Source organism: Fistularia commersonii, chromosome 12 (genome assembly GCF_037954325.1).
Source record: "Fistularia commersonii isolate RoL2024-O1a breed Wild chromosome 12, RoL_Fcom_v1.0, whole genome shotgun sequence".
NCBI lineage: Eukaryota > Metazoa > Chordata > Actinopteri > Syngnathiformes > Fistulariidae > Fistularia > Fistularia commersonii.
Window position 1 is genome coordinate 13237113 of NC_141295.1, and position 116627 is coordinate 13353739.

The 116627-nt window shown below is 39.7% G+C and overlaps 9 protein-coding genes across 17 annotated transcripts; 4 read left to right on the forward strand and 5 right to left on the reverse strand.

Moving 5' to 3' along the window:
- The first annotated feature begins 5130 nt into the window (after positions 1-5130).
- Positions 5131-24434, forward strand: acsl1a (acyl-CoA synthetase long chain family member 1a). Of its 3 annotated transcripts, none has more exons than XM_086157200.1 (21): positions 5131-5186; positions 14552-14765; positions 15102-15216; positions 15329-15393; positions 15473-15574; positions 15713-15812; positions 15888-16063; positions 16665-16697; positions 16824-16875; positions 16975-17048; positions 18092-18169; positions 19773-19907; positions 20059-20193; positions 20462-20557; positions 20650-20722; positions 20887-20975; positions 21733-21849; positions 21942-22085; positions 22172-22273; positions 22437-22508; positions 22883-24434. In XM_086157200.1, exons 2-21 carry the CDS (start codon positions 14571-14573, stop codon positions 23021-23023), a joined length of 2094 nt encoding a protein of 697 aa, XP_086013326.1. In that variant the 5' UTR covers positions 5131-5186; positions 14552-14570; the 3' UTR covers positions 23024-24434. The 3 variants fall into 3 exon arrangements, with proteins under 3 accessions (XP_086013326.1, XP_086013325.1, XP_086013327.1); XM_086157199.1 differs by lacking the exon at positions 5131-5186 and adding an exon at positions 12154-12271; XM_086157201.1 differs by lacking the exons at positions 5131-5186; positions 18092-18169 and adding exons at positions 12154-12271; positions 18266-18343.
- Positions 24137-29141, reverse strand: primpol (primase and polymerase (DNA-directed)). Its single transcript, XM_086157202.1, has 15 exons — positions 29103-29141; positions 28474-28631; positions 27436-27694; positions 27152-27246; positions 26927-27065; positions 26513-26660; positions 26298-26394; positions 26075-26214; positions 25764-25926; positions 25587-25681; positions 25406-25492; positions 25150-25258; positions 25005-25081; positions 24833-24879; positions 24137-24693 (listed from the first exon to the last, which is right to left on the reverse strand). The coding sequence occupies exons 3-15, from the start codon at positions 27607-27609 to the stop codon at positions 24475-24477; spliced, it is 1590 nt and encodes a 529-aa protein (XP_086013328.1). The 5' UTR covers positions 27610-27694; positions 28474-28631; positions 29103-29141; the 3' UTR covers positions 24137-24474.
- A 1227-nt stretch (positions 29142-30368) lies between these two features.
- LOC147228894 (erythroblast NAD(P)(+)--arginine ADP-ribosyltransferase-like) lies at positions 30369-32301 on the forward strand. The gene is made up of 4 exons (XM_086157208.1): positions 30369-30482; positions 30713-30800; positions 31068-31738; positions 31969-32301. Exons 2-4 carry the CDS (start codon positions 30741-30743, stop codon positions 32039-32041), a joined length of 804 nt encoding a protein of 267 aa, XP_086013334.1. The 5' UTR covers positions 30369-30482; positions 30713-30740; the 3' UTR covers positions 32042-32301.
- A 273-nt stretch (positions 32302-32574) lies between these two features.
- On the reverse strand, positions 32575-45895 carry LOC147228895 (neuromedin-K receptor-like). 3 transcript variants are annotated; one of them, XM_086157203.1, is made up of 6 exons: positions 45769-45895; positions 37940-38318; positions 36747-36935; positions 36507-36657; positions 33094-33290; positions 32575-32981 (listed from the first exon to the last, which is right to left on the reverse strand). In XM_086157203.1, coding segments are annotated over exons 1-6 (1134 nt in total). In that variant the 5' UTR covers positions 45770-45895; the 3' UTR covers positions 32575-32764. The 3 variants fall into 3 exon arrangements, with proteins under 3 accessions (XP_086013329.1, XP_086013330.1, XP_086013331.1); XM_086157204.1 differs by lacking the exon at positions 45769-45895 and having other exon boundaries at positions 37940-38419; XM_086157205.1 differs by lacking the exon at positions 32575-32981 and having other exon boundaries at positions 33090-33290.
- On the forward strand, positions 45895-52025 carry LOC147228896 (N-acyl-aromatic-L-amino acid amidohydrolase (carboxylate-forming) B-like). The gene is made up of 8 exons (XM_086157207.1): positions 45895-46030; positions 46582-46845; positions 48037-48273; positions 48355-48547; positions 49201-49294; positions 49381-49488; positions 50508-50620; positions 51160-52025. Exons 3-8 carry the CDS (start codon positions 48047-48049, stop codon positions 51349-51351), a joined length of 927 nt encoding a protein of 308 aa, XP_086013333.1. The 5' UTR covers positions 45895-46030; positions 46582-46845; positions 48037-48046; the 3' UTR covers positions 51352-52025.
- Positions 52026-53233: 1208 nt separating this feature from the next.
- On the reverse strand, positions 53234-57123 carry LOC147228897 (claudin domain-containing protein 1-like). Its single transcript, XM_086157212.1, has 5 exons — positions 57016-57123; positions 55751-56280; positions 55136-55243; positions 54270-54407; positions 53234-54121 (listed from the first exon to the last, which is right to left on the reverse strand). The coding sequence occupies exons 2-5, from the start codon at positions 56034-56036 to the stop codon at positions 53901-53903; spliced, it is 753 nt and encodes a 250-aa protein (XP_086013338.1). The 5' UTR covers positions 56037-56280; positions 57016-57123; the 3' UTR covers positions 53234-53900.
- Positions 57124-57400: 277 nt separating this feature from the next.
- glb1 (galactosidase, beta 1) lies at positions 57401-66721 on the reverse strand. Of its 2 annotated transcripts, none has more exons than XM_086157210.1 (17): positions 66660-66721; positions 66492-66572; positions 64579-64748; positions 64068-64218; positions 63801-63861; positions 63625-63719; positions 63362-63542; positions 62660-62718; positions 62442-62563; positions 60751-60791; positions 60543-60655; positions 60382-60456; positions 59814-59903; positions 59589-59702; positions 59209-59340; positions 58884-59123; positions 57401-58703 (listed from the first exon to the last, which is right to left on the reverse strand). In XM_086157210.1, exons 2-17 carry the CDS (start codon positions 66555-66557, stop codon positions 58449-58451), a joined length of 1965 nt encoding a protein of 654 aa, XP_086013336.1. In that variant the 5' UTR covers positions 66558-66572; positions 66660-66721; the 3' UTR covers positions 57401-58448. The 2 variants fall into 2 exon arrangements, with proteins under 2 accessions (XP_086013336.1, XP_086013337.1); XM_086157211.1 differs by having other exon boundaries at positions 66664-66716.
- Positions 66722-68655: 1934 nt separating this feature from the next.
- ccdc86 (coiled-coil domain containing 86) lies at positions 68656-72442 on the forward strand. Its single transcript, XM_086157213.1, has 4 exons — positions 68656-69191; positions 69362-69491; positions 69575-69649; positions 70183-72442. The coding sequence occupies exons 1-4, from the start codon at positions 68743-68745 to the stop codon at positions 70351-70353; spliced, it is 825 nt and encodes a 274-aa protein (XP_086013339.1). The 5' UTR covers positions 68656-68742; the 3' UTR covers positions 70354-72442.
- A 250-nt stretch (positions 72443-72692) lies between these two features.
- rnf24 (ring finger protein 24) lies at positions 72693-99560 on the reverse strand. Of its 4 annotated transcripts, XM_086157216.1 has the most exons (8): positions 99009-99560; positions 97888-98001; positions 95658-95720; positions 86075-86224; positions 83340-83382; positions 82610-82651; positions 78808-78887; positions 72693-77608 (listed from the first exon to the last, which is right to left on the reverse strand). In XM_086157216.1, exons 3-8 carry the CDS (start codon positions 95681-95683, stop codon positions 77467-77469), a joined length of 483 nt encoding a protein of 160 aa, XP_086013342.1. In that variant the 5' UTR covers positions 95684-95720; positions 97888-98001; positions 99009-99560; the 3' UTR covers positions 72693-77466. The 4 variants fall into 4 exon arrangements, with proteins under 4 accessions (XP_086013342.1, XP_086013341.1, XP_086013343.1 ...); XM_086157215.1 differs by lacking the exon at positions 97888-98001; XM_086157217.1 differs by lacking the exon at positions 95658-95720.
- Between the last annotated feature and the right edge of the window lie 17067 nt (positions 99561-116627).

Below are 116627 nucleotides of genomic sequence, written 5' to 3' on the forward strand. Positions count from 1 at the left end.
AGATGAGATGCGAAGGGAAGACTTTCATAGTTGGAAAGTGACGAGTTCAAACTGCTGTTTTGTCAAAAGATGGCCTGAATATCATTAACATTATGGCAGCATTGGGCAGATAAGCTTTTGACATAACATGGACATATTTGTTTTGATATCTAACTGACAAGGGAAGGGCCATTTTTTCTCTCTTCCAATGTTTAGTCGCTTGGAATCGGTCCTGATGTTGGAAACATGTATAAGAGAACATTAGACCCACTTTGTGACACTAAAGAATGCTGTCATAATATTGACCTCCACCACCGCCCTGACTAATTGTTTTATGACCCACCCCGACCCGACGGCAAGAGCAGATACTTATAATTCAGTCTAATTTTTCCGAATATTGCCGAAGCACAGCACATCGGAGACTACGTTGTTCCCCTTCTCAGAATTGTTAAAAAAGAAGTCTCATAAGGCAATCTGGTCACTTAAAATCCCCTACACTATGTTCCTGTCAATAAACAATGCATACAGGATGTCCAGATTGAATTAAAACAGATTTAAACACCGCAGTTTGGTTCACATATGGCAAGACGATTTACGAGCTACACTTTAGACCGCTATCAAAGTCTGACTTTTACAGAATGATGTGAAATGAATTCAGAAGGATTTGTGAGTTATTATGTGAACCAGGCCGGGGGCAGCTCATTGAGAAGATTTGTAGGAGCGCCTGTAATTTACGGTCGGTGTCTCGGATCCATGCTGAGTCGGGCATTAAGATTTGTCCTACTCTTTCTTGAACACGGGGCTAATTTTGCAAAACCACATTTGATATTGGATACCAAAGGGATAGCATCCGACGTCGTCAGAGCTGTAACCAGTCGAATGCTCAGTCGAGACAGCCAATGGCAGGAAGGTCAGGATCCGAACTACCATGAATAGCGCGGGGAACAGGAAAAAGATCTCTGCGAATGTTATTGGACAAATTATGTTGAGATCCATCCTTTAAATGCTGTCACCGATCAAGAAAGTGCTGGATTTCCTGATACCTCGAAGTGGAAGTTTCTATCTCGACCTAAATTCGACTCTACTCCAGCTATGCCTTAAGATTACGAAGGGTGGTGGCACAAATATCGGCAATGCTGACGAGTGCGGGATAACACAGTACCCTCTCAATACGATATTCTTGCTGGTAGATGTCCGTCTGCATGATGTTCTCATCAGTTCTTTGTCTGTGACACGTTCCTACGATCTGTAGTCGAAACCCTCCTCAATTTCTCACAAAAAACATTGGAGAGTCAGTTTTTGGCGGACTGTGATACAAAGATGTCGGCAGATTTGGATTTCATCAACATTGGTCATCTGGTCAAGCGCAGGAGCTTCACATGTGCTTCAAGGCCATTTGAATTAATCTGACCCCTGCATACTGTTTTTTTTTTTTTCCAAAAGGCTCTTGCAATAATGTGGATGTATGTTAAAAACTTATAAAGGGTAAAAACGCATTTCCATTGATGTCGGATCCGTCGGAGGAGTGCAATTTAAACATTCTGATCTCAAGCATTCTTGCGAAAAGTCTCACCAGATGTTCTGCCGGGCCATTTGGCCGCTGTCATGAAATCCAACGCAATTTACCCCAAAAGCTGCGTGGTGGTCAAGAAATACAGTATTTCCGCTCCATCGCGTGTGTGGTCACTGGATAACTTATATCTGGGCTGGCTTCCGAAATATATTGTTGCAGGAATCGTCGACCACGGGGCATTCGTAAGAGCGAGGGACCTGACTCTTTCAAGTTCCAGCACACAAACCTCGAAAACCTCTCTCTAATTGTGAATTCCGGTTTTATTCCGTCGAAACAGTACCAGCCGAGTGTATGTGAGTGTGCGTGAATTTTACAACCTCTATCTGGGGACAAACAAACATATCAGAGACTCTCCGCTCTGAATCGGCTGTGAAAACTTTGAAAACGGTTTTGAGGTTCAGAGTGGCGTTACTGAGGACGATGACTTTGAGTGTTTACGCTGGTTACGGTGTCATAGAAATAAACTCGAAGAGGGGCTGATTGACTATTAAAACAAGCATCATGAACAGCCTTCAAATAGAATAAATCCTGACACTCATTCTAAGGGAGTCCGTTGTTATTGTTGGACCAAGCGATATCTTACAGTCCAAGATTGATAAACGGCTGCGCTTGCCAGTTGTTAACATCCTTGATCAAACCTGGGAAGGTGAACACTGGGTAATCGAGCTTCTTCGACAGTTATGGTCACGGACCAGATTATATTGGATTATATCTATCCTGAAAGTTTTGTTACGTTCCCAACAAGGAATTCCCGTAAAATATGCAACAACAAACTCCAATTTCAAGACGGTTATTCTGCGGCATACCCACCTTATATTCTTCCTCTGCCAGAGCCTTAAAGGGCTTTCTTTTCAAGAAGTAATGCAAATCTATACTGATCATTTACAAAAGAATGACGCGTTGATGTGTAAGTTTGTCAAGATATATGCATCGTCATAAATCTATTCAGTCTTTTTGGAAATATTGTGTGTGCGATTAAAAACCGAACGGCAACGCCTTTTATTATTACCACTGCAAAGTTAGTCACAGGCTGTTTGTTGGTGAGCTCGGAGGTTTTCATATGATGTGTAATTTTATTGTATCGGGCAGGGATTTCCCAACAGGTGCAGAGTCTTTGAGATAGCCCTCTTCCAGGTCTGTGAGAGTCTCAAACTTGAATTTTTTTCAATTTTCATAGTTTTTTTCAATCCCTTTAGCACACAATGTCACATTCCCGCGTTCTGTTAGATACGTGTACAATTTCGGCCCCGCGGCTGACCAGTTACAGATATAATCACCGGGGTCTAATCTGATGTCAAATCTCCCAGATAATTACCGAGCGGAGCGTTTTATCGATCACGGGGAGTGGATGTGTAAACGATGTAATCGGTGTCGGGGTAAATCTAACTGCTTATACAGTTCCAGCTGGGCATAAGAGGTCGTGAATGCGGCTAGGAAAACATTTGCGCCCCCTGGTGTTAAGATGCAGTTAGAATGATAGAGCCATTGAATGAGAGCAACATGGTCATTGATAAAGGGAAACTGGGAAATGTTGAACTTGCTAGAAAACAGAAATTCGAAAAATGTTTGTGAGTGCTCACCAGACTTGTTGAGAGCTGGTTCAATCTCTGCACCAGTTTTCCCCAGAAAGAATCAAACAAACGTTTGGCAATTTTGCCTCTTTACTTGATTGTATGCGATTTTCTGGGGGATCGAGTTCAACACCCTGCTTCTCTTTAAAATCACCCGAAAGGTCTTCAACTCCGGAAACAAAGCCTGACGCCTCTTGCTTCTCTTTGAGGAAAGTGTAAATGTATTCTTTAAACAGTTCATCTGATTTCTGTTCAGTGCCACACTTTGTAAATTTCTGCCAAGATATACCCTTTCCTCAAGGCTTCAGTAACCTCGCATGTCATTGTCTGGTCTGGACTAGACTGTTTATAGTGATTGACAGAAAACCAACATTCCCCCATGAGAGAGTATTAGGCAACAGTGGCGGGGAAAACTGCCCTTGGACGGATCCCAGCTCAATACGGGCGGTCTTCTATCTTGACCAGTTGGGGTAGAAAGACAGAGAGCTAAAGGGAAGGACAGAGAGGTGGACCAGGCCAGTCAGGAGTATAGTTTTTGTAACTGAGTGTCAGTGGATTAGAAGAAGGTAATAATAATAAGAAGAGCTTGGTTAATGTGTTTTATTTATTTTTGCATCTTCCCTGTATTGAATCAGGTTTTTCCAGTCTATTTATTTGGCCTGTGTTTAATATTTTTTGCTGTTTTCCAGTCTGCACAACCACACAACTTGGGTTTGGGGTCTTTTCTTTAATATTCTCTCTACATATTTTACTTCTAAGTTGTCCCAATATAAGTGACATCTGTTACAAGTGATACAGATGTGGATCGTCTGCAAGATGATGAAACTAAAGGAGGCAGCTGCTCATGAAGGAGGTGCTTGTGTGTGCGGGGGTTTTTATCAGTTTTATCACTGATCTGTAGCGAATGCTTGACGGGCAAATGATTCTGTGTTTACCTGCTCATTTCCTGTCCTGCCTTCCAAAGCAAACATCTTCTCATACTCAGTGGCTGCTCAAAGCAGTCACTGAGGGATGTGCCGAGCAGCCTCTCATTGCCTCTTTGCCGCTCTGCCTCCCAGAACAGCCATGACCTTTGGTGTTGGCTCGGGGTGTTTTTGGCTACCGCAAAGCATATTGTTTTCATTATTGACAGCTCCCATTGGGGTCAGTGCTCTGTCTTACATAAACTCAAGCCACAAAGCTGGCTAGTAAGACAAAAAAGAAAAGCAGTAGGGAATTTTCTCAATGAATCAGAGGCAGCTGTGCAGCTTGATGCTGAGTGATGTCACGGGAAACATAACATGCACTTATAAAGTATTTCACTGCATGTGGAATTTAACAATAAAATATACGGGTCAGATTAGGTTTTTGCATGAATCTTGTAGTTTGTAACTTTTTAAAACCTTTATGAGTCAGCTTTTAGTAATCAATACATGACATGATCTTGAATGTGCAGGTCAGCTTAGACTACGAAAGTAAATATCTGATAATTTATCATGGCTTGATGAATATTTGGAAACCTTTTAACCGATAGAAACAAGATGTTTGTGGCTGCACAATCCTTTTGTCTACTGTTTATTGAACCAGCACTGACTTTAATATAATATATTTTAAAATTCCTTAAATAATAAAAAAGAATCCTCCCTAAAATGTGCATTTCAAAGAACATTATTCTATAAGTGAAAGTCTGTCATTCTGTGTTTTTAATGCATACTGTGTTTTTAATGCATACTGTAACACGAACGTGTTTTGGTTGTCGCTCTTTTAATTAGGTTATTGGAAAGTTTCTTTTTTCCACCCTCTTTGCCTTAGGTGGGTAGGATGTCTGACTATACTTGCAATTTGTTGTGGGTTTTTCTTTTCCAGAGATGCTCCAGGACGCGGTTCTTCACCATTAATTCAATAACGCCAGGCAATTCTCTGTCACGAAACTTTGACCAATGAGGGGCCTCGTCTTAAGCCACGGTCAGTGCTTTATAAAATCCGTCCTCTGATTGGCTGAGCTGCACCAGCGGGGCAGAACGCCGCTGCTGTTGCTTCTCCGAGTGTCAGTTTAAAGTCTCCGGATCTTCTGGCGTACGCAGGTTTGTCTCCACACCTTCCTCCCAAAAAAAAATCACGTATTTCTTTGACAGCGAATCTTGTCACGGTCGGTGGGTTTCTGTAGCAGGATTCTTCGCCCCTAGAAACAAGCTGCGTTGGGATGTACCGCTGCCCTCAAAATAGACCATATTTAAAACCACATTTGTGTTTTCTCGCCATATCCTAACGCTCATTATGTCGTAACGTTCATATCGACATATCCGGTGTATTTTGCTAGCTTAATACTCATTCCTCATACCTGTCGCTGACATTTCCGGACAGGGGGCTCCTCTTCCTTTCGCCTTGGAGGTCTTTTTTTTGGCTACGTAGCATCACGGTTCGTTTGTGTGTCGTTTTCAGTTTCCCCCGAAACCAGAAGTTACAATATAGGGGTTTCTCCTACTTTGGTTTTGGAATAAGCTACCGTTAAAGAGAGAAACAATGAATCCTGAATGATGTAGTGACATCCTCGTTCTATCACGCACCCCTCCTCCATGGCTCGTTAGACTGCGAAATTTTTATTTAAAAAAAAAATGACCGCGAAAATCGTAGAAGTAATTCGATTTTCTGTTCTGCGTCAGTCACGTCCCCCCCGCGGGTCCCAGCCGTGTTCTCGCCGCCGGGCTGGTCGGCTGTCATCTCGCGTGGTGTTGGAACTTGCAGGGGTTATGTCACTCAGCCTGGTCTATCTCTGGGAACATCAGATCTCCTCTGTTTACTGCCAATACCAGGTCATAATAAGCACAGGCAAACTCTTAAAACAAGACGGACAGTGGTGAAACACACACACACACACACACACACACACACACACACACACACACACACACAATTTTGTAGGTTTTGCACTGTTGCTTTGCCCAGAGGAACTGTAGCCTTCCACATGATTTGACAGGGTGGTCAGGAATTCACAGGGAACCCCATGGTCAAACTCAGAGTTGCTAATTGATTTGGTCAAATTTTCCTGTTTGTTACTTTTTCAAAACTCTGCTCATCAGCTGTCCTGTAATTCATTGCCTGCATTTGATCTTTTTTAAGTCAAGAAAAATATGGGAGTGAGTTTGAAAGCATTTTCATGAATAACAGGAAAACATGACCAGAGGACATAGAAGAAATTACCTCAAGAAATTGTCTATCTAGTTGGAAATAATAACCACCTCAATGAATAATCTAGATATTGCCATTAAATGAACCAACAGTTACCAAAGGTAGGAGCAGTTAGAAAAAAAATAATGTGGAAAAAGGAGGGAAAAAAACATTTGTTTTGTTGAAAGGCAAACCAGTAGGGATAAAGCATTAAAAGAAATTTCGTTTGACAGAAGTCATTTTCAAAGCAGCGTGTGCATGTGTGTGTGTGTGTGTTTATACTGTGTGACTGTTCGTCTGCAATCCATTTATATTTCATCTATATACTACCTGTACTTTGCTCTTATAAGCACAAATACACTTATATACATACACACACACACACACACACACACACACAGTCTGCCTGAATACATATGAAGTGTTGTGTGTGTGTGTGTTCTCAGATCTGTTCAAACCATGACTGGTTTGGCAGAAGATTTCTGTGCTGCATTTTGCTTGGCTTTTTCAAAAGTGGCTGTCATCACCCACCCACCTGCAAAGGGGGCAATGAGCATACTCACCTGCTTACAGGTAGATGTTTTCCTAGAGGTTTCATTTTTAAGTGAATTATTGAACCTTCTCTCCCATTCATACAGGGGAAAAATCCAGACTGCTGGATAATAAGTAACGCACCTCCAGCGCATTATTTTATCCACTCTGAAATACTGGGTGGCCTAGTGCCTCTGAATAAGATTGGTAAAAGACAGTTGAGTTGCTCATCTCATTGCTCCCATTTTTTAACTGTCGTGAAAAAAAAGGTGGAAAGACACCAGCAGTAGTTGAGCGGAAGGCTCATCAGTTTCACCGAATTAAAGTTAAAGATGTTGAGTTCTGGGCCAGTGGGTTGGGTGCTGGAAGAGTTCGGAAAACCTCCTCCACTAGGAATCTGTGGAATGTGTCTTGTGTGTTTATCATATTTCCTCACTGTCAAACATCATTTTCAAGATCTAGGTTAGGTTTTTTTTTTCCACCCCATGGGGATCAGTTGCAAAATGACTGTAGAAAAAAAAAGTCACCATGTCATGTGAGCACAGCACCCCAGCTGCCCTCATGAGGGGAATCGTTGAGGTTTTGTGCCTCGGGAGCAGAACAGCAACTCACAGTCACCCTGGTAACTTGAGAATACCTGCGTCTGCCTGTCTTTATGCTCCAGGCTTGATACAAAACAATATTCTAGCTGATATTTACAGCCAAGGGCTGCTGTTTCTGAAACCCATGAAAACAGGTATTCTAACTATGTGGAAGAATTTGAAGTCATCTTTTTTTAGATGCTTCCGTCTTAATCAAATTTAAGGAAAGTCATGCCAATGCTTCAAGCGGTCATATGAGTGTATGGAATAGTAAAGAAAGACTGAATTTCTGTAAGTTCTGCTCACTGGAAACGGGTTTTAAAATTTAGATCCTTAGATGAGGATAGCGGAAAGTGGATGTATTGTCTCTCTTTAAAATCTAGTCTGTAGGTTGTAATGTCTCTGCCAAGTAGTGAAAGTATCCTGATGTGACAAATGACTTTGACCTGCATAGACAAAGTGAAGCCATATTCAGGCAAATACTTTCTGGGTTCACTGTCTAAGCCAGACGTTGCATTTTTTTTAACCCCATTTTGGCATGTGAACTGACTATTTTGCAAGCCAAAACATTATCTAAGACCGCACTCCCATACTATCATTTTTCTCTTTAGGAACGACAGCAACCATGGCGCAAGTTGCAGTGTATTGGCATTTCAATAAAAAAACAAACAAACTGGAAAACAATTAGTACATAACATTCTTTGGAAGTCTTTTTAAAGAAAATGTATTTCTACTGTGTGGTGGAAGGTTTAAGAGAGAGTTTAGCAATGCAGATAATCTTATGAGGCTTGATTATGAGTCAAAACTGCAACATCAAAGGGGAGTTTGTCAAGACAACCACTTTGAGTATATACTTTGAGTATAGTGTTGCGTAACCACAAACGAAGTCCATTCTGGACATTCTTTTCAGCATTGCATGTTTGTAGGCTTGTGATGGTAATTTGTCTTTTTCTCAGTTAAATATTCATTTTAATGAATCAACAACAGTCAGATATTTGGCTTTCAGCAGCTTTTGGACATTGCTGGCGTACAAAAACATCCTACATCCTTAAATAATTTGTCTGAATGAATGTTTTACTGGAATAATTGAGGGACGGACAGGGGGAAAGTAAGGGTTTAAATTGGAGCTGATAATGTTTTCTTTCGACAGGGTCAGCACTCAGATTTTATCAATACTCGCGTAAAATAGGTTGAAATGAACTGCAGTTTAGAGGTCATGTTCTCTGTATTGGTCACCGCTGACCTTTATTCCAGTTCACAACCCCCCCCCCCCCCACCCACTGCATGCCTCTACGGTGAGACCATGTGACTGACAGTGTATAGTTTCACTGCGGACGTCAGGACCCACAGGCTGGAGTGAAGTTATCTTGTTAGACATCCGCCTTCCTGCTCCGAGGCAAAGTGAAGAAGCAGTCGATAGGTGGTTCCCAATGGTTGTTCCCAGTTATGTGCATTCACACACAATTTCCCTGTGAATGTTGGCTTGCCAGTTTGAAAGACACAAATAGCACCTTGATTCTGAAGGTTGTTTAATAACTTGCTGTCAAATTCTTGCTTGATTTATTTATTTATTTACTTACTTATTTTTATTTTTTCATTTAAAAAAAAAAAATACATATTTAATTTTACTAATTGAAATTTCACCAGGGATAATGCGCTTAAACAGAATTAGTTTTTCAAGCTTTTGCTATTTGCATTTTTATTTATTTGCTTAATTCTAAGTCGCTTGAGACAAAACCGTGACACCAGTACATAATGTCTTCTAATTTCAAAATCAAGGCAAAATCTGTAATGTGTGACCAGTGTCCTGGAACTGCTGTGAAAATACAGAGAAATCACAGTTTGTCTGAAATCTGCAAGAATCTAAATAAGATGTGATTGATCCCTCACAGCCAAGTTTAAAAAGAACAGTCTTTTTTTTGCTTTTTAAATAAAGAAGTAAAAAGGCTTATGTATTTTAGATATTTTCTACTCTTCACTCAGACCTTATCAATAACTTCACTTGAGCAACAGGAACCGATTATTCAATAGTTACAAGCGCTATTAGAACAAGGTCAATACCAAACATCCGCAGGCATGCATGTTATAATGCAATAATTCATCACAGCAATGTAATATTGACCCAAAAAAATATACAGGACGCATCATTTGAGGTAAATAAATAGTCGCACTCATCTAAACCCATGTTTTTTTTTGGAGGAGTGATTAAAGACTTTCTTGAAATGTACTGATATTTTTTAGCCTGTTACTGCTCAAAGTTAATCCTTCATAAGTGTATCTGATGGTTACACAAATGCTGGGAGTATGTGATCTGACATGACCGGAAGTTGTGTTGTTAGCCATACAAATGTTCTAACCGACACCCTTATAATGTGACGTTTAAAGGTTTGTTTTGATCCCTATGTTGTGTTTGCATATCAAAGTTTTAGATTTCAAATCAACTCTCAGTTGTCGTCTTCCCAACGTTAGTGTCCAGAGCAGTTGTTTTTTTTGTTTTTTTTCGCCTCCCTCCCCCCATTACCAAGCAGTACAACGTTTGGAAAAAGAAAATCAGCTGAAGAAGCCGTGACCACAAAAATGTAAATTTTTAGCTTCACCCGCAGCTGCCACCATGTTAAACTGAGATTATATTTTGTGTTTGTGAAGACTCCTCGTGACAATCCTCCAGTAAAGAGGGTCATCATAATGATTATGAATCCGTTGACCTGACACTTCACAAGGGTTTCAGCTGTTGTATAAACTGGAAAGTCCATGGCATTACCGTCCATGGCATCGAAAGAAAGGAATGGGAGTTGAATAGTTGCTTTGCTCCAACAGCTTAATTATGTTTTTTTTAATTTATTTTTTATTATTAAATTTTTTTTAAGAAATTACATGGTACAGTTCAACACTGTAGATAAAAGTACCAAAACACTGTTTTAATCCCGTTCTCAACCGCAGCTGTCTGTCACAGTTTTGGCCTTCTGAACGGATTAGATAGAACTTAAACATTACTGTGACCAATCCCCATCCCCCCCAACTTCCTGACTGCAGTCTATTAGAGTGAGTCACCCGAAGAAATGGCAGCCGGTAGAGTGCAGCTTTACTCCAGCTCAACTAGTTTTGATGTTCTGCTATGTGTCAAATGAGCCAGATGCCCCCCCCCCCTCCCCCCCCCCCCCCCCACACACACACACACTTTTTCCAGTGTTTTCTGTGTGCCGGGGTGGTGTGGGGTGACTTGCGAACTGGCTTCCATTGTCTTGCCCCTCCTTCCTCCCAGCCCAAGTATGGAGAGTGGAGGTGTAGGTGGAGGCTGGGCGAGACTGTTCAAGTACCTTTTGCCTCCAATGAGTTTCAGCCAAGTGTGACATTAGTGTAGCTGTTATTGGTCAAAGTCACACTTACAATCGCACTTGCGTGCGACATCACTTTTCAATTACTTCTTAAAGCCTGTTCAATTTTTAACAAAATAGTATTGTGCAAGTGCAGTGGTTTGCCAAGGTACTTATTAACAAAAAGAACAACAATGGAAAGAAAACCGTCTGAAGTGACTGCTGATATTTACCCTTTAAAGTTAAATTAACAGAAATGATACTGCACCAGGAGTCAGCATTGAAGTTTTTATATTCAATGATTCGTGTTAAATGTCATACCTTTTTAAATTTTGCAAGAGCCTAGAAATGTGTACAGTAATATAGGTTATTTTACAAAAAAATATAATTTTCCTACCTGTAACGTGAGATGAGGGGAGGTGCCTCTCAATGAACACTGCAATAACAAGCATGGACCTTCTGTAAGTCACACAAGTAAAACGATACAGTCACTTCTGTCTCTTCATGCTCATTGCTCATATGTCAGTTTAACCCAGCTGGCATTGGATTTGAATGCACTGAACAGGTGTTTTTTATTTTTTTTATTTCATAAAGAGGTCAGGAAATAATCCATGTTAGTTCAGGTGACTGTTGAAAAGGATAAAAAAAATCAGTGTAACGGTTTATTATTATCCATCCATTCATCTTCTGCTGCTTATCCTGCACTCAGGGTTGTGGGGGATGCTTGAACCTATCCCAGCTGTTATTATTATTATTATTATTATTACTACTTCTATGCAGTTAAAAACCCAGGGCATATGTATTGGATTAAAGAATTTGACTTGTTTTACACTAGGTTGGTAATAGAGGTTGGTAATAGAAATATTTTAAAGTGGAAAGTAAGGGCGGGTTGTTTTTCAACAGCGTCTGCTATCAGGCTCAATTTGTACAGTCATCAAATTTATTAGCAGTGATCAAATCCTGCTTTGTATATCTTTTCTTAATGCATGTGTTTCAAGGCATTATATCACTGTACTAATATTTGCATCTGAAAGTTCAAATATGGAACACACACACACCTTCCTGTAATTCGTGTGTTTCAGCAGTCTTGCTACTCAGCAACACTGTCATTATACACGCAGCGTCCTCCGATAATGCGCGATAAGGTAATTCTTTCCTGAATCAATATCAATGCGAATTCCTCTCTCACTGGCTTCAAGGTTTAATTCATTTTTAATTTACCGTGCAATCTTGTCATAATATTAATTCAAAGATTAAAAAAAAGTTTGTCAAATTTTTTTTTTTTAATTTAAAAAATAAAAATATATTCATAAAAAAATTTGAAAGTGTGGTTCTTAAATCTGAATTGTGCCACAGCGAGAGGCAGGCACTGACGTCTGCCTCGTGCCAGTGTTTCTATTTAGAAGGGGCGTGGTTCTGCTATTCATAGTAGTGAGAATCTCAGAGGTCTATTAGAAGTCACTTTGAGTCCCTTCTGATAGCTACCACTGCTGCCGGGGGGGGGGGCTTTGGTCATAAATACAAGCCGCGGCTCTGGACGAGAGTCCGACCTACTCATTTCCACATAGTAGACTCGTAAGTAAGGATTTGTTCTCTTGCTTGCTAAACCACCTCTAACTTTTTTTTTTCCGAAGACTGTCACGGGCTTCTGTTGCAACAACCTGACTCATGTCCCTTTTCCAGGCGGCCTAAATCTAACACCTGTAACACCTCAAGGGAAAGCCGTGTATTATCGCCTCAAAGTATTTTATTTCCGAAATAGGACTAATAGATTAATACCCCATTAATCATGATTGCTGGCACTCTTCTGCTCTAAAGGAAGAATGAGGGTCATTCTTATTAATATTGATGCAAAAATTTACCACCCCTATTAAAATTTCCACCTCAGTGAATGAATAGTATCCGATCTGACACTTTCCTAAAGTACTCTGACCTGATTAGAACCAGGTCCGTTTGTTTCCCCCTCGCAGACTCCGAGTTAATAATAGAAGTAGGTGAGAAGTCAATTGTTTATGCTGCGGTCCTGTGTGTACCTACAGGTGACCTCCTGCTGCAGAGGTCACCTGACTGGAAAGAGCTTCCATGTCTCTTGTTCCCTGGATATAACAAACACAAGGAGTATGCTCTCTAATGATCACATTCTGACTTGATCACCCGAGTCGATTCTTTTTCAGGGTAAGGTGATTTGCGCTTAATATAAAATGTTATGAAAAGTCACTGGCTGTCGTTTGTGTAAATTGGGTCGATCTGAACTGTGTCCCTTTGAATTTTTTTGAATATACTGACCAGTGAGCTATAGCTGTAGCTCGCCAAAACAGAAAGCCCCAGTTCTCTCCTGAGGGTGAGGTTTAGATGCGTGTGTGCCATTTGATGAGAATTGAGAAATGTCTTATCTGCTCTGTATTGGTTTCTGGTTCAGCTGTTTCAGCACAACTGCTTCCCTTTCATGTGATGAGGTGTTTTTTACATTTATTATTGTATTAAAGAGCGTAGACTTTTCTAAAAGGAAGTTTGTTGCATATTGATTTGACATTTTGTCGACAACCCCTCACCCCAGCTTGCAGGTTTTCTGCTCTGCCACCTCTGATAGCAGGTGGCTTTATCTTTACGATGTCCGCTTTTTTTTTTTTTTTTTTTACATCTGCCCTTTTCTCACAAACGCGCTATCTTAGTAGTGCCTTGAGTAAGTCGCTCAAATCTGACGTGAGTGTTTACTCGGTCACAGGGATGAAACGATTTAGATTTCGGCGGTCAAAGGTCACGGTCGGTTTTATCTCGAAGGCGTGCAATTCTCAAAAAATCAAACTGCTAAATTGCAGCTCATCTTGCTGAGAATGCATAACAATGATAGCATTTCATAACCAATGTGGCAAATAGGTCAATTTTTATTTGAGCTTAATTTAAAAACGTCCCATGACGGCCATTGGAAAACAGGAACTAGAGCCCAATGTCATCATGCGTATTTCATCATCAGTCTGGTTAAAAACAACACGCCACCACGGTGATCTGTTCCCATTGGTTGCCTGGTTGTGCTTAACATTGGCTGTAAACATGAAACACGGCGACTCAACATGTTTAGCTCATCTCTCTTGGTCACCATCAAATATTATGCAAGATTTTCAGATGAAATAGCGAATAAAATACAGGGATTGACTCTGCCTCTAGAATACCATGAAATTTAAAACTCTTTAATTTTGCATTGTGTACAGTACAAGTCTGGAGGAACATGGATGGCAACTGAGAGTACTAGTTTTTCCTTTAACAGTGACCTCAATATGCCTGGGGTGTGTGTTGTGGAGGAGGCTTAATTATATCATTCCTGGCTCATTGCCAGTCATTTGACACAAACCGGAAGAGGTGGAAGTTACAGTTGGGACTCTTTCTGCCGTCTGATAATTTGAAACCCACCAAAGTTAAATATTCTGAATGATTATTCAGTAATTTATTTATTTATTTTTTAATAGAATCACAAAAAGACAAGTCGGTCATACAGACACACCAAAACATTTGTGTAGCTGTTGAGATGCGGTCTCCAGTAGCGCCTAACGCAGATTCAGCTACCGTGATCAGCAGAGACAATAGACTTCAACAATAGACCTATTCATGAGGAAGAAAAAAAGAATACTACATCCTGCTCTCTAATAATATCTCCTTGTAAAGTCTTTAACAAAGCGTTAAACCAAGAGCGTCAGTGTGGGATGTGTCGTTTAACGGTACAAAACCCTTTCTTTTTTAAAAAGCATCAAACTTTTCCAGACGTACCCTCTAGAGTTCAAATGGATCTTAGACACATGCAGAGACGGTACACAATGAGGTCTCTGATGATTCCACCCGTCCCCCCCTTTTCCTCTGCAGGATCAGTAGACGGACAGTCATGCAGGCTCAGGATGTCCTGAGACAGCTGCGGATTCCCGAGCTGGATGATGTCCGGCAGTACATGCGTGGGCTTCCCACCAACGCGCTCATGGGCGTGGGAGCCTTCGCTGCCATCACCACCTACTGGTTCGCCACGAGGCCCAAAGCCCTCAAAGCGCCCTGTGACCTTGGACAGCAATCAGTAGACATACCAGTAAGCAGGAGCAGCTGAATTCTTGGGACTACCATCAATCCAGATACTGTATTATCATAATCACAATTTATTGAATGTTTTACAATATCTATATATGCAGTAATTTTATTCATTTGTGTATATAGACCTGTAGATACATGGACTTTTCCTATGTTGCCCACAGGCTAAAATACATTTCTGCGACATGTAGGGTTCCAAATTCCTACAGACTTTGACTTATAATGCTTTATATTCATTAAGGCCATGTATGATAAATGTGCTTATTCAAATACATGTTAGAAACAATTTGAAAAAGTCTATGTTTCAACTTCAATTTCTCCGATTTTGGTTCCGCAGGGTAAAGAAGGTGCAAAAAGGTCTGTACTGAACCTCAGCGATGAGCACATGACGCACTACTACAGTGACGCGCGGACGATGTATGAGGTGTTCCTGCGAGGGCTCAGAGTATCAGGTACTTTTTGTTTTTGTTAATTGGTTAAATTTGACCTTCCACGATTCCATCCCGGCCTGCCAGCGGCAAATTTTTTCGTTTTCGATTGATAATCGTCTCTACCCTTTCACAGAAAACGGACCCTGTCTCGGATCAAGAAAGCCAAATCAGCCGTACGAGTGGCTGTCTTATCAAGAGGTGAGCTGCCATGTTCTCTCCGACCCTTGTCCTAGAAGAACCGTAAGCTAGAACGTGGATTTTCCTTTCCTTTCAACAGGTGGCAGACCGGGCTGAGCACGTTGGCTCCGCCCTCCTACACAGAGGCCACTCTCATTTAGGGGACAAGTACATTGGCATCTTTTCCCAGAACCGACCAGAGGTGCAAAAAAAAAAAAACAATTTTTCTATATTGTTTTTATATCACTTCTGCTACAGCAACTTTACAAGTACCTTTATGTGTTAAGTATCTATGTTTTGTTTTTAAATGATTTCTTATCAAATCATCACTGACTTCCAGTGGACAATATCAGAGCTGGCATGTTATACGTACTCCCTCGTTGCCGTTCCGCTGTACGACACGCTGGGCACTGAGGCCATAGGCTACATCCTCGACAAAGGTATATCACGAGAGAAAACACCACCTGTGGCACTTTTTACTGTCCGTTGAAACCATTTACCGCCTTTTCTCTCAGCCACCATCTCAACCGTGATCTGCGACATACCTGAAAAGGCTTGCATGATCCTGGACTGTCTCGGTTCAACGTCGCGAACTGTCAAGACCGTTGTGCTCATGGAGGCGTTTGACAGCGACCTGGTGACCCGCGGTCACGACTGCGGCATCGAGATTCTCAGCCTGAAAGAGTTTGAGGTGAGATGGTCAGCCCTGTCTTTAAATATCTTATTAAAGTAGGTTGGTAACAATGGTCAGTTTTTTTCAACACAATTAGTATTTAATAACTTTATCTAAGCAAAGCTTAAAACAATAGCTCAACTTTTGCAGTGTGACATTTATGATACAACCAAAATCTAAATGCCTTTTTTGCATTGCTATTAACCTCGAAATAAAAAACAATATTAAAAAAAAAAAAAAAAAAGTGTGCTTCTCAGACACCGTAGCCACTCAGTGAGGCATCCACAGAATTTCTGTCATTTGAGTGTTGGTCACATGACCTGGTCAAGTGACTTCGAGATTTGATTATTTGTCCAGACGTGTCGCACGTGATTCTCCCAAGCACCATTAAAAAGCTCAATTTTATTGATAGCTTTTGTATTCACAGTTGTAATAAATTTCTTATTTTATCATTTCCTATTTCTGACAAAGTACGCTTTTAACTGGTGGGATTCTATGGTTCTGCGTGTCTCAGGCTGATTGATAGTTTTATTACAATGACTGTTTAAATCATGTTTATCATTATTATTTACTTAGTGGAGAGTCAGTAATTTCTATTAATGGTTTGTGCTTTTTCTAGGCTTTGGGTAGAGCCCACCACCAGAGCCCAGTGGTGAGTACAACCCATAGCTGACCCTCTGATAAAATAAATAGTACAAAAAGTTGAAATTGATTTGTTTTTAAAAAACAAATTAGGTTTAATGTGCTCAAGTGGGAATCTGTGATATGTTTATTACAGCCCCCCTTGCCCAAAGACCTTGCGCTTGTTTGCTTCACATCTGGAACAACAGGTAGTGATTCAATTTAACCAGACCCACCTGAAAAGTTTTTCTTTTTTTTTTTTTTTTAATTAATGCAAATGTTAATATATACCCATTTTCTGTTTTCAGGAAACCCTAAAGGCGCCATGCTTAGCCATGGCAATGTCATTGCCAACACTGCTGCTTTCCTTAAAGTAACACAGGTAAACATGAGTGCCTCTGCTACTTTTATTCATTTGGGGCAGGCTGGGTGGGAGGGGTTTAGGGTTAACGTAATGTTATCTGCACCAACTTGATCTCATAGTAATGGATGAGTAACTTAATAAACGTGGGAGTGTGTAGAGGGGAGGGGAAGGGGGGCCGCAGTCACCACTCAGCATTCAAATCACGTCCATCGCTTCCTCCAAAACGCCATCCCACGCCAAAATCGTCCCAGGAACTTTCGCCGATTTACAATGGACTGAACAAAAATGTGAAAACAGACATGCTAATTTGTCACAATCCTAAAATGTGTAGTTAATTTTAGGACAAAGTGTTTTTTTTTTTTTTTGATATTCAACGAAAATCCTTCGGGCTCATGGCCGCTGTGTTTCACAGGCCCAGTGGAGGTAAGGATCTCATTTCCTTTGCATTCCCTCCCTTTTGAGTATCTGCACTGTCTCCCTTATGGACGCTTGAAAGCAAACAAAACTTTGTGATTAAGTACAGGAGCTCTTTGCACCAGAGACGTACATCCAGCAAAGTATGAAGTCAGGTTTACACAGTTTATCATTATTATTACAACAATTATCGGAAGAATGAATCATTTGGAACTCCACACTGCACTCTTTAGATTTCTAAATACAAATAAAGTATGTCCTATCATTTTAGATTTTAAAAAAGATACGAGCGCAACAGGTTATGACAACACAGTTGACAACCCACATTTAAGGTCAGGAAGGACGAGGCTTGAATAGCGCTATTATTAGAAAGAAAGCAAGCAAGAAAGAAAGCAAGGTTATGCATTTTAACCAGTTTTAAAACCCCTTTTAAAATGTCTTCCCTTTTTGGTGCAGTTTTTCCCAATGCAATCTATATAAGATTACATGAAGTGAAAGAAATTGGCCTTAATAGTGTGTTGAATAAGAAATTTAGTTTTCCCCTTTGTCAACCGATGAACTGCCTCGGCTGCCTGGGTTTAAAATCTGCCCCACGTTGTTCCTCTTGACATCTCTCTCTCTTTCCGTCCCGTGAACATGGTGTCCAGGGCTCACTGGGGCCCACCACCAAAGATGTGCTCATCTCCTTCCTCCCTTTGGCCCATATGTTTGAGAGGGTGGTGGAGGTACTGTACACCGTTGCTTGACTTGCGAACGTGCATGTGTTCTGTGTGTGTGTGCGTGTGTGTGTGTGTGTGTGTGTGTGTGTGTGTCCTCCACAGGTACACTGCATGCTGACTCTTCATGACATTCATGTATCCTATCTTCCCCTAGCTCACATGTTTGAGAGGGTTGTGCAGGTATGTTGGGGATTTGTCTTCCTTAAAATGATATATATGTATGTTCAGTTTCATGAAATCATATTGATTTTATGAGTTTACCGTTGTAAACATTATTATATTGTTGAAGAGCAAGTAGCGCCGTCCAGTTTTGACTTTTGGTTTGCAGGTGTTGAAATGTATTTCCTATTGACATGAGGAAATTGCATGATTTTTAGTTGTAATTTTCAAACCTTGTGGCAAGTCACATCCATTGTCTTCAGGCTGCCGGAACATTTCTCTTGCTGCTCACCCGAGGCTGAATTCTTCTTAGATGTTTCCTGCGAGTTTGAGGATAAATAAGATACCTTTTTTATCAAAAAAAAAAAAAAAATTAAAAAAAAGTCTTCTCAAAAAAAAAACTAGCAAGAGATTGCGTAGGATTGTTCTAAAGGAAATGCTAGAAATAGATGTGGTTTGCTGAAGCCATAACAGAAATGATGCAATGCATGAATTGCTCGACATTAGCTCTCCCTATTTCTTTTTTAGGATCCTGCTAGTTTGAAAACGTGCAAGCGGGTTGTTAATACCGTAATTTCCGGACTATAGAGCACACTAAATTTCACTCAATTTTAAAAGAAAAAAATTTTTTCTTTGAAATATTAGCCACATTAGACTATAAGCCGCAGATATCCACTGTGTGAAATGAGATATTTACACAGATTTTGTAAATGTTTATTTACATACCTTAATTGATTGTTTCCAAACGGTGCCTCTAACACAGCAGTCAAACAGCTGATCAAACGAAACAGAAAAGTCATTGATGGCTTTATTCATCCTCCTCCGGTGCAGTGAAACCGCTGAAGTCTTTTTCTTCAGTGTCAGAGATGAAGAGTCTGAGAAAATCTCTGTCATTTTCATCTCAAGGCAAAGTGACCTGTGAAGTTGTGCTGTTCTCTTCACGCAGCAGTCCAGCCTTTCGAAACCTGTTGGTGATTGTGGATTCTCTCACACTGCTCCACCCTGTTAGGCAGATCTAAGCTTACGTGCAGCAGCTTTATTTCTTTCCTGGATAGACAAATTGACTGCTTTCCACCTAAGAGCTGCATTTTATGCATTTCTTCGCATAACCTCCATGATGAGGGTGTGAAAACTATTTTGCGTGTCATGCCGTGTTTTGCGTTGAGTGCGCCAAAAACTACCGTTGTTTTCTACTTTGCATTGACCTTTTTTGTCTCTTGTTTTTGCAATTCCTGCGAGAGCACCCCCTGCAAAAGAAAAAATCCATTAGCTGCATTGTTGTATAAGCCGCACGGTTCAAAGCTTTGGGAAAAAGTGGGGGCTTATGGTCCGGAAAATACGGTATTTCCATTCCATTGAAAAATGATTTGAAATGCCCCTCTGTTCTCTGTCGCCCTCTTGTGGCCACAATGTCACACTGCTTTAATTAGCAACCTTTCCACCTCAACAGGGTGTCATCCTCATCCACGGAGCTCGAATCGGATACTTCCAGGGGGACATTCGGCTGCTGATGGATGATTTGAAAATGCTGCGACCGACTGTCTTCCCAGTGGTGCCGCGTCTCCTTAACCGCATGTTTGATAAGGTCCCTTCTTTTTTTAAATTTATTACATATATCTTGTGCCATGTTAAAAAAAAAAAAAAATCAGTAGTCAAATGTTTTTGAGGTTGGATGAACAGCGGAGTCAGCCTCTCAAAATACATCCTTGATTTGACTTTTTTTTTGTTCCCCACAGGTATTCAGTCAGGCCAACACGCCAATGAAGAGGTGGCTGCTCGATTTTGCCTTCAGGAGGAAGGAGGCGGAGCTTCGTAACGGCGTGGTCAGGAAGGACAGCATGTGGGATAAACTCATCTTTAAAAAAGTTCAGGTAGATCAGGAACCCTCACCTTCCACGTAAAACTTTCATATCAGTCGCCAAATCTTCACATTCTTGGGGAAAATAATGAACAACTTCTCTCGACCTAAACATGGCTTGATTGCTCGCATATTTTAAACTCTGGGAAATAAAAATGCAATTCCAAATCACTTGATTCTGCCAAAGAATGAGAAATCAAGAAATGCCCAAAGAATTCGCAATGAAATACCTTTTGTGTAGTTTTCACATTATAATATCTTTGTTTTATGTGTGTGATAAGGCCAGCCTGGGTGGACGGGTGCGGCTCATGATCACTGGGGCCGCCCCCGTGTCCCCGACTATCCTGACATTCCTTCGCGCCGCTCTGGGCTGCCAGGTAGAGCCACTGAATGAACTCTCACACTCGCGTGGTTTTCTGCTGTCGATTCAGCCGACTGAGGCAGCCTTCTTGCTTGAATCCCCCCACAGTTTTACGAGGGATACGGCCAGACTGAGTGCACGGCGGGATGCTCCATGTCCATGCCTGGAGACTGGACAGCAGGTAAAAAAAACAAACAAGGTTTAAGAAGCAACACTAGGAAGCTTATCAATCATTAGATTAAATTTATATAGTATGAACATAAATTGTTTGAAATATATATTGAGTATTATATTTAAATATTGATATCATACTTTTTTTTTTCTATTTTTTTAAATTTTTTTAAGGCCACGTGGGACCTCCTCTGCCTTGCAACGCCATCAAACTCGTGGACGTGGCAGAAATGAACTACCTGGCAGCCAACGGAGAGGGAGAGGTGAGTTGTGCACGATTGGCCAGGTAAAAAGTTTTACATTCATTTTTGAGCGGATAAAACACCTGCTCTCATGTCATACAGTAAGTGCATTTTTAATAATAATTATAATAAATATATTTGTAGAGCGTCTTCCATCAAAGTGCCGTACAAATGAGAAGTGTTAAGAGTAGGGCACAAAGGAACAAAGATACAAATTCAATTAACTTTTTTTGAAGCTGCTGCCAGATAAATAGTAATCCAAATAATTAGATGTGTTAGAGCTATTTAGTACCGTCCAGTATCCTGGGCTTCTGTGCAATAATGGCCAAAAAAACAAAGAAAGCATTGCTTTAAAAAACACGAGGCATCAAAATTAGCATTCTAAATTGAGAATAAGACACAAGCTCATGTTGGGTGCAGCGTTTCTGTGAACTCGTGCCACCCTCTAGTGGCCATGCTTTTCAAATGAAACGGATACAGCAGGGGGCCTTTTCTGTGAGTGTGCACAGTCTACCTGCGTCTGCGTAGGTCTTCCTTGGTTTCCTTCCCACAGTCCAAAAATATGCTGTAGGTCAATGGGAGAGAGAGAAGACCCTTAATTGCCCAGATGTATGAAAGAGTGAATGGCTGTTTGTTTCTGTAAGTTGCCCTGTGAACACCAACTCTCGCCCAAAGATCGCCTGGACAGCACATAATTTGGTGAATGTGCATTGAAAATAGTTTTGATATTGTCCCAAAAAATGTTTTTTAAAAAAAAAAAACATTCTCTCTGTACCAGGTCTGTGTCAAAGGACCAAATGTATTCCAGGGATACCTGGGAGACCCTGAGAAGACGGATGAGGCCATCGACAAGGACGGGTGGCTGCACACAGGGGACATTGGGAGATGGCTTCCCGTGAGCAAACGCATCCTTACCACTTTTTAATGTGGCACGTCAACCTAATTTACGGAGTGGACTTTAAACCTGTCTTCCTATGTTTTGGGTAGAACGGCACTCTGAAGATAGTCGACAGGAAAAAGCACATTTTCAAACTGGCTCAGGGAGAGTACATCGCGCCTGAGAAAATAGAGACCATCTATAATCGCAGCGACCCCGTCGCCCAGATATTTGTTCACGGCGACAGCTTACAGGTGGCTGATCCGTCTCACTTGCGTTCCCCCGTTTTGCTAGCTTTCAGTGTCCATCCTGACGGGAAGTTGTGCTTCTTTTTTCAAAGGCTTGCCTGGTTGGCATTGTGGTCCCCGATCCTGACTTTTTACCCATCTGGATTAAGAAAAAGGGCTTTGAAGGGTCTTATTTGGATTTGTGCAGAAACAAGGTAAGGGGTAAACCTTCTCCGCTTATATAGCACTTTCAACCAGATAAGCTAGAGCTGCCATGCAAGGCGCTAGCCAGACTATCTAAGCTGCTCTACCAACTGAGCCATAGCAGCTCTCAGTCGGCAGGATTTGTGACAATTGTTGATTCTTTTCTGTTTGCAGGATGTAAAGAAGGCCATTCTGGAGGACATCTTGAAGTTGGGCAAAGAGGCCGGACTCAAGTCTTTTGAACAGGTAACATTTCCTACACTCACAGCTGAATCCCCTTAAAATACAAACTACTTCAGTTTAAGGCCCTCACTGTATACTTGGCACCAAATAACCCATGCTTTGCATTTTTTCGAATCTCAATTTTTTTATTTTATTCTGACAAAAATAGATAACCCTCTCTTGTAAGATTTGCTTAGTTGTTCCATTTGTTTTAGTTTCAAGATGGAGGAAATAGTTGGGTTTTACCAGAAAACATCAGCTGAGGCCATTGTTCTGAAATACTTTAATAATTGCCTGATAATTACAAAAAATCATTAAATTAGTAGCTCATTTTATTGAAATTAAAGAGAACCAATGTTTGATCCTAACGTGCCTACTGTGGTTTGCTTTCTTTGCAGGTGAGAGACATCGCGTTACACCCTGAGCTGTTTTCTATCCAGAATGGCCTCCTGACGCCAACGCTGAAGGCCAAACGGGCCGAGCTCCGGAGCCACTTCAGGGAGCAGATCAATGAACTGTATGCTAAAATCAAGATGTGAGCCGGAACCCAAGATCGGAGGTCACGTGTGATTATCCTCAGCCAGCGCCAAATGGTTTATTCGGATACCCCCTCCCCCCCACATTGTGGAATCAGATTTTGAATGAACTGAATAACTTATTGTGTCGCCGAGTTAGTTTCCCTGGATATACAGATCTGAGGGTGGGATATATATATATATATATATATCATTTCAGATGAGAGGACAGTCCAGTTTTCCCCAAGACCATTTCAGCTCTTACATTTCTGACACCAGGGACTCTAAACATGCTTTTATCAGTTACGGTAATGGGATTATTTATGTACCGGACTATTTAACGTGTTTGTGTATTTAAGCTTATTTTTTCTGTAATAATCAAACCTGTAAATAATGTATTTGCTTGGGAAAAAAAAGTTTTCCTAATGTATGTTGTGTTATCAATTTCCTGCATTCCTTATTTTATTTTTTTGTGCTTTTGGCTTGAGGTTTTCAAAGTTTGAGGCTCCACAAACAGTTAAAAAAATAAGTTTGCCAGTCAGTTGCCCCTGACTGGCGGCCCAGGGCAGCAAGTAATTCAAAATTATGATCAATTTCTAGTTGTTAACTTGTTAACCACTGTGTGTCGACAACAACCAAAAACAGTGGAAAATGTCAAGTAACAGCTTCTGAAACGATTTCCGAGAATTTCCCCAGAGTTTACACTTAAAATATTATTCAGAACACTGAATGATTCATGTTAGAGGAAATTTCTGTTCACTGTGCATTTAAAAAAAAAAATCTCTACTATCTCATACTTTGAAAGCCTGCCAACAGTTTTTAAACACCTATCAAAATTGTTTAGTCTCATGCAAATTATGTGGGAGTTTGTGGTGTTTTTCGTTGCTGCATGAGGAAAACCTGAGTTAATGTATGTATCATGTAAGTATACATATTTATATATATTCAACATTTCAGGCTTGTGTTTGAAACTATACAGTGCTGTCACGTTCTAAGTGCATTCATCATTGAATATTCTGATTTTTATAACACTGCTCAGTTTCAAACAAATTCCAGATTTGCGTGGGTATTTTGCAAGATTAATTTTTGGTCAGCACTCCTGCAGTTTTGTGTTGAAAATGTCTGCTGTTTGGGGCCGGGGGTGTGAATTCACGATGTTTAACGTGTTGTTCTGGATTTTATTTAATACTCACATTCAGTTGCAGAGCTTTAGAAGTGAACGTTTTACTCACATTCCCGATTCTCACAAGAAAAGGGTGATGCAGTTTTTGTGCTGGAATTCAGATTGTCTTTATTTACTTTCCACAGGAGTTATTTAGATATTTTCAATACGGTTTTAAAACTGAAAACACATTTTCTGTTCAGAAATGTTTAAATAGCTATGAAACAAGTACCAAGTTGTTGTAATTTGTTAATAAAGCGGATTGATAAGCTTCTTTGGAAAAGTTGCCTCAGTGCAAAAACCAAGACGCCGTCTAGTGGGAATCGAAGTCAGCCAAGCACGCTAGCAGAAGCTGATCTGGGATTTCTGCGTGGTTTTGCTCGAAGTCATTGAGGCTCTCTGAGAAATCCTGGTCGTCCTGCCGGTCTCCCCACTCGCGGCCCTCCACTGGACTTTCCGGCTCCTGCACGGCTCTTTGGCTGATTTCGATGTTCCCCACCTCATCCATCAAGAATGCCTGGTCCTCCTCATCCTGTCAGTCGACACAATGACACGCGTAGCGTTACTGCACAGGCATTGAGGCGCAAAGCATCAGAAAGACCTCAATGCTAATATGATCAATGTCACATGCTAATATACAGGAGCATACTGGGGGAAAATCAGCTACAAACCAGTGTCATGAGGTAGCTCATACAAATCTCCTGTGGCAATGGGTAACCTGTAAGAGGAGGGAGATCAGAGTTACTTCCTTGCCACCTGCATGTAACTCATGACAGCAGGCAGGATAAGTGTTAAGTTCAATGCTTTTTGTATGTATTGTTCCCACTAAATACCCAAACGTACTGGAGGATCTGAAGTTCTTGCATTCAGGATCGTGACACTTCTGGTACCAGACCTCTTCTCTTAGATCCACAACAATTCTGCAGACGAAGATGAGGATGCGGTTATCTGGCAGAGAGAGTACGTGCATGACGCCCCATGTACGTACATAATGTTGTTGCTTTTGTGAAATCTGCCCACGTTTTCACACCAGCGGTATTTTGCGATGTCATAGACGAGCAGCTGCTCAGCAGTGAAGTAGCTCCACTGTCTGATTTCTGTCGGGTTTGGAAACATGACCTGTTCAGAAAACGTCGGCCCGGTTGTGGCTTAAAACTTTACACGGGTGATTTGAAAAAGGCAAAGTTCTTCTAAAGGATTCATCACATTTATATAAATGGAATAACAGTTCTGTAATGCCTTACTTCCTTCTATCCCATCCTTTTTAACCACAGTCAATATGAAGTCGTCCACTCCTTGGTGAGGAGACGACTGGCAGCCAGACAGTGAATCTGCCCATGAAAGATTAGAACGTTTTCATTAAATAATAGTGAAGTTGAATACATTTAAAATCAGGAACTTGTGAAAACTGCTGCTGAATGTCACCCGGGTTCATGGGGGACCTCTGGACTTGGGGTCTCCAGGTCTTGTATCCCTTTATTTCTGGGATGTCCCACCTGAGGATTTTCTGATCTTTGAAGCTGTGGATACACAGCTGGGAGCTCAGATATTGTACGTAGTTTGTTTTTTTTTAAAACATGGAAAATTGCAGCTTTGACATACCTTACGTTACAGACCAGGGATGCTAAGAATATGCTTTCTTCCACAGAGATGCCATTCTGAGGTCTGGCCATGAACTTGTTGTCATCTGCTAAGGTGAAGGCTGCATTTTTCCCCGCTTTTGAAGACTTATAAAGACGAAAATTCCTGTTCTTGGTGTAGACGCCTAGGTTTTAAATTTTTCACCATTATTTCTTTTAAATGTTTATTTCCATAACAGTAACAATTACAAAACCTTGTAAAGAGGAGGTTGAACTAAAAAAAAAAAAAAAAAAAAAAAAAAAAAAAAAGGGAAACGTTGTGGGTGTCCTCACCGAGATCGACAAAGAATCCCCGTTGGCCATCTTTGTTTTTCACGTGAAGGAAGCCCAGGTCTGTCCCTTCTTGTTTACATCGTTTGGACGGCGGACTTTCAATTGCCTTGTCTACTTTTATTGGCTTTGCCTCATTTGTCCTGTTAATAAAAATGTGTGTTTGTGGAGTTGTGGAGTGCAGAGTGAATAATTTCTTTTCATAAGAGGTGAGGAAAAAACAGACCCTGCTTGACTGCTCCCTGCTGCTGAGGCGATCTCAAATTCCAAAGTGCTTTTTGTCGGTCTAATGGCTTGTTGAAGAATTGCATGAATAAACTTGCCTGAAACAGAAATAGATGATTAAATAACACTTAAAGGTTGTAAAGAAAATGAATCTTGTGTGGCTTGGTGTGTGTCTGTCAAATGGGGAGAAATTCTGGGGTCAGCGGTGAAACATACCGACGTGCAAGTTGTCCTTGAAGGCCGCATTTTCGAGGCTGAAGATGAGATGCCGACTGAACTTCTCCTCGGTGCTGGAGTCCAGATTGAGGACATTTTGCGCCGAACATTCAATCCCATAAATTTCCAGCAGCCTTTCACAAACAAACTGTTGGACACCAGTCACAGCCAACTAAATACACTGCCTGCATATGCTTGGGGGGTGGGTATGGGTGGAATCATTGTGGTATGACAGATTATTCCTCATTATTCTTCACAGCAAAGAATAATAAATATAATAAATTCTGCAAAAGAATTATAAATAAAGACAATTACACAAATCTGGTTGGGTAGGTTTGGGATAAGAAGGTATTTGAAATGTGCTGGGAGTAAAATAAATGAGCTACACGATGAAAATCCAAAGATGTGGCCTACATGGATGAGTGTCGACACCATATGCACTCCGTCGGCACCTCTGTTTGAGGGTTTGTGGAACTCCAAGTCAAAGTACAGCTTGCAAACAGCGCCCTCTGGAATCACCTCATAGCAGTGCATCAACGACTGAGGGAATGTCCTGAGAATGCACAGGGTTTGGCTGTTATGTTTTTTTTTCTTAACTGCCAAAAACAACTATATATGAAAACAGTCTCACGACTTTACCTGTAATAATGCCACAGTTCGATGTAACTGGTAACCAGGAAGATCCTTTGACCTTGGAGAGACTTTTCTTGTTCCAGTGCAAATACATGGACAGTCTAAAGAAAAATTAATTTTTCAAAGTCATCCAAAACTAGTCTGAAGAACTGGGGGGAGTGAGGTATCTATGGATGGTATAGAGCCATAGCAGCTAAAACAAAACAAAATTCTAGACAGGACTCAGTGGGTATTTTGATATAATACGTGTCACTGTATTGAAAACCAGTGTCACAAAATCCAGTGTTTACCTCTTTGCAGCTCTTAGCAAAGCTGATAGCCAAACTCTGACGAAGGAAGAGTTTCCAAACGGAGGACGGCTGGCACGGCCATAGTCGAGGTTTGTACACCGCAACCATTGGATTCCTCTGGAAGGACTGAGCGAGCTGCTCAACCTTCTTCAGTCTTTCTTCCCACCTCTTCATCCCCACCTTCCTTCATGCAAGCAGAAATTCACAGGCAGGAAAAACTCCACCAGACAGAAGGAAGCAGAAATGTCCTGTATTCAATCTGTAACACACAAAATGTCTTAATAAGTTATTTCAGTGTAAATATTAATAGTTTAAAATTATGATAAAACATGCACCAGTATCAAATAACTATCGATTTCTAGCTGACTTCAATGGGATCCTGTAAAACAGAAATAATAATAATAATAATAATAATAATAATAATAAAAATAATAATAATGATAATAAAGAAGATCTACAGAAATGCTATGCCTTGTCATATACAATTTGACCCTTGGTATTTTTTTAACCTCATTTTCATTAATAATATGTTAATAACAAGCTACTATGTTACACTGTAACAGTGGTCGACTGAGTCGATTGCAACATTTTGCCAATTAAGATAATACCAGTCTAAAATATTGAGATTTCTAAAGTATTTACCATTACTTTTCTCTTCTGTCAGTTGAATCGTGAGCTCGTATAGAAAAAATAATCTACAAACCAGCCACGTACAGCTATGTATTTCCATAAGACGTAAATATCGCGATTTCGATGCTTGTTGAAACGAATATTATTAAAATGTCATGGCTCTGGGCATTACTGCTCAAAGAACAGAGTGATATCATTGATGTGAAATCATGTTAAATATTATCACCATGATAGGTTTTAACGCCGTTCAGAAACAGCTAGTGACGTTGCCGTGGTAACCGAACAGCAATGAATAACTCGGTTAAGCTAACAGAAGTTTCCGTCATCGTGCTAACGTCCACCGCAAAGAGCTAAATAACGTCAAGCATTTCCGCTGTGTCACGAATGGAAAGGTTATATGTAACTCGCCGTTTTTCGGATGTTATTTGGTAGTGGTCGGACGTTGACAGCCGCTGGGAAAATCTGAAACTTGAAACGTCGACGCAAATCACGGGTGAAATTCAGTCTTCTTTTCTTTTTGGCGCGTCTGTTGCCGGAAATGACGCCACTTCCGCTGTTACAGCGTACTGCATGGGAAGTGAAACAACAGTGGTGTTTAAGTTTATGTTTAAAAAACAAAAATCACAGCAAAAAAAAAAAAAAAAAAATGCAACCTGTGTCCATTTTCTTATCACAACATGATATAATAATACCAAGGATTTTCCCCCGTTTTTTTTCTTTTTGTTGACCTTTAGCGGTTTGGATTGTGAAATCGAATCACTATAATACACCTGGAACTTTTTTTTGACAATAATATTCTCACTTCTGTCTCAGTATCCTGTCTTTTTTTCTCTCCCTGTTAATAGTTTAGGAATGACACACACACACACACACACCCACACACACACACACACACAGAAACAGGCTCACACACCCATAGACACACACACGCACACACACACACACACACACACACATACACACACACACACACACACACACACACGCACACACACAATACATTGCCACCCCTTCAAGGTTACCATGCATAATCATACCTGCCAACACCCACTTCCTGTTCAAGCACCCTCTGATACCACAGCAGATGCATCCACCCAGCTATGCATCTACAGTCTTTCCCAAAGACACACACTGGCTACAGTTTATAAGATGACTGCTCTCCATCATAGTTGTAGTTTTTCCCACTTTTGCAATAAACACTTTGCTTGTCTAATACCTGATTCATAACTTCTTCATCAATATGTCATGCATGTTGATGCGCGTCACAATCCCATGAATCACTGCACAGTTGCTGCTCACCCACTGGGAAAGGTTAAGCTGTTAATCCAACAACACCCCCTTTGCTCCTCCCAACTGGACAATTGGCCATTAAAATAAATCAGTGTGTTTGGCAAATCTGAGCTCAGTGGACTCATGCGTGGAAGGAAAGAAATGAGTGTGAGTCAAAAGGTGGAACAAAAATCCATGAGTTGCTACTGGTTGTACCCCGGCCCCATCTCCTGTGGGAGACGTGACGTAAACAAAATAACCGAGTTATCTGAGGGTCCAAAGATGCATGCAGTTAACAAAGAGTGAAAATTATACCAAAGAGTTTCTGTGCGTTTAAATAAAAAGTGCTTTTTAATTTTATTATTTTTACTTGCCTAATGATTTGTCTGTTCTTTTAGTGAAACACATATTCTGGGTAATTGCAAGACTGACTCCATTATCAAAGTTTTCAAGAGCAATTTGATGGATTATTGTAAATGCTTTAATTGATCAGTGTGATTGTTTTCTTTCCACATGACTTTATTTGTGTTTGCAATTGTATAGAGCTCCCTAAATTCCAATTCGGATGCATCTACAATCTGCAAAGCCTCTGGTTTCTTCAATGGTGCTCTGGAGAATCTCAACCTGTCGTTTTAAGTACTGTTTCTGGTGAGCGCAATTCGCAGGCATTCCATCTCGTATGTGTGTGTGTGTGTGTGGGGGGGGTGGTGGCCAGGTTTATTTACATTTTTTATTGCAACGGGGCATGTTGTACAACAGATGTAATAGATAATGATAGACGGATATAGATTTCAATCCTTTACTGTGTATGCAAGACGAAAATATGGAATGGGGAATGGGGCTTAAATAAGATTATTTTATACAACAATATCTTTATTTATTTGTATATTCATGAAGAAACATTAGCTTGACATACAGAGGTTGCCCCAAGTGAGATGGTAGCTGCAAGCAAGCAAATAATTGCACGATGGGACTTCCATTGGTATGTTGCTTCCTTCCTCAGGAAAGGAAAGGAGTTCCTTGATAAGAAATGTTTTTTCACAACTCTGCATTCTGTCTTGGACGATCCCACCCCTGCGGTCTGATTTAAACGGATCTGATTCCTCGACTGGTCCCTATAAGTGAATTCTCTTCATTCTTCATGTAAGGTATGGTTCTTTCAACATTTATACTCATTTAAAAAAAAAAAAAAGGATTTCGTTTTCTCGCCTTTAAGAGTCACAAGAAGGAATGCTGTGCCGGACTTGACTTGTTTAAACAAAACAATGGTTCAAAAAGCCAAGGAAAGCAAATCACCATGTTCTTAGACTTGATGCAGCTTGACGGAACATTTGAGTCAGTGTGAGACTTGCAACACTTTTCCCTCCTCCCGTTTCAGTGATCTCTGACAATATTAAGGCAAGAACATGTGGAACCTGAGAAAACCTTGTGTTATTGCTGTGATTTTAACTGCACTCTACTACAGGGTAAGTATGATTTTTCTTGTGATTCCAGGGTGGTTACGTAAGTAAGAAAATAATGTCCTCCACTGGTGGGGTTATTAACTAGGGTTGGGAGGGAGGAAAAAGTAGTGTTGGGTCCACTTTTAAAAAGTGAAGTCACTGGTTACACAATGTGGGTGATGCTTACAGAGAATAATTTATTTTTTTCAGCTGAAAAGCAATTATTGTCATGGAATTGACTCTATATCCATCATAAATCTTTTCACTCTGTATTTTAATCCTCAACCAAAGGTGGCTGCAGTAAAAAAGCTGGACATGGCTTTAAATGCAGTCGATGACATGTACGACAAATGCCATGAAGAGGCGATGGCGAAACTAATCCATTCAGGACTTCTACAAAAAGAGCAAGAGGCCAATGAGGCATTCAAAAACGCGTGGAAAACAACATGCAAAAAGTCCGAACCGGGGTTGAAGGAGGAACACATCAATGCGCTTCACATAGTTGACAAGAGTAAATTCTGGGAAACTTTTAATGCCGCCGTGGAGATGTTCGGAACAAATGCAAGCACTTATACAGAAAGCTTCAAATTCAAATCTCTTCACTTCCTGCTCATGGACTCCATCAGGCTGCTGAATCCAAAGGGGTGCATAGACACATATTTTATCTCGAACGAAAAGTACGATGTGAAGAAGGGTGCCAAAGTGAGATTTGGGAGGTTCACCGCAGCTCATTCCGATCTGTCACTTATAGAAGAAAAAGAGCAAACCTATTTTAAAATCAACACATGCTACTTTGCCGACCTGCAAAACCTTTGCCTCATGGAGAGCGACCTGGTCCTCTTGTCACCCAGCGAAGAGTTCACAGTGGAGGATTATATACCGGCAAACGCTCACCAGTATGATGAAATAACTTTGAAACACTCACGAATGCACGCCTTGCAGAACTGTTACATACAGTCCCGGTAAGATATAAATGCTTTTCATTAAAAACATGAAATGTTTGAGATTAGAGTGGTGAGGATGTTAAATATGTTTTTAAGTAAAGTAATGCTTGAACTAGATGTAAGGCTCCAAACAGCTCTACTAAGTATTTTAAGATATTATTCCAGCCATTCTTCAGTGGCAAGCGATAATCTCTTCATATTAGTACCAATACTTTATTATATTCATGCATTATCCTTTGTTTCCTCAGGTCCTCAGCCGATGTCCCCACCCAGTGGGTCGTGACGGCGCTGGCCACTGTTTTTCTTGTCTTGTTTCACTGATAAGCATAAGCGAGACTATTTTGATTAGGAAATCAAATCCACCGACAGCCAACGTAGGTCATTTATTATGCAAAAGGGAATTCAAATGGGAAATGCTTTGAGAGGATAAACTATGTCCCAACTGCCAGGAATGCATATCAAGTATTTACTGAATATAAATATTTTATCACAATTTTTATTTCCTGTGTAATATTGCACTGAAAAATGTTGCCTTGTGGCAGTGCTTATTGTTTAATAAAATAAAAAAAAACTTAAAAAAAGGTTCTGTGAATTGTTTCACAAAAGTCACATGGTCAACTTTTTCCTATAAATGAAGTATAATGTGTTTGTGAACTGAACGGAATGAAATAAATGTATGAAAAAATATAAAATGTAATAAACGTGTAACAAAGGTTTCATCGCAACTGTTGCAACACAATTTTCTGATGGATTATTCATCTCTTGCTGGTTTCTGTGGATCCTGCAAATTGAAAATTGCCTTCAATTTTTTTACTTTCTAATAGGATGAGGAAATATTTCATCCAAGGCACATCTACAGTCTGTTCATATCCTTACGCAAGGAGCTGACACACTTTTGAATGCGTATCCGCAGAAACCACGGTTAAAAACTGTCATCTGCCAAACCAAGAGATGCCTGTCTCAGTGAAGAAAATAAAGCCATTTATGCTTAAAAATAAAACATGTCATGTCTTTGTTCACTTGGAAAGTGGCTACCAGAAACATCTAACTGTCTTTGTCAGAGGGCTCTGGTTTGAACTTTGACCTGTTTCCATGGGAACAGGTGCTCTTACTGAGGATGCTGGTGTTGACCCGAGCGAGGGTGCACGTGCTGCTTTGCCGACCGGGGCACAGCCGTCTGCTCTGCAGCTCCAGCTCATCGTAGCTTGACGGACGGATAAACGGACAGAAGCGGAAAGCCCTCTTGAAGCCGGCTCGGAACCTGTTCCCAAATCAAAACCAGCATCATCATCATCATCGTCATCACGCCATTCTATTCAGACAACTGTGTGTATGATTTTGATGATTTGTTTTTGTTGTGTTTTTGTCCTCACCTGCTGTTGAGGCAGCAATAGATGATGGGGTTATACATGGTGGAGCTCATGGCCAGCCATAGCACTGACAGGTAAACCTGCTGTATGTACTTCCACTTGCTTAGGTTTTTGTTGAGGCCCGTCAAAATAAAATAGATGTGATAAGGCAGCCAACAGAGGGTGAAGGTCGCCACGACGACAATCATCATCTTCACCACCTGCAGGAAATAACTCACGCAGTCACACCAAAATATTTTTGCTGCTAATAATGTTAAGGGTGAAGAGGAAAGTGAGCATTGAAGAATCATACCCGTTACTAACCCTCATGGAGAATGCAGAGAAACACTAATGACAGGCAAAATGCTAAAAAAAAAAAATGGTGGGAGCCTTGTTTTCAGGCGAGATTTTCGAGGCTTCTTACAACGGCAGCACCTTCACAGTCACCGCGGTGTCAGAAATAGCCGAAGCGTCAGGAAAAGGTCAGTAATGAAGCGTCGGACAAAAGAGGATGGAGGAAAAAAACAAGGTAGAAAAGTCATCAGTGGCTCGCAGCACGATGTGGTGCTGCGAGGGGGGGGGCAGAGAAAGCTGAATATCACACCTTCATCGAGGCTCATCTGCAAGGCGGAGATGAGAGCCACTTCCCCTTGACCGGCACCCCAGATGCTGTCTCCTCAACCTTTGAATCCAGCCTATGTTTGTGTCCTGACATTTATCAGTCTCTTTTATCTCCCTCGCCTCAATTTCCTCGCAATCTGAACCTTTTGATGATTTCCATGGCACTCTTGAAGTATTGTAAAGAGCCAACTTGCACCTGGCACATTCTCTATTAATGTGAAATGAAAGGCTGGGTCTGAAAAAATATTCAAATGTGAGAATAAAACTTTTTTAGATGATAATAACTAGATGTTTCTAAAAGCTAGAAAGGTGGAGGTATGCTAAGGAAAGGAGAGGAATCAAGATTAGCTGCAGCATCACAGGATACATGTGTGTAAATGATGGAACAGTAAGGCTACAGGGAGTAGTGATCAAGAAGTTAAAGGATTTCAAGCACTTAGGGCAAACTACGGCCCGCGGGCCACATCCGACCCATTGGTCTTTTTAATCCGGCACGCCAAAGATTGGTACAGAATTCATACTTGATGTGAATGATTGAATGATTGGATCAATGAATGTGGGAGCTGAAACAGGAGATTATCTCATTTTTGGAGCTACTTGAGAACACTTGAGATTTTTCCTGAGCTGAATGACAGAGATTGGCTTTGTGATTTAGCCTTTACTGTGGATGTACTGATACACATGAAAGAGATGGACGTGAAGCTACAAGGGAAAAACCAGTTAGTGCATGAAACGTGAGAGCCTTAAAAGCCAAGCTGGTTTTATTTTCAAAGCAGACAATATCCAGACAAATGTCAGACGATTTTGATATGTACTGTTAAGAAATGCTTTTTTTTTTATATATATATATATGTATCATATCTTATATGTATCTACTGCTGACCCGGCCCGTCTGTCAAATTTTAAATGTCAATGCAGCCCCTGAGCCAAAAAGTTTGCCCACCCCCGGTCTAGAGGATACCTGGGCATTTTACAGCCCGCGGGACACATCCGACCCATTTTGCTTTTTTATTTGGCCCGCCAAACTATTTTCCTTGAACATTTTAACAAGTATTTTCAATCAATATTGAATTTAGAATCTCCTTATTTTTTCCTTTAGTTTAATTTTGTATGGATGATTACATATAAAATAATGTTGGTACATTTAGATGGGCGTTAATGATTCTAAAGTTGAAATAAAATGGCAAAAAATTGAAATATTCAAATTGCAATTTTCATTTTGTTCAATTTACATGATACCTAGTTGGCCCGCGCACAAAAATTAAATTAAAAATCTGGCCCACCAGCCAATATAATTGCCCACCCCTGCTCTAGAGCAATGGAGAGTGTGGAAGAGGGGAAGAGATGGATTCAAGCCGGTTGGAATGGGTGGAGAAAAGTGTCAGCGGTATGAAGAGATAGAAGACTATCAGCCAGAATGAAAGGAAAGGTGTACAAGACAGTGGTGAGACGAGCAATGGTGTATGGACTAGAAACAGTTACAAAGACAGAAAGCAGAGTGAAAAGTTGCAGAGATGAAGATGGGATGTTGAGGTTCTCTTTGGGAGTGACCAGGATGGATAGGATCAGGAATGAGTCCATAAGAGGAACAGCACATGTTAGATGTTTTGGAGAGAAGGTCAGAGAAGCCAGACTGAGATGGTTCGGTCATGTGGGTGTGAGGGGTCTCCACTGCTTGGTATAGAACTTAAACAGAGGCCGTCCGACACCTGAGAATTCATTGGCAGTCCTGATGGTCCGAGCATTAATTACCAAAAAAGAGTCACGTGATGTCACAGCCGATCACTCTTCATGTGAAGCACGACTTATAAATGTTACCTCGACTAGGAGCAATAATTTTGTGTATCTGCTCTGTGGTTTCAGGGGCATCAGAATTTGTTGTCGTGGTGAAATGATGTTTAGCGTCTACATACTTCTCCTGGAAAAGGAAGCAGAAAAAGGATCAGAAAGGAAAAGGTGATGGGCAGGTGTAAGCAATATTTGAGAGCCTGGGCTGAGTGCCAGCGTTTTGGGGCGTGTTCTATGGCAGATGTTTGCTTCCTTGCAGTGTGTTTGGCAAACAAAGAGTGCTCTCGGCTGATTTTTCAGACAAAGCATTTGAAGGAGTTTGCAGTTCCATTCAAGGACTTGGAGCAGACACTGTGTAAGACAGATCACATGGTTGGTTCCCATATTTTCGGTCTGCTCTCAGACATGTTCCTGCCTGGTGCTGTGAAGGTTTGGCCACCAATTCTCTTCATCTCTAATGACGATGGTGTTTGAGTGCTGTCAAGGACTGTGGTTCTTGAACTAACTATCCATATTAATTTTGCTCAAGGGTTTATGTTCATTTCAGTAAAAAGCTGTTCGGGGGTGCATGATGCAAATATCAGCTGGCTTCTATGTAAACCGCTGATATGCAGACAATAACAATGATTTAAGATTATGGCTTTGCTAAACCTGTCCTTATTGGGATAACCAAATGTGTGATTACACAGGGAACTCCGCTTCTCACACACACAAACATACACGCATGCGAGCACATACACACACATGCAGTGTCTACCAGCGATCACACATACTTTGCTCTTGGAAGCTTCTTTACAATTTCAGGTTTGCAGAGAGTGTTACTTCCGTTACTGTGCATTTGGTTATTTTTTTAGCCATTTTATTCAAGGAGATGACTAAATTCGGCAGAATATGCTTTATTTTTTATTTATTTGTAAGGGAATAAGGGAAAAACAAAATTCAACCGCATAAAGTTTTTTTTCCTCCCAAACACAGACAAGATGTGAATATTTACAGTATAATTTTTTTTTTTAAGGCGAAGCGCTTACTTTTCTTTTGGCTTTGAGTTGTCCAAGATAGTTATCAGATGAGTCACCTGGGATCTGCCCTCCCCATAGAGACAAGCCCACCAGGGTGTAGGTGATGCCCATCACCACTAGAGGCAGCACATAGACCAAGACCGTGACTACGATGTGGTACCTGCAAAGACAAAGAAAAGAAAAACACGTCTCCAATGTCAAGTCATCATCACAAAAAGAAAATGTTTGCGTTTTTATCTGTTGACGCACATGAAGGGGTCGTTTGCCGTGTCAGGCCAGGCCACATAGCAGAGGGTGCGGTTTGGCAGAGCATGAATGGTGGAGAAATAGCAGAGAGGGAAGGCCAGAACCACAGCCAGCGTCCAGATACAAAGGATGACGCCTACAGTGGCCTTCGCTGACAGGCGAGGCTTCAGAGGATGGATGATGGCCATGTATCTGCAGGTCAAAGGTCAAGTTATCAGGTTATTGTCTGCAGCAGTGAGCACCTCTCGGTTTAATGCTGAGTTAAAAAGACAATGCCATTACAGCGGCAAAATGTCAGCTGTTAAAGCACTGATAAGTGGAATAACCATTTCCTGACTCTGAACTGAATTTAATTTAATCTGACAAGCAATCATGAACAACAATTATAAAATGCGTTCTTTACCTCTATGGCGCATGATTGTTTTTCTGCAGTCTATCTATCTATCTAGCTATCTATCTATCTAGCTATCTAGCTGTCTAAATCCTCACCACTGACAGAGAAGAGCGCTTTCATCACCTTGCAGTTTTTCAAAGCGCTTTACACTGGATCTCACCATCACTTATTCAAATGCACATACACGCACACACCCACACACGCACACACACACACACACACACACACACACACACACACACAAAAGCCGTGCAAGATACAAACCGAGCCATCAGGAGCAGTTACTTCAGTGTCTTGCCTGAGGATACTCAGGCACGCAGACTGGAGGAGTCAGGGGTTGAACTGCCAACCTTACGATCAGAGGGAAGCTCTACCGCTCTACCGACTGAGCCACAGCCGCCCCCTATTAATGGATTGGATTTTATCTTTTTATTTTAATCTGAAAAAATGCTGGAAATTCATATATATACTGAATAAGCACATATATATGTATGCATACATACAATTAAGCCTAATGTTATTTATATATCTGGGGTATGAATAATTTTGGGCGTGAATTTATTTTTCTTTTTTTTATTTTCTTTTATTTTATCGACATTCACATTCACATTCACATTCTCATTCATTCATTCAAAATGTGGGAATTTAACCAAGGTCCTTCTTGCTGTAAAGCTTAAGTGCAGACCACTGTGCCACTGTTTAATTTAATTTAATTTCATTTAATTTCATTTAATTACATTTTTCACATTGTTTTTTATTTTATTTTATTTTAATTTATCTATTTATATTTTTCATTATTTACCTGTCAATCGCAACTGCAATCATGGAGTAGATGCTGGCGAACACGGCGGTGACCGGGAAGAAGTTGTGGAACCTGCAGTACACTTTTCCAAAGTACCACTCCCCGTGGGTGGCGTAGATAAAGTTGATAAGGGTGTTGAAAGCGGCCATCGAGACATCAGAAAATGCCAAGTTCAGCAGGAAGTAGTTGGTGACGGTCCTCATCCGCTTGTGTGCAAGGATGATCCACATCACGATAAGGTTTCCGGTCACAGCCACCACAAGGACGCCACCGTAGGCCAGTGACCACAGTGCCACGCGCCACACTGGCTGCACAAACTGGTTGGTCAAATTTACGGTGAAGTTGGATCCGTCCATGTTCCTGCAGGGCCCCTCGAGCACTGGTGGTGAATACGATACACAGAGCCTGCCGTGAGAGATCTGCTGGTCCTGATGCTGAGGGTGATGTGGAGTGAAACGCAGCCAGGGAGGAGGAGGAGGAGGAGGAGGAGAAGGAGGAGGGGTGATACACACACAGCTGTGTGTATCACAGCTGTGTATGTACACACTACATATTGGGTTGAGACAGCTTTTCTTCCGAAAGCTGTTGCTTCAAAATATATGCTTGACAAAGACTCAATGATTTCCCTCGTGCCTCAAAAGAGTAAGAAAAAAGTAAATGTTATATTTACACAATTAGGGCTCTGAGTTTACACATCATATGTCTACCTGCTGAATATACGATCAGAATTGGCTTCCAATTAACGTATGAAATCATACTTGGAAAAAACATGTCATCCAGTGTTTGACTGGCTACATGCATAACCCTAAAAACCTCCTACAAGGTAAGATTTTCTATTTGCCCAGAGGCAGAATAAGATTTTCTTTCTAATCTAATCAGACAACCCAGTGTTTTTTCATCAATGATTTTTATTATTATTATTAATAGAATTATTTAAGTTGCATTCATGAGAATTACTTATTTCAACTATTTTAATTTCAAATTGATGTTAGAATTAACGTCACGTTTTAAAAAGAGAATCTCCAGAGTTGTCTGGAGCCTCAGATCCCCTCTGAGTGTGATACCATTAATCCCTGATATCCATGCGGCCAAAAGCCACAGTCTTATGTAACTATAAGCTCGGTAAAACAGATCCAGCCTAAAGGCCATTACGTGTTGGACATAAATTGCCTTTTGCTGAGATGATGTATATCTGCATTGCTCAATTTATATTGTGAAGGTCAAGATCAGTTACCGAGAAGGTCATTTTTTTAATAGAATATTTGTGTTCTGTCTGTGAAAGTCTCCAGTCATCCAGATCACTGTCAGTCCTTGTTAACTGTTATCATGGTGACGGGTTTTCTTCCTCAAGACGTTTCACAGTTTCTTGTATATACCTGCAGGGTTGGGTGTTTTGGTCCAAGTCTTTCTGTTACTGAATGAGTTGATTTGCCGCAATTAGGTGGACTGGGGTTGTTATGCTAATGTGTGTTTCGTTTGGAGAACAAAGGTAAGGATTTGGGGGATTCCCATTAGTTGTAAGACTAATCTGCAAATTGCGTAAAACAAAAGAAGCCTGTTAGTTCACAGACTTTGGCAGGAGTTCCTGGGGTGCCTTTTTTGTTCTGCTATGTTTGTGTAGAGGTTGTTTTGTCTCACCAATAAATAGGGCAACCCAATCCTCATTACTCTTAACAGCATATACCACATTCTTGATTTTGTGTGCGTCCTGAGTGTCCTTGGGTTTCACTTGGGTTTGAGTTTTTGGGAATATATGGTTTTACAATGTCTCTGTCTTCCATGTCGAGTTCCTCTGGCGGTTCCTGCTTTGCAAATTGCCTTGTTATGGTAGCAACAAGATTGTAGTGCTTTCCTAACATTTTGGAACTGTTTCTCTTCCTTTCACTGTCGTTGGAAGGTTCTTTACCCGGAGGTGGAGAGTTCAAGAGGTGAGAGTCAATCAACAAGTATTGATCAGCATGTGTTGGTTTTCAGTAGATCCTTGTGTCCAAGCCTCTGTTCTGATGAGTATGTACTACGCAGACCAAATAAGACAGTTTGTTATCAGTGACATCCTCTCTAGTGAATCTATAGTGGGTGTCAACCATGTTGAGGTTTGTGGTGAAAGATGCTACCTCGTTTCTTTATTTGAACCCATCTGTCATCCACATACATGCCAGGGGTTGGGCTTGGTGTCAGCAGTTGTACCCCTGAAAGAGGAGAGTACCCTGCTCTCTACCTCCTCCATGTATAGGTTGGGTACTAAGGGAGATAACCCAATGGCACCTCTGTGTTTCTGTTCATAGAAACAACTGTTGTACTGGAATTAGGTTTTCGTGTTTTGAAGTACCTCCTGACAAGCATGGATTTAGGGTGTGACAATTTTCTTCGAGTTATGGTGAGGTTTACAGAGCATTTCACTAAAAGTCCATTGCTATCAACACACAAGTCCCTGGAGAGATTCAGATTAACTGAACCTCAACAATAACATCATTCCTTCATTTATTGATTATCTATATCGCCTATCCTGCAGCCAGGTTGCAGAGGGATGGGCTATCCCACTTGTCAGTGGGTGAGAGATGGGCTCCTTGGCAATTTCAGTCTCTAGTGAGCCAATGTTTTTATGACTGTGAGGGGGAAACTGGAAAACCCAGGGGAAATAGCGCAGAAAGGGAGAACATGCAAACTCCACACAAAAAGTACCACAAGGAGATGCAGGAGCCACTGTGCTTCACTTTTTAAAAATGTCTTCGATAAGTATAATTTTATTTAATGAAATAAATATTTTTTCAAGCTGCTCACTGGTGTCATAACTCCTTAGTTTTTTCCCTGAAAATGTTGCTCAAGTTGCTATGTTTTTTTCCACGACTGGCCACCAGCAGCTGTTACAATAAGATCAAATCAAATGAATCACTTACAGACCTTTTGAATGAGATGGAATTCCCTTATTTTGAAATACAGTCAGTCAGATGACGTATGAGATGCTGCGGTTCCCAGGATCCTTTTCCAGTCCTCTTTATCTCCTGCCGCCTTTGCCAGACTCAGCCCATTTCTCTGATGTCATTTAGCCATGACACAGGAGGGCGGCAACTCTGTTTTCTTTTCCTTGCCCGTTCCGTTGGCACACATATCCAAAAAAAGACATAGCTTCTGCTTCTTTATGGAGTCCTAGAATCTTGGCTCACTTCTAATTTGGTCCAATGCCTGGATGTAATTTTGGCTTCCTTTTCAATGGTATTTGTAGCACTCCACAGTTAAAAGGCATCAACAATCCATATATAGTGATGGGGAAGGCAGCTGCATGAAGTAGCTTCGGCCTGAGATCCAAGTTGATTCCTTTGCTTCTCCAGATATTTGCCATCTTCTGTATTGCATCCCACGCCATCGCTAATCTTCGGAATTTCAAGTGTGCCGTGTCCCTTAATGGGGAATGTCGACCAGGAGGTAGACAAACTGATCATGAAGGGACTTGTGTCCTCTGTGTCTTTGCCCGCCATCATGATTTTGGTTTTGTTCACATTGAGAAGAAGCCCTCGTCTACATGTTTGTCCCTGAACAGACAGACCATCTCCAGTGGCTCTTTCTTGCCGTCACAGATGAGAGTCGTGTCATCTGCAAATCATGAGATTCTTCAATCTCTCGCTTCAATTCGCTCTGCGGAGATGTTAGAAAGATTCGGTGAGAGAACAAAACCTCGCTTGACTCTTCCGTTGATGTTGAGCAATTTTGTATCACCAGCCGATGTCCTCAATGTCGGTTACTGGTCTTTGCAGTCTTTGAAAGGACCACAGGAGGGTCATCAAGTCTATTTCCTCTCAGTGAGACCTCATAACCAAGAAAGGCAGCTCTTTTGGGCTGCTCCCTGCAGTCACTCTTAAATCTCTTCAGAACACCTTAAGTTAAAAAAAGTCAGAGGCTATTAAATGGTGGCTAATAATATCATTAGTGTGATTTCAGTTTCCCCTGCTGTCTGCCTCATATGAATAATTCATCTAATCACATGGGAGCAACGATTAACCCTCTCAGGCTCAAATTAAGTTGTGGCGTAATTAGCTAAGTAGCATTTAGCTGTCGCAAATCTGCAACATCTGCCTGGAGAGGGTTAAGCAAATTAGCAAATTAGAATGGCTTGTATGATGAGATTCCCACTCAAAGATGAGTCATTTCATCTTTTATAATATCACTTGTAACATGGTCAATTTATTCATTAGTGACACTGTAAAAAAGAGAAAGAAAGGATTAGTATCGTTTTTGTCACAGAATGACAGATATTCTCTTTTTACCTCTTAACAAGAGGTTACACTGTCGTATTGTGATGTAGCTGGATGAAATAGTCACGTTTTACTAGATTAAAATGTATATTTATGTAGGAATCCTTTTTTATCATTCTAGAATGAGTTTGTGTGTTGTAAATTAAGGAAAATATTCGGTTCTGAAAAAATTAATTTTTCCTCAATAATAAAATATGATATGGATCTGCTTGTCATTTTCTCATGTCAGGTCATGTCAGATTTTATTCATATCGCAACAAATCACAAAATAATTGTCTCATGATACTTTACAGATACTTTACATGTTGAGCGGGTCTTTAGAACATACTTTAAAACTATTGGCAGAAGCCCATGAGCAAGCACTTTGCAAAAGCGATGATGAAACAGAATCCTTGAACAGATCCGAGCTCAATGTTGGTGGCCTTCTGCCTTCCCCGGTCATAGTTAAAAAACAGTGAGAAAGAGGAGGGAGAATGGCTGAGAGATAGTAAGCAGGACCGTGATACAAGGGTTGGGAGGGACAGGCAAGAACAATCTATTACTACTACTACTACCAGTAGTGTTTATAATAAAATGGTGGTAGCAGAACTGATATAATAATAGCTTTAACCTTCATAAAATAAATAAAAATGGTGGACACCCGGTGAGATGCTGCAGTAGATCAAGGCATGCGCCCTGGGAACCTGCACATTGAGAGAGCCCGGGGACTCGGAAAAAAAGATGAGATGGCTATCAGTCACCGACGAAGGAAGATGAGTGCAGACAGGATAGGAGGAGTGGGAAGAATGAAAGAAGTGCATCCTGGGATCTCCCTCAGCAAAGTAAACTTATGGCAGGATATCTATGGGCCAGCCAAACCCTGTGTATGTGTGTGTGTGTGTGTGTGTGTGTGTGTGTCAGATTGTGGTGGAAACTGCTTGGTAACTGAAAGTGGCACAAATATAATGCCCTTGCACTGCATTGGGATCATAACACACAGTATTCTGGTCTGAAGCTATATGTTTCGAAAAGACCTAATTGCTTCTTAAAATTAAATGTAAAATATGAAAGTTTAGATTCTTTGACGCCTTAAAAAAATGATGTTTAACTGTCTTGACCCTCAGTTTAAAAAAAAAAATCAAATAAAACTCATTAGAAACGTAATTAAAATGATAAACCTGCTCTTTTAGCAACAATACTTAATAGCGCAGATTATTTCATTAACCAGAGGTTTTAATGAAAATTGCACCAAAGTATAATCTACATCTCTAATTGTCCAAATATTTCCATCACTCATCCCATTTCATTGTTTAATACAAGGTTCCAGTTTCCTCATCATGGAGTAAATGTTGATCATTTGTAATATTACAAATGATCGACAATTTCCAGAAGTGCATTTGTGAGGTCAGACACTGATGTTGGACAAGAAGGCCTGGCTCTAAGTCTCTGCTCTAATTCATCCAAAAGGTGTTCTATCGGGTCTAAGTCAGAGTCTAAGTCAGACTCTGCAGGCCAGTCAAGTTCATCCACACCAGACTCTGTCATCCGTGTCTTTATGGGCCTTGCTTTGTGCACTGGTGCACAGTCATGTCGGAAAAGGAAGGGGCCAGCTCCAAACTCTAGGAATACACTGAGCTCCTGAGAGCGATCCATTCTTTCACAAATGTTCGTAAAAACAAACAGTCTTCATGCATAGGTGCTTGATTTTATACACCTGTGGCCATGAAAGGGATTGGAACACCTGATTCCAATTATTTGGATGGGTGAGCGAATACTTTTGGCCAAATAGACTATATATATATAATACTCATTCTCATTTGCTGCCAGCTTCCTGATACAGAAATGCACTCTTGTGGACGAAGTGTATTAAAACAAAACCAAGCTCTATTACTGATAAACATGCATAACCCATACAGAGCATTTAAATAGAGTTACTCTAAAACCCACGGTGCAAAAGTACAAAACAATTTGTCACAGACAACAACGACGAGTTATGCTGAGGTAGTTATGGTTAAGGTGTTGCAAAGAAATAAGTGATAGCAGTAACAAAATGCAGTTGCATTGACAGTTTTTACAGTTTTTAAGTGAATGTGTAAGTGATTCCATAAAAAAGTTCTTATGGTAGGTTCTTGATGACAGTCCGACGTATGTGTATGTGTATGTGTAGGTGTGTGTATGGGGGGGCAGAGCATGGAATGCATGCGTGTGTGCGTGGAGTGGCTCAGAGTTCATAGTGTGTGTGTGGGGGAGGCTCAAAATCCATAGTACCGTATGTGGGGATGAGGGTGTGGGAGCTGAAAAGGTGGAGGGGCAGAGCAGGAAGGGAGTTGAGCTTCCTGACACACACACATATAAAAATATGTGTGTGTGTGTGTGTGTGTGTATTCTATAGATTACACACACACACAAATGTGTCCTCAATCAGAAGACTCTGTAGAGTAGGGATGGGCAAACTACGGCCCGCGGGCCACATCCGGCCCGTTGCTCTTTTTAATCCGGCCCGCCAAAGATTGGTACAGAATTCATACTTGATGTGAATGATTGAATGATTGGATCAATAAATGGTGGTGCTGCTCTGAAGATAGCTAAAACAGGGACAAGTACATCACTGCAACTTGCCCAAACAAACGTTGCACATTACTTTATTGCACTGTTTATTTCGGATGTACATAAGGCTTTATTACACATGCTTTTGTATATATAGAAGCTTTGTTGATTGTGCATATTTTATTTTAACTCATTTTTGCTGATATTGGCTGTCTACTGGGCCTCAAGAAGCTAATTTACTTTCATTATAATTAGAGCGGAATGACAATAAAACTCCTTGAATCATGTTTTTTTTTTTTTAACCCATGCGGTTGAAATAGGTCACCAGCACTGAGCTCAAATCTGTTCGAGGTTTCAGCACCGGGTAAAAGGCGCTTCATCCTTGCTTCTATTGCAAAATGCTTGCACATGTGGGAACGTTTGGTTTCTGTAAATAGCTTTAAAGAGTGTTTTAAAGACCTGCTCTACATAGACAGTGTCATCGGACAACTGTGTTATAATTTGGCACCATGTAAATAAAAATCTGACATGACCAACTAACACCGATGCCGTTTTAAGCTTGCAGGCTATAAATTTCCTGGAAAGAGTTTGAAATTTAAGACCCCCTTATCTGATTACTCGCAAGAGACCGAAGATGAACCATCTGAATTATCTTTAGCAACAACCAAATTCATCTCTGGGGTTACTTTCAATGCATGCCGAATGGAAGGGGAACGAAATACATGTGAAATAGGCAACACAACACCTGCATGAGTAAGAGAATGCGCAAAGTGGAGCAACTAATCTGTACAAGCAGATTAGGTTCAAGTGACCGATCGCAGAGGATTACCAACCGCAGTATTTGCTGACCATGAAACGGGACACACTGGGAATCGAAACATATAACAGATGACTTGCTGAAGGTAATTAAAATCATAAAGAAGAGTGTCAAGATATAACCGGACAGACATAAGGCCTCGAGAGAGTTAAAGCAACAAAGTTAGAGACCCAACAAACAAGACAAATTTAGTTAATAATTAAACACACAAGTAACAGCGAACAGTCACTACTTACTGTGGAATCTATGTTTTCATTTCCAGATGTGGAGATCAGTGCCATCTTGTAAGTCTCATGTGGAAATGCGGGACCAAAGGCCGTGGCAGGACTTGAGACAAAGAGATGTGTCTAAACCTGTTGGAACCTTTTTCTTCATGCAAAATGCCACAGCGTACACCATACAATCTGTGCCGGCTGAAACCGGATTTACATGTGGAGCAGGATGGCGATGGAGACCGGTGCTTTTCTAGACCATTCAAATTCAGAAGAGTTGATCCAGGTAAAACATAATTTGCATTGCATTGTAAATACTTGTTCAGGTTAAGGTAAACAGTCTAAACTGTTAAAGTGCTTTACGCTAGATAGAATTCACTTATCCAAACACATTCAAGGCGGTGGATCTGTCATATACAGGTCTAACCGTGGTATTTGGGGGAATTTCTTTTGGGGGGGGGGGAAGCGTCTTGCCCAACGCACTCTGGTACACAGAAAGGTGGAGCTGGGAATCAAACCAAAAACCCATTGATTTGAGGGGCTCTATCAACAGGGGCTCAGCAAGAAGAATAGAAATAGTATTATAGCATAAAAGATTGCTGCCGCTAGATGTGCAATACCACGCTATCTTGATTGATGTTTTTTCAAATCAAGTATATCAAAAGTCATTGTTTTGAATATCAATCAGAGGCAACACACGGTGATCAAAAGCAGGCGATTAGAAGCCTTCAACACTGAAAGGGTTAAACCTACTGCGCTTTAACTCGCAGCAAATAAAACAGGGTCACGTGTCCGTCAAGCAATACAACCTTTGACATGTTGTTCTTGTTGTTGTAGCACCTTGCTGCTGCCCTGGCTCCCGCAGAGAGCCGGTCCCACCAGCTGGACTCAGGGAGAGCGCCACTCGCACTCTGAGCTGTGGAACCGCTGGGGAACAAGCTTGGCCTGTTTCCTATGCATTTGCACATGGATGGAAAGAAAAAAAAAGCAGCTTGTGGATACTTTGCATTTTTACATCTGTTTTAAGCACTGAAAGCTGATCTTGAGTTCAAAGGTCACGGCTTAACTGACAGGACACCAGTGCCAACAATTGACTGACAGGTAAGAGAGAGAGCGGGAGAAAAAAGTTATTCAAGTGCAGTCAACAGCTGATATCGCAGTAACAGACCTGTTAACCGGCAACACATTACGTGTGGGGACTGTTAAGTTCATCCGAATTACAAAGTTTCCTTTTTCCATGTGACATCTCTTTATTTAGGAGCCAAACTGTTTACTCTTTACCATTCAAGGGTAAGCAACTCCCTGCTTTCCCCCCAAAAGTGATTCTGGTGATTTCCCAGAGGTCAACGCTTGAGGTCACGCCAAAAACCGGTCATCCGTCATCACATGGCTGCCATTTGCAACTGTTGGAAAATGAGATTTTGACAGAACAGTACTGAATGTCCTTCGTTATTGACCGCAGCTGTACGACCCCTGCAGTTTTCAGCGTTGACCTTTACATCTGTAGTGTCTGAGACTCTGAGAGGCCATTGTGTAAGCCCACATTTTCTCACAATGTGGTAGCAAATGATGAAAAGGCTGCAGATATAAATTTTTCCTGTTCATTATATTAAAAAAAATCTTGAATTACAGTGAAACAAATTCAGTTGTAGTTCAGATGTATTTCTGTGTGCGGTAAGACAACCGTAACCGCATCTGAAGATGCACTGTGCCTTAAGCAAACAGGATTTAGATAGAAACATTTGAATTACACAAGTATATCTTAGATTTGCACTGTATTTGACTTTTTGGTTGGACAGGAACAAAAAAAGAGGTCGTGGAGACGAGGTTGCCTCGTGTCTTTTAACCAGTTGTATTGCTTTTTTTTTTTTCCCAGCCTTTTTATTTCCCTATGACTATTTGCTCTGGTATCAATAAACAGAAACACGCACACAAGCACTTACGCACACACGCTCAATATGCGCTGCCTTCTGTCTCGACTGGTCAGATACTTTCATTGACAGTCTTGATGCCTAGAGTGAATAAACCTTATCTACATCCTGCTCATTCTTCCTTGGAACACAAGGTGAGATTTTTCTGGATAATCATTCACAGAAAAGACAGGGTTTGAAAGTCCAACTGAAAAGCAGCCAAACTTGTGTTTCAATTAACTCAGCTTGTGCAATGTTCACCTGCTTGGTTACTTGTTAAATTAAATGGGTTACCATCACCTGTCAATATCTTCTCTGTTTATCTTAGAACAAAATAGGCCGGATGAGACTCGAGACGCTTGCATTATCGTCTCTTTTCCAGGTGTCCTCAGATGGAGCACGTGCGTCTTCCGCCCCTGTCCCGAGTTGCCATATGTGGGGGCACCCATGGAAACGAGATGACGGGAGTGTTCATGGTGAGGGAAATGCAGAGGCAGAAGACGCACGGGGCCGAATCCGCCTCCGTCATCACCCTTGTGTCAAATCAACCAGCCGTGGATGTTTGCAGAAGATACATAGACCGAGATCTCAATCGCTGTTTCACAGATGCGTTGTTGAGGTGTGTTGAACATAAATGATCTTTGGCAGCAAAACATACCTCAAGATGGTAATTACATTCTCGACATTGTTTGGCCTCCAGCGCCCCGGTGACAGATGCATCCCCTTACGAGTTGCGACGAGCTCAGGAACTCAATGCTCAGTTGGGCCCAAAAGGAAGCCAGGAGGCAGTGGACCTGATCTGTGATCTTCACAACACCACGGCCAACATGGGCCTGTGCATCATCTTCAACGCCGTCGACTGGATCGCCCTGCACATCAGCAAATACATGCAGGTATTGGTATTATTTGTTCAAAAACAATCTAGCTTTGCATTAACTGAGCGATCTAAATACATATTAACTAATTGCAATAATGAAACAATTCAAATAATAAATAAGCGCAGGAAGAAAAATTAGCTTATCTTATAATTATAATAATAATAATAATGATAGTATATTTTATTTATCACACCTTACTCAACACTCAAGGACAATATATGTAAAATATAGATATACACAAAATGCAGATTTAAGTAAAACAGTAACAATGACAAAATGGTAAAAATAAAATATAAGTGACAGAAGTTTGCATTAGATGGAATGGGATGCTTTCAGCAGATATGTTTTGAGTTGTGATTTGAAGTGAGAGAATTATGACTATAAATTGTGTTAATGATGATAATGGTGATAAAAAGCACTGGATGTGATGTGGTGTAGAAGATTCAGAAATTATGGTTCTTTCTAATGTCTTAGAAATTATTTATTATTATCGAATCCTCCATCTTTGAGTCCGCTTTATTTCTGCCGTTAGCCATTTTTTCTTCTCCGAACTTGAGTAAATGTGAACGTACATCTAAGATGTAGATGTACCGCTTCCTCGGAAAAAACCTTTACAATCTGTAAAGGCCAGGACCTGCTGATTCCTTAATCACCGGTTTGCTTTTCAGAGCAAAATCACATCCTTACCTGTGAGGGTGATCCAGTCGGACATACCAGCACCTGAGGCTTACTCCCTGGACTCTGTGGGAAAGCATGGTTTATGTACGTGTGTGCATGTGTTTCCTTGTATTTTCATCCAAAAAAGGAAATGAGCCCATAGTGAGGCTTTTTTTTCTGATTCTACACAGCAATAGAAGTCGGCCCTCAGCCACATGGCACTCTCCGAGCCGATATCTACAACATGATGAAAGAGGCGTTGGATCTTACACTAGACTGGCTTCAGAAATTCAACTCAGGTGGGAGAAGATCACGCCTAACATATTGATTTGTCTGACAAATTAAGAAAAGAAAAAAAAGGAATATCTAATACAAAGCTCAAATGATGGTATATTCATCATCAATTGATTAAACCTTTCATTCAGGTTTGCATGACAATATTGCATTAATATAGATAGCCATTGTCATTGATCTTTATTATATAGTACACCTGTTTACTTTTATACATATAACTAAAGTTATATTCATATCAATATGTAATACTAATAATAATAATAAGTAGCACTTATATAATTGCAATAGTAATAATAATAGAAGCAATATACATTTTTATAATTACAAAACAAATCAAAGTAGCACTAATATAATTACAATAGCAACAATAATAGTAGTAGCAATATCAATTTTTATAATTACAAATCAAATATATATACACATCTAATATATATATATATATACACACATACATATATATATATAAATATATATATATATATTGAATGTCTGTTATTGAATATAAGCGCACTTGAGCGCTCCTGCAGATTTTTACTGTTTATGCTTAAAAAATACATACAGTACCTTTATACACATATACGAACACACACACACACAAACACATTCACTCACACAAACCTTTCAGTAGGGTTACCTGTCACGGTGTAGATTTATGGGCACTATTTATAATAGGATTGTCCAGTCAGTATAAATAAAACAATAAAAGGAAACCAAGTGAGAATCTATTGTTCAGATAAACAGGACAAAGTTTTCCATCGAGAGCATCAGTTCTAAAGGATATATTGTAAAAGAATGTATTATAAAAAAAAAATCTATATATATACATATATATAGATTTTTTTTACAATAGGTATAAATATATATTTGCTTGTTGCCATCCCTACGTTAGAAACTCATGAACTCACAGTCACATCACAATAGAGTTAAGACACACAACCCCCTGTATCATTGCTATGTACTACGAAGCAGCACCTTCTTCTCGGCGGTTCACATATGAGCCATGCTAACAACAGTTTACTCACAGGAAGTACTTTTGAAGGCGGAGAGGTGGAGGTCTACACTTTTGTGAAGAGTGTCGATTACCCGAGGGATCCCTCCACCAGTGAGATCAATGCAGCTGTACATCCCCTACTCCAGGTACCACTGCTGAGACACACAACTGGCAGTGCTTCAAGTAATTATTAATACAAAAAAAAAAACACAAAAATGTTATTTATTACTTATTTCAACACAATTCCTCTCGCACAAATCAATTCAACAATTTCTATATTGTGAATATAATCATAATATTTAAAGTAACATTCAAACATTCAAAAAGTAACAAAATGTATTTATAAAGCTTAATGTCAAACAGCTTTTACATTTCCAATCCTTACAAGGGCACTGAATGCCCCCGTGTCTGTGAAAAATTAAATTGGATTCGATAATGTGGATTTCATTGCAGTATATCCTCAAAAAAAATTAACATATTTGTGGAAAGACAATGCACATACATGTTAAAATTTTATAAAGTCTCCAGAAATATTATGCAAGTCTATCTTTTTAGCCTATTTTAGATTCCTTGTGATTTTTTTCTTTTGTATTTTCGGAAATGTACTTTTGGTTTATTCATTACACATATTGTTTGTAATAGTAATTCAACATTTTTTTTATTTTTCTTATCCATCTCTCTCCAGGACAATGACTTCACACTTCTCCAAGCAGGAGACCCCATATTCCTGTCCTTCAATGGGGAGACAGTGAGGTACGAGGGAGAGGAACTCTACCCTTTTTTCGTAAATGAATGTGCCTACTATGAGAAGAAGATTGCATTCAATTTAGCTCAGAAGACAACTCTGACCATCCCATCCATAAGTGTTAAGGAGTAAAGGACTGAAGAAGTCAGGTTTCAGGTGGACGGTTTTCCACAGGTGTTGAACGCCAGCGTTTCAAAAAATGGAAACAGGAATTGCTGCCAGCTATTAGGTTTGCACACTACCTGTGTTGTTACATACATATTACATATCAATAAGCAAATACCCCCCCTCATTCCTAGGCCTTAAAAAAATGATGTATAACAATCTAAAAACCGGGGTAAAACAGTACTTTTTGATTTCTCAATCATCTGATGATGTTCATTATTCCAACTTCATTGGGACTTGTTGCATTGGTATGAAGTTTACAGCAAAGTGATTCAGATTCAGTCTCATACTTATAAGTTAAATGATTAACAAGACTTCTAATTGATGGAAATGGTTTTCAATAATTACATTTACATCAGAAAATTGATTTTAAAAATGATTTTAACTTACCACAGAAATAATTGTTATTGTTCATTTGATGTAAAATGACACACCTTAAATTGACACAATGTTTTTTTTTCTCTCCAGTTTATAACTATGATGATTAAAAAATAGAAAAATTAAAACTATGCATATGTTTCCTCTCAACCTGGGCATGGGTTCAGGGTTCAGAAACTTGCTCAAGGACACATTGATGTGGTGTCTAATGGAGATGAATCTAGTACCGGTAATTCTTAAATAAAGATCACTGATCTACCTCCTGAGCTGTCAGCCCATCAATTATGTATGTTCAGATGATTATTGCAATTATTGTCATCTGTCTGTATTTTGCTCAACAATAAATATTATATTGTGATGAGAAATAACAGAGAAATTGTAACTGCCTCCAAAATATTAAAAAACAACTGAAAGAATATCTTTTTTTTCTTTTGACATCCAGAAGTGCGGGAGAATGAAATTGGATGCATACAAAATAAGGGCATTTAAAAAATGTAATAATCTACTCCCAACAATATATCCTCACATTGTCATTGTTGTAGTGGAATTGGAGGAGGCCTTGATATCAATAATTGAGGACAACCTTCCCAGTAGAGTTGAAGCTGTTATAGCTACAAAGGATGGACCAACGTCATATTGAACTATAGATTAGGAATGGAATGTCACTTAAGTTCATATGCAAGTCAAGGCAGGTGAGTGAATACTTTTGGCCATATAGTGTATGTTACATTTAACAAACCCATGTTGTGCTTGTGAATTCAGCATTGCCATGGCTCTGCCATGCTAACACTGAGAACATCTAGAATCTGTTTCTTTGGGTTGTTAGTTGGAAACCTAGCAGTGTATTGTATTCTGGGGTGTTACTTGACAAAAGCAGCTCTGACTGAGATGTACATCAGTGAGGCGTGTTCGTTTGCGGTGAACCTCATATTCCGGTCTGATTCCCAACGACAGGTTGAACCGAACAGGCCGGCAACCTTCATAGCTGCCCTGTATACATCAATGTACTTTTCTGTATCAACAAGTCACCAAAGGTTTTGTGCAGCCAAATGGGCTTTTTGCAGCGTTACAATTTTCATCTTCATCTGTCCAGCAACTAATTGGAATGCTGAGCTTAGTTGCGTGGCTCTGAAGCACTCTGAAGCATATAAAATGTGCCCTAGAGATGATTCTATGATTTCTCTGCTTTGGAAGATCGTATACATGTTCTAATATTTCACAATCAAATGTTTTATTTTTTGTTAAAAATTTACATAATTCAAATTTGCAAGGGTCATTTAAAAAATTGCAGCAAAAAAAAAAAAAGATGCAGACTCACTGGTAAGTAGGGACTCGTGCGGTCCTTACAGGTGCCATGTTGGTGACCCCCGTTGTTAAATGTTTCTGTTAGTACTTAAAAGTGACAAAGTGTTAGGATTTAAAAAGCAGTGGGAGAACTTTGGAGCTGAATCAAGACAACACAGGTTGGCTGGAGTGCTAACTTTTTAAGCATTAAATCAATATAAGAGCTATAAAACAAAGTGGAATGAGTGGTTACATCTTTCGTGACTTCTTGTCAACACACACCACAGGTTAAAATCAAAAGCTACCACAGGTGATGTACGTCAGTTTTAAAAAGAAGGCATGCACAGCAAAGGCTCCACGTTTAAAAGTGTTACAGATAGAGCAACAACAAAAACTCAACAGAAATCAATTTATCAAAGATAAGGTGCCATGGTGTAATAAAAAGGGTATGACAGAAATGCTACCCGCTTTAAATAACTTTTCTTGATGTTTGATTTGAATTCAAGGCAACGTGATGAGAGGCAATGGCAACGAAAAAAAAGGCAACCTTATACTGTAAACCGGACAAATGACAAAAAACATTGATATTAAAAATAGGTTAAGGACATGCAAAAGGTTATTGATAGTTGCTACAAAATGGAGATATCACAAATGGAGGATATCAAACGCCTTGCTTCCTCAGAGCTTAGCATTGGCTACAAATACGTTCATTCCTGCCCTTGACAAAGAACATATTACGCTTGAAATCACCACGGATGTTCGTATTAATTCAATAAAGTCTGTTATTCAGAGACCTTTTTGTAATCCATTTCAGCGGTTCAATTCTTTTTTTTTTATTTGGAGTGGTCACTTTTTCAGGCGACCCGGTAGGCTGTCATGCGGGTGTAGTTCTTGTGGTGACTCCTGGCTGCCCAGAGGAACAGAGCGGCCGCCATCATCTGCAGGGGGAAAGAGATGAGGGCGAGGTAGAGGGACCAGCCCAGGGAGCCCTCCACGCCATCGGGCAAGGGCGTGAACTGGCAAAGCAGGTCGACCCCAGCCAGGAAACAGCAAACGGTACCCAAAGAGCACAGGCCTGTCCAGTAAAGGACAAATGTTAATGATCCTCCCCAAAAAAAGATCCCTTGTTCTGAACTCAATAACCTAATAGCTTCTGGTTCTCTCGAGCGTAGATGTGTCTCGGCTGTTAGACGGTAAATCTCAAGACCTCCGTGGTCTCTCACCTGCAAGGAGGTGAAGGACTCCCACGCCCAGGGTGGGGGTGAAGCTGCGACACAAGCAGGCGCAGATGCCGATCAGACCACTGAGGAAAACCAGGGCCAGAGACACCAGGGGCAGGAGAAACTGGCACCTCCACAGGTCTGAAAACAGACAAGAATGGAAGGAAGGGAGAATTAAGACAATAGATATAAAGAAACAATCAGGCATAATATCCCAACATGTTCCAGAAGGCATTTATTTTAGTTTCCATTCTTATAACTTATCATGTAGACCAAAGCACTTGAAGAGCTTCCTTATTAGGGTGCAGTTATTGATTATCCTCCTCATCGAATACTTTGCCAATTATTCAATCTCTTTTCTTGCAATTTGGACAAAATACACTTCAGCTACATTGAACGGAAATAGTACAAGTTACAAAATGAAGTACAAGACCTTTTTTTTTTTTAGAGTTAACATAAAAGGTTGTCTTAAAACCGAAACATTATTGATTTGATTCTCAAGCTCCTCTGAGCCAGTCAAGTGTTTTTGGGTGAGACGCTGAGCCCCTAGCTGCTCCCTGGGTGCTGCAAAGTGGCTGCTCACTACTCGTGACGCATCATCCCCTATGGGTTAAAAACAGTGTAAAAATAATTAAATAAATATGAGATTCCCAAAGCTATGTTAATTTTCTCCACACTTCCAATGAAGTCAGTCATCACTGTGCAGGATGTCTGCAAAGCCTGCTTTGAGAATACAAGTTGACATACTGGCATCAACTTGCGGTAAAAATACAGGATGCTTACAACAACAATGAGCAAGGGGTATTGTTAGCGAACCAACCAACTCACAAATAAAGGAACCCTTTTCAATTGAGGAAGCTTTGACTCACACGTCCTCAGCAGGTCCTCTTCGATGGTCTGGTTTCCAATTAATTTGTACTTCGGAGCAAACTGCTGCTGTAGAGTGAAGTTCACACACTGTGTTTCCATTTTGGGATCTAGAAGCACAGGGCAAAACTACAACTCAGAAATGCAGATATGATAAGGTGAGCTAGAGAGGGGACTAATTTTAACAGCTTTTAAAAAAATGTATGTAAACTGACACCACGGGGCGAATGCTCCTTATTCGTTGTAGTTTTGCATCCTTTAAGTATTTTCTGTCCTGCCGACATAGCCAGTAAAGCAGTATGTTCATAAGTACGTAACTGTATTTACATTTGCCGCTTGTGCAAAAAAGAAACTTTCGACTGACACAAACGTACTGGATTCCTTAATATAGAACAATGTATGTATTTAGCGCTTTGGAGAAATGGGTGGCTTAAGCATTCACATTAAGCTTAAACAGAAATATAAAAACAGAAAACCATCCATTGGCATCCTGTAATGATGTCCTCTGACAGTAGAGAGTATATTTTTCTATTTCTGACTGTGCGTAATTAAAAGGGTGGTTTAAATTAAAAACACTGGTCACAGAAGGACATTTTTCTTCAAACAAGAATTCCTACCTGGCTCTTTGAACCAGTAGGACTTGCTGGGCACCAGGATACATCTCCACCACAGTCCCAGCGTGCCGTTGAGTTGGAACATGGTGTCGCTGGAAATTCTCTCATCGTACTCCCCATCGATAAATACCTTTCTGTGCTCAGAGACATTGCTACCCTCAAATTTGACTGGGGGGCTGTTGAACTGGTACCAGTGCTGAGTTCCGACAGCCACGGAGAGGTACACTGTGGCCAGCAGGCTCAGCACAGAGCCAATGACCAGGGCTGTAGCATAGCGATTATCTACCATGGTCTAATATGAGGACAGTTTAGCTTGAACCTCTTCTGACAAAAAAATATAAATAAAACAAGAGTTTCACCACTCCTGCGTGATTGAGCTCAAGTTGTCAAGTTAAAAAATATATTTCCACTTTGTGTACTGGAGCCACTGCATGTCTCAGTTAAGCAGAACATATCCTGTTATTACAATTTATTTGTGTATACAGTTTCTGAGCTGCATTGTGATATTTTGTCTTCGGGACGGAAGTGACAGTCTACATGAAGAGAAAGACAAGAGAAGATTTGGCTGAGTAAATTCGCATGAAATGCTATCTTGCAAACCTGTGAAATTAAAATTAGCTGGTAAGGCCCAGCAGGAAACTTCAAAGTGATGTGACCTTGTATGTAAAACATGTATCTTATTCAGACATTGGCTTAGTGGCATGACAATCACAAAACACAGCATATCATATAATGAACAATAACGTGAAGTTTAATAAACTACTAAATTGATCGATCAGTCCAGTGTTACCCTGAAATATGTGTCCCTTTCAAAGCACATCTCCATGCATTTAAGGCAGTTGAGGGACTACGAAAGAAAAACTGTGATAAATACTTTGAATTGTATCTTTCGTTATTCATTTTTGTGCATGGAAAAAACTAGAGAGCCAAGGTTATATAAATTCAGTCTCTGTTGTTATCAGCAGGAACAGTAATGCATTGAGAGGTCTGCTCTGGGCGCTCAGAAAACACCAAATAAATGCATTCAAAATTCTTCAAGGAGGAAATCATTTATACTTTAATTTAAAATTAATATTTTCATCTTTCTTGGTTGAAAACCAATCAATTTCCTGAACAGAGTGACTGCGTTAGCTTCAGCCTTTATTAGCATATTCTCAGGGCTAATCATAGTCCACTCAACGAACCGATAAATATTTACCTTTAGTGAGTTTTATATAACTGCTTTTTCAGATTAGCCCAACACATGCGTTAATGTTTAATGTCTGTACCTTATCATTTAGTGTAAAAGTGGTTCATATCGTTGTTTTCTCGGCAAATAAAATCCCAGTAGTAAGGCAGGCCCCTCACATCGTCCTTCTTCTACGTGATAATTTCCAGCAGCGATAAATGGCTAGCCTGCTCATTCGCGTCACCCTGCGGCTTCTTCGAAACGGGTCATCTTTCAAAAAAGTGGAACGCCCAGCTTTCTAATGGGTTTACTATTTTCAGTTTTTTAAAATAACGTTACTAAAGGAAATTATATTTGAGCCCTTGTCCATCGTAATTACTGTCTTGTGGGTGTCCAAACAACCCTTTTTTGTGTTGGTGTTTATATTAGTCTGTCGTTGTCCACTTCAACATCTTGTATTTATACCCTTTCTTCATCACAAACTCTTTTTTGTTTGATTTAACAAGTCTTTTAATGTTCTTTTATTTAACCCAAAATGGACAAATCAAATCTTTAATCTTAATTTCAATATTAGATTGTTGTTTGACTTCTTTTCAACATTAATGCTCCAATGTGGTCTCTTTACAGACATGATTTCTATGTGAAAGAAAAATTCAAGATGTCTGAGACATATTTGGTCGGTGACATTATTGGTAACAAATTAAATAAATGACGGTGTTCCAACATTCTGTTCATGTTGGATAGAAAGATCACATGGCATGAAAATCCCTCCATCAATGGAACCAATGTAAATTTAGTGTATCATCACCTTAAACTGATGCCAAGACCAAAAACTGCAATCTTTCGCATTCCCAATTTCAACAATAACAGATTAAACATATCTCTTACAAGAAAAATTTAAGAGACATTTTATGGAGACATGCACCTATGTTGTCTACAAGCCATACAGAAAATGCACATACTGTTTTAGGTAATACTTTTGAATCAAGTGCAAAAAAGGGAGGTTCATAAGCAGAGTTTAATCTTCTATAGCTGAAGCCTACTTGTTAAGTATGGCTTTACAACAATTAATTTATTTACTTTCTTTTTTTACCGAATAAATTGGCAAATGACAGTATTTCTCTTATCTGTTTTGTTTTGGATGAATAAGGCACTTGATCCACTGCTCCGTTCCAAGTTCATTATATAGTGGTTGGGACAAAGAAACACATTTCTCCATCTACCATTCAATCAGAGGTCAAAATTATGACATAAACTTAAAAAAAACATTACAAAACATTACAGCTGATTAAGTTCTTGGCAGCGCTCTCATTGAAAATGATTTGTCCAGAGGACTGAATTAATGTCCTGCAGGCCTGCTGAGGTAGAGACACACTTGATGCTAAACAATCATTCCTTCATCATAAGGACAGATTTCTCATCTCAAAATCCTATATTTTCACAAAGGACAAGTCAATCACACACACAAGGTGAAAGATAAGGGGCTAGGGTCAGCAGGCAGTGCAAATATTGCAGTAGTATGTTCCCTCATCATCAATATTCATAGGATCTCGTAAACAGTCGCCAATGACGCTTTGGATCAGACTGGACTGTTGCATTCAGAATAGGGTTGGTAGTGAACTCCACAGTGCACTGCCCAGGACTGCAGGGAGCCCCTTCCAGCTCCAAGAGTGTCACATTGTTGGGGGTGCTTGTGGTCAGGATGGAGGCAGGAACAAAGACTGTCACTTGGGGGCCACGACTTGGCCAATAACGTCCCAAGTTGAAACCGTTAATCCAAACTTGCCCCTGAGAAGTGGGACAATCATGAATACGGGTTAATGGCAGTTTGTGTACTTGACTCAGCAGTAGCCATAAATCAAAAGGTTAGAATATTTTTTTGTTTTAACATGAAAAAAGGAAAAAAAAAAATCACTGTTAGCGGCAACAAATTAATTAAATTACCATTCACAATCAGGAGACACTTGCCTTTCTCCACTGACCCAGCTGGATGTATGTGTCCTGAGGGAGGTCGGGGATGCCGTCGGGAATGACAAAACTGCCCCCATAGAAGGCTGGAGGTGACAGAGCAGCAGGCTGAGGAGGCTCTGGCGATCTGCGCTCCGTTTCCCAGAGCAGGCCCTGGCTGACTACAGTGTCGATATTGAGACTAAACATCGTCCAGTCTCTGAGTATATTTTTCCCTAGAATCAGTTTGGATACCAGTCCCTGAGGGAAGAAAAAAAGATAGGCGTTAGCATTTCGAGACCAGATTAGTCTGCATTTCATCAATTGAAGTCAAGCAACTTCTAACCTTGAAGTCATTGATGCCTTTTCCATAGTTGATCCGGCCCATATTCTCAACCAATATGTCCAACTGGCCGCCAGCTGGCCCAGTCACATTGACAGTTAGAGCGTTGTTCCTTTCAAGAATCCCCATGGCCACCTTGACAAAAAGGGTTACTGTTAAAAGAGCTTTCAGTTCGGATCACATTTAACAAGACTTTCCAATCAAAAGCAAGAAAAATGTAATTTAAAAAAAACTGAAAAAAAGAGAAACATGTTCCATATATATTAAATATCAAGGTTTGACTTTATGATATATATTAAATGCCATCTATAGTAATGATGATTATGCAATATTATGTTGCATATCCTCCTTATCATAATCTATACATGAATAAAGTAACTCACCCCATCCACTGACACGTATGCTCTATCGTGAACCCCATTCAGAGGGCATGACAGAGGTGTGGGTGCACTGCAGTTCACAGGCAACTTAGTCCTGTAGAGCACATAACCAAAAGACTGCCGGACGCAGAAAAAGTCCAAGAGCCATTGTAATTAATAAAACCAACAAACAAAAAAAAACAAAACAAACATGTTTTGACCTTACGACAGCAAAATATGAAGGGGTACCTGGCTGAGGTCGAGGAACGTCTGTGGGTAGGTGCTTGTGACAGGCCCAAAGAAAGAAAGGATGTCCAAGGCATCTGACACTGCCTGGAGCTGCGGCGGGAGTGTATTTCAATAAAAGATACTGGTACCTGATATTTAAGTGGGACAATTGTTTCATTTGTTTAAACCTTTGAGGCAGTCATTCAGGTATGCTACAGAAACTTTACAAAACATACTGGCCCTGCCAGCCTCCTGGTCAGTCTAGCCAGGACAAAATGCCTTTTAAATCATGCTTCTGGTTGGTGGAGTATGTTTTACTCTGGGCACAAGATAAATTGAGGCTTTTTAATGCCAAAAATACATAGATCATAGAAAGTGACAACTTTAAACATTGGACTCTGGTTCGAGGTAAGTATATCACACTATAAACCACAATAGAAAATGCCCTCTTGATGCCTTTTCATGTCATGAAGTACATGAAAGAATGTAAAGTCTTTTAATATTATCACCTTTATTTTAATTGAAAAAACATTAACGGGCCATTGCAACATTTTAAGTATCACTTGGAGGTAACTCAAAAAATACATACCTTCTTCATTTTAACAGCACTGTATGCAAACTTTGGGGTGGTGGGTGGGATGACTCCCTCCGGTATTTTACGGTACTACATTGGGAAAATGGAGATATTGAGAACTCATTTAACATGTTTACAATCTAAGGAGAATGAGGTCACCATGACAATACACACACCATTTTGATCACATCTCGAATAGCAAAGTACTTCTCTGTGAGATCCCCTGCTTCTGTGAGTGGAGCATCATAGTCGTAGCTGGTTGGCTGAGGGTTGTACGGTTCATTGGCACCTGAGAGCATTGATGCACGCTTGAAAGTCGTCAGGGAGGGGCTTCGCTGGCCCTTTAGATAACCAGCACCTCATCGATTTGAACCGTGAACTCACCGTTCCAGTATCCGAAGTTTGATCCTCCTATGAACATATACCTGAGGGGAGAGGATAACGACAAGTGTTCAGTGCAAAAGTAAACGCAGCAGCGACTTTGTCACTCTGACTTGAATTTGTTTCAAGATTTGATTATATTGTGCAGGCGATTCTCACCCTGCCAAAATTAAACAATGCACATCAGTGAGAACAAAACTTGTTCAAATGAGAGACAGGCCAGATGGGAGACTTAATATAAAAATAAAATGATTCAATGATTCAATGAGTTTTAATGGATAAAACTACGGTTGAGTTGATCAAAGTGAATGACAGGTTGAGAGCGCACATGAAATTAGTGAAGTACTAAAAAAAAAAATCCATGAGTTTGAACAAAATCAAAATGGCAAGATGACATAAAACAGATATGAAATAGTATGCAAAACTAAATATCACCAACTACGAAAAAGCTTAACAATTTAGCTATAAAGACAATCTCAGGTAGAGATAAATACCGTATTTTGCAGACAATAGGGTATACCGCATTACCAGGCACATTATCAATAAACGGCTCTATTTTCATACATAAGGTTATACAGCGTCATACAGCACGAGAAAACATGATACATAAAGCGAAACAAAAGTCAGTTTGGTTGAACTTTATTCATCTCATTCATCTCACGATGCTACCTCGGAAACTATTTGGTCTTCTTTACTTTGCGCGGTTCATCTGCTTGTTTCTCCTTATTCTGTGCCATGGATTCATTAATGTTGAATTCTTTTGCAGCTGCTCTATTCTCATGATCTACCGTGTGACTGATAGCCTTGAGTTTGAATTCCACTTTGTAAGCATGGTGCCATTTTGGGGATCCTCATACACACAAATGTACAGTAATATTATGTTTAAGCACAGTAAGTACCGGTATTACAAAAAGAGTACTACGTACTGTTCACTGATTGGTTTATCGTTGCCAGTGATGGCGGACATGTGAAGTTAAGTGTGAGGTAGGGACAACGTTGTATTCCAGCGCCACATAGTTAGTAAACAAACGTCGTCTGATGCTGCAACTCATATTCAACCAAGGACTGACTTTAATTGTCGGACCGTTCCCTCCTGACGCAGGGACGTGTATTAATCAACTGGAGCGGCTTTGGTGCATACCAAAGTCGTATTAAAACATTTTGACAGATTTTTTGAACGCAGTGTGCTACATAGAATTGGTTTGAGGTCAGTAAGCACAACAAGAATTCATACGTAGGGTGTACAGGATTCTAAGGCGCACAGCTGATGTTTGAGAAAATGTAAGGATCTAAGTGCACCTTATAGTGCGCAAAATGCGGTAGATATTACATAAGTAGAGTAAGTATATTAGAAGTCAGTAAAAAGGCATGATAAGCGGGGAGGTTTTTGAGTTCACTTTTAAATATATTCTTGAGCCCCGAGGCCAGCAGTCAGGCTGCTCCGCAGTCCTGGATCATGTAATATAATGCTGCTTCGTTGTAGATTTCCCTTCTAACTACAAGACAAATGAAAAGGCTCATTTAGAAATGACTCGGGGAGGCGAAATAATTGGTAGGAATAGAAGATAATCTTATGGACCAAGGCCAGTAAAATAAAGGATATAAGATGATCTTTTAAAAATCATCACATTACATGCTGATGCAGTGTGCGTCTTTGGTTGTGTGTAAGAATGCCCAAGCAAGCGTGGACTCACAGGTTCACATTTGCCCCCAAACTCAGGATCTCGCTGAGGCTCTTGGCCACGATGCCAGACGGCACGACAGAGTGTTTGAAGCCCCAGTGGTCCAGCCAGCCAGTGTAGAATTCGGAGTTGACCTGTTCAAATGGATGCAGACTGTCAGTGACTCACGCCAAATATAGCTTGGTTTTTCGGGACAGAGTGGGGAAAAAGGTACTGTGATAATTCCTTGCCAGCGGTCCATGGGGCTCTACGTGTCTCTGTGTCTCAAAGGCAGCGGTTACATTTCCACCTGAAATGAAAAATACAAGGGAACATTTATAGAACTACCTCAATCCATTTTACACATTGAGGGTGTTTGTCTAAAGTTGTTTTAAAATGTTCTTCAGGAAGTGATTTTTTTTTTTGCTTTATTTGGAATAACAAGCTCCTGTAATTCATCAAATAAAACCAGGGGAGTAACTTCTAGCTGCTTGACTAGTTACATCTTGTGAGCATTTGTTTCAGATTTGGTGAAACCTAAAATCTTAACTGACAACGGATCAGATCAGCAGGGTAAAGACCATTTCTTTACTTTGCTCTCCACACTTCCACCGAAAGTATTACTTATGAAATAAAAACAAATGAAAAAAAAAACAAAGTTTCATGTAGTTTCATGCTGAGCCATTTGGTGTGTGTAATTTCATTTTAAACCAAAAGAGGTGAATAAATAGCCAACAAGAAAGAGAGAGCATATGAAATGCAAAATAAAACCAATAAAAGAATAATTTTGTTTAATTTTGTTTCTGATCTTACTTAAAGCTTTCTTCTTCAACATTATTTGGAGTTGCTTTTATAGCAAAAATACCACCATCAGGTATTCAACCCTGGTTTGATTGGACCAAAATGCTGATTATCAAAAATCTCCATTTGTCGTTTGTGTGATGATGCACAACCTGGCCCAAAGTCCACAGTGGCGTAGAGGCCTTGTAAGGAGCCGCACTTGAGCATGCCGAGACCGGCTCCATCTGTAGTGAAGAGCACAACGTCTTTGCCCAGATGGGAGCGGAAAAGCTTTGACAGGTGACGCATGTAGTTGTAATCACAGGCGAAGTAGCTTCCATACTCGTTCTCCACCTACATGTATGGACATGTTGATTTGGCTTTATGAAACCAGAGTGAGAGATGTAAATCTACTGGACGTGTCCGGCGTGCTCACCTGAACGGTGATGATTGGGCCGCCATTCTGATAAAGATAAGGCCTCATCATTGGGAGTAATACCCCCATCCAAACGTCTACTGCACTGAGATAATCTGTAATAAAAATGTTGCAATGACAAACGGCTGCATGCTCGTACTCCCTGCGACTTATCGAAGATTTTCTTTGATTTTCACCAGGATCTGAAGACCGCAGCACAATATTTTTCTTGCTGAGAAGCCAGGCGGGCAACCCACCCTAGTCAAAAGAGAGATAAATAAAAAAAAAAACATTTTTTATGAAGTCATTAAATATTTTTAGTTCACTGAAAATATTAAGAACCATGATGAAATACATAAAATCCCCCCATCAGAGTAATGCATTGTTTTCCCACCAGAATTTTTTTTCTACCTTTTATCACTTCTGTCCCATTTCTTTGTTTTTTTTTCTAACCTGTAACTCACCATGTCCCACTCTGCACAGATGTATGGTCCCGGACGGAGGATGACCAGTAAACCAATATCTTGAGCCAAATTCAGGAAATATTCCACATCTCTGTCCCCAGTGAAATTATACTGTCCTTGAATCTCCTCATGGAAGTTCCAGGGAATGTAGCTGCGACCAGAGAAAATTGCCAGGATCATTTAAATAATTTAAATGAACGTTTTGTATTTCTTGCAAGGTTTATCTTGTACATGGCTCAAAGAACAATAGACTGGGAACGCAATCATACTCTGCTTGAAATGCAAGAACAAAAAAAAACAAAAAAAAAAAAAAAACAACTTTGACATCTAATTAAATACCTTTGGTATAAATACATGCATACTTTGCTAACAAAGGTGAATGACTGATCAGAAACCTGATGCTTCTTAGCTCGTTTTCTTTTACCTTCTGATTAATTTCTGGATTTTTGGGAGATAATTCCTGACTAATCTTTGGAGAACTTGTGAGTTTGAAGACACAAGGCAAACCTACACTTGGATGGCATTCAGTCCCGCCATGTACATCTTGAGCAGACGATCCTTCCAGTAGGCTCTGGGGATCCTGCTGTAATGGATGCTTCCCGATATGTAACGAAACTCCTCCCCATCTTTGCGGAAGCAGTCACTCTTGTAATCCACTTTGAATGACTGAGTTGCACCAGGCTGCAAAATAACGACATGCAAACTTTGAAAAACCTTTGACTCATGCCTGGATTTGTCAGCACTGATGTTATTCAGGGAATGGGCCATATGGAAAAATCAAACACGTGAGAATATTGGGAACAAGCTGAAAAACAAGAAGCACATTTATAGGTGACGGGTGATGAACAGTACATGAAACCCGGACCTGAATGATCCTTATCTGGAGAGATAAAACCAATAATTGGTTTACAGAACATGTTTTATGAAGCTGGATGAGACACCTCAGCTGACTCCAGAATGTGTTATTCATGTCAGCTGTCTACCAAAGGTTCCTGATACCACCTGACCTACAGGACCCAGAATATTCATCACATCAATGTATGAACTGCGGTCTTTGAATACTCAATCAAGTCCTGGAGGGTCCTGGAGAGCCGGAGGTCACTGTTGCGCAGCAAAGCAGGGACATAAAATTTATAAAAAAAAAAGCTTGAAACTTTATCACAAGGAAAACACATGGTATCTGATATGGCATCAAGGATGGGACCATCAAATGGAAAATGTGCATAGTTTAAAATATTTTTCCAGGCTAGCAACAGGGTACTAGCAAAATAATAATCTTTTTTATTGTTTCTTTTAAATCTGTATTTTGTGTATATGCATGGGCATTGTCCTTGAGTGTTGAATAAGGCGCCTTAAATAGATTGCATTATTACTGTTGTCATCGTTATTTTTATTATTATTATTATTAAACCGTAAAAATGCAGCCTCAGGGCGGCACTGGCCCGTGCCTCTCCAAGCCTGCCTTGGGGGGGCACGGAGCAGTGTCTCCCTGTGCCGGTCCCAAGCCCGGATAAATGCAGAGGGTTGCGTCAGGAAGGGCATCCGGCGTAAAACTTTTGCCAAAACCAAATATGCGAGACAACCAAAACTATCGGCCAGAATAAAAGGAAAGGTGTACAAGACAGTGGTGAGACCAGCGATGATGTATGGACTAGAAACTGTTACAATGACCAAAAGACAGCAGGCAGAACTAGAGGTTGCAGAGAGGAAGATGTTGAGGTTCTCTTTGGGAGTGACCAGGATGGATAGGATCAGGAATGAGTCTATCAGAGGGACGGCACATGTTCGATGTTTTGGAGAGGTCAGAGAAGCCAGACTGAGATGGTTCAGTCATGTACAGAGAAGAGATAGTGAATATATTGGTAGACGGATGCTGAAATTGGAGCTGCCAGGCAAGAGGTCTCGAGGAAGACCAAAGAGAAGATTTATGGACGTAGTGAGAGAGGATATGAAGGTAGCTGGTGTGAGAGAGGAAGATACAGAGAATAGGGTTAGATGGAGAAAGTTGACTCGCTGTGGCGACCCCTAACGGGAAAAGCCGAAAGAAGAAGAAGAAGAAGATTATTATTAAACCGTAAAGAAATTTGTTAATAATAATTTACTGGCATTTTTACAGGCCAGGTTTTTTATGGTTTAAATGTTCATGAAACTTTTAGCTAACAACTATTGAACTCTTTTGAACTTGTCCATCAGCTCGTGCACCCACAAAGTCGTGTAGTTAATCTAATGTTTACTGAACCGAGAATGAATACGGAAGTAAGACAATGAAGTGAGTACATTCAGTTTTACACCATATTGGAGGACTTGAATGAAGAGTCTTACAATACATACATTACTTACATTACAATTTCCTGGATTTGTTTGTGTTGTATTTTCTTCGCCGAAATACACCCTATTTTAAGATGTTTTACCTTAGCTACTCACCTGAGGTCCAAAGAGTGAGCTCTGCAGCAACAGCAGGAGAATGCTTCCAACCCTGAGAGCGTACATGGCGGCTCAGTCGTCCTGTTTCGAAGAAGAATATAAGAATATAATATAAATATTTTTGATTCAATCTTAACCTTGACAAGACTGGCTTCCGAGTTTACTTACCTACCCTTGTTTGGTCAGTGCCTGACTGAGGTTCGGTTCTAAGTTGGGACATGGTGTGTCATGTGATGCGGAAGTAAAATCACGTGACAGGTTCCATCATCTGATGTTGCCAGATAAGCCTAATATTTTTAAGCCAAACCAGCGGAAAAAAAACAAAACAAACAAAACTTGCCCTATTAAAAAAAAAAAAAAAAACAAAAAAAAAAAACAGAGCAAATCTCAACACAGGCTGAGTTAAACCATAATATACATCAATAGCCTACAAAGCTTTTTTAATGCATCAAAACAAAGATTATAGTTAAATAACTGAAGAATTAAGAGACACAGATGCAACGCCAATCAAGCCTATTCACAAACAGCAGGATTATGTATGATTGGAGGTGCCAAAAATAAAAATGAGTAAAGAATTAGATATATAAATTAAATTCTAATATCCATCCATCTTCTTTCACTTGTCTAGAGGAATGAAAGTTAGTTGCAGCAAAACAGAATATATGTGTGTGAATGAGAGGAACTCGGGTGGAACGGTGAGGCTACAGGGAGTGGAAATCAAGAAGCTGGAGGATTTCAGGTACTTAGGGTCAACAGTCCAGAGCAACGGAGAGTGTGGAAAAGAGGTGAAGAGCCGGGTCCAAGCAGGTTGGAATGGGTGGAGAAAAGTGTCAGGGGTACTATGTGATAGAAGACTTTCAGCCAGAATAAAAGGAAAGGTGTACAAGACAGTGGTGAGACCAGCGATGATATATGGACTAGAAACTGTTACAATCACCAAAAGACAGCAGGCAGAACTAGAGGTTGCAGAGATGAAGATGTTGAGGTTCTCTTTGGGAGTGACCAGGATGGATAGGATCAGGAATGAGTCTATCAGAGGAACAGCACATGTTAGATGTTTTGGAGAGAAGCTCAGAGAAGCCAGACTGAGATGGTTCGGTCATGTACAGAGGAGGGATAGAGAATATATTGGTAGACGGATGCTGGAATTGGAGCTGCCAGGCAAGAGGTCTCGAGGAAGACCAAAGAGAAAATTCACTTCTTTCACTTGTCTGTCCCTGGGGGAGCAGCTGAGGCAGAGAGGCCCAGACTTCCCCCTCTCTGACCACTTGGTCCAGCTCTTCTTTGGGAATCCCAAACTGTTCCCAGGCCAGCCAAGACTCGTAATGTGTATGGGGTCTTCATGGGGACTCCTCTTGGCTGGGTATACCAGGGAGGTAGGAGAAGCCATCCTGATGTATAATCTGACTCCTCTCAATGCGGAAGAGCAGAGAGTCTGAGCGGGAACTCCTCACCCCATATTGAAGGGAGAGCCTGGACACCCTGCAGACAACTCATTTTGGCCACTTGGATCTGTGACATTGCTCTTTTGGTCACCACCCACAGTTTGTGACCATAGTTGAATGTGGGAATGTAGACTGAAATAAATTGAGAACTTCGCCTGAGAGTCTGCATCAATGCTAACGTCACGCCGATCTGCCTGTCAGTCACCTTCTCCTATGTGGTAGAGCGCGCCTGACATTGTCAGGCGCGCTCTTATCACAAATAACATTAGGACTCAAAAAACTAATGATAATCAACTATTTGTTTATTTATACCATGGTGCAACAGCTTGTTTAGAGAGATTGCACTCACATTTTTTAAAAAGCAGCCAAATTTTCATCTTCCCCGCCATGTCCTATTTTTTCTCTCTCCCAACAGTCAAAAGAAGTCCAATTAGGCGGAAACCCGCCCAACCTGGCAACCTCGCCTTCATGGCGTAACTACGCCTTTAAACCAGAAGATGGAAGCATCTCCGTAAGATGCCTCTTTGATACACATGTATCGGCTAAAGCACATGTATTGTTACAAAAAAACAAACATTTCTCGGGGGGGAAAACTATCATTTTGGGGAATAAGGTTAATCCACCGCAGTTGTTTTTTTTACCCCCCAATTAATTTGGCCTCCAGGCCACCAGGGGGCAGTAATTAAAATCCGGTGGTTGCTTAAGAACCGGAAGTGAAGCACTGCAGAAGCACACAACCAGGTGCTGTGTCCGCACGTGGGTACGAACGTTTCTGTTATGCAGTGAAATTAGCTTATTCTGTCAACATGTCGAAAGGGGACGACGCTTCTTCGGAGAAATGTCTTGAAGCGGGACACGAAGGAGAGGAAGTCCAGGAATTTGTGGCGGAGACAAGACGGACCCGCAGCGGCCGTAAGATACGCACCCCAGTGGCGCTGCTCCAAGCTGAAACCCCGGCGAAGACTCCCAGTCGGAGAAGCAAGTGCTCCGTCATTCAGGAGCAGAACGACGATGGGGTAAAGGAATCGACTATCTGTGTCGAGTCGGTTTCCATGGAAGCGAACGTCGACGCCGCGGCAGATGTTCCCGTAGACAGCCCCACGGTCAAGCCGGCGGAAACGGCCCCGGTGACCGAGAAGAGCGTCGCTCAGCCGCCGAAGAAGCCTCGCCGGGGGCCTAACGTGAAACCGAGTCCAGTCATTCCTCTGGGGAAACCAAAATCCGGGCGAGTGTGGAAGGATCGCAACAAACAAAGGTGACAACCGGCAAAAACACACACGCAGTGATTCTTAAATGTTTAGATGATATTGCACCTTTATGATACCAGATCCTCTCCAGGATGTTTTCCTTCATCACATGTGCAAACTATCTGACGTGGTTCCCTGTTTGTTATCGATCCTCACCTGAATGCACTCTCTTTCACAGGTTTTCTGCATTGGTCAGAGACAAACCCCTATGCTCCTCATGGGAGAAGAAGATGGAGGCCAAGCGAGAGAAGGAGCTAGTGAAACAGTATTCCACAGAGCTCAAAGAGCGGAAAGTTAGAGAGAAAGAGGTATGCTTACACCATCCGCTGTAGCCTAGTTTCTGATTACAAAGCTTGCGCATCTTTTCTTATGTCGTTTTTCCGCCCGATAGGAGAAGAGGAAAAGGAGAGAAGAGCACATGAAACGACGTGCAGAGAATGAACGGAAAGCTGAGATCGTGCAAGTGGTATGTAATTCACGTGTTGTTTCTCAGATGAGCGCTGTTGTGAGGTTTTTTACATGTTTGACCAGGTTATAAAGCAACAGAGGTGCGTCAACAGGTCTCTCAGCGATAATAAATCCATAGCCAGGAATTAGAAGAGTGTAAAGTTCAAAGCGTGATGCCTCTGCACCATCTCTTGTGATGCCCAATTTACCTTTATGGAGTTTTCCTTTAGATCACAAATGTATTCACAAGTTATTCTTAGACATACTCATTACATTGCATTTGGCAGACGCTTTTATCCAAAGCGACTTACAATAGAGGACATAGGGACTGCAAATACACTTGCAAATACACGATGCACAGGAAATATCCATAATGGGGACAAGGTCTGCAAATCAAAGTGTTACAGAATTAGCAAAAATAAGCTGGTGCGACACACAGCAGACCACTGCTTCAACTGTTGCAAGAGAAGAGGCGGATCCGAGTTGGCTGCTAAACTTACTCCAGTATCTTGTGAACGTCCGATGCTGATTGTTTTTTCTTCCCCCCCACAGATTCTTAACACGGCAAAGATCAAGAGGATGAAGAAGAAGCAGCTCAGGAGGATCGAGAAGCGAGACACGCTCGCACTGCAGCACAAGGCGAATAATCAGAATGCAAATGGCAAAAAACAGAGGAAGAAAAAGACTGATCCAAGTCAGCCTTCAGGACTTACCAAAGCATAAACCTGCGCAGTGTCTTATCTGTTTCAAATATGAGTTGAAGTTTTGTATAAAATGTTAACATACATAAGAATTCGCCTTTTTTGTCTCAGGGAGACATTAGCAATCCCTCAGGTTGGCTTGATGCTGTGTTCCGGCTACCAGTGGCAAACCCAGAAGTGTGACCACATTCGGCGCCTACCAAACTGTCTTGTTATTCAAGCGCTCAGTCACACAGTTGTGGCTCATTGTCACTGCCCTAATTTTGGTAGGAGCATGAACTCAGATGTTTGTTTTGAATTTTTCACTTGGTCTGACTGATGGAAGGGGGTTTGTTTTTATTCCTGGAGAAAAGCAGTCATCTCTGATTTTTAGGTGGGTTGGACCATTATGGAGTGCTAAATATGGCTGTCTTGAATATGTGCAAATGCAGACAATAGTTTAAAAAGGGGTGTGTAATTTAAGCATCAAGAAGAGAAGGGTGTATGTAAATTATACATTTTACATTTTGGGTCAACCATGAACTGGATTTTGCAAAAGTTCTCATTTGAAAGACAAATGAATCACTTAGGTTACATGTCACACGCTGACAATTAGCCCCCAAGTTTCAGGAGTCTGGTTTGACCTTCCAAGAATGAGGGCTGCTGGAAAGTGCCATTTTTCATATTTTTAGGGCAGAAGACAGCAGCTCTCACTTATTTTGAGATGGTGTCTACAAAATCAGGCACATTACAACCTAATGACAACTGGTTTGGCGCAAAGGAAGCATTTACAGTGAGGATAGTGTGGAACCGAGGATTAAATATCGAGGGCCCTCAAATGCCAAATAATAGACATTATACCTGTGGGAGCAACAGTATTTGGACAAATCTGACTCAAGTAACTAAATGAATTCCACCAAATACTCATCCATAGTCCACATAGTGTGGGCGTGGGGATAGTATAATTATCTGGGTAAGAGACTGCATTTATATCCAGCCTTTATCAGCAGGCATAACTGTAACTACCAATTTTCACTGGTTAAAATCAATCATGTACACATTTTATCTCAATGCAATATAGATTTGGTGGGTGTATAAACTAATTTAGCACAATTTGCTTTTTCCCATGAAAGAAAAATTAGTAATGCTCCTGCTGCGCTAGATCCAATTCCTGACAAATGGTAAGTACATTTTCTTATTAGAGTAAAATAACAAGAGCTATTAATATAGAGCTTTCTAATTGATGCAGAGCAAAACATTCATTGCACTGGTGACAATTCAGGCACCAAGTGCAACCACTAAGGCTGCTATGACCAAGGCTGTCACTGCCAACTCTGCAGCAACCAGTTAGACCTCATTTAAATTAATCTACTTGAAACCAGCTGTCAACAGATTGTAAAACTGAGTGACAGTTAAATTCCCTATCTATGCCACTTTATCCAATTTTCAATATTTACTCACAGTTAAGACTAATTTTCTACCTTTGTATAACCTATCCATTCAGTCAAACGCACAATTGAAAAAAAATATCCTTGACCTACTTTTTACATGCTTTGAAAAAATAGAAATTTATTTCACAACTGCACATTCAAAGAAGGGTTGTGTAACGTGAGCACTTAGTCTTTTTGTTAAACATTCTGTTTTAAGCATTCTGATCATAGTCAAGCGTAAACCATGTTTTTTAAGAGTTAATTGACTGATTCAAATTCAATTGTTGAATCTACCATTTATAATTTCAATGTCAAATCAATTTTTGCCCAACGCAATTACAATGTCAGTTGCTATCACTTTTAAATTGAACGTGACCTAAATATAACCAAATATTGACAGTTCAACAACACTTGGTGTGCGGTCGGAAACCTTTACGTGGCAAATAAGTTAATATGAAAAAAGGTAATTTTGAAAAAAAAATTAAAAAAATCATGCAACCCTGAGGTGTGAAATTGCCAGCAAATACTCACTTTGGTCTTTTTATGGAGGTAATTTTTCATGTCATGAGAAAAGGTAGACAAAAATAATCTGCACCGACATGAAGTGAACTCATGGTGGTGATAAAAGACAGGGTTTGCACTCCACTTGGTATCACTCCAATAGTGATTACTTTTTACTCGTAAAAAATAAAGTGGCCTTTAAAAAGCATTGACTCCCTGCTCTGCATTTTATTCAACAATTACATTGTTATTAAGTGCAAAAGCCATAAAAAAACAGGATGGAAATGTCAGAAAAACACCAGATTAACAAACAAAAAAAAACCAAATCTATGTAGAAAACAATTTCCAACCTTGTATCTGAGTTATATAACCACTCTACATGACCTCATTTTAAAGCCACAGTATGGGATTTGAATGAAATGGAATTGGTGTCATTAAAATGCTGAAACTCTTTTATTTTGTGGGGATTTGGCAGGATTTTTTTATTTAGATCAAAGTGAGTTATTTTCCAACAAAATTACGTTATTTTTTTTCATATATGTTCAATGGTCTCCACCTTTAGAGCACTTCCACAGCCCCCTTTACACTGGATTGCATTCTTACATGCATGTACGCAAACACAACCAAGGACACTTCAGCATGTAAGACAGGAAGTTAGGAATCGAACCGCCACAAACACTGAAATCGCTCCAAAACTTGGAAGTTTAATTTACAGTTCAAGTCAGTCACATGCAACATTTGTTTTTAAATGAATAAACATAATTAGCAAAAAAAAAAAGAATATTACTTTCTCCAAAATAGCAATATACAAAAATAGAGCTTACAAATACTGTACAGCAATTATCTTCAAAAATATTCTGCTGCAGAATTCTTAGTTTTACAAACAATGTTTGTGAGAGTCCACAAACATAATCAGTGTTAACAAAAATTGATGTGTGGGTCAGGGGGATACTCTGCTACGCTGGTAGAAGGTAGGATTTTTAATTTATTTTTTAATTTTTTTTTATTTATTTAGTTGGATGTGAAGGGATGGTGATATTTATCAATGGAGGGGCTTTGAAAAGATACAGAGGAATAAATTCCACGCCAACAAAGTGAAAAGTTCTCGGAGGCAGTGAACGATACTTGATAAATCCTAAACAGTCTGGTTGAAAAAACAGCGTTACACTGAAACTCCTCCTCTGCGGAAGGGGTACGAGATCATTTCTGGCTTTTATATATCACCCAAATTAGGGTTTATTGCAAATCACTGTCTAGCCGTCAAACACACTCCCAGTAAATGAGTTGGTATTGAGCCCAATCATGTCTCCTCCTGTCATTAACCAAGAAGCAGCACTGATGTTGTCAGTGAACTGAAACCACTGATTTCAAATATTTGTGTCTGTTTCCATTCATCAAAACACAGAACCTTGTTTCTAGCTGGCAAGGACATTTCATTCCTCAGTAAATTTCATATTGGCACTTGTTTTTTTTTAAGTGAGAATAGGACGGCACAAGGGGAGAAATGGGGGGGTTATTGGGGGTCAAAAGTGTTTACAATCAAATGACACTCAACAAGGCCAAATGACAGGAAGTGTTCAGCTGCCATTTAGTTTACACGTCGGAGCGTCTTTCCACACCTTCTATAATGTAAAAATACACTACCACAGTTAACACTGTCCACACACATTATATGTTGGTGACGGCAGTGGCGACATACAGAACATGCTTTCACATTAAATCTCCTCTCTCGTCACTTGTACATTCAAAGACAAAAAGACAAAACCGGAACGAAAGGTAAGAACCACATTTGCGATTATAAGCATCCCGACGATACTTTGTCTTTTGAGCGGCAACAGATACGCTGCCCCGGTAATTCAACTTGTGACCGACTGGAAAAACTTCCAAGCTGGGACGATTGGATTTTAAGACTGTTCTATCATTAATGAAACGGTCCTGGCTTCATTAAAACAACTTTTTTTGTAAAATACCAAAAAGCCTTTCAGTTTGTTAATTTGTTCAACATTACATCTCTTGACCAAGAGTCGAGACGAGTGAAAAAAAAACTTCCTGATTACTCAGCACACTGCAGTATGCAGGATATTACTCAATATAGCCCTGCCTTCAAATTGTTCATATAAGGCGTGCGTTTCTTGAAATTTGCGTGTGTGCGTGTGCGAGTGACATAATGCTGCAGCATTACAAGACATTTTTACCTCAGTAAAGGAATGTAAGGATAAACTGAAACTCTGCTTTTGACATTTTTGCCTTCTTGCTGGCCTGCTCCTTCACAGTTGAGACCAGACTGAAGCACTAAGATGGGAGACCGGCCTTCATCTGCTTCATCTGCCATAGTAGCATTGGCTTTATCCATTGCTGTGTGTGAGTGTCACTGAAGAAAACTGTAACCCTGGTTGTTTTGGTTTTTAAAGGCACAATCAGGAATCTCTGATATTTGAAAATCTGATCAGAATATTCACATGTAATTACTGTAACCGATCAATAATTCAAATACCATTCGACTTTGGAGGAAATGCTGCCAAATCCAGATCCAACTTAATCCACTGTGCCTATGAAGTATTCAGGTGTAAATATTTTCTGGCCCTGAATGAGTAAAAATAGCATCCTTAGCTGTACCTTTTTGAAAGGAAGCAAATACTTTACAACTCTAAAAGTGTAATCAGCCTATTGGGTAGATTTGTTGTTAAATGATGCATTTTGGGTGGCATGGCGCCGGTAGAGCAATCGTCTTTGGAACCGAACATTCCTGGTTCGATTCCAAAGTGTGTGTCGAACTGTTGTTGAACAAGACACTGAAGCCCTAACTGCTCCCCTGGTGCTGGTTGATGGCAGCCTCGTGCCCATAGTTCAGCCGTGATGGGTTGATTGCAGAGAACGAATTTCCCCACGAGGGATTAATAAAGTTAAAAAAAATTATTGCTGCAAAGGGAACACGAAATCCAACAAAACAGTGGATAAAAATAAAAAACTATGAAAACAAAAGAAAAAAGCCCTATGAATTTTAGAAGAAAGGCATGCCATTTTTTAAATTTATGGTGTTGATGGTGTAAAAAAGAACATGGCGTTACCGTTCATAATATCAGCACTTTAGATTTGATGTCTTAATTTATCTATTTATTTCGGGTTTGTATCACAGATTGTGCCTTTAAAATTGCAGATTATCACTGGTGCACGACTATCTCTACGCGATAGATAAAATGTTTGTGTTATTCTTCTATTCCCCCAAACCCATCAGCACATATACCAACTGCAAATGACAAAAATATCCACAAAAGCAATGGCTCAGTAACTGTGAGTACGCAGTGCCAAACAAAAAAACAAAAAAAGGGGGCCGCACAGAAAGTGAGGGGGCGAAAGCACCAGAACAACCTGCCTCAAAAGCTTTAGTAGACGGTGTGTGTCTGTGTGTGTGCATGTGCATGCGAATGTGAATGGAAATGCTGCTTCATTGCAACCTGCTGACCACTGACTGTGTGGCAGGATGGTGGTGGTGGTATCTTTTGCGCTGTGCCTGTGTGGATTAGTTGTGTGAGAATGGTAAATCTCACCCAATAAGAACAGATATCAACCCATTTTGTCAGTCATGTTGTGTAGTTGTACCAAGGTATTCCAATAGAATAAAAAATAAATAAATACAAAGTGTCAGTATGTGAATAGCCAAACAGTCACTCCGATTGGAGCAAATTTTCAAAAAGGAGCAGACCAGTGGAAAAAAAAAAAAAAACCTAACTGAGTGTTATTTTTCTTGATCGGTATGTGAAGCAAATTCAAGATATAAGTATTTGTTAACTTAAGCATTTTAAGTACAGTTAAAATTTTGAATCACTTTGAATTTCACAAATATATCTTGGGAGGGAGGGGGGGGTCAACCTGTCGGTTAATGATCTGACTACTAAGATTTTAATCGCAGCTCCCTCAACTTTTTTTGGTATTGCCGCCTCTAGAGGACCACAGTTGTACTGTGACGAAAAACCGACTGCCACTAATTTGTCAGGCCGATGGTTTTCCCTTGAACGCAGATCTTTGACGTGAAGCGGAACACCAGCATCCACACAGTGTTGCTTCAATAACACACAAAGAAACAGAGCTAAATTAAACTCCTTCGCCCCGAACAAACTTTATACAATTACTATTTCTCGGTGTAGCTCCTGTTAAACTGTATTTATTTGTTTTTTTTTATTATTATTATTTTTTTACTAAGCACCCAGTGACTCCTAAAACTGTTTCAATTCATAACTGAATTAGGATTAGTAACCTTGAAAAATGTTTTACATTGAAAACCACTACTTTTTTTTGTCATATGAAACCAAATAGCACTCACGTTTTGAGTGTTACCTGATATATTATTTAGTATGTTCAATGAATCACATTTCCATATTGACAAAATTAAGAAAATAAGAAATAGTCAAAATGCAAGAATGACAACAGCTGATGTTTCATATGCGGTGTGTGTTTGTCAAACTCCTTGTTTTAACACCTTCTGAGAATTCACATTTAGTTAAACATCAAGTTTGAGTTGAGTATCGAGCTTAATTTGTGTGTGCGCACACACACAATGAAAACATAAAGCATTGTCCATCGTTCCTGACATGGGTATTTCTTGTCCCTTTGAGATTATTTTTGATCAGAACAAAAAAAAAAAAATCAATGCTTACTACTTGAAACTGGAGACCCATGTGGATTTGTATTGAACATATAAATATGAGGTTAATTATAAAATATAAAACATACTTTAAACCACAATCACAAGCAATTCAGGGTTGACTTTTTGTAAAGTGCTTGTTAAGAAAATTTAAACTTTAGTGTATTGTAGTTCTTGGCTTTTGTGTTCTGTTTATTTTTTTTGTGTTTTTTTTTTCTCTCCCTCCTTGTCTTTAGCTGGTGACCCCAGAAAAGTGCTTTGGTTGTGAAAAAAGTTACCAACCGCATCTCGGGTCGAGATAGAAACTCGGAGAGCATCTCTTCCTTCATTGTCCACAAAAAAAAAAATGTGACAACAGTCTCGGGGGATGTCAGGAAATCCTCTTGTGAACCAATGCAATGCTAAGAGAGGTGACGATGGCCGCAGGCTCGCAGTGTTTGTGAGGGCTCGCGTAGTAACTCCTGTCTCCCAGGTTTGTCCACTCACTTCAACGTGTACCTGTACAGGTGAGTATGTTGAGATGTGTATTTTGTGTGTTTATACTGTACAGGTATGGAAGGGGGTTGGGGTGGCTGTGAGTCCTCTACACCAGATTCTCAATTCCGGGCAGTGGCTGCTCCACTGGCACAGGGGGGTCTGAACCGCCGGCCTGCTGGGCGAGCTGCAGGACGGGCATGTTGCACAGTGGGCAAACTTTCCTAACTTCCAACCATTTAATGAGGCACCTGTGACAAAGAAGTGGGCGGGGGGGAGTAGAGAAAGGAAGGAGAAAACTGAATCAGGATTTAAAAAAAAAGTATCTGTAAGTCTCAGACACCCCTACTGTATCTTGTATCCCTGGTTATAGTTTAGTAAAATGCTTGAGTGCTTAGGGGGATGGACATGGGTGAGACTGAAGCGCTACAAAACTATTATAATAAAATAATGATTTCTGTTCTATAACAATACAAAATACAATAAAAATGATGTAATAATATAAAAAATACAATACAAATGTGCTGGTTTTTGTTATTTTCCAAAGATGAATAAAAGCCTCCTAATTACGTTTATTCTAACAATCATTACTTTGGAATGATGGAACAAAAATACCACTCCATAAGAAGAACTTAGAAAATGTCTATTACTTTTATTACCTATCGTATTTATTTCATAGGATTGTCAAAATGTTAAAAAATTATTTTGTTTTTTAGCATATTCAGATATTTATAGATAATCATAGTGTATTTTCAGAAATTAATTTGAAAATTCAGACAGAAGTATTTAACTAGCTTCAAAAGCTTCTGTTACATTTGCTTGGCCATAGTCAGGAATGTCGTATAAAGTTATACAATGTTTTTTAAAACCTCACTTCTGTTGATCACTTTTTAATTTCTTGGCAGGAAAGGATAACATCCTCTTTCTGTCATGATCTGTGAAATGTTTTCGCTCGGAAACAGCCTCACTTACACACACTCAGACTAAATGGGAGTGTTTACACTGTAGGTTCTGTGAGTGGTGGCCGCTCTTGCAGCAACCAGGGGGGAAAAAAACTAGGCCAAGGGAGGTGTCGTGCTGATATAAACAACTCAGTTGAAATGGTCAGGACGAGGGGGGAGGTGTGGGATAAAGTTGGCTCAAGTGATCCCTCATGAGCTGTAAAGTTGCTCCCTTGAAACATGTCAGTAGTAAGTCAGAAAATGCCAATTTGGATTTGGATTGAACACAATTTTGACATCAGGTCACTCATTGACTCATTACAACGTTGACATTTTTCTTTTGTTGCCATTTTTAAACTTAATCGTGTACATCCACTTGTTGTATGTTCTAGTGTGTACAAGCAAGCAGATACAATGAAATTGTCAGCTTTTTAAGAGAAATCTGTGCAGGCTCATGTGACCTTCATCTTTGTTTGTGTATATGAAAATCAGCTAATAGCTCTACTTACTTCCTATGAAAAGCATGTTTGCATGGACAAATTCCCAGCTCGTCCCTCTGCTTGAACTCCTCCAAGCACACAGCGCATATCTGAAAGGGAGTGAGGAAATTGGATGTTCACTTTAACTCAAAAATAAAAATAAACTTTACTTTTTCCATTCGAACCCTACTGATTGCACTCCTGCTGCAGCTGTGAATAAAAAAAAACAAAACTGTGCCCTAACTGCCCAAATAACAAAGGTCGAACGGAAAAAGCCAAATGTGGTAAACATCTGCAAAAAAATAAAACACTCAAAGTGGCCACTTATTAACTTTGTGTGTATGTGTGTGTGGGAGGGAGATTCTACTGAAACAGGTGCATTTCCAGACTGAATATGTGACAACAACTTCAAATAAGACTTCTTTTGTTTTATGAGCAAGGATGAGACATTGGCATTTATAGCTTGGCTTTGTGTTGGCTTTACTTTATTGCAAAGGAACAGTAGATTCGGACATCGGCTGGATATGGATGGCTGAGCAGTGCTAATGCCTTTTACTGCATCACTTTGACATTCTACAGGACTGTCTCAGAAAATTAGAATATTGTGATAAAGTTCTTTATCTTCTGTAATGCAATTACAAAAACAAAAATGTCATACATTCTAAATTCATTACAAATCAACGGAAATATTGCAAGCCTGATATCATTTTAATACTGCTAATTATGGCTTATATCTTAAGAAAAATCAAAAATCCTTCCTCAAGATATTAGAATATCATGAAAAAGTAATTTTGTTTTTTTAATTGCATTTCAGAAGATAAAGAAATTGATCACAATATTCTAATTTTCTGAGACAGTCCTGTAATTGAATACATCAGATGAAATGAACTAGGAATGGGCTTGAGGATTTTATTTTTGAAGACTCAATAACGTCACTTGAACTCAGGGGTTTACAAGCAAACTTAAGTTTGAGTACAATGTTTACACTGTAGAGGCGGTTGCTACTTGATAACTTTTTGTTACAGCAAAAACCTGTGAGTGGATTTGGTCACTGACTATTTCAATTGACAGTGAGTAATTAACTTTGGGTATATTGAGCTGTATGCTGTTGCTGCAGCCTGGTGGGTTGTAAATAGATTTCTAGAAATGAAGAACTGGTCACCCTTGAAGTAATTTGAGCTGAACCTCAATCTGAGAACAGAACCACTCCCGAAGAAGTAGGTAGCCCTTTCAAACAGCAGTGCTATCTATATACAGCTCAGAAAACTTTCTTTACATGACCAGGTTATCAATCCACTAGTGTTAATACAAAAAAAAAAACACAATCAATACACAGGTACTTGCATTATTGACTGGATTAACCACACAATACCAGGTACTGCGAAGAAACCAAAAACATTTATAGTTAAATTTAACTGTAAAATACATTGCCTATGAATTCAAGACGTGTCAAAAGTTTTCACAGTTGGTTTACAGGTATATATAATTTGGAAGGTCCAACAAAACAAGATCCACAGATGCCAGTACAGCAGAGTGAGTTGCCAGGCCTTTTCACATGACTTTTAATGATTCAAGATATTAACCAGAAATAACTAGCTTTTGAAAAGTAAAAAAAGTTATGTAATGCTATAGAAGAAGCGGGTGGATGGAGGCAGATGATGTCATTGATACACAAGATCGCATGTTTCTCATTCGTTTTCATTATCTTTTTTTTTTTTGGATCCACTTCAGGAGGAGGGCTGCAGTTTTCTAATTGGTCCCACATGTTTCTCTGAGATCGATGTGGCCATCTCTGAATTTGTTAACTTCACACTAAATTGCATTTATGTGATATGAAAAATAATTCAACTACCGCTAAGTAATAAAAATGTATGTTCACGTTCTTGTTCTGGTTTTCAGCATTTTCACACAGGTTTATATTAGACCATTCCTGTGTTTTGTAACTTCCAGTCAAAAATACCTCAATCATGAGTTGATATATTGTATTCAGGATATGGAAATTACTGATTTGAGTTAGCTTAAGTGTACCCCTTGTAACAAGGAACTAAACAAACAGAGATTGTGAGCACAAATCTCATGAAGTAAACAAGTCGACACGCTCTATTTTCCCAAACAGTGACATCAGGTAACTGAGCATCAAGATCAATTAGATCTTGATCATATTCATTGGATACTTGTCCCAGAAAATTTCAGTTCAAAACTCTAGATTTTGTTACTGTCGAGAACAGTAACAGTTCCTGTTCGAGTAATTTGATTTTCCTTACCCAACAGGCAATTTTGCTGCTGTGCTTTAATGCAACATTATACGCCATCTATTTACTCGCACGATGTTATTTCTTGCTAAAAGATAGAAATTAAACAAAGCTCAGAGTGAGGCAAAGCATACTATAAACAAGTAAAGCAATCCCCTTGTATTTGTATACCATTTCCATTCAATTGCTGATACTGAATCCATGTGACTTAGATTCACCAAATGTCTTCAGGGTTGACTCCTTGCATGACATCCTTCAAAAGTAGGTCATGTTGTGTGAGTGCACATTTCTGCCCCAACAAAATATTTTGTGTTGTGTCGGTCATTGACCTCACTGGCGCGTCGCCCGCTGTTTACTTGTCGAAGTTTCTGATTATCATTAAAACGCAGATGCTTGCAGTGACACTAGGAAGGATGAACATGGACAACTACACTGCTGATGTCGAGCATAGTGTTATGTCACATGGGCAGAAGCTTGCGATGACATTTTATTTTCACTTAAGTGTCATCGTTATAGAGGCCTCAGTTGACGTTATTACTTCACAATAAACTCTGCTGGTGCTGCTGGATTGATGTGGCAGGTGCTTGTGATTTTTTTCGAATGAGCCAGAGCTGACATACACGATTATATAATAATGAAGAGGACACTACTGGCTTAAATGCAAGCTGCTACTTTTCACGTGGCAGTGTGTTCAGGGTGATACACTTGGGTACATTTTTGTCACATTAGAGAGCCTTATCTCCTTTTAATTACATCAACGTTTGAACACTTTTATTGTCCATCACGTAGCTGTAACATTTATCAAAAGTTTAAACTTGACCTTTTAATGAGAGAGTCAATTCTCAGTACAGTAAATCACTCAGTGTACTGTTAGAACGTTGAAGGAATGAGCTGGTGTAAAATGGTCGAAGCAATTGTGTGTTAAGCTGAACAGCTAAGGAGCAGAGCCTGAAAGACTGCATAATAGTTAAGAATAATAATCTAATAATTATAATAATATAAGATTGATCACATGGAGGTTTGGATTAACATTGTAATGTCATTTACAAAACACAGTTTAGAACATTACATAGTCAGATCCAATGTCTCTGTGGCCAAGGAGCAAGTACATGAATGGTGTGTTAATGGTATAAAGGTGAAAAACGTTAACCAGCAGCCATGTCTTCACTTTAGCCACACCCGTTAAATAAAATACACTTAAATGTCAATATAAACAGTCCACATTCATTTTTATTGAATTATGAACAAATATCCATAATGAAAAATATCACACCTATTGTTAAATTTGCAAATCATGTGTTGCTATGGGAAGTTTCTGAAAGGAATGCGCATGAGACCACTCAACTAAGAAAACTGAAGATCAAAATTGATCATCAGTCTTCACAGTGCATTGGGTCTGAGGTATTGGGACGAAAATATGTAGCAACTTGACACTTTATCCAAATTTAGATAAAAGCACGTTGTGTATTTGTCAAGTTTCATGACAGACTGTTCTACTTAATAGATAGCTACAGTTGAGAAAACATTCCTGATATGTAAATGTTACCAGATAATGCTCAACAGGCAAGTTGGATGCTTACCTCATGCAGATTTAACTCTTTGACTTTTTCTTTTTGAATGACCTGAGAAACACAATCAGAAATAATAAAACATTAGTCAGGTTTTGTGATGGGTATATGTAGAGCGTTTCCTCTAGAAATACAGCTGAGCAGTCAACACATTTTATCAAATGAAAAACAGAACGAGCTGTGATCCAGTTACAAAATAAATAATAAGATAACATTTATCACAATCAGCAGTCTTTTGTAATGTATAAAAGACATAACATAAACGCATGCACGCATGCTCTGGAACTGCTACTGGCATTCAAATATTTCTTTGTCCTTGTTGATGCCAATGAAAAAGTGATAGGATGTGAATGAAGCTCAGTATTATTATTAACTGGGACCTTGACCATTGAGCAAGCACTGTGGGTCCTGGCAGTGGAACCACCAAGCTTTCTTCAAACTACTTTTTGGCTGCTATTCCCCTCCCCACTGTCCGGGACATGTTGGCAGGGGCAAGCTATAAATCCTGCCAATTTCTATTGCACCTGTTTCACGCCTGCAATGGCATCTGATTTTTCTAGTATATTAACTGGGTTTGTCTGAAGTTGTTGCACTAAAATAATCTGCGTTTTACCAGTTCAACTACTTGTTTCAGAGACAAAAGAAGAGGAAACAATTTTTTTAATGTAAATAAAAATACCTTGTGTAAAATTTTTTGGTGTACCATTTCTTGTGTTTGTGGGTGTGTTACTGGAGTACTCACTTGTTTGTATGCATACAGCTCTTTGTGTGCCTGGTGCCGTAACCTAGGGACATGTAAGGACAAAACAGCTTTTTGGTTAAGCAACATAACTTTACAAAAAGTCAGTATATTCAACCTAGAATAGGGAAAATTACAAATTTACATGTAAATTCCTGATTACTTATTTATTTTTTTAACATCATATCACATGATTGCATCCCCATGGTGCCAGGTGCAGTAAAATAGCTGGCTAGCAGTACAAAGAAAATGGGAAACGGATTTTTCATCTCAGAAACAACAAGTTAGCAGACTATTCAGAGATTGATTTGAATTGTACGACTGCCTTAGAAAAGCAAAAAAGAAACAAAAAAACAAGTACATAAAAGTGGGAAAAGCAATAATAGTTTAAGTGATGAAATATTTTTGACCCAGCTTTATCAAAGATTTAACTTGCTATGCTATGCAATTGAAAGCAAGGTAAAATATTAACACAGATCTCCTTATATATCAAAAGTCTTTGTTTAATGACACCAAGAGCTCTGAATATTAAGTGAAATAAACACTATAATCCAACAAACACTGGAAGAAAACAACAGAGTGGTCAGATATTGAGACATTCTACTTGTATAAAACTTTGCTGAAATACAGTTAAAGGTAGTGTTTAAAGCTAACTTTGACCTTGTATTCATGTTCAATAAGCAAATTTAAATTAGCAAAACAGGAAATGTTCAGTGACATGTAGAGAACAGGGAGAGTACTGTATGAGAACGAAATCTAGGCACTCACAATGAAAAACTATTAAGAAAAGAGGGAAGAATGACCAAGAGAAGTAGGATAAATTCATAGATATGTAAGATTTACCTCTGTTACAAGTAACCTTAACCTCTCGCAGCAGAGTGAGAGGGATCTGTAAAACAAGCAGCACAGTCTGGGAGAGAAACTAACATTTTGAAAGAGGTCATCAGGTAAAGGCGCAGTCTCCCATGGGTAAAGGGGCTAGGGGCAAGGGCAAAAAGGTGCTTGTGCAGTTACAGTGGCAGAAAGAGTCAATGTTTAAAGAAATGTACTGTAAAAAACACGTTTTGATGTCCCGATTAACATGTACTGTTTCTGTTCTTCAGATTCAATATTCATAAAATCTAAAGGGTGTGCGGGTAAACCACACAGGTTTTTAATTCTTTCTAAGCTAAATAAATTCTCTAAAATTCGGACTACAGCTATGTGTATGGAGTAAGCTTGCTTCGGAGGAATGATCTGCCATGTATAAACTCGGTTTATTTGGAAACTCAATAACCTTCACCGCAAACAGCAGCTGGCCTCTTTAATGTACAATGAGGTTTGTCCTTTCAGGTGACAAGCACGGTGGAGTTTGGCAACTTGTTTAAATGCTTTTCTAGTGGTTACCCTTAGCCCTAGAAGCATCTTTTGCCCATAAGTTCTGGGACTTCTGGTCAAATCGGGTTTTAAGGTGTAACTTGAGTTCTCGAGGAGAACGTCTCATAGCGAAAGAAAAAAAGAACCTTGATCTTCAGTAATACAGATGCATAATTGCAGATACCAAATGTGAATCCCCGAATTGCTAGGCTACTTTAAATGGCAACTGAAAAACTACAGTGAAATCAGAAAAAAAAATCAGTGTGTTTGATTATTCACGACAACCTTAGAGCTGCCCAGCAATTGGTATCGTTGCCAACTTAACAGTGGTCACATGCAGCACGCTTCGAGTGTTGTTTCAATGACCCACCCCCTGCTGTGGGATGCCACACAACTGTCTGGAGGATCAGAAGCCCTTCATCACAGTTTTGTGGTTGACTGCATGGTTAAGAAGGAATTATAGGAAACACACATGTACTTATAAGTATAATAGGACACAGGGTTGTGAAGTGTCAACCCTTCTCTTCTGTTTTAGTGAAAACATGGTGGAAACTGTGAGTCTGTTACTGCCAGGAGTTGTCCCTGGGTTAAAGTGACTGAAGCAATTTGACCATAAAGCTTTATTTTGAGACATTACTGCAGGATTGCAATCAAATGTTAACAGATGGATGGGTATTTTCACCAAATGGTTCTAGATGTTGGGGAACAATTTTAAACATTTGCATAAATGTTATTGCTGTCAGATATGAGACTGATATTAATATTAAGTGGCTATTAGGGAAAAATGATTAAGACCAGCTTTGAAGCTGAGTGCCAGGATCCGAATTATCCTAATTATGTAGACACGCAGCTTTGAATATCTCCCTCACTCACTCTCTCTCTCTCTCTCTCTCACTTGCAAATCAAGCTCCCATGTATTAAAAAAAAGCTAAAATGCATTACTGCTCAAGTCAGCCTCCCCTTAATGTTATAGAGACAAGTGTAGTATGGTTTGTGCCATAGAAACACAAGATTGTACATTCATTTCAAGAATGTAATTTTGTGTACCAGATTCCTTTTTACCTTTATTTTATCTTAAAATTCCAATTCATCTTGAGCCACTTCATGTGGAATACACATGTTCAAAAGCTTCAGTACAAATATAAATCGAGATACATTTAAAACAACACATGAGGGCGCCCCTGAATGAACCAAAACTATCTGAAATATCCAACGGCGTATGCTGCGGCATGCTTGCTCATCCGGTAATGTGGTATGGGTAAATTGACTTTTACTTGGCGCCCTGTAAGACATTTATTTAATTTGGGCAAAGAAACATGCCGCAAAACAATGCAGTTGCAATCCTGGGTTACATTAAAACTGAAAAGGCAAGTGGAGCTCACCTGATTAAGTAGCAGCAGAAGAGAAGACTGAGGATGAAGACAAAGATAGCTGTTCCAAACACTACGATGTAGATATTAAGAGGAAGGTTCTGGAACCCTATATTTGGCATCCTGAAACTGCAGTGTGGAAAATCGGAGCTCATGGATATTCTAGAAAGAGGCAGAAAAAAAAAAAAAAACGACAACCAAATGAGAATTTACACACACGTCAACTGTAAAGGATAAAAGCTGTTGAAAGAAAACTGAATTCAAATCATTTATATTTTAATTGTAAAAAAAAAAAAAGATCTGAGAAAAACAGAAAAATAAGACTGGTCTAGTAAGTGGGATGGTATTCATTAAAATGGGATTCGAAAAAGATTATTCACATCACATTCACACAAGCACAAAATGTTTACACGGAAAAAACTTTGCGCAGCAGAAATTACAATTTTATTTCGGTAAAAAACAAAACAAAACAGGGGTTCCTTGAAACATTTGTCGGTAATATATAATACAGATTCAGCATAGACTGTTGTTCATTACATTCCAACAGCATCCTTGTCCCCTCCTTCTTGGACTCTCAGAGCCATTGGTCATCCCCTCACAGATTATTTACAATCCTCAGAAAAGCCTTCCTGCTCCAGGCTTTGCTTATATTGGCTAAATGCCAAAATCTCAAAAAAACGACACTGACCCCACAGAGCAGGCTAACAGTACAATAAAATGACATTATTACATAATACAATGAATAAAACTCTCAATTATGTTCTTATTTGCGTATATAATGCTTGACAATGGTGAGAACTAAGGTTGGTGGGAAGAAAGGTAGGGAACACATTAAATGTTTAGTATGTGCTCCCTTTAGACAGCAAATGCATATGACAGTATTCTTCTGAGCAACCAAATCGGCCAAATTTGCTTGTCAGCAGTGAGAATATCTCAGTTAAACTATCATTTCATTGAAATTATTAAAAAAAAAACAGTGACCTCATTTTAAGTGCACAAGAGTGCTTCTAAAACCTAACTCACAGAGGCTTAGAACAACAAGAACCTATTGGTCAGGAGCTCTTACTCAATATACCAATGGGACATGACTAGACATGTCTACGCCTACCAAGAGAGGAGGACAAGAATAACTGCAGCTCCTTCTGGAACGCTGCCTTGTGTCGTTCCTGTTCATTAAAAAAACTAGCAGTCATTTCTTATGATAAAAGGAGAGGCCATGCAGAAAAATAAGTGCTAGGCATTTTCACACCCTTGTCACATGATCTTGCAAAGATTGCAAGTTGTCAAGGCAATGCAATCTGGACCAAACATGGAATTGGGACACTAAGGGAGTAATTCAAATTGAATTCCAATTCTACTTTCCAATTTGAATTTAAATAGACAACGGGGGGCATAGCTTTAAGCTTGCATCGAGGCCCTTAAGTACCAAAAAAAATCGTTGTGTACTTTGCATTGTCTGAATGCTCCCCCTGTGGTCCTGAGAGGACTAGCATAATTTTCATTGTGAACAGTTTCGGAACAGGCTGTTTGCTCTTGGATACATGTGTAAAGAGCAAGTGTCAACAATGTAAATGCCAAACCGTTTCTCTGTGTATTGGGATTGGATTAACATTTGAAATGCCTCCCCTCTTTAGAACGAACCGGAGCTTAACAACCCCATCTTTCATTTAAGTCAGTTATTTAGCTGGTTTGGACAAAAGCCGAGCTGGACCCGTGTTGCTTAAACGCAGTTAGGTATGTAACTGCTTCGATGTTGTCCTTGATCTCTCATGTGAAACAGCATAATCAGTGGTCAAAAAGCTCCCCTTTGGTAACTTTTTTCAGAAGACCAATGTGAGAACCAATGTCATCCATGTTCTATGGCAGTGTGTAACCTGAATTTGAGTTTGTGTTGGTTTTGAAGATTTATAATTACTATTATTATTATTTATAATAATGATAAACTATAATTATGTTTTTTTGCTACCTTGGAACAGTAAGTAACAATGAGTATTAATTGTTTACTCATCCCCTGAAAAACAGTTTAAAACTTTGACCCACACTGAGTACACCTATTTCTAACTCGAGCTGCAGGCTAGCACATCTTGATGGTAATATTTGTGTAAATGTACTCATACACAGCCACAGGGGAAAATATTCCTTTTGGTTAACAGATTGATTGGAGAGACCCCTGTATCAAACTTGCCAAAAGTTCCTTATACTGCATTTTTCCTCAGGTCACCAGACACATACATACCTACTGAATGGGAGAACTCTGCACTTGACAACTGAAACTTTTCTATAAATCATACATGCAGACCTTGAAAAACATTGGGTGTTTATGAGCCTTATGAGCCTATGAGTCAGTAGATGTTCTCTTGGTTTCTTATTTGGATCACGTCTTTGCAAGGCATTGATAAAGGCATGCCTTTCAAACCCCAATCCTGCCTGTCACGGTTTCTAAAATGAGTCAAAACAATCTCACTCAGGACAAACAAGCTGTAAATAGCATGCTTTTAGCACAACTACTCACTAAATAAGGGCAACCATGTCACTCTACACATTAAAGAGGAAGTGTAAAAGGTTCTTAAGCAAACAAACAAAATTCATTCAAGCAGCCCCCCAACACACAGGGCTTAGATGGATTTGTTATATTTTCATTTTATTTTGGATTATGCTTAAACACCATCAAGAACTACTAGCAGTATTTGCTCTAAGCTCAAATATTCAGGATAGCCTCATGACAAATGCTGTCCCAGAGTAGACAGCAGAAGTAGAAAAGTAGAAAATATCAAGGATGAAACAGAGAAAGTATTAATTCATTCATTGTATTTCAAAATGTGAATGAAAATACGCAAATATACATTGGGTTGAGCATTGGAGCTTTAAAATAACATTGCAATATTGCATTAAGGTAATGTCTATCAGTGAGACAAAAGTTCACACATTATAGAAGCTGAAAGTACTGGATTATGTCATTGTCCATTGAGTTTGTATACATATGAATAAGTTTAAACATGAATAAATACTTTTCAATGAACACACAACGCGATCGGATAACGAACAAGAAATCCAAGTGCTGCAGTTGCTAAACAGTAAATCAGCTCCGACCACTGACAGGACAGCCACAACAAGCAACATAGAGGCATGGTATTGGCTTTAGAATGCAATGGAGAAGTGTAGGTCATTAGGTTGATGTTGATGATTGGTTGAGGTTGATGTTCAGAGAGCATTAGCATCTCCTTGGAGGTATGTCAGTCATTACAAGGTCTTTGCTATGATAGGTCAGACTGAAGGAGACATTTTGGAAACCTCTGTTCAGTATTACGAGACTGTAACTTCACACTGTAGAACGGTCCTAATAAGAGTATCAAGATTCGCTGAGGTGGAATATATGGGGTACATGAAGTCTTCTAGAAATCCAACCCCTAAGGAGTAAACAACCCACATACCACAAAAAGACTTTCGAGGCGACACATCGTCTGTCACTGAGATTGCAAAAAACTGTCAATACGACGAAGCCAGGCAAGCAGATGAATCAGCAGCGTCCATGTTTTATTTTGTGGTAAACTCCGGGAACACATCGGGAAGGCATGAGAATAAAGATGAGTTTCCTCGACTCCCTCACCATTTGGTAAGCAGTATTTTTTTAAAAAAACAGAACTTATAGTTATTCTTAATGAGGCAGTACGGTAAATTGGCTGCAATTGGCTGCAAAACACTTTCGGTGCATGACTATGTCTACAAGAAAAATCAGAATCAGAATTGCTTTATCCACCAAGTAATTTTGCAACTACAAGAACTTTGCTTTAGTTGACAGCACATTATATGACGGTGCATTATACGACGGGCATTAAAAAGGTGAAAAATAAAAGTGTGATCAGGGCAATCGTGGCTGGTTGTCTTAAGAAGTGTAAGGTAGTCCATTAGAGGGGTTGATACAGTGTCAGTGGAGGGCGGGGGCATTATTTATGGGGCAGGCTGCCATAAGGTGGAAGAAGGTTTACTATTAGCCACCAAAGGATGTTTGATCTCAAGTTGTTCCTGATGTCATACTGTCTGGCTCAGACATATGATCCATCTAACTATAATGACAGTATCAACCAGAGGAAAACAATGTCGTTAGGGATAGACAGATTTTGGCTGAGCAACACCTGTACTCTGCTGGCTCACAGAGTGATTTTGTCATTTCTGACCACAAATAACTGATTCTGATTCATTCTCTTCAATTGCTTCCTGAAAAAAAAAGAGTGCGGGTTACAACGGCTGCAGCTGTCTGAAAAATCCATATATTTTCAATTTTAAATGCTTTGCGTTCGATAAAGATCCTGAAGCTCATCATTTCCCTAGTTACATGTTTGCATTTCCTCTGAGTTACATGATAAACTCTTTAACCAACTAGCTCAGTGTGAATCCTGTGAAATAAAGCACATCCATGCCACACATTGCCTAATTTGGTAATAACCCAACCTATGCAATTCAGTTTAGATGATGCCAGCAAATACTCTAACCACTAATTTCCAAAGGTCCGTTCTGTTAACGCTACAGTATCTTCAGCAGTCAACAAAAGCAGCACCCTGTCTGATCTTGCCATGCAAGGCAGATGAAGTGAACACAAGAGCCATTATATTGCTGACCGTGGCTGATGGGGAGAAAAGGTACCAAATTCTTAGATTTTTTCCTCTGTTCAAGGAAAAATAAAAAAATGTGAAATTGGATATGAAAAGATGGCCCATTTACTATATAAATGCTGCTGATATCAAAACTTCCCCAATATAGCTTGACCTTTTATGAAGTTGAATCCTCCAAGTCTACATACACACATTTCCCAAAAAGGAGTAGAATTGCATTATATTAAATACAAACATATGCCTTCACAGTAACTAGTCTGTCAAGGTTTAGTAAATTCTGGTGGTCCATGCTCCTAAAAGGCTTCTTTTAAATGGAAAATACAGGTTACAACCTTATACTCCTAATAGCAGAAGGGCTTTAGTGGATACAGAACGACATTTGTAAGTCAAAGTATAAGGTGAAATATAAGTGTAAGTGTCTACAGCGTTACAATTGGCGAAGCGATGTGTACCAGTAAAAAATTAACTAATATCTACCCATTATTCTTAACAATATCTGCCACTCTGGCTTAGACATTTTCACAAGGCCTGATGTCATTACATAACATAGTACAAGGCTATTCATAGCACATGAAATACATTGGTAATGTGCTGTTGAATGCAAGTCAGTTTTGCAGGGAAGATATTTGTTGTCATTGTTTTTAAAAATTATTTATCATTGTGTACACTGGATGGGCACGTGTTTGTTTGCAAGCCTACATGTAAATAAAACCTATTCTATATACAGATGTATTTGATTACCCAGTCAAATATGAGGCCCCTGCAAGCTAAGTACTTTTACTCAAATATTTTGCTCTCCACTAAAATTCTGGCAAACAAATTTCAAGGCATCTGAGAATATGTTTTGCTGGCATTTATAGTGCAAACATTTTATACAAGAATGATGCATGGTAGCTGTTCTAATCTTTAATGTATTCTTCAATGAACATAACCAACTGAAACACTAGATGTTGATGAAGTAATGGCTGTACCAGTGAACTGTTGACTTCCTTCTTTTGCTTTCAATTTGAGAAGTGCTTCTGTCCTGTAAACAAAATGTAAGATCACTGAAAGCTCAGTTTCATGTAGGAAATAATTTCTAAATAGAAAATGAAATCAATTTTGAATGTATTGACTGACAAAATGTAAACCTCAATGTGGCTAACTCCTTCCTGTGCTGGTCTGCTCAAGAGAAGAGGTAAATTTTCTTCAACAGTATACAGACAATAGAATCATTTTCTTAAAGAAAATGGAACTAAATATATTTCCTGAAGACAGCAGCAAATTTGAACAGCAAATTCAATGAACTCATCATTCAAATAACAGGTTATTTATCGATACTTGTGTTAATGCTCCATTTTATCTTTTTGTATGTGCATTTCAAGACTCCAGCAAACAAACTTAAAGTATGAAATATGTGAAATGATAATTTTCAGGTGTTTGTAGCAACAAGCTGAGTTAGATCATAGAAGCAGACACTTTGTCTAGTTAGTGGGTCAGGCTAACCAAAGATCCTACCAAAAGCATCATAAAAATCACATACTTGCATTTACTCTGCCATTATGTCAATAATATACCCAATATTGAGGCTAAAGGGCTTTAACCCATGGTATCAGCTAAGAAATATTTGTTTTAATTGACCTTATATTTAGGACATGATGCTCAGTCTTTTCATCCTAATAGGAATAGCTGTGTGAGGACATTTGCCCTTTTTTTGCCCTTTCGTCATATCAATAATATCTTTCGAACAAGCCCGGAAAGACCAAGCTGTGTAGAACAGCTTCTTTTGCTCAGCCCACAGCAGTACTTTCACAAGATGCTGTGTGAGTGAGAAGTGGAAATTTCCACTAGCAGCCATGGCCAGCCATGAGATTTGCACATCTGAAATTTTATATACTGAAGGGCAGACACAAACACTGGGGCCTCAGAGGAAGAGAGAGGAACTCTATAAATGTACTGGGTGTTTAAGTGAAATACTTACACTGATATTAAGGTGGACTACAGCGACTGACATTTCTTTAACAAATGTGAGTGAGCAACACCAAAACCCTCAAAAAATGACTCTTTAAGACAAGCATGACATGAACAGTGGAAAAAAGTTGTCAAATGTCTTGTGTTCATTAAGCACTGTAGTCCAAGGAATCTCCGAAGAATTATTCTTGCTAATAGAAATGCAAAAAACAGTATAGAAAACTGTTCATGACAGGACTAATAATGCAGTGAGAACATATTTCTATAGATTTATAGAATAACCAATAAAGGTCACGGCTCATCTTCTCTGTATTTTCTTTTTTTGTGTTTTCCTCTCCCACCATTCAAACCCTATCAGCCCTAGTAGTACAAGCTGGCACAAAAGGTACGTTACAGCATAATCAACATATATTTGCTCATGTAAGTGCATAGCATCTACTGGCACAATGTACAGCTTTACATCTTGTCTTGTGTTTCTACGATTCTAACAGTTGTTTCTCTGTGTTTATGCCCCTCATATACAGTACCATTTGTAGTCAGTTATTGTTTTCCTTCCAAGCTCTGCTGCCACTGTTACAATTATTTACCTTTACTTCATATCTAAGTTTATTTTCATTTATGATCCCTTGATTAACCCTGTTTTTAATTTTTCAAGCTGACTTCTTCAAAAATTATATTGCGTTCACTATATTTTCAATTTTGAATTTATGAATGGGTAGTGCCGTACTGTATCATATTTCAAATGATTGTTAAGATATAAAGAGCACAATTTGAAATAAAAGGAGTAACTGGAGAAGAGTTCAATGTATACCAAGAACATTTAAATTGTGAATGACATATTAGTGAATGACCATCGTCATCTTACTTTAGAGACTGAGGTAATATTAAATGAATTATTATTGACATCTAACTGATGAAATCAAAAGGGTCAGGGTAAAAAAAACAAAAACCGATGCCTAGTGTAGAGTAGGGATTGAATTTACATAGCTGGATAAACACATAAGGAGCTCCATCTTAAGACAACAAAAACCTAACGGAACAGCTAAATCATGTCCACTCTGTAAAATCACTTAGACTCAAAATGAAATCCATCTAGAATGTTTGATATCAATGCATCTGCTCAAGAAGAGGCTATTTCTGTGGGTCAAACATGCTCTGTGGTAATCAACCCAAACCCCGAAACAATCCCTTCCAATCCCCAGCGTCCATGGTTAGAAGAATTAACACAGTAGCAGAGAAGTCACAATGCAAGCTTGTGTTCGCAGTGTAACAAATTTATGACACAACCACACAAGTACGGATGCAAATAAAACTTGAGGTTGGCTATAGCATTGGGCCTCTATTTAACAGACCCAAAGTATCGACTGGCTTTAAGACTTTGGGAGCTTCTTAGCTTAGGACGTATATATACCAAAGCCACCTGGGCAACCTTCATTGAGTGTTAAAGTTTAAGCTACAGAGTTACTAATCAAGTATCCAGAGTGGCTTGTTGTTGCAACATAACCAATATCTTCTTCAGGGAACCTGGGCCCTCGGCCCGTAAAGTGCAGTGTCACAGTCACTATAAATAAACCTGTAGTCATGTGCGAGTGAGTAATTCAATATGAAATAGGAAAACAAGCTGAACCAGATAGTTCTAAAGGTTAATTACTTCTGAACTAAAGAAAATAAACAATAGGGTTACTCAGACAAAACAAACAAAAAGGGTCAGGGTCAATACTATTTCCTGTTTGCTTGATAGAGAAAGGCGCACTCAATAGAGTGGTCGTTTAACCATACCAATACCCTACTTACATCAGGATCAATGTAGACTAATTGTGCTTCAGCTTTCACCACCTGTCTTGTGCTTGAGATATTTTTAAAAAGTGGCAGAAACATTTAAGAGTATAAAAAAGTCTAACGACTTTCTATGCATGACTACATTGAACGGCTGCAAATACTGAACCATTTGCAACACAAGCAAACATTGATGTATTACTAAGGATTTGATATGTGGTCATTAATTAGTGTCAAAGCAATGATGCGTAGAGGATATCATAATAAAAAATAATAATCTAATCCTCATGAAAAATCATGTTACATTACGGATGTTGTATGTCAATTGAATGAACCACTGGAGTGAATATAGGTGGATTTCAAAACAAGTGATATATCTTAAAGACATATTTCACTGACTATATTGGCTTATATAATGGAGAGTTTACGCACCATTTCCCTTCTGGTTTGTAATCTTGATGAAGATAGCCAACAAAGTATCATCCACTCATATCCAGCATGATTGATTTGTTGTGAGGAACCACTGAGACCAATAACCATGCTTTGTTGAGTTTTTTGGTTCATTAGCCGAGTAGTTACAACTGCTTACATTTTATATCTTCAAATTATCCTATTTTGTACGAATCCAAAAAAGTCATTAATCAGTACGAGCAGATCACATTTTGAAATTATGGTACTGCATGAACAACTAGTTTCCTCTACTCACTCAGTATTTGACCTTGGCTGCTGGTTTTGAGGGGGCAATTTGAGGCTGGTATCAAATTGAGACTACTGCTGTACAGCTGCAATAACATTATATAGTGAGCTAAAAATGCTATTGTCAGCATCCATAAGTAGTGCTTCCAGACTCCTCACTAGGTTTCTTGCAAGATTTAGGTATTGGCTATTTTTGAAAAGAGTAATGCGGAAAATTAATTCAATTCATCCTTAAACAGGTTAACACAAAATCATAACCGATGAGGTTAAAAAGACCGATGGACATAAAATAACTCCCGACTATAATAAGAGCAAAGCAAAGTCAATATTTAAAAAAAGAGCTTATGAAGGACAGCTCAATTACTAGGTGACAGGAATAATTGAAAACTTAAGAAGTATTGCAATAGTCAAAAAAGCATTTTACACCAGTTTTTCTTACTACTCTTACTATGTTGTAAAAGATGGTGTTGTTTAAGCAAATAGTAATTTAAATAGTACCAAATCCGGATCAATAAAGTAGCATGTTATCTTAACCAGTTATCAATGCATGCTAATTAACTTACTGACTGGAGACAGCTGGGGTGTTCATATTATTTTCAATGGACACAGATACCAAGATCTTGTTCCTGCACAGTCAACAACATGACACAAAGATGACAGGAGCAAGAACAACCATTACAGACATTATACTTGGATTTGTGCCCCTTCCTCATGCTTTTGTGTGAATCTTGCTTTTGTTGTGTTCAATAAATAGTAAGGGATTGGGTGGAAAATCAAAATGCTAATATAATCATAGGCAAATTATGACTTAAGTCCATGTGATCCCCAATTATCAGCATGACATGCTAAGTAAATTCAGGACCATAAAAAAAGCCTCGGCACCAGCTAGGCTATCTCAGATTGACTCCTAGTTCAGACCAGGTGCTAACATTCTAGGTGATAACAAATAAAATATTTTTTCCATTTCAAAATGCCAGATATAGGTTTTTATTACGCCAGCATATGAAAGTCAAGAGGCACATCCCATTATATTTTAATTTGGTAGTGTGACAATTAGAGAAAATCCATATACTATTTTCTGTGGACATTGTAAATCAACACATTCATTTAGTGCGCCATCGTCTGCCTGTAAAGCTGTTTGGATTAGATTGGACCATGAGTAAGCAATATTGAATTCTTACAAGAGACGCAAACATTTTCTTATTCCTTGCTGAGTCAGCTGTAATTAAAGACGGGGGATTTAAATATGTAACATATTATAGTCTGGTGTCTTTTCTTGCCATCTTCCAAATTGATATTCCAAGGGCAGTTTTCAATCCAATCACTTAAACACCAGTACCAGTTTAGATACAGCACTGACCTATTGCGTGTTCTCTTAACATGGTCACAAGAACATTTTCATTGATTAAGTTAATTATGTTAAATTAGTGCTTACTTGATATGGGTTCCGAATGACAAGTTACCAAGAACCACGTCAACCATGATAACTAATATACTCACAAAATAGAGATGGTCCAATAATATTTTAAATAAAGAGAATTAGAAGTAAATTAAGAAGAGGGTGAAGACACACACATGCTTCCACTTACACAGGGTATACCCAAAATAACAAGACTGTTTCATATTTAGTAAAACTGATCAAGAGTCACAGCAGGTGGACCTATGCCTGAGATTATCTGACACTTTGCAAGAGCATTCTACATACCAGAGTAACCATTGGCAATGGTCTGTTAGATGAGGAGTGAAGTCAGGGGGATAGCAACACCTTACTGTTACAGACAACCCGTGTTAGAGCTACATGATCCCTAGGAAAAGCTCAATCTACAGAGGAAAGGACCAGGCTGCAATCATTCAACTGACTGTTGGAAATTTGTTCTGGTTGAATTTAGCATCTCTTATGACAATCTGTCTTTCCATAATCTTGTTTCACACTTGCAATGTAGGCTAAATCTAAGCTGATATAGCCAGTACATTTGGTACAGGATTCATGAAGTGGATACCAATTTTCAGATAAAAGAAATGTTAGACTTCTTTTTTGCTAATTACAAAACAATCAATGGAAAAAAGAATGGTTAATAACAAATCTTGTCCATCTCTCTGTATCCCTGAGAGATGGCACACCTTATCTAATGATGAAAAAAAGCTGTAAATATTCAATCACCGGACTCAATCTGAATACATCCAAGAGAAGTATCCACATAAAACTCGAATATAATTGAACTTGTGTGCTGGGCAAATACAGTAAAAACAATCAGAATACAATAAACAAGAAAAGAAAGAAACAGCATGCATGCATGTCTCTTGAATAAAAACACAATGGTGACTGAAAGACTCACAAGGGCTGTCTGGAATAATTGCTATCAGTCTGCCAGCCAGGTCAGAGACAACTGACCACTTGATAAACAGCATACTTTTAATGACAGTTGAGGGTAACAAAGGCTGTAGTTGATGGAGTGTTCTTTTTACACTCGTGTCTACGATCATGCATTCATCAGTAGAAACTACAAATCAGCAATAATATTTCTGCATCTTTAGGTGCAGCAAAATGCTATGCTCCTTCACCTAGAGATAAACAGTTTTGCCATTGACAAATACTCAAATACTGATTTTTACTTAGGGTATAATTAAAATTTACATCTGCTGTTCTGTAATAAATCACACTTGAGCTTTGATTTTTTTTTCCATTTGTGTATGAAATACTGTGTTTGTGAATCATCTTTTCCTGCTTTCTTGCTTAATATTACACTGTAACAGTGGCAGAGGTCCAGTGACATAAGGTCCAACCATCTGTACCTTGTTGTTAGCGTAGTCTTCCAGAGGTCAGTTTAATGAAAGTTCAACAAACTTGAAATCTGAGTGCTGTCATCAGTCAATAGACAGGGCCAATGCTGCGGCTGGTCAAATAACCTGAGACACCATGGAGAGAAACTGGGCATCACTGAAACTAGGAAAGGTTATTTTTTGGTCACATGGCATATAGTCTCTGGTTACATCACAGCTGTTTCCAAGATGGCAAACGACTAACCATCTCCGAGATTCAAGCATGTATATTCAGTGAAATAAAAATAACTGCAGCTCATCGGAAAAAGAACATTTTGTTTTTGCTTTTTATTTTGTCAAGAACAGACATCTACAGAAATAATCTGAATGCTTGGTAGTACAAAGGATTAGTGTTTTTTTTTTTTTTTTTACGGCCCATAATAATTCTCGCAGTGTTGACGAAAACAAAAAGACCCCCTCACTCTTGCCCCCCACCATGTGTTTTCACAGGGGTCATCACTGTCTGGCTGCTCATGCAGCGTCTGGGAATAAAAGTTGAGCTGTAGATGGATGGTTGTCGCCGTTAAGATGGGCCTGCTGACATCCAAGGTTGGACATCATTGAGCCCATAGATTATATTTTATTTAGAGATTTTTTCTGACAACAATGATGCTGATAAGCGAGCGAGTTAAAATTATGTTTGTGATCTTCAACCAGGCAAGCTGTTTATTTTATTTTATTTTTATTAATTATAAACGACCGAATCATTAGTGTGGTTGTTATTATGACAGGAGGGAAGACCGGCTGGGCGTAGGCTCTAAGCTAGCAGCCTTGAACGGCTAGCCTTAACCTGGACTGCAAATGACATAGCGTTACTTAACACGTAGCTGTGTCACGAATCCAATAGGAGGTTTATTTAGGGGGAAAAACGGGATAAAAAGCTCACACATTCAACGGCAATTGGTGCAAAAACCTGTACGCAGACTGGCAATTTAACATGGCAATATAGAGAGCGACTCAGAAATGAAAGTTGTTTAAAGGAAAAAAAACAGTACACTTGACCGGGTTTGCACTGGAAAGCATCACCACACGTTCTCAAACGAACAGTTAACATTAGCTGCTAACGCATGACAACGGAGGACCCATTGACTCACCAGCAAAACATTCAGCGTAGAAAGTAGTTGTGTTCTTCTGAGATTTCTTAATTTCTTCAGACTCTGGGCGCAAGGACGTATTAAAACGTGTGGGAAAAAATCGTTCCAAAATCGATGGGATACCCTTGGGCGCATTCAATAGAATAAAAAAATTAAAAAACGGGCTAAAATAGACGTCGCAAAACAGGGCGACTTCATCACACAGCCCCCCCTCTCCGCCTGTGATGGCTGTTAGTCAATGGGGAAACTCGGTAGCCGCGTCCGAATGGCAGGGGGTAAGAACAAATTTGATTAATATGAAGGAATATAATCAAAAACAAAAACAAACGACCTTTATCAAAATAGCGGCGGTGGGATGAATGCGTCGTCGGTAACGAAGTGGGGTTCCTTTCTCGTCGTAGGCGGCGGCAAATGACAGCCCGTTGTCGGTGGATCAGCACGATTCGCACGTACACGCTTGCTAGCTGAGTGTGGACCACCGGTGGCCTGATCCCTCCTCCTCCCACTCAGCTCGGAACGCGGGGCGATGCGGGGCGAGCCGCCGGAGGTTTTGAGGAAAGCTTGCGTGAGGGCGTGATGCAAGCATGGGAGAAGGAGGGAGGGTGGGAGGATCGGAGGCGGAGGAGGAGGGGTGGACGGAGCCACCGGCACGTTGTAGAAGCCGTGGCGGATAATGTACGCTTAAAAGCACGCATAGTTGTTACTTTACAGATATATTTATGATGCTTTTGACGGGATCTCCTTCAACATGATCGGGGGCTCAGTTGAGTTTTAGTGACAGCTGCCCGTTACGCTGAGTATTAGAAGAAAAAAAAATCTGCTATTATTTTGTTTATCTTCCAAATGTCAGTTTTCACGTATATAGCTTTTTTTATTCCCTGACAAAAAACAAACAAAAAAAAACGCCTTTTCTCATTTCTTTGGTTTGTGAATGAATGATTGTGAAAAGCGATGGCCAAATGAATCATTATAGATTACAAAGGAAAAATACAGCCCCCCCCCCTGTCTGCTACAGCTGTTTGAATATTGATGATAATCATTTGTATTACATAATACGTGCAATGAAGAGTGTAGATAGTAATAGTAACCAACCGCAGAGAACTGGGCACATCCTTGCTGTATTCCACGGTGGTGAAGGACAGATCGAGAGGGGACTTTAAGATAAGATAAGATAAGATAAGATAAGATAAGATAAGATAAGATAAGATAAACCTCTTTGATCCACATAGGGGAAATTCCTTTGTCACAGCAGTGTAACAGTTATGATGTCAAAAATGAAAAAAATAATATAAATATAAAGCATGACATCCATAAATAAATAGACACTAGGGAGATCAACAACAACAGCAACAGCAACAGGGATAATAATGGATAACATAATCGAACAGTAACGGTGAAAAATACGCAACCAGAACTAAACAACAATATAAATAGACTGACAATATCAATGATAAGAATAAAATAAGTAAGCAAAAATAGGCGGGAAGCATGCCAGCTTGGGCCAACGAGGATAAGAAAGAAAGGGTAGAAAGGGTGAGGTAGTGACTGAGGTATGGTAGTGAGGTTGTGGAAGCAGCACAGTTACAACTCAGGCCGGTCAGAGTAGTGCTAAGCCCAGTAGCTACCATTACAGAACTTGATCTATTATCAAAGATGTTTCCTTGAACTACTAGAACAACTCAGTATCATCTTCTTTTACATTACATGCACGCACACACAAAGTACAGTGTGCCAGTTTATGTTTGTGTGTGTCTGGTATCACAGGAACATAACAATCCACTCTGCTTTGTTGAAAAAAATCTCCAAAATTCTTAGGCATGAATACCAAAGTTTAAAAACCTCCACATAATTATTTGTCTTATCCGAATGCTTATATTTCTATGTATTTCGACTGTATCCTTTATCCTTTCTAGTATTCTCACTCTCACTGAAATATGAGGGTGAGGTGCCATAACTCATTTAGTATTAAACAGTATTGGATTTTTGTTGTGTAATAATGTCTCCGAAAAGACAATGGTTTACTTTCATTATTATGATGATAGATGAAAATGAAACCCAAAAACAATGAAAACTAAAAGGTTATTGTGGGTTTAAGCAATACTATTTGAATAAAAAAAAGAAAAACTTGCTCAGTTGTAAACAGTTTTTAAAAGTTTTGATTTTTTTTACAACTATTGAAGAGGTTTATATTAGTTTAAAGTCGTTTAGATAATTATTTTTGAAACAAATGAATATCTGCCCCCTGGGTTAATCCTACTCTTTGTTGAATAACTCATTATGATTCTTTTTTTTTTCTATTGTTTTACAAAAACAGTATGAAGCTTATGTGCCTGGTGAAATTAACTTTCATTTTCATAACTTTCCTATTTAGAATTCTTGCATAGCTTAGGCTAATAACTTTGACTTGTAATGATTTGAAAACCACATATAAGTAAAATCAAAACAAAGTAATTAATAACACACAAGAGGCTTTGCTTTTGAAGGAGGGCACAATAGGTCACATACAAATACAAATACAATTACATCTCTTTCTTCTTTGGCCCCGTCCAAGAGGGCAATACTCCCATCATCATACATGTGATCAATACATGTGATCATAAAAAATTACAGTACAGGGGTATATTATTTAATGTTGCTAAAACCGAGCTCAGAAGGTAGTTGTGAAATCATTCTACTGTGTGCGGGAATCTAAGGACTATTACCGCATGATTCACCCCTATTAGGACAAGCCCTCTGGATGACACGGCTGTACTTTCCCTTTGCAGAACATTGTGGAGGGTACACTCTGGCTTCTGACAAGGGCTATTCCATTATCATATTACTGAACATAAAATGTGACTTTCATTCCAAGTGGTATGTTATAATATACTTAAAAGGCCTTTCATTTATATATAACCCATTTGAATTCTTTTTATAGCCGTATCTTGTACTTCTTGCTAAAATAATTTGTTCCTGCAGTTTAAAAACCACAGCATTTGACCACTCCGAAAGGGTAGTTGTTTATTTTGAGGTCTGCTGTACTTCATTTCTGTGAAATGGCCCTTTTCCTTTCAACTATCCTAACATGATTTATTTTTCTTATAAACTACATCTACTTTTTTATGGTTTTAAAAAGGCTGTCATCCCTGCATAACATAATTTTGATATAATTTGTTCACATGAACTGACAGCCCAAGGTGCTGTAGGTCAACTTGCCGAAATTTTGTGCCAACTCCTAACACTCTTACATACACCCACACACACACACACACGTTTCAGCACTTCCCCTTCAGAAATATGAATACCGTATCCAGGAAGCCACACTTTGGCCACCCAGCCTGGCACTTCATTTCCTTTGAAACCAGTGGAGGAGCACGACTACTCCCCAATGCACATCACTATGATCGCATGTCAATGAGGTGCAAGTGACAGGGCTGCATTGTGAGACGGGCGCGGAGTGGGAGTGCCATGTGACACTCCTGAATGGGTTGCCAAGGGTTAGCCGGGGGGGAAGGATGGCAACATCCACAAAGGCCCATTGAAGGACTGCAGACGAGGTACAAGACTGGCACTGGTCCTCCTTCCCTTCCATGGGATGGCAGGAGGAGGCTGCTGCGTGAATAGAGGTATTATTTTAGAAGAAATGGAGAGAGGAGGTTTATTATCACTCTTACACTTCCTTCATTCTGTTGATGGCTTGTTCTTCACAATCAATGATGTTTTGTCTATGCAATAGGTGGTTGTGTTTTTTTTGCCACATGGAAAAACCCTATATAATATAACTGGAAAAATCAGAGATGTGTTCATAACCTGACAAGGTCTGAAATAAAAACTGTTCTGAAAATCGCCTGCACCTATTTTCACCTTATATTTATGCTAGTAAGGCCTATCAGTCATTCAGAAGGTTACCTGCTACATTGTGACAACATAGTCCATATACATGCCATTAGAAAATCTGATCATATAGATTTAATTTTTCCTAAATCCAGAACTTAATAAACTGAATATTGTAAAAACTACTAGGTTGGTAACGGTTTAACAGTTCAGGCAACTCACTTGAAACCTCAAATTGGATTGCAATTACCCAAATTAAAGTTGGAATTTGCAAGCTGCGGTTAACCTTAGAGGTTAAACATTCACACAATTTCCTGCAGCAACAAATATTTCCATGACAGAAGTGATTCAGAGTTGCTATATTTTTCTGTTACTGTTGAGTTCACAGGAATATCAAATTGTGATAGGCCAATGAGTATAAGTAGGAGTACAATATTACCGTCCTACTGCAAAAATCTATAATATGTGCAGGATTTTCTTCATATTTGGTCCCTCTCTAGCAAAAATTTCTCTTCAATGCATTTAGTATTTTAAATGGCGAAAAAATGAACTCAAGGAATGATTTTTAGAATAGAATATATTAGAATGTACTTTGTTTATCCCCCCAAAACTGGGAAATTAGAATAAATTGGATATACGATTTTTTTTTGTATTCTACTGCACAGGGCTACATGGCAGACCAACGTGTCAACTGTTGGTTAAGCTCTCCCCCACTACCTGACAATATAGGTATTGGACACAATTTTCGTTTTCAGACTGCATTCTTCCAAACGTGGACAAAGAAGTGGCCACGTGGAAGGTTTGACTAGGACCAGTCCACAGACGTGATACGACACTGATGTGTGCCTGCTTCCCTCTAGTGGTTATTGATGTGTACATGTTTGCTCAAAAGACTTAAATAAATGTTCTCGTTATTCTGACAACACAGAATAGAATAGAATAGAATAGAATAGAATAGAATAGAATAGAATAGATGGATGGATGGATGGATAATATAATAGGTGTTGAGGGTATAGAGAATAGGGTTAGATGGAAGATGTTGATTTTCTGTGGCGACCCCTGAAAGGAAAAGCCGAAAGGAAAAAAAGGACTATCATATCATATCATATCATATCATATCATATCATATCATATCATATCATATCATATCATATCATATCATATCATATCATATAGGTAGGTATAAGTATAAATGGGGAGAAAACATTGTATATCATATACATATGATATATGACTATGGGTCACTGCAGAAGCGAAACAATGTGAAACCACAGCATTAACCAAGAAATGCTGGACAGAGAGCAGTTCTTCATCAAGATTCATTTATCTCCCGGAATTTATCCAATAAATTTCACTCATTTCATTCCAAGAATACCTCAGCTGCTCCAATTACAGTTAATGCGATTGCACAAATTCAAACACTACAAGTACTTATTCAAGAGGAGCCAAGACTTTTGCTGATTCAATAATGTTAATGTCTTACACCATACTTACAGCCAACCCACTCCGCTTGGGCATGGGTTCACTGGTGGGAGTGGAAGTCTATTGTATTTATAGAAAAATCAAAAGCCAGTTGTTTGTGATGCTGGCATATTCTGAGTTGTTGGACATAAAATGTAAAATTATACTGAGACTAAATAAAGAAACTGAATCATCATGTTTAATGGATGAAAATTGGATTTGCTGGGGTCAGTTAAACATTATTGCGGTCTTTTCCTTCTGATTGATATTCATAATTGTTATGACATTGAACAACTGCAGGTTTGAATTGGAATAGTTGACAAGCTCCATAACAGATAAGTCGCTTCATAAATCCTCATATGGACCGTTAGAGTTCATTCCAGAACAGTATGATCGCTCGGTCACACAGTTTACAAAAAATATCTGTATAATAGAATAAAAAAGGCTTTATTATCATTGCAAAGTACAATACAATGAAATGAAGGTGCATCTCATGTGTGTGTGAAGTTGCATACATGCTCACACTCAGCACAGTCACAACTGTCACTTGCGAGCGAACACACACAGAAGGTTCAGATAAATAGACATTAAAAACTAAATATATACACATATATAAACTAAATATATACACAAAGCACAGCTTTGCCATATTTTTGTGGAATATTGCATGTGGCTGGCAATAATGTTGCATGAAGAAGGTGGAATATACACAAAATGTGAATTGAATGTACATGAGGTAAGGTATATCTCAGCACATGAGGGTGGCACACTTTAATTTTAACCACACTCTTTTGGAGGCACAACACCTATCTGCAACATAACAACTCTGTCTACTGCTCATGGTAATATGAAAAATGTCATTATATTTATCAATGCACAGTTGAAAATAAAAATCAGAAGATAAAACTTTAATGTGCATAGGTTTGGCATGAAAGGTTAAACAAGAGAGGCTGAATTCTCACAATGCACATATGCAACCCTCAGAATATGACCCCGTGGGAAAGCGTAACTTGGTGCAGAATGCTCAACGAGAAAGATGTTGTCAGCATCACAAAGCCACATTTCCGTGAGCACAGTAGTGGAGTAGTTGCCATTGTAAAGCAGAGCAAACACGCAGTAGCAGATTGTGAGTCGTCGCATGCGGCTGTCGAGAATGTGGGAGAAATTATCCACTTTAACTCTTTAACACTTTAAACTGTTTCAAAGAAACCAGGATTAACTTTAATGTTTAAAAAATGGCTTTGAAATGAAAGGACTAATAATGAAAATGTGAACTATAAAGCCCTGCATAGTTTTCTCCCAGTACATAAATGAGGAAGGTGCATTGTTCTTTTCATTACTTATTTTTTTCCATTTTTTTTTTATATATTTATGACACAGGCTGTCTGTCAGATGATAGAAACTGACAGGAAATTGAATTGTTAGGCTTTTAATTAATTTTTCAATTGGCCTGTAGAGGTCAGACTGTTGCTTTTATTAGCCATGTGAACTCTGCTCCAGTGGGAGGATTCTGAGATTTCACTGTATATTATTTGGTAAGGAATAGTCAGAACACTTTATTTATAGTTGTATTGTAGCCATGGTAATGCTTGGTTCCATATTACAATAGTATGATATAATATCATCTGTTACTTCAGCCCTGGTCTGAAAACTGACATGACAGTTTAGGGACCAGAAAAAGTCTTTGATTTTTTTATTTTTGCATAACAGAGTCTCTAGTCATTTCAAATATACACGATAGAGACTGTGTACTGAAATGAATTATGTTCAAAGCATATATGTGTATATATATATATATATACACACACACACATATGTATATACGTGTATATATATATATACATATACATATACATATATGTCATATATGTGTGTGTGTGTATATGGGAGAGAAAGAGATTTTTAGTGCAAATAATTCCAATTCAAACTAGAATTTAAACAACAACTAACAATCTATGGGCTTTTATTACCTTTTGTTTGAAGTATTGATATGAGCAACTAAGCAAAATATGATCCATCCAATCCATTTCTTTTCAATCATTTTATTTTAGTTAAATGTTGCTTTCCTCCCAAGAACAAAAGGTTTAATCACTGTCAGCCTTTCTTCTGTTCAGGACAATTTCACGTTGACCTAAATGCTTCGTATTTCTCGCATCCCAGAGCCCCTCATGCTGACAGCTGTTGTAAATCATTTTGAAATAACTGATTCTTTTGGAATTTATTAAGGGCAGTTTGACACTACGGACAATCAATCAATCAGTATCTCCACAGGATACACCAAAACACCACTTTGGGATCAAAATATTTATGTGACGCAGCTGTTTGGTCTTTGATATCACCGCAGGATATCTTAGTCATCCTGTTGATGGTGCCCACTGATATTTTATCAAAGTTAACACTTTGGAGAGAAGATAGGGTTGTACCTGAAAAGCCAATGACCCATTTCTCTTCTCGCACTGGTTGGATCCAGGAGTCACCTGGATCCATTTCAGGGCTTATAGCAACCGAAATTCCCGAGAGTTTAGAAATATCTTCTTGGACGAGGGGCGAAACATCGTGGAGAAAATAAGCAAGTTGTCACAAAAAGATTCATCGGTGAGTTGCCGCTCAATCAAACCAACGACAGTTCAAACAAAGGAACGCCTGCCGCTGGCAGTTGGTTTATCTGAAATGGCTTTTTGTCTTTCACCCCGCGGAGGCCCAGCATAGGGACAAACTCATTCGGTTGAAACATTATCCCTGCAGATAACATTTTCACCCCCTGCCACATGGATGGAATACATCAAAATCGACATTTCACATCCACATTGTGCTGCAAGGGAGTAGGGAATTACGTAAGGTGATGTGAGATATTATGCTGTGATTTTTCAGCATGCTCCACTTGTGGCCAAAAGCTTAATCACTGATGCTTTGAATAGATTTCTAATGCAATTATTTGTCATCTAATTTGTGACATTATTGCTTCAAAGTGCCTTTAAGTATTTAATGATGTTATTATTGTACTTAGTCTTTTAACTTGCCTCTGACCGAAAATCACCTGATCAACTCAAAGCTGCACAGAGCTCTGCTCCAGGGCCAGAACAAAGAGCTGCGATCATTTCACGTGCATACGCGCACGCACACACACACACACACACACACACACACACACACACACACACACACACACACACACGCACACACACACCCACACACACACGCACATGCACAGTTTCAACTGTTGTTACAGGTATTCGCTATACAATCCGAGAGGTGAAATCTATAGGCATAATATAAAATCCACTGGTCTACTTTTATTTTAAATCTTATATCAGTTTTCTGTTTTGCTACAGAATAATTCAGTCAGATTGTCAATTGTCAGTTTTTTGAGGTGGGAATTTATTGTGGTAGACTATATTTTTATTTTTATTTTTATTTTGTTTTTTTTGTTATGATCATCATCATCAATGTTTGAACCTGTTACCAAGAAGCAAACGAGAAAACAATCCAAGCCATACAATGAAAGCACCTGGGTGTAGGCCACTCATCCCTTTCCTGGACTTTTAAAATATCCTGCACATGCATGCTGGTCAGAGGGTCATCTCCACCCTCTTACTGATGTGCACCGGATGAGATACACCAAAAGACTATGATATATAGTTATCATCCATCATGTTTCCTCTATTGAGGACAAAAATAAGGCAGGAAGCTGTATTTATAATTGACCCTCCCTGTCCGTGTCTGTCTCTGCCTTTTGTCTGCCGAAAAGTCAACATCCGTCTGATGGCCTTATTTTCCCCTGATCTGTCCATTTAAATCTTTTCTCTGTTCATTTTCAGAGAAATGGAAAACTGGTGTACTTAAATGAAACTTGAACAAAAATCGGAATCTAAGAAGCATATCACCTTTTTCTTCAACTTCAGTTCTAATTTCGCCTCATGGTGCGAATTGCCGATAACGTTAATATAATATACTGTAACCTGATCGTCTAGCGGGGACAAAGCCTTGTTTTTTCCAGGGTGGTCTGACAAAATTGTTTCTGCATGGCAGCGTGAAACTTCAAAACTAGGTTTCTATGTGAATAATTGATAACCATGTCTTGTTTTCTGAACCCAAAGGACTCACCAAAGTTTGTCATCACTAGTTATCGATTAAAGGAGTTTTGTAACACAAAATTGGTCCATTCCATTCCCATATAAGCTTTCATATCCCCTTATTTGTTTGCTGTGTAAATAATGTGTGCATCAAAAATGTTTGGGTTTGTGCGCTCTGTACGCATTTCTCCCTTACGCTATTTGTTTTTTCCTTAAATTCTTCTTTCAAATACTTTCCACTACTTTGCTATGTTAAACAAAATAGTAATATAAATAAATTAAATTTGTAAGTAGCTGACACTTTTCGGATACTTTCACACTTTATTCCCCATTTTGCTCCAATATCTCGTGATTGAATTAAAAAAAAAAAAATACCGCAAATCTCTAACATCTCTGCGTTTCTCTGTCAAACTCAGTTTGTTTTTCTCTTACTCACAGAGGAGATTATGTGCAGACTCCCATAATCCTTCTTCTACTAAGCCTCGTTAAATTCTTGTCTCTAAAACCATAAAATCAACTTATTTCAGACTGGCCTATTTTTTATTTTCATTTTTTTTCAAGCGATTCACTGTATTAAAGGTCAATATCTCAGTATTCATAAATAAAACATTCATTGGAGCCATGAGTGTGTGCTTGTTATGACTTTTTGAAATAAGAATGTGATTGGTGAAGCAATATTGAAATAAATCATAAAGACGCTCACACTAAATTATTTACTTAGACTGGAGTAACATAATGATATTGCACAAGAAAACATGTATTTCACTTTCTCTCTTGGAATTACCCACTGAGAAAGCGGCCGTGGGCTGTAGCTGAATTGCAACTGATAAACCTTTCTGTTGCAAACCACAGGAACTGCATTGTCTTGAATGTGTAGTGCAGGGACTTGGAAGAGGGGACGAGCGGAGGAGGTATCGGTTTCAATGGGGGGAGGGGGGCATTTTGCCAAAACACTTGTGATGGAGTTCCTTGTTGCCCTGCAACAACAGCAATCTCAGACTTCTGGCCAAGACCTGTTGCACAACCAGTGGCGTGCAATTGTACACAAAAGGGAGTGAAATAGAGTAAGGGGCAGGCGAAATAAAGGAAGAACATTGAAATGCTCCTCGTTCCCCTGCTTCCTTTTGTAAACGTATTAACCGTGTCTGAGATTTCAGTGAGATCCTGCGACACTATTCAGCAATCACGGCTTGTTTTGCATTGTTGATACATTTATTTTAGATGAATGGAAAATCAATTGAAAAGCTGGTAAAGTCAGGTATATAATTGAAGGAGATACAGAAATACAGTTGGAAAATGGGATAGGTGCCTCAGTCAATAAGTAACAAGTATTGTAGTGCACTGTTGGAGCTGCTCCCTGGACTAAACACTGTATCTGCTTTACCACTTAGGACCTTGTATTCAGAACAATAACAATAATCGATCCATTAATTACTCAACTCCAATTGGTTGTTTGCGCCACCCTCTTGCTTCACGGTTGAGGTAATGAGTCACTCCAGCGACATTCATGCGAGTTGTTTATTGCTGAGGGGGTGGGGGGGTTCAAGATCAAGAAAGGCCAGCTGACTGACTCCCCCCTGTTTGCAGAGCTCACTCTGCATGCTCCAACTGAACCATCAATGAAAGACACTTTCTTCCCCTTCTGTGGTGCGTAGCCGTGCAAGGAAAGGAAAGGGAGGTGGGAAACGATAGACAATACAGTAACCCAACACTGGCCACACTCACAATGTGAGGTCTCTGTGCCTTAGTAGAGCAACAAACAGAGGGGCCTTTCTCATGATCCAACTTTTTTTTCACCAATCCCACGCCAGCTTTCCTCTGCACTTTAATTATGCAGGAAACACATGCATATTCACGTGCTGATCACATCACCTTGGCCGGGGCGCTCTGTTAAGTAATTAAGATAGCGAGGGCACATGTGAGCCGAGTGCACAGAGAAAGGACAAAAGGTTCTTGCCATTGCGTAATTCCATCACTGACAGACTTGCTGACAGCTTAATCAGTGTTGATGGAGCTCCTGCTGCGCCTTTATAATTTTGGTTTATATAAAAAAAAATCCATGATTTGAGACTTGAGAAAGTGTTGAATATGCTAATGACCTCGGCCAAGGCCCTGTTTTCACCCTGCCTTTTACTTTGTTTGCCGACTGGTTGCTAGTCCATCATGGGGCAATGGATATACAGATTAAATAGCTTTAGAAAAATGACTTACAGCCTTACAGAGAAATGAGGAAGGCAGAATAATTGATCAATGGATATTATGATATTGCAAAAAACACATAGAAGGTCAAATAAAGGCTTGCTTGACAGAACCAAATTATTCACTTATAAAAGCCGAAAACAAAATGTTGCGCCTTGTTGGGAAGTGCAACCAAACATTACTGGAGAAATGGAAAAAAGGGGAGATTAATTGATTATTGGATCTTCTGTGATCAACACTTTTATAATCCCAATTCCAACATTGTTAAAGTCAGCCTGTTTTCATAAAGCCTGGTAATTGATAGTAGACAATCTCGGCTTGTGAAAATCGACCCCCTCTAACTTTTGTGTTTATCTGATGGAACAACGTGGATTTGTACTGACTGGTGGCGAGATGTCTGGCAAAGCTGCAACCGATCAAATCTGGCAATCTGCTTTTCCATCCAATTACCACACATATTTTCAGTCGGTTAAAGGAGTTTTTTTTTATGTCTATCTTGAAACCATGAAATGAACCCTTTCATGAAAAGCGTGGAATTTAATCGGCCTATATGACATACATTTATGCAGTTGTACCGCTGAAACACAGCTTTATACTGACTCTTTGTGCGCAACCCCGTTGTTTTGTCGGTGTTATGTTTTTGTTTACCGCCTGCCGTGTACAGCAATTATGTGCTGGCTGTCACTTATGTAACACTTGTTGCATACCATGTGCAAATAAGTTGTGTAATGGAAACGGTGGTTATGGAAATGGTAGTGTTATCGTTTTGTGTTGATATTAGTTCTCCTAATGCAAAATCAAAAAATGCCAAAAGACTGTAGAAAGGGAAATCAAGACTTGCATGATGGAATCTAATTATGAACTGAGGCACAATGATAAAAAGATGGACATTGAGTGATATAGCTGTCCTAAGTCCCAGCTGAAATGAAAGTGCCTCTTTTGTGCATAACATTGTGTGTTAATGAAATGAAAATTCATTATCATTGTGGAAAATAAAATCTCAGCAATGAAACCTCAGAAAGTTTTATAAGCCGCAATGATACGAGCTACATAACTGGCTTCACAGCCATCTGATCAACTGCAGTCGCTGCCTCACTGAACCTGACTGGCCTCGACAAATGCAGAGTGGCTCTCAGAGCTCTTGCAATGTTTTTATTTTCCTTTCTTAAAATAAACTGCTCGTTGCAAAGTCTTGGAATCAAATTTAATGACTTCACTGTACATTCCCCCCCATTTTTCAATGTAGTAAGGATGAATCGCATTAATTGGGTCATAGCTCAAGCTCTAGATCTGCCATACTTAAAGGTTTTTTTGCTTTATCGTGTAGCAAATGCGCAAAGACAATAGAGAGTACATTGCACATGGGTGGGTTCAATAACACATATCAGCTCTCCAAGATACTGATCTTGTACTCCGCCTCGGCATTATTGTCTATCTTTGACCCACTTGGCTTTATTTCACTTGCTCTGTCAAAGAACTGTGACATAACGGGTCATATTCAATGGTAGTTTGCTACTAATGAAGGTCATTTTCATTAGAGTATGAGCATAAACTCAGTACAGTGTGCAGGAAATAAATTGTGGAAGCTTTTACATATTATACTCTGTTCTCAAGTGCGGTATCAGATTATATTAAATCATGTTGTGATTTATAATGACTTCGCCTCTCTGAATGTACAATGTTCTTTTCTATGCTGATGATAAAAACCCTGGGGTCAAACTGACCCAACTGATGCATAATGTATCTTCACAGATCACTCACAGCTAGTAAAAGGCAAATTATGTTCAAGTGACCCAACACGATAAATCACAGTATGCCATATAGCCTTCTTCAGACTGACAAGAGAATATTGGGAGGAAAAAATATATATTTGTTTTTAATTTTCTAATGGTTCCTCTAGAGTCATTGGTCATCAGTCTTGTGAAGAAACTGATGTTGCTGCATGGAAAATGATGATTTTTTTTGCCAAATTATGTCCGTTAGAAAATTCTTATTATGATCGTAATTTCATTTATTTTCAGAGGTTTAACTGAATGTTTTTTTAAGTGAATGAGAGGATGAGGTCGAGGCACAAGTTTTCCATACCATTGTGTCATTTTTGCTGATTATTTAAATGATTGTCTGGGAAGCTTCCTTCTTTTAACAAAGCACATACAAAGCATAGGACAGGAAGGGAGGCAACCTGCAAGATGAATTGAGGCGATTATTGGCCCATTCACAACAAATGCTGATGACATTTGATAGGTGTACCCCTCCACTGAGTCATCCGCATGACTTCCTGTTGAGACCTGTATAGACAAAACAGCGGAGGATGGCATTTTTAGAGACGTTAAAGGGTCATCACACCTAAACAAAACAGAAACTGCTTCCTGGGGGATTTCCTGCTCAGCAGCAAACCCACCGCATGCACGGGTCATCAATTTCAAATATTTGATGTTGGACATATGTTATTCTCTTATTGTTCATGTGGCCCGGTTAGTCCTCTCAGGTGGTAGCGGCACTGTGTGCTTGTAGATGCTGGAAACAATGAGGCGCATGGTTCAAGAGTTCACGTCTAGAATTAGAAATAAATAAATAAAAAATTGTCACTCTGTTTGACCTGATGACTTGGGCAGTAGTTGTAAATTGAATGAATGAACAGAGTTATGGATATATATGGGGCATTTTCATGCAGTAGCACCTCTTTCACATGTTGAATTTTAATCAGAATTCAGATTGAGAGATGCATTAGCATATGATGACACACAATATGTCTGTGGTGTCAGCTGCGTGTTTGCAAGAAAAACTGATTCCTGGTATGACTCTTGAGATGTAATAACAATAACAATAACAACAATAACAATAACGATAACAATAACAATCATTTGTGTCCTCGACTATTTTTTCACTCCACTCAATCCACTATGTCACTTGTCCCCTCTCTAAATTTTCAAATATAAAATGGCTAATTTTATGAATGATTATAGATGATTTTAATTAGAGCACAGTTCACCATTTTAGTATTCTCAAATCATCATTAAGACTAAGACTAAGAATAAGAATAAGAATAAGAATAAGAATAAGAATAAGAATAAGAATTTTCATTATTTAAGAATCATTATATTGTAAAGAAATAATAGAAGTTAATGATTATAGTCAATGATATATTGACCAGTAAATTAAGAGCTTTGCCCTTTGGCTCAGTGCCCTCTTCGTCAAGACAGACCGGTAGAGAGTCCACATCATCAGTCCGGCTCCATCCTTCCCTCACTCGTGAACAAGAAACCGAGATACTTGAACTCTACCATTTGGGGCAAGACCTCTTCCCCTACTCAGAGTGGGCATTCCACCCGTTACCGGTTCAGAACCATGTTCTCAGATTTGGAGGTGCCGATCCTCATCCCGGCCGCTTCATTCGGCTGCAAACTGTTCCAGTAAGAGCTACAGATCATGGCCTGATGAGGCCGACAGAACCGCATCACATGCAAAAAGCAGAGACTTGATCCTGCGGCCACCAAGCCGGATCCTCTCGATGCCCTGGCTATTCTGTCCATAAAATTTATGAGCAGAATTGGTGACAAAGGGCAGCCCTGATAGAATCCAACTATCATCAGAAATAGGTCTGACTTACAACCGGCACTGTGGATCAAGCTCGGACACTGATCCTACAGGTACCGAACAGCCCTTATGACGGGGTTCGGTACCCCATACTCCCGGAGCACTCCCCACAGGATCACCCACGGGACATGGCCAAATGCCATCTCCAGAGCCAAAAAGCACATGTAGATTGGTTGGGCAAACTCCCATGCCCCCTCGAGGACCCTGCCAAGGGTATACCACACTGGTCCTCCTGGATCCGAGGTTCAGCGAACTGGCAGAAAGTTTGCTGAAAAAGGGGGATCACAACCCCAGTCTGCCGGTCCAGCGGCACTGTTGCGACATAGACATGTCAGCCAGGACAGCCCCACAGCATCCAGAGCCTTGAGGAACCCAGAGCGGACCTCATCCATCCCCGGGGCCCTGCCACTGAAGAGGTTTTTAACTGTTTCACCAACCGTAGCCCCGGAAATAAGTGTTTCTGCTCAAGGGTCGCCTGGCTCTGCGTCCTCATTGCAAGGTGTTTTAACAGGGTTATTGAGGTCTCGGCAGTATTCCTATTCTTGAGTTGAGTTCAGCAGTCACCGGCAGCACTGCTTCCCCCTCCAAAGCTGCCGGATGGTGGACCATAATCTCCTCGATGCCCACCGGATGTCGTTCTCCATGGTCTCCCCGCACTCCTCCTCCCGTACCTGTCAGTTGCCTCCGGACAGGCCCACAGGCCAGAAAGGCCCAAAAGGACTCCTTTTACAGTTTTACGCCATTCCTCACCGCTGGGGTCCACCAGCAGGTTTGAGGGTGTCTGTCTTGACAAGCCTTTTGGCTGTGGCCACAGTCAGCCACCTTGAAAATGGAAGCACGGAACATTGCCCATGCTGGACTATGGCCTTAAAAGTGTAGGTTAGGGTTAGGGTTACAAACAATATGCCCATACCTGCCCAGCACCTCTCACCGGGGGAAACTCTTGAATAAAAAAAGAGTCCAGCCCCTCTGGAGAGGCCTGGTTCCAGACCCAATGCTGTGAGTTGAAATGAATCCGACTATATCTAGTTGGAATCTCTCAGCCTCGCGCACCAGCTCGGGCTCCTTCTTCACCAGAGAGGTGGCATTTCATTTTTCAAGAGCCTCCCAAGAGCTTCTGCATCTGAGGATTGGACAGCCAAGGTCCCCTGCTCTGCCCACCACCCAGCTCACACTGCACCCGGCCCTTCCCCTGGGTGGTCAGGCCAGGGGAAGAGGGAACCCCTGGCAGCCCCCGGAGCTCCGGCCCTGGGCTTCACTCCAGGGTTGGGCCTCCAGTTACCTGCGTCCGGGCAAGGGAAAACTAGGTCCAACGTTTGTCTTCTTCATGAGGGTCTTTTGAGCCACGCTTTGTATGGTCCCATCTGGGAGATGTTTGTCTTGGGTGACCCCTCAAGGGCATAAATCCCCCAACAACTCCCAGGATCACTCCCAGGATCACTGGGATGTACAACCCCCCTCCACCACGGTAATATTATTATTATTATTATGTTCTTGTTGTTGTTGTTGTTGTTGTTCATTTTCATCATCACAATATGTTTTCAGCTACTCTCCTTTTGATCTAAATCTAAATAAGAAAAAAAGATGTTAACAATACATGAACATGAACAGGAAGAGGAAAAAAGAATAGCGACTGTGAAATTTGACAAAGTTGTCGTGAGAATCACACCATTACGTAGGTGGACTCAAACCGGCAATGACAGTGTTATTGACAGACCCAAGACTGTGCAGCGTTTCAAACCCATTGACCGCTCACTGCTCCTTTAAAGACTAACTAATAAATGGGTTCAGTGGAAACATTGCTGTAGTTACAACCTATTGAATCTTTAATAAGGGTTTTATAAGAGCAGCAGGAAAGAACAGTCTGCCCTGACTGACTTTTGCTCCAAAGCTGCTTTGAGTCGCCGGGCCCCGTCGTTGCCGAACGTCTAGTTTGCCTAATTACAGAATGCGAAAGGTGCGGGGGTCCGAGTCGCCGCCATGATTACACGGTCTTCATGGCGAGCACGGGATGTTTTGGCAAAGATTGTTGGCTGGCATACGGCAAGCTCAAGGTCGGAGCCGGGTTGGGTGGAACCCACTGGTTACAGTAATGAGAGGGCTTCCTGCTAAAAAGGAAGAGAGACCGGGGTGTATTCGTCACAAGACATGTCGGAGAGCCTGGTCTATCAGGTCAGTGGTAATAAGTTGTCAATGGATTTTGACACAAGTTAATCGCAGAATCACCCTGTTGGTGACTTATCAACTGATCCTATTTATTATATCAAATCCACCAATAAACTTTTTATTATGGGAGAAAGTTCTGAGCATATTTTTAATAATCCACGTGGACCAGGGCGACGTTTTGATTGACACAGCGTTTTATTGATCGCTTCTCCTTAATCGGTGCCAAAAGCGAACGAAAACATTTGCACAACTGTTTTAGAATGTGCTGAAAAACACCAAGCCTTGAAAATCACCGCTCCAATCAATTCTA

Excerpts from the sequence above, each read along its gene's own strand:
- acsl1a (XM_086157200.1), top strand. The coding sequence starts at position 14,571 with ATGCAGGCTCAGGATGTCCTGAGACAGCTGCGGATTCCCGAGCTGGAT. Across the intron at positions 16,876-16,974 it reads CTTCACATCTGGAACAACAG|GAAACCCTAAAGGCGCCATG; the intron begins GTAGTGATTCAA and ends TTCTGTTTTCAG. Across the intron at positions 20,976-21,732 it reads CAGCCAACGGAGAGGGAGAG|GTCTGTGTCAAAGGACCAAA; the intron begins GTGAGTTGTGCA and ends TCTCTGTACCAG.
- primpol (XM_086157202.1), bottom strand. The coding sequence starts at position 27,609 with ATGAAGAGGTGGGAAGAAAGACTGAAGAAGGTTGAGCAGCTCGCTCAG. Across the intron at positions 26,661-26,926 it reads TGGTGTCGACACTCATCCAT|TTTGTTTGTGAAAGGCTGCT; the intron begins GTAGGCCACATC and ends GGTGTCCAACAG. Across the intron at positions 25,927-26,074 it reads GGGATTCTTTGTCGATCTCG|GCGTCTACACCAAGAACAGG; the intron begins GTGAGGACACCC and ends TTTAAAACCTAG.
- LOC147228894 (XM_086157208.1), top strand. The coding sequence starts at position 30,741 with ATGTGGAACCTGAGAAAACCTTGTGTTATTGCTGTGATTTTAACTGCA. Across the intron at positions 30,801-31,067 it reads TAACTGCACTCTACTACAGG|GTGGCTGCAGTAAAAAAGCT; the intron begins GTAAGTATGATT and ends CCTCAACCAAAG. Across the intron at positions 31,739-31,968 it reads AACTGTTACATACAGTCCCG|GTCCTCAGCCGATGTCCCCA; the intron begins GTAAGATATAAA and ends TTGTTTCCTCAG.
- LOC147228895 (XM_086157203.1), bottom strand. Across the intron at positions 36,936-37,939 it reads ATTGCAGTTGCGATTGACAG|ATACATGGCCATCATCCATC; the intron begins GTAAATAATGAA and ends TTTGACCTGCAG. Across the intron at positions 36,658-36,746 it reads ACGGCAAACGACCCCTTCAT|GTACCACATCGTAGTCACGG; the intron begins GTGCGTCAACAG and ends TTGTCTTTGCAG.
- LOC147228896 (XM_086157207.1), top strand. The coding sequence starts at position 48,047 with ATGGAGCACGTGCGTCTTCCGCCCCTGTCCCGAGTTGCCATATGTGGG. Across the intron at positions 48,548-49,200 it reads ACATCAGCAAATACATGCAG|AGCAAAATCACATCCTTACC; the intron begins GTATTGGTATTA and ends TTTGCTTTTCAG. Across the intron at positions 49,489-50,507 it reads GCTTCAGAAATTCAACTCAG|GAAGTACTTTTGAAGGCGGA; the intron begins GTGGGAGAAGAT and ends GTTTACTCACAG.
- LOC147228897 (XM_086157212.1), bottom strand. The coding sequence starts at position 56,036 with ATGGTAGATAATCGCTATGCTACAGCCCTGGTCATTGGCTCTGTGCTG. Across the intron at positions 55,244-55,750 it reads CTACTGGTTCAAAGAGCCAG|ATCCCAAAATGGAAACACAG; the intron begins GTAGGAATTCTT and ends CTGTGCTTCTAG. Across the intron at positions 54,408-55,135 it reads AGAGGACCTGCTGAGGACGT|ACCTGTGGAGGTGCCAGTTT; the intron begins GTGAGTCAAAGC and ends GTCTGTTTTCAG.
- glb1 (XM_086157210.1), bottom strand. The coding sequence starts at position 66,557 with ATGTACGCTCTCAGGGTTGGAAGCATTCTCCTGCTGTTGCTGCAGAGC. Across the intron at positions 63,862-64,067 it reads TCTGTGCAGAGTGGGACATG|GGTGGGTTGCCCGCCTGGCT; the intron begins GTGAGTTACAGG and ends TCTTTTGACTAG. Across the intron at positions 59,124-59,208 it reads AAGGCATCAATGACTTCAAG|GGACTGGTATCCAAACTGAT; the intron begins GTTAGAAGTTGC and ends TTCTTCCCTCAG.
- ccdc86 (XM_086157213.1), top strand. The coding sequence starts at position 68,743 with ATGTCGAAAGGGGACGACGCTTCTTCGGAGAAATGTCTTGAAGCGGGA. Across the intron at positions 69,492-69,574 it reads GGAAAGTTAGAGAGAAAGAG|GAGAAGAGGAAAAGGAGAGA; the intron begins GTATGCTTACAC and ends TCCGCCCGATAG. Across the intron at positions 69,650-70,182 it reads AAGCTGAGATCGTGCAAGTG|ATTCTTAACACGGCAAAGAT; the intron begins GTATGTAATTCA and ends TCCCCCCCACAG.
- rnf24 (XM_086157215.1), bottom strand. Across the intron at positions 83,383-86,074 it reads TTCTGCTGCTACTTAATCAG|GTTACGGCACCAGGCACACA; the intron begins GTGAGCTCCACT and ends ACATGTCCCTAG. Across the intron at positions 82,652-83,339 it reads AGCTGTATGCATACAAACAA|GTCATTCAAAAAGAAAAAGT; the intron begins GTGAGTACTCCA and ends TGTGTTTCTCAG.